Source organism: Physella acuta, unplaced genomic scaffold, assembly GCF_028476545.2.
Source record: "Physella acuta isolate Inbredline_101_S28 unplaced genomic scaffold, ASM2847654v3 ptg001287l, whole genome shotgun sequence".
Taxonomy (NCBI): Eukaryota; Metazoa; Mollusca; class Gastropoda; family Physidae; genus Physella; species Physella acuta.
In genome coordinates, this window is record NW_026732802.1 from 881 (window position 1) to 144,395 (window position 143,515).

Sequence of the window (143,515 nt, forward strand, 5' to 3'; positions counted from 1 at the left end):
CGCAGGAACCTGTTATATTCTAATATGAGTTCCGCTATTGTTTAACATATTTCAAGCGGAAAAGCATTGGGCTTCTCAAATTGCTGATAGTTCTCAAATTATACATTACCAAATTACACATTGCCGAATTACTCGTAACCTTACTACATATTACTCAAATATCCATAACCAAACTACAAATTACCTAAGAAGTACACTTCACCAAATTACACTTAAGCCTAACTAACATTTAGATATAAGCCAGCAGCTATCAAGTGCTCAAGGATAGGGGTCGGCATGGTCGAGTCGGTAAAGCTCATGGTTGATAAACCGAAAAGTCTCGAGTTCAAATCCCCGGGCTTCCAGGTGAGGCTCGTTAGCTGGGGACAGCCACTCTTCAAAAAGAAAGCAGGCCTCAATGGTGCATAACCAGTTGACACGTAGACTAAAATTAAGAACGAAGCCTGCCCCCCCACCCACTCCCCCCTCCACGGCGATTAGAGACCAATTACTTTATAAAAATGACGTTTGTGCATGTTTATTACGTGGTTCTGCAAATTAGTTTGTTTTTTTACGCTTTAAAGAATCTTGATTATGGTATAAGTTAATTATCAGTCTTAAAAACTGAAATTTTATAAATAAACTTTAAAAGCTTCAATATTTGCTTCAGTCTGCTCTCTTGAAGAATTTTCTTTTTTAAAAACTGGTTTTATGTGCCATTTGGAACTACTTTACGAACTATTGATTATTTTGTGGTAAATTTTAATTAAGTTTTCTTGAATGATTAAAGATCAATGATAATTTTTCAATAGCTTTGCAGTCGAATTTTTTTTTAATACTTTTATTTTCAAATATAAACAAGTACATCAATATAATATGTGTGTGCGCGCGTTAGTCTGTTACATAATTGAAATATTACAAAAATGTTTATTGCAAGAACAAAAAAGGTAAACAATGATTTGTGGATCAGGGCATTTAAATGAAGGCACTTAAAAAACGAAATACAAAAAATTAATTTTTACTATGATAGTGTTAAATGTTGGTACATTTTGTTGGGATTTTGCTAAAATATGTACCACGTGAGAAATCAATTTTAATATTAACGATATGTAAATAAAAGCGTAGAAAGCGAAAAACGGAGAAGGGTCATGATTCATGGTAGACTTAGTAGTGAATTTGTAAATGGGAGAAGGGTGTTTTTTTTTTTTAAAGGAGACTATTTCCCCTTAACTTAGCGAAGTAGGCAAGCGGTGTTCTACTTACTAGATTCTAGATCTTTGTCATGAATAGACATGCAACACTGCAGTGAGGAAAAAAAGTGTAATAATTGTTCAAGGCCATATTTGACACTTTCTTCTTTGAAGAAAAGTAAAAGGAAACAGTTCGTGGCCACTTTTGCCACGTCTTTGTTGTGGTACGTTTATTCATTCGTTCAATCGTGTCATATGCGGTCCTTAGAAAGGCTGATACCTCATTAATTCTATTTTGTATAGATATTGTACTAGAAATCTATATACTGTCGCGCAAAATGTAATTTTTTTATTTTTTAAAAAAGTCTTATCCAGATGAATTTTTTTTTTCTTTTATTGTACTATTTTCTGAAAGTACTTGAGAAGGTAATTATTTTTATCCATGTATTTAGACAAATTTGAGAATGTAAAAAATGTTATTCTGTTCTTAGCTTAGGGCCTACCCTCAATGACTAAATGTAATCAAATACGGTCAGATGTTTCAACCGTGCTTGTCTCCCTTCTATCTCATCTGAGTAATTTCCGTCTAGTTTGCGCATGCTCGGTTTCTTTTGTGTACAGCACGCTACTCTTCTGATTCGACCTTTTCCCATAATTATCAAGTATTGTTGTTTTAGATGATCAAGTGGTGATTACAAAAGGTTGACGACCGTTTCGGTCTAAGCCTAACATGATGCCTAAGGATGTGTTGGGCTCCATATCATCGAGGTTTAACTAATCCGATTCTCTTGTTTCAAGTTTCTTCGTCAAGGTCTTGTTGCCAACAATCAGCGTTTCTTTCAGCCATCTCCCCGAAGGAGGAGGGGGGCGGGGGACGACAATACTCCCCCCCCCCCCCCCGAGGAAACAAAAAATATATTTCATATATTTCATACAGAAATATATTCTTAACCATTGCTAACACACACCCCAACTCCCTACCAAAAAAATGTATGCCCCCTCCAGAGCACCTCGCCATCACTAGAGAAAAATGAGCGGAAGAAACAGGGCTAACAATCCGTTTCTTAATAGAGTTGCTCTTCTTGTGTTGGCCACAAAAACTTCGGTAACAAATGAGTTGGGCTTTGATAATGTATCTTTAAACTATCTCGAGTCCATCGCATGAATGAGTAAGTGTATTTTGCCTCAAGTGTTCGGAAATCGCTATGGTAAAAACTAAATCTCGTGTAAGGAACTGAGCGATCTTTTTAAGCTCATGTAGTGCGGTGATCTGTTTAGCGGATCCCACTTGTTAGGATGTATTTTAATCTTAACGATTATGTTCCGCTAATAACTAATATGGTTGAGGCTGAAAAATCAACAGCCGGGGACCGGACAAAATGGAACGTTATGGTGGAGGTTTAAAGCTCTACAAAAAGTAGAGAGGATTAACCTAATCTTTGTCAAGTAGGGCAAGTATCCAATAGCTGGGTCCGGTTAAATTTATTCTATTACAATCCAAATATTTTTGCTCCGCCTGATAGGCCTACCTTAAATTATTTTTTTGAAAAATATTTTAAAATTTGATTTGTTACATTACAGAAATTTTTAAATTGAATCTATTTTGTTATGCTCAGGGTTCATTCTTATGATCAAACTATACCAGGTTTATCCGCCTGCGCCCCTGCGTTAGGGAGACCCTGAGCACCCCCGGGCTCCATTTGACGCCTACATTAATCGGGGCGGTCGTCGAAAGGTGTTTTACCTTTTTTTCGGAGGATTAACGCACACTCAATGCTTTCATACAGTTTACAATAAAATTCTAAAATGATTATTAAGCAAAAAAAAAATACGATTACGTCACGGTTACGTTTTAATAGGCCTAAGTACTAGGATTTTAAACCCTTTTCGCTTTAGTCCATCTGTTTTTAGGGCACCAATCATGCGTCAACATGACCCGCCATAACACGATCGCTACTCACGTTCAATAAACCAATAACCTAGACTGTCGCCCTATATCATTTTGATTTGACTATTGAAATTCTTCAATGAAGTTTTCTCTCGCATTTAAACGATCGCCCAATATATTTTTTTCCAGAAAGCTCCTCATTGATTAGTGAGTCCGTATCGATGCCGTCCTCATCAATGTGGGAATCGAGTTCAATAGCGCCTACCTCTCTGACGATGTCGATACCGATGTCAACGATTGATCCGCCCAGCAGCCATCTTACCGGAAGCTTTTTTAGCACTTATTCGCTAAACGATGGCGTTTCCAGCTCTCCTATAATTTCACAGTCTCATTCTAAAGACCCTTTTTCTATTTCCGGTTCCTTTTCATTTGGGGCATCTTCACTGAAACAAACGAGTTCGTTGTCATCTCTCAGTCGAGCTGCACCTCAAACGTTGTATGCTTCTCCTTCAGTGTTTACCTCTCTGTCTGTCTTAGATGCGACAACAGTTTCTTCTGTGTTACACACGCCGTGGTCCTCGCACCCGATTCCTTCTGACCCAGTCTTACCATCCCAGCCCTGGTCTTCGGGCTTCTCTAGCCAGCCTGCGACATCTATCGCGTCGTCCATGACTGGTAGCGCCCTCTTCCAGACAATCAGCAGCACACAGCCGGTTAGCAGCGCCACCAGTTCCCTGACGACCAACAGCGCCACTGGGTCCCTGACGACCAACAGCGCCACTGGGTCCCTGACGACCAACAGCGCCACTGGGTCCCTGACGACCAACAGCGCCACTGGTGCCCAAAATACTCTCAGCGCTACCATTAGCGCCACCAATACCCAAACCACCATCAGCGCCACCTCAAGCGCCACTGGTACCCAAACTATCAATAGCGCCACCAATACCCAAACGACTCTCGGCGCCACCATCAGCGCCACCAATACCCAAACGACTCTCGGCGCCACCATCAGCGCCACCAATACCCAAACCACCATCAGCGCCACCAATACCCAAACCACCATCAGCGCCACCAATACCCAAACCACCATCAGCGCCACCAATACCCAAACCACCATCAGCGCCACCAATACCCAAACCACCATCAGCGCCACCAGCTCCCCGACGTCTATCAGCACTAGCAGTGCACATATAACCAGCAGCATCACCACTACCACAACTGGCACCACCACCAAGACGTCGAGTCCCCTGCCCTCCACCGGCCTGGAGTGTGGGTGCAGCTGCCCAGCCAACGTCTTGTCCACGCCCCTGGCTTCGAGTAAGGTGGAGCAGCTAACCTCGTCCATTCAAAAAGTAAGTCTTCTATTAACATCTTCGTCATCCATCGTCGTCTTCCATTATCTTCTTCAACCAGCGTCTTCCACCATAGTCTTTCACCATCGTCTTCCATTATCGTCTTCCACCATCGATTTCTATCCACTTCCTCTATTAACGTCTTCCATCATCGTCATCCACCGTCGTCATCCATCATCGTCATCCATCATCGTCATCCATCATCGTCATCCATCATCGTCTTTCATCATCATCTTCCTTCGTTGTCTTCCACCATAGTCTTCGATTTCCATCACCAATTTTCCATTACCGTATTTAATTATCGTCTTCTATTACGGTCTTCCATTATCGTCTTTTATCATCTATTGAGCTGTTAAGTAAATCTTATTTCATTGTCTATAGAGCTGATATGTCAATAGTCTTTCATAAGAATTTCTTTCAGCTTTTTTCTCTTGGGCGCAGTACTTGAAACTTTTGGGAGGGGGCCGCACTTAAATTTCCAGGGGGAAGGTTAAAGTATGTGTTTTCTATATAAATTGTATATTTTTTTCTTTTTCGACGAGAAGAAGGGGAATGGGGGGGGGGGGGGGGGGGAGAGAGAGAGATTGACATTACAGTATTATATTATCGAACACCGGTAATACTAATCAGTGATTTTTCAGGCATCTCTCCGTGGGGGGGGGGGGGGGGGAGGGGCCCACAGACGAAATACAATAAAATATTATTTATATAGAAATTACGTACCAGTGCCCCACCCCCGGAAGTTTCAAGAGCTCCGTCGAAGAAAAACATCTGAAAACATCCCCGATAACCACGCTCTTAAACTCAACAAAGCACAACAAACCCTACACTCAGTGCAATTTGTAATGTCTACATACAAAAATATTGGGTTGGTCTAATTTACGAGTGTATACTAAACCCGGTACAACACACTAAAAAAAACGTTGTCTAAATTACAGGAACTAAGCGTGGACAAAACAGACGTGTCCGCGACGAAACGGAAGTACATCAGCGTTGACGACGAACGCCCCTCGGCTCAAACAATCGGATACTTCGGCGTGACCATCTTTGCGATAACTTTTGCTGGCATTGTGCTTCTAGACGCAGGGGCTCTGATCCAAAGTATTGTTCGACTTGTCTCTTTCTGCAAAAACAAAAACAATTAGCTTCATCCTAGTATTTTATTGTTGTGTTGACTGTCAGGCAGAGGCGTAGCGACCCTTCTCGGCGCCCGGGGACAAAGTTTCGATTTGCACCCCCCCTCGAACTTTTCATTTGCACCACCCCCCCCCCCCCCCCTCAAACTTTCAATTTGGCGCCCCCCCCCCCCCCCCCTCGCTACGCCTCTGCTGTCAGGGAATTAACTCAATGAATGGAAAAGGTTGTTTTAGGCCGAGTCAAACATAATAAAGAAATCGATTAACGAGATATGTGAAAAAAAATTATCTGCTTTTAAAACACTTGTAAATATTATTAAAAGTGTCTGGTGATTTACTTAGCAACCAATTTGTTATGATGACTACAAAATTCACTTGTGGTTGCGTGTATATTCAAAGGGACATAAACGAGACAATAAAAGCCACAGTCAATATATTATAATAAGGGGACATAACCCATGTTATAGGGTCTACGGTTACCGAATAATTATAAGGGGAAATAAGCACAGTGGAAGGCAAACTGCGTATGTGTGTGTGTGGGGGGGGGGGGGGGGGGCGAAAAAGTGTCTGGATCCATTACAAAGAAATAACGTGGATAATAATAATAATAACTCCAAAAATAAGTGTCATGATGTTTGTTTCAGTTTTGAAGTACCAGAAATATAAAACGTCAAGAAAAACGTCTCTGAATAATAAATGTGATTTCATAAATGAAATGATAAACTGAAAATAGCACAAGATTCACAATTCCTTACCTTTTATAAAGTAACCATTTTTCTGACATTAAGGATCTTAGAAAATAGGCCATCCATATATTGTATCCAGGTACATCTGTGTTATTTAAAATACTCCACTGGATTTTTTTTCTTGTAGTGTTGTAATAGCAGCACATGAAAAACTCATTGCAAGTATCTATGCTCTAAGATTTAAAGTCCAAGCGTGTCATGTGCTGTAACTTTTTTCCTTAACTTTTCTGTTTTGTATGTAATGCTTTCAATCTCAATGTAGCGTATATCATTGTAATACATGGAAAAGCTCTGGATTACAAAGGCGCAAGAAATTACCCCTAGTCAATTTACCCTCTCCCCAAAAAGAAAAAAAATTGGAGGACAATAATTACAAATTGACCTTACATGTAATCCTATCAATTAATGCAACCCTATCCTCTAGGCAGTACGAAGTATCAAGGTGGGAGGTGTGTGAGTGTTTATAGTATTGTTCAAATTGTTGGTTCTTACTGTACAAACTATATTGTCCAAATCTTACTATATATTTGTTACATTGTTATAGCCCCACACGTACAAATGAAACAGAATATTGTATTGATGAAAATTGCATTTTAATGGCAAAAAATGCTGACATTTGAATAGAACATTGTAAGTATGAGTAGATTACGTATGATGAAAATAATAACAAAAAATTTACATTGATTTTTACACTTAAATAAACACATTTTAAAATAATCCACAAAAAAAAGTTTTTGGTCTTTTTTTTATACAAATATTGAAAAAAAAATGTACATCCGATATATGAAACAGTGCTATGCTTACATGAACAAGTGAGACTTGCAAATATTTGCTGACACAATAAAAAGCTATATTCCTGGTGGTAAAGTTTCAAGCCATTGGACTGTTTATAAATTCATCTGTCTCCCCTCAAGAAAAAAAAAGGAAATGAACACATACTGTGAGGCTAATTTTTAAAAATGTTCCCAACGTGAAGCTCATTTAATTCAAGATGGTAATGTAGTAAATCTTATCTTTAAATTTATAAACACTTCAGTACATATAAAAAGTGATACTTGATATATGTTAGTGTAAAATAAAAATTGTGCATCCCTTCAGATCCTTTTATAAAAATGCAAAAAAATAATTTCCAGGAATTTCTTTTTTTTTAATCTGTATGGCAGTTAAGATCATAAACCAGGTGTTTATGAAATATTGTAACATGTTTCACAAGTGTAAATCAAATTTAATTACCATTGTTCATCAGAATTGAATGCAAGAGTGCTATAAAAGAAAAAAACATGTAAAATGATGACTATCATATCTGGGAAAGCTTGATAAATCTATCAAAGAATGACATCAAACACATGACTGTTAGCCTGTGTCTACCTCTGTGGTCATTAGACTAAATCCAGAATGATATTACACATTTGGAATGGGGAAGTATTAAATAAAACATACATGTCTATAACTGGGAGTGAACATTAAAAAAAAAAAAAGACACACCTCAACACATTTACACACTTGCAGCTTCTGCGCCAGCAATAAATAACCCACTCAAACAAAGGGTACAATGTAGTTGACACTAGCCAGTTGAAGATAGATAAATACAACCTTTGTTGACAACAGGTGTGCAATCAACTCAAGAAGAGATGACACAGAGAAAAAAATAAAATTGGTACGGCTACTGGTCTACTCAGTAGGTCTAACACAACCAACGACATTGTACACCTGCATACACACTCAGTTATGTTTATGTTACCACAACACTTTTGCAACAATTTTAAAAAATTAAACATACACATACATACCAGCATACAAAGAAGTCTGAAAGCAACTGACATTTTAAGACAAAGTTAAACAAAGCTACCAGCTAATGTAAGTAGACAGTCAACTAATGAAATGTAAAACCAGGCAGGTACATGAAAAAACCCAGAACATAGAGTGAACCATGTGGGATTAATTAAACACTCATTGACTAGCCTAAGTTACTTTTAACTCATTATTCCAAGTAGGTGATTATAAACAGGATTATCCTTATCTGTTCTTTACTTCAGCAGTTCCCAATCTGTGATATTAAACCTCTTGGGTATGTAAATTTAGTTCCTACGTTTTTTTTTGTTTACCTTAAGAAAACATTTTGACTTCATTTTAGACTTCAAATTTAAAACAAAAAATACACACTTAAAATTAAACAAGCCTACTTGAAATAATGAAACACTTTTTAAAAATTATTTGTCTAGTTGATTGCATTAAAACTTGTCGTTCAAACTATGCCTCATGCTGTGCCCCTCACTGGAATATACAGGTGCAAAAGTAAGTACAATGCCAGAAATATTGTCACTTGGAAAAAGTTGTTTTTTAATATAGGGGGAAAATGGTATATTTAATACATAAAAAAAAATTATGTCCACTAATAAGTTATGAAATTAAAAGCGTACACCACTTCAAGTAGTAAAAGAAAATATTCAACAATTCATGTATAACACCATGAAAATAAATTTCAATATGATATTGAAAATTTTTTCCACAAACAACTGTAACAATAGTTTTTTTTATTACTTGAAAGGATGTCAAAAATCACAGATAACTTTTATTTTTTAAATTACAGCAATTCAAATCAATGTACATGTCAATCAGAAAAGTTTTTTAAAAAAAACAAATTCATGCCTCAGACAGCATGCTCAACATAAACCTGCATCATAAACTACATTTAATATATAAAAACGACTCCATACTAAAATATAAAGTGATGTATCATGTTAACGAAAATATTTTATCATATACATTATGCACAAAGAAATACTAATACAATAGTAAACTAACGACCAAAGTTATATTTAATAGACAATAACAAACTATTTTTCAGTATGTCTGTCCACCTCATCTTATTGGTTTAAAGTTATCTCTAATAGTAATATACTGTAATTAGCTATGGTTGTAAACCAAATCACCCCTGCCACCCCAGTATAAAACCTTATCCCTGGTGATACAATAAACTTGAAAAGGGATTGAGCATTTGAAAAACTAGAACATTATACTGTATTGTATATCTTATGGCAATATCACTATACAATAAGCAAATAGGGTTTATACAATATATATTGTATTTCCATACATGGTGAAAGCACTATTTGTCATGTTGAATTAGATAATTATGTGTTTTTTTTAATGAGTTTCATTTAAGTAATTAAATCTACCTATTGTAGACTAACTTAGTGCAGTAGATTAAAAGTGCAAATTAATCAGTGTTTTAAAAACAATATAGTAATATCTGAGATTAATGAGAATATTGTTAATCGTTATCTATTCATGCTATATGTTAATTAGTTACCATTTTAATTAGAATAATTAGTGTTTCTACAAATGAATGAATATAGTTTACTTAATTCCTGTTCCCATGCAAGCTATTATAATCTTTATATTATGAAAATACAAAACAGAAACTATCTTCACCCCTGTTTAAAAACAACTGAAACACCTTTAAAGTAATGAATCTACATATATACAGCCACAATTAAAATACTAGAGAATGTATAGGACATTTATTTAACCATTAATGTCCCATTCATTCTACCAAAACTCCACCCATGACGGCCCAATGTAAGGAGCATAACTCTGTATGATCAAGTGAATAGTTTCACAAAATATTTGTTTTTGTTTAAATGAAATTGAAAATTAAGATAAAAATTACTGCTTAATGTTGGGAATAAACCTGGCTTTCCAACAGTATTAAATAGAATATATTATATTCGGTACAAGTACAGTATAAAAATAAAAAATGTCGGAGATAATTCAAAACAGGTCATTTTCGGTAGTCAACTTTATTTATTTCTGTCTAAACAACTATGCATCGAATTTAACAGTTAAATATCAATTTGGTTATGTTTAAGATATATAATTCATAAAATACATGCCTAGATACATTTAGAGGCATTATTTTATTTTATTTTTAATATTAAATCTACTAAAAATCGGACAGATGAGTCTAAAATTTCGAGATAGAAAGAAACTATTATTTTTTATCTTTCAAAAGCGCCATTGAATATAGAAGACCGGAAAAGGATGCTGAAACTATCAGACTTCCTGTTTAGTTAAAAATTAGGATTTGTAGGCCAAATTTTAATGAAACAAATTTAATTTTTCTATGCGTATTGTAAGCGGGCGGCAGCGGGCGTTACGGGACATTAACGGTGTCGGGCGGCAGCGGGCGTTACGGGACATTAATGGTTAACATTAAAAATGATAAACTTTCTGTAGATGTTAAGAAATCAACAAGACTGAAGTTGTTTTAAAATTGATAACATAGCTCCGACTTTACCATTGTTTTTCTCATAAATGCTTATTTCTGTATGTTATTTAATATAATTACTTAAATTATATAGACCTACAGCAACAAATCAGCACAATTTATTTTGCTGCAACTGTCCATTTTAGTACATTGTAAACTTTTTTTTTAATTGAAGGTATGGTGCTTTAACAATAACTCATATTTTCAAAATGACAAAACTATTGTAAATTATTTCATTGACTTGCTTTTTATGATAAGAATCTTGGTTTTTTTGGTTTCTTGACGACGTATTTTGGTTCTGTTTTAGCAGATACTAGGTCAGAGGAAACACTGCCAGTGTTGCAATACTCCCACTGTCATTATCTACACCAGAGTGCAGAGTTAAAGTAAGTAACAGACTACTGGGAACAACATGAAAGAGATTGGTGCCTTGATCAGCAACTATAATTTTTGTGTATGTCACTCCTTCGTCAATGTGACCTGATTACTGATCTTGCAGATTTAAGAGTTAATTTGCAATGAAAAGTTTACATTTGATGAGATAAATAAACTGACAAAAAAATTAACTTGTTTGTGTCTGGGCTGTGTTGTACTAAAGTATGACACAACAATTACTACAGCCTGACTCGCCACTTTTGTCTTTCTTTAGCTGGCCTGAAATAAAACATTACATTCATTTATTTGAGCTGAAAATGTTAATAAACATCTTAATGCATCTTTAATAATTTTAGTCACAACACATCATGACTGCATCAAACGTTTGTATTTAGTTATTCTATTTTTTAAACTAAAAAATTTTTTGTAAAAATTTGTTAAATCTTATTACGCTACTTGCATACATGTCAAAAACTGTAAGACTGTTGTTACAAGTGAAATAGTTTTACCTTGATTATTTGGTTCTGGGAGATTCTCTCTCGCTACAAGATGCATCACAGTTGTTTTACCTGTAGGGAGCTGAAGAGCTAAGAAAGGGATAAATAGAAATAACATATATTAATCTTTTAACTTATTAAAACTATATATTTTTTTATTTTTACTATTAAAAACTTTAAAAACTATCTTCCTAATTAAAAACATTATTCTCCACCTGTTAAAGTTACATTTCCATGCAGAAATCTTCCTTGATAAATGAGCCGCAATATATTTGTTGCTGGCATGGGTTCTTCTGACCAATCTGAAGGTTAGAAAACTTGATTAATATACAAATCAAACCAATAAAAAAAGGTTATATAAATTATCTCATGCCGGGCTTAGAGTGAAAATGACAGAATAATTAAAAGGTAATTATTAGAAATTTCATAAAACGACATTAAAATTTTATGTAAAATACTGAGCAAACAAACTCATTAGGAAATACCTTCCGGCCAATGATTATACACATGCTCTGCAATATCTGCAGCGGAATCCGATGGTGAAAATAGAAACTCATGGGTTTTTCCACTGACAAGAATGAGCTTCAGGTTTATCTAAGCAGAAATACACACGATTAAAGCTCAAATTAACAGAGGTCTGGTATAACAATTCAAAAGACTGTGAAAATAATTAGTATTTCCAACTATCCTCTGATTGCTGTTTACAAAGTATTTAATCCTTCAGGTAAATCAAAAAAAAAAAACCTCAATCATATCTGGAAAATTAAGCATCAAAATGTTTTTTAATCAGCAGAATAGTAAAATAATGGAGGAACAAAATTTATTTTAAATACACTTTTTTCAAAGGTACAAATAAGGCTAATACTTAGTAATACTAAATTTACATTATATGTATTAAAATTACAATCTCAAAATCACATTATTATGGTTATCTGCAAGGACATTACATAGATATAACCATCACAAGTCAAATTGTTTGAGGGGATAGAAAGGGGATAGAAGGGAGAACATCAAAGAAATCCTATCATTTGATATTATTGAAATGTTTTTAAAGGGGACAACTTTTTTTGTCAGAAAAACTATTTAAAAAAGGAAAAACTAAAAACATTAAAAACTTGGTTTTTAAAGCAGGCTCTGAACAGAATGAGATCACATTATGTAAAACAAATCATTCTCCTCTAACACAGAACTGTCACTTTATCTCTAAAACCACAGTGGCTGACTATATTCTCTTGAAAAAAATCAATAAAACCAGTTTAACGGTGGTGATGGTGAAAGAAAAGGGAAAAACACTTCTTTAGTATTCATTTATCTAGGGAGTAACAGACATGGCACAACAAAAAAATTAATGAAATTTTTATTCACTGTAGTTTAGTTTAAATTTAGGGCTTCTAGGAGTAATTAAAATGAATTAACAATTGATTGATTGCTTTTTTTTCTACTTTGATTTAGATCACAGTAATTGTAAGAGAAGAAGGAAGTCAAATTAGGTAAACAAATTATTTTTCAAAATAAAACCATAACTAGCCTAATATCCCATTATAACTTACTATTTATTCTTTAAAGTCTAATGTATAAAAGTGATTTTGATTAAGTACACTACTCTTAGGATTTAGCTATGTAAATCTTAGTGTTGAAAGGATGCACATGTAATGTGTGTATAAATCAAGTTTTGTCACTTATTTCAATGTAAGAAGTAAATGAAAGTAATAAAAGATGCAAGATATATATATATTTCAACTAATGTGAATGCAATCTGATTTACTTTTTTTTTCCGTTTTAAGTCTAGCATAAATTATTATTTTGGAGTAAACTGTATATATAACGATAGCCAGTGTAAAATATAAACCTGTATTTATTAATATAAGCTGTATAAACATTGGATACACACCTTGTCACTGGGAATGTGCCTTGTTCCCATCTTTTTTTACTATAAAACTGTGGATAGAATTTTAATTATATTTATATTTTACAAAGCACAAAATAATGAATTCGTTAAGAAAGCGCTATCTGTTATACTTTAATGTAAGCTAATACATTTTACTAAACTACAATCTGTAAATGTGACTCCCATCAGAATCAACTGTGTTGTGTAACTTTAAAGGTAAATATTAGCACTGGGTTATTATTATGTATTAGGCAATGTACTGCAGGTTATTCACATGATCATAAAACATGAAAATAGATACACCTGAAGATACATATTAAAAGTAACATTTGGGAATCTGAATAATCTGGATATAAAACTGGACTAAAAATACAATATACATTAAAAATAACAACTTGAATTTGTAAAAGTTGATTTACATTTTTTCCTAAGTAACTTAAAAAAATTTTAAAAATTACACGTAGTTTAATTATCTTCTGAAAAGGCCCTGAATATTTAGAACTTTTGATTCTATTTTTCTAGGTTATGGGCTTAATGTACTTTTTTATGTAGGTATCAATCAGCTTGGCAAAAAATACACATATAAGGGCATAAAAATCCTGTGTAGTGTAGCACACTAGTAATAAATTCTTATCATAGGATAATAAATTCCCAAACTAGACCAACTTATAAAGCTAAAATTACACTGAGAAGACACAGTACATGTCTTGCAACTTCCTTATAGCTTAGTTCACAAAAAATAGCACAAAAAAAACCCCAAGTCACAGCTTTTATTTTAGCATTAAAACTGTTTTAAATTCAACCAAAGTAATTGATTTAATTTTATGAAGACTTATAAAACAAATGGACAGAGCAAAGACACTTTACATTTACAAAGATCTTGAAGCAGCTGTGAAGTGAAAAAGAGAGTGTGATAGTAAATAGTAAAGAACTGAACAAAAAAAATAATGGGATATATTTTACCTAAATAAAACATTTAAATTTTGGTTTTTGCCTAATTACTTCTCTTTAAAATCAGGGATGTGACCAGACCATGAAAAAAACTTTTGGACAAAAACTCAATGTTTTATCAAAATTAAAGCAGTCTAATACCTTTAGTGAACTAATTAATGTTTAATGTAACTAATGTAATCTAAATAAAAGAAGTTTATGTTACTCTAAAATAACAACGAAGATTGCAATTTAATGTTTACCTTATTAAAAACTTAAAATTTAACAAGTGTAACTGAGGTTTTATTTTAATAATTTGAGATTGGCTGTGACGTCATTTTTTTTTTCTCCAGACAAGCAGTACCAAACATTTACTTGGGGTCATAGTGAGGTCACAAGAGCCACAATTGCTACATGGAGGGGCAAAGGAGGGGCGGGTTAGTCTAGTCCTTATAATCACTTTATGCAATTATCTTACTAAGTTACTTAATTGCTTATTTGACGAACTTGGTTTATTTGAGTTTTTTTACATCCTGTTTCATCTATGGAATCCAAAACATTTTCTGAACTTAATTATTATAATTCTGATATTCTGGTGTTGAGCCAGAAACAGATACCTCAGAAACAAATGGCACTTCTTTCAGGATAATGTTTTAGACCAGGAATAGCATCAAAAAGGAACCTAATGTTTGCTGCTTCAAAATTCATAACAAGAGATAGCTTAATCACAAAACATATGTAGCGGAATGACCTACCTCTTATCATATAGATTCAATAATGTCATATGAGCCCAACATTTACTCAACAGTATGTCTCATATTCATATGCTACAGTTAGGATATTTAGGATATTTCGAGGCCTACATGCAATAACGACATAGTATAAATATTAATATCACTTGGCTGAGTCTAAGCCTAATAACAGAAACTACCAAATGGATTAAATATTTTTTCTTACATAGGCCCTATTTTATATTAAATGCAATTAGCCGAAGTAAAGTACTTTCATAGTGATAAATTGTACATAATAAAAACAATTTTATAGACTACCATCTTGAAAATATTAGGTTGTTTACTTTTAGGGGTGATATTTAGACAGACACATTTTTCTATCCGTAGTGTAAGAAATTAATTAGGCCTATATTGAGTTACTATTCAGCAGACTATAAGTAATCACTAACAGGGTGTAGATTCTAAAATAATATAGGCCTATCTATAAGATAGTGGATAGCTTTAAAGTTCAAAGGTTCCTGCCATAATAACATCTTAATATTAAAAGCATACCTAGAATGAGTGAAGGAAGTTAAAATATGGCCTATTTCCAACTGCTCTTGATCTTGTAGTTACTTGATTGGTTTTATACTTTACTGATGTTCAGATTACACCTGAACCAGGCAGCACTTGCAAAAACAGTATTTTGAACTTGCAGTTGTAGGGAGTTTGAGTTTTTGAAACTTTAACAAAGTTGCTTTTTCCTTTAGCCTTTTAACTCACACAAATGACAAAACAGGTAGATCTAGAATCTAGACCTGTGACTGATTTATTTTCAGCTGGACTCAAAGTAAGATATACAATGCAATTAGCAATTATTGTTATGTTGTTAGTGCACTTGATTAATAATAGACCAACTTCTTGTGCTGCAGAAAAATGTGACAGGTCCAAAACCAAGGGTCTTTCTTAAAAACCTAACCCTAACCACTGAACCACCTTTCGTAACTCAGTCTCACACGATTAGCAAATGTATAATATAGTAGTCTAGCCTCTTGTCTATTTATTTGGTACAGTAATTCAATTAGGATTTAACTATCAGAGACCTAGAAGCTCAGCCGTAGACCCCGGGTAGACCGTCACTTTCTGCTGTTTTAAGAAAAGATCTGTTTAGTTCACTTAGTCTACCCTTCCTTACGGTACTTCAAGCTGCTAATACTTTTCAACTAAAGGGTAGAGTCTGGAGAAATAATAAACTGTCTCAAAACGGTTATGCAAATATCAAGAGAATCGTCATTTGTTCATAAATAAAAAGGAGGCCAACAATACCAGGCCAAAACTTAGTTCGTTTCGGATCCTTCCAATGTTATCTCTAATGGCGGATCGAGTAAAGAATTCTGGGAAAGTTGAAGTGACGTCATAATACTTCCGTCAACAAAACGCAACCTATTACTTTTAACAGAAGCTAAAGCAGTCAGAAAATCAATGCCAGTGGAGTGGTTCTAGAATCCAGCTTCTAGATCTAGACTAGTCTATATCTTAATAAATAGTAGCTTCTTAAACAAAATCGGTAAAATCACGATATAGCGTCGGTTATTATTCCGGAACTGTACAGCAGTAAAAAAACAGTAAAACCATGGCGTAGTCTGTCGAGCCGTTCCGGAAACCACCGGAAATACTGTAAACCATCATTTATTTGCCGCCATATTATTTTTAGTACATAATGTTTAAAAATGTGCAAGGATTGATTTTAGTTGCATTTTAAATACTGTTTTCCTAATTATTTTGTATTTCTAACTATTTTAAGTGTAAGTGCTAATTATTGCTGCTACTAAACATTATTCTAGTTATTCTTACTACTTTTAACTTTAGTTAATCTAGCCTAATCGTCTTATTTACTAACAGAACTAGATCTAGAGCTGGTTGTCGCAAATCTTCTGCAGATTTTATCTGTTTCTTAAAAAAAAACCATTAATTACTACACTCGACTTTATTAATAATATTTAGATTTACTAAGTGTTGCTAATTTTTTGTCAGTTAAACATTAAATTAAGTTAAAACATTAATTTAATGCACTTGACTTTATTTTTCTTTCACCGGTCAAATAAAGTATGGTTTACAGTAACGAATGTTACCGAAACTCAACGAACATTACCCAATAATTTCCGACGCTATATCGTGATTTTACCACAAAATCATCTGTAATGCTAGAGTTTCATTAAAGTAAGCAATTTATCGAAAATTAATAAGATCCAGTAGATCAGATGTACGAGATAGACAGGCCAAGGCTAGTAGTTAGTAGATCTAGAATCTAGATCTAGAAATCTAGATTAGATCTCTATCTGTATCTAGATTCTAGATCTAGTTAAATTATTAAGGATAAGGGGAGAATGTTTACACCGGTGTCTGATAATGGAATCTTCTTTTAAAAAAAGGGGTGTAGTGTTAAGTGTTAGGTTACATGATAACTGGCTAATCATTTCTAATCACTAATGTATTCTAAATTAAAATCTAAATGAATCTAATGAATGTCAATGCTAACCCTGTCCCTAACCCTTTTTTAATTTTAATAAGGCTACGGCTATTCGTACTTAAGTTAGTAGTATTGGGTTGGGGTTAGGGACAGGGTTAGCATTGACATTAGCCAGCAATGTGTGTATTTAGTTAACTACTAGTACTAGTAACCTAACACCCCTTTTTTAAAGAAGATTCCATTATCGGACACCAGTATAAAAATTCCCCCTAAAAGTATAATGAATATTAATAATATTGAATATACTAGATCTATTATCTATACTATACTATATACTTAGTTAGTATTACTATATAATAGGGCCTACTAACCTAGTCCTAAGGCCAATAACTTTGTATGAGCTTACTCTACTCACTAGTCTTAGCTACTTTTGCAAGTTAGCAAGATTCTAAAAAAATTTAGCCTTGTGTTGGACTAAAACAAAATTTGTTGAATGGAAAAGTACTCTAAACCTTATCCTACTGCTATAATATAGTTTTTAAAATACCCCCCCCCCCCCTCAAAAAAAAGTTAAGTGTAACTGTTGTCAGTCAACAAAAAAAAAGAAAAAACACCTAGATGGGGGGGAAGGCCTAAAGCAAGGGTACCATTACCCAAGCTATGAAATTAAATATGATCCTAAATCAGTCCTAATCCCAACCCACCCAGGAATACTGGCAGGAAAGAACTTTTGGAGGGATGTCAGTTACATTGACCGTAACAGAGTCACAATCCATGAAGGATAACCCAGTAAACAGTTCTAGGTATATTTATTTTTATTTTTGAGTATGCCTAATAAACTACTTTATCTTTTCTCTTTATTTAAAATTGAGTTAAACAACTACATTATCTAGTGATTTTTTTTTAAAAATCATGTTATATTTATATATTTAAGCAAAAAACATTTTGAAAGTAGGCTGATTTGTTTATGTTAATTAAAAGTATTTTTATTTATCAAGCTCAAATGGCAAGAATGAAGGAAGGGAGGCAGATTTAATTATATTTGATCACACAACCAAAGGTTTAGGTGAGTGTGTAGGCCCACCTGGTGAATTAAGTATTTCTTCTTCGGTTCTTGAATTGCTACATGCTTCTAGATCTATGTTTTCCTAACTCATGAACATGTCAAATAAGTTTTGTTAAGTTTCCACCAGAAAGAATGCTATTGTATACCCCAGTATTTATGATAATGTGTGAAATTATCCAGGTTTAAAAATTTGTGGTGGTTGCAGTACTGATGGACAGGAGGATTATGGAATTTTTGTAAAAAGGGTGCTGCCTGGTGGTCTTGCAGAATCTACAGGTAACTTGTTGTTTTTTAAATATTATTTAAAAAACACCCGGTGAATTTCCCCCCTAAAATATTGGGTTTTTTTTAAAATGTATATATATATATATATATATATATATATATATATATATATATATATATATATATATATATATATATATAGGTTCATTCTGAGTGTTAATAGTCTATATGGGGGTATTTGAAATGGAAAATTCAATTATTTATGCAGAACTACAAGTGATTATTTTAGAGGGATAAAATGTAAATTTTAATGTTATTCGTGCATCTAGTACAGTAAAAGTCATGGACATTAGGCCAGTAGAATGAGTACTTAATCATTCTCATTGAAATTGTAAATTTTGTTGATTTAGGTTTGCTAAACAGGTTAAAAAATATGAAATCAAGATCTATGATATTTTAATAAATAACTGACCAGTGGTGGCAGAAAGTTTAGTTAGTAAAATGTTTATTTATTGGCACACTATAAATAAGCTTCATATGAGCTGTACTTTTTTAAAAATATACCATTCATGTTTTTCTGTTACAATAGAGTTTGCCATCAGTCACTTTGTGTAGTGTAAATACAAAATAAATTATGTAAATTCAACAAAAAAGAAAGAAAAAACACCATTTCAATAACAATATCATACTACTATGCTAGTAAACAAAACTGTCTAATGTAGTTTTTATTACTCTGTTTTCAAACATAGTTTTTCTGAAACTAGAGGGTACAGACTGACAATATTTTATTTTGCATTTAGGGGAAATACATGATGGAGACCAAATTTTGGAAGTAAATGGACAACTGATGCAAAATGTATCATATGAAAGGTTTGCATTGGTGATCCAACTTTTTCATGTTAAACAAAAGTTTACCAATATTCTTTGTGCATATTAATATTTTTAAAATGATTTATTATTAACTTATTTATACATACCTTATTTATGTACTGTTTTTTTTATGTAGAGCTGTGTCTATGCTGCGCCAAGCATCAGCCTCTAACCATGTAGAAATGGTAATCACAAGAGATGCAGAGTCAAGGTGTGTTTACACGCTTGCCCTTACAATGGCTACTGTACATCATATTCACTATTGATCCAGTCACAGCTGGCCAGCCTCAACAATAAAAGCCAGTGTGTCATTGAATTTTAAAAAAACATTTTATAGCACTTGAATAATGTAAGATGACTTGAAAAGTTGCTTTAGAAGTTTTTGAAAATGGTATGTACTCTGTTACAGGCAGAAGTTTTCAGAATACTTGAACAGATTTGGGCCTATTACTAGCCCATACACAGTGGGGGATCAAACTTATGGCATGCCTATACTAGGTGAGAAGTTTATAATAATTGTCTAGGCAGCATGTAGGTTTTTGTTCCTAGCTGTTTCATAGGTGCTAGATATAAATGGTTATTTAGTAGATCTATACAAAATTTAAAAACGGTTCTCATTTACTACTACATTTGCTTTGTTAGTTTTTTAGATGATGTAAATAGTTATTAACACCAAGATAATTTTAAGAAAGGCTTAGGTGTTGGTGAAATTTTATTTTCTGTGACACCAGACTGAGACAGCATTGGCATGTGTGAACTCCTTACATTTGAAGAAACTATTAATAAAGAGATATATTTAAAAAATATCCTTTACAGTTGTCAACATTATTTTTTATTTCTCTTTCCACTTCAGTGTGTCTGTAATGTTAAGATATAATGTTTTAAATTTGTTTGGAAATTTCCAGACTCTGATTCAGAGTTTAGAGTAAAGACTGGAGGACAATTGAAGGTATTGGTTGTTTACTTCTCACATGTTCATTTTAGGTCTTATGTTAATTTTTAAATGCGTTTTATTTGTAATTGATAATCAGTTCAGAATTGAAAGTACCATCACACTTATGATGAGTTCACCTGTTTTTTTTTTAGCTGGGCTTAGAAACGTGTTTTCATGTTTTCATCTCTTTAGCAAGCATAGTTTATTCTCATGGGCTTGATTCAGGTATTCATCAGAGCTGAGTGCTTATCCTACATATTTGAGTCTTTGAACCAAATACATGGCTTACAAGTTAGCAGTTAGCATGACCCAAGCCACCCCATAATGTAGTTGTATAAAGGTGTATATTTAGCCAGTGGGGCTACAATGTTTAGTGTATATATTATTTTATGAATGTCATTCACATCCTGGTTTCCATGCTAATGCCAAGATATAATTTTCTTAGTGATTTTAAACTATTTCAAAGTAATCATCTTGTGGGTAAAAATATATTAAAACATTTCTTCCCTTTTTTACAGAGCAACCCCTTATACTTAGATACCTCTGAAGATCAGAGTGATTTTATATATTCAGGTAATAAAATTTTAAAATCTTATTCTTATTAACTTAACAATGACACCTTATGTTCCTATCTTTAAAAAAAATCTGCTATCATTTTAGATTACTTTAACACTTAAATAAAGAATAAATAATTTGCTTTTGGCCTTTCTTTACCAATGAAAAGATATACTCTAAGATATTGTATGTGTAATGATTATAAGCTGTCTATCATTTTATAGAGACTAAAATAAACTTTTAAAAATATATATCAGGTGCAAATGGTGACCCCAATGGTCATCTCAGTCCAACATCTAGCTGCGCCAGCGAATTAGCCAATCACATGGGGGACTCTTCAAACCCCCCTTTCTCTCTCCTCACACAAAGCAATGGCGTCTCTGCTTTAAAAGTTAAAGCCACACCATCAGATCATCTAGACTCTCTACTTTCCAAGAAATTGTCCCAAGACCCAGGTCTAAAGATGCATATTACTCAGTTGGAAGCAGTAAGTTGTGATTACTTGTTTATGTAAATGTATGCTTTGTTAAATAATATAGTGTGTAGTATATTTAATAATAAAATTTGTTTCTTATCTTACTGACATCCTAGATTTTTAGCTGCTTCCTGTTTTACAATAATGCTTTGTAACCTTAGAACTGTTATATTACCTTATTTCAGGCATTAACAAATCTGGGCTTACAAGTAACTCCATCCTCTCAGTCACTGCTACATCAACAGCTGAATATTGATCATTCAGGGATGGTGCGCTTTGAAGGTATGTAGATTTTTATGTCTGAAAATAATATTTACAAGCTGCATCTACAGGTTATTTATATTTATCCGTTGATAGAATATTTATAGATATTGTTACAACATACTCACCCATGAAGCTTATTTTAACTTTACATTCTTGTGAAAATAACTATCAGCATTATGTTTGGGTGTCTCTTGACATGATGTCCACTGAAAAAAAAACCCACTTATTTTATGGACATTTCAATAATGTATACCTATTTAATTAGTTTTACCTTGCAAATTCTACACCGATTCTGATTGGATTATAAACAATCAATGTATAGAATCTGTCCTACACTTTCCATGAATAAGGTAGTTGAAGATAGAGTAGGAATTGCAGAATCCATTGCATATAAAATCATCATTGGGCTGTCCCGTAACAATGTTTAGAAAGTAGAAAATTAAATGCTGCTACCAAAAAAATCATGAAATAAATTCCTGAGATTGAAGAAAAACTCAGAAAAATAATAGCTTAAAAGAGACAACAGTGTATGTCAACAAGAAGAGAAACAAATGTTACATAAAAATAGAGCCTAGCTGTGTAGCTGTAAAAAAATAACATTCTTTACATAAAATAAAAATGTTCTGTGCTATCAATTGTTGGTCTCCAGAAACAAAAATTATATTTAAACTTCCATGCAATACCCTATTGGTATAGGTAATTGATTTTTTTTGCAGGTATAATCATATCATGTATCAGTTGTAAAAATAAAATTTTGCTGCATGCTATCTCATTTCTTGAAATGCTTAACTACTAATGTTAAAATTTGTTTTCATCTAGACTTTGTTGAGGTTGCAAGATCTGTTTATGAAAATGATCTGGAACTTATGAAAGGGCAAACAACTTTACACACACTGAATGCTAAAGTAAGTGTTGATTTCTTTTGGAAGTAGCATTCATAGTTAATAAGTTAAGGACTCATTGTATCCAAATCTACTTTGTGACTGTTTATAGTTATTTAAAAAATATGTCAAAAGATAAAACATTAATTGTGTGTGGCTTGATTGCTTTGTATATCTTATATATATATAAATATATAAATATATATATATATATATATATATATATATATATATATATATATATATATATATATATATATATATGAATATATAAACATATTACTTTTCACTCATGATTTAATGGAAACCTAATTGTTATAAAACTTGGCTTACATTATAGAGTATACATACACCTGAGGATTATGCAAGTGTCATTAGTGAAAGAGATCAGTTAAAAGCAGAAGTTGCTGCGCTAAAAGAAGAGCTTAAAAATAGAAACTTGGTCAGTCAAAATGCAGAGGAACAGTTGTTGTTAATTAGGAAGGTATGTGTTATGAGCTTAATTGTGTAGTAATTAAACATGTTTGTTGAGGGAAATTTTTAAATAGTTTGTTGTTATGATTTATGTATGTACTTGTTCTGTTTTTTTGTTGTAGCAAGCACAAGCCTCTATAGAAGAAGGGAGATCACTCAAAAGTAAACTGCACTTGGCAGAGCAGGCCCAGACCAAGGCACAACAAACAGAAAGAGATTATGAGGAAGTGGTAACAATGTTGGAAAATGAAGTAGCACAACTCAGACTGCAAATGTCTAAATCAGTAAGTCCAAAAGTATTGCTGTAGTACTGAACTTTTGAAATTCAGTTGTGCTTAGACATTTTAAAAAAAACTTAGCTCAAACTCAAAAACAGCTGAATCGATATATTATTTTGTATAGGATACATTTACAGAAATAAATATTTTATGAACCTTCAAAGTAACATTACAAACATTTCAACATAAGCTGAAATGTATCTTTATGTTGGAGGGCATGTAGCATTTGGCTACTAACCCATAAGTTTTGAGTTCGGTTCATGGTCTGGACTCTGAGTCCACCCATCTCTGATGAGTAAGTTGGGAAAAGTAAAGGCGACTGTAGCTTTACTTCTTTTTTATCTTCAGGATGGTGTCAACATGCAGAAAAGATTGGCAGTTCTTGTGTGCCAGCTGAAGAAAGCTGAATCCGGGAAAAAAACTTATGAAGTGGCCACTGAGAAACTGATGGGATTTGTAGAGCATTCACTTGACATCTTTGGATCTATAGATAACACATCAAGGTATAGTTTTTAGCTTCTTATTTCTATTTTGCTCTTTACTTTAGTAGTGAAATCTCATGTTTAAGTGGCTGCTCATTTGATAGGCCTTTTGGGGAAAGTAAAAGTAGCTTAACATTAAACTTGACAGACAAACCCATAATACAATAAGTACAGTTAATAGAAACAAAAAAAACTGACCTTTGACCCCAAAATTTAAAAAAAAATTATGTTTCTAAAATCTGTGCTTCATTGGATTTTAATCCAGTTTAGGAAGATATGTTAATTAAAAGAACCTACCTTTTGATAAATTAATTTTTCTGTATCTTTTAGAACACAGGGTGCAGATGGTGGCAATGGAGGCAAAGTCAGCAAAAAGGAACAGTTACAGAAGTTATCCACTGAGGGGAGAGAGGTCATTAAAGTTGTCAGGTCACTCATGGAAACAATCCGTAAGTTTTTAAGGCATTCATACTGACAAAATTCAAAACGATACTAACATTTATTTAATTGAATGTTAATTTAATTTTGAAACCTTTTTATATTCATGTATATTTTTAAAATTTTAAAACACAATACTTTATATCAAATATTTTGAAACAAAAAACACACTTAATTGGTTAATCAATTAAAATTATTTAATCAGCTCTACCATTTGGTTGGGAAGAAGCCTACACAGCAGAGGGAGTCAAATATTACATAAAGTAAGTAACATTTTATTTAGTCAACTTGTATTTTTTTTTGTTTAATCTTAAAAAAAATTCAAAGTGCATTAGATTCAGCTGTTTGATTGGCAGTGAGTTTTATTCAATAAATCTTTCAAAAAATAAATAAAAATCAAATTTTGAAAATTAAGTGTTTTAATTGTAGATCATCTAGAAATGAGTTAGTACTTAATGTAATTTGATTTAAACTTTTAATCATTTGATCTTTTTATTGTATTAAAACTTTATCAAGAATATTTTTCAGCTGTATAACTGCAGTTAAATGTTTTCATATCAATCAGTATAACAGATTAATGTATAATTCCAGCCACCTAAATCAAACAACCACCTGGACGCACCCTGTGTCCTGCATGGAACACCAGACATCCGCCAAAGTCCAAGCTCTCCCAAATAGCCAGGGTCCAGCTTATCAGAAAGTCCAGAAGCATCATCCAGCACCACCAGATCCAGTCAAAGGTGCCCCTAACCACCAGTCTGTACAGAACCATGTCCTGCCATCTCAAGGCACCAAAACTAACACTGGTAAAGGTAGCTCACTTCCCCCAACTGGCAAACATGAGCATGTTCGGCCAGCACAAGTTGCCACCTGAATCTGCAATCTTATAAATAGTCATTTGATTAGATTAACGTTGGGGGGTGGTGGTTTGTAAGTAATAAACAAAGCATTTATTACATGAAAAGGGTTGTTTTTTTTAAGGGAGGGGGTAGTACCTACTTTTACTGAGTGGGTAGAATTTATTTTTAGAGGGTTTACAACGCTCTCATAACTGGCACTTTGTTACTTCTTCAGTAACTTATGGTAGCCAAAATGGTTGATAACATTCTAAACTTATGTTCAGTTAAAAGAGATTAATGTCACTCAAAGTTTTTTTTTGTAACAGATTGTTGAACAAATGCAATATTTATACCTGGCCTGTTTTGTGCCTTAGGTAAATTTTTTGCATGCAACACTGCAGTTTATTACTTGTTCTGTTTATCATTTGTAAATATATATTTTTCTACTATAGTCATGAAATCTATATACTCTCTATTTACGCAATTTTTTGTAAAGATCTTTGAAGTAATAGTCCTGTGAATTAACAATATCACCAACAATTATGTTACTTTCATCAATTAATACAAGCCAATATGACCAAGAAAATTTATATAAGTTGAGTCCAAAAGCATAAGATGAAAATTTACAATTCAATTCTACAGAAAATGTTTATATATTTAAAAAAATATTTTTAAAACATAAAGAAAAATCTCTTGATCCCTGCATATATTGTGATACCACAAAATGATCTTTAATCAGGTTGTGCCTTTTATGTTTTATAAATAGACATTTCTGTAATTTACAAATTTATCTGAACAACTAGCCCCTATAACATCTGCAATATTTATATCATGTATTTTTGTAATCATTGTAACTTAATTTTTCTGTATCTCTGTTGTGCATTTTTACTTCTTTATTTATAAGGCAATATACCAAAAGATTTTTTTACATCTCACCCTAAGTTAAAAAAATTTCAAATATAGTTTAGACTCATTATATTATTTACACTATGACTGCAAGGTATGTCAAACCTACTTTCCTTTTTGTACATCAAATTCATCAATCATTAAAATTTTGTGATCAATCCACTTCAATAAACCTTGCATCGTTTATATTTTTGGTCCCATTTTTATGTTTAAAGTTGTGATTAGAGTGGCATCTTTAGTTGGCCATTATACATTTTCTGTAATTTAACATAAATTCCCTTTTGTTTTTACTTTACTATCTGAAAGAAAAGTTTCTCTATTTTTAGCATTGACTAAATATGTTTACTATAAAAATTCGGCATCAACACTTATACACAAGTCGGGTTAACTATACAACAATATTATGTTTCTTTGCATTTTGAACATTTTTTTAAATTAATTTTTCTGTTTAAAATCAAAATAATTGCTGTAGTTAGTGTGCATGTCTAGCGATATATTTTATGTGTATAAAAAAGTAATGGACCTGTTGCTTAAACTTTGAAGTAACTTGTATTGCCATTACTAGTTGTGTTTTCAAAACAACGTATGTGTTGTTGCACTGCATATTTTGGCCTCTTTTTTTTTTTTTGCTCAAATCAATACATTTTTATTTTAAAACACGATTTAACCAACAGCATATATATTCAGTATTTATGTACAATTCATTATACTTTCTGGATGACTCAGCAATCATAATCCATTATTAGACATTTCTTAGTTGTTTTTTTTTGTAAAATATTTTTCATTAAGTGTATTTGAGTTTGTTTTTGGTAAAACATTACTTATCAAAAAGTATGAACTAATCATCTGTGATTATCTCTAGTCACTTACAAGATATTAATTTCGTTAGTTCATGTAGCTCAGCCCATTTTTCTAATTTTCTGGGACAATTTCATTTATTAAATTATGGTAATACCAATTTGGTTGTTAAGGTAATCTAAAACTAAGCTTCCACAATTCATGTAAGTTGTGCGTCACTTGGATTTCAAATTATGTACATAGCATTTTTACAGCTGCATTTATAAATTAAATTATAAAAACCATAATCTTCCACCTTTACAAAGGTTAATTTTAAACACATTTTTTTATTAACTTGTAAAATTTAAAAAAATTTTGTAAATAAAACATGACTTTATTATTCTATAAAGCATGAAAATATTATTACTTAAAATAAGGTACTATGTATTTTTTATTTTTAATATCTCCACTAATTTTTTTTAAAAAAACATTGTGATTATTATTTGCTCTTTAATGTGTTGACATTTTTTTTACATTAGTCAATGAATTTCTCTACTAGTTAAATTGAAATGCTCTTTCTTTCAATATTGATGATATTGTAGTAAAAAGAATATTAGTTTAGAGTTAGTTACCTTGGGATTTTTAGTATCTCTCACCCTTCTTCAGGGTTTAGCAGTTCAAGTAGCTTTAAAAAAATATATATAATCTTATTTCTGTGTGTATCTTCGGTGTTGCTCTTGATAATATTAGATCTGAGCACAAATTTATTTTTTATTTATTTTTTGTAAATCATGAGTATTAGTTTTATTAGTATTTTTTGTGATTTAGACTGGAATAGTGATGTAAGATGAACACACGTTTTTTTGTATTGTGAACATGTTTTTATACTATTACACAGTAATGTTCTTCTAAAAATTACACTTTAACATCAACTTGTTATGTAAGTGCTAGATATCTTCTTAGTCCCATCTGTTCCATGTTGATCTACCATCATGATATTTCTGTGCTGCAAGAGCACTTTGTTTTTTCTAATTCAGATGCTCATGTGTACAACTTACTAATACAATGACCCTGGTGGTATGAACCCCTGAATAACATTTTGTTGTGACAGCTCCCTCCATTATTATAGCCATTGTTTTTTTTTTCCCTTTGAATTTTAAACACTTTGTTGAGCGTAATAAATATGCATTAAGTTGCTAACTTTGGATTAGAGATGACACAGTTTTTCTAATTTGTAGTCGGAAATTATTTTGGAGCATTAGGCACTTTGTCATTTCTTAGTATTAGCCAGTGGTGACGCTAGGGTATTTGCTTCTTGGTGAGAGACTACTGTTTATTCCTCCCCCCTCCCCCACATAAAAAAAATAGTCTGTCGCCTAATCTAAAAAACCATTTTGAAATGAGTAGTAAGGTTCTAAGAACGGGATGTTAATGTTACTCCACACACAAAATTTTATGCACAATGTGTTTTTAATGAGTTTTGTATAAAATCATTTTTTTAATAAAATAAGCCACAAGCAGTTTTTTTAATGCATTGGATAGAAAATTGTAGTATTTTTTATGCACTAAATGTGCAATTTGACTTTCTGCTTTGTGTGCCAGACTAATTTTTTAAAACTAAGTTGATGCCATTTTTTTTTCTTATTGTGGTGCATGGCTAACACCAGCCTGACTGCCTTTGCTGTGCAACTGGTAGTAACACTCATCACAATAACTCCATACCTAAATGTAGATCTTGCTGTCTTAGTCTTGCCTTCAGCAAAACTAGCATTATATTAATTTTAGCTGATCTGCCTTATCATGACAGAAAAATATATCGTCTTATATACTAATTATAATGTGCAATCCGTGATTTAAGATTTAAACTGTAATCAGTGCAATAAGTAGTTAATTTTTAACATTAAAAAAAAACTAATAATTTGTCAGCTATTTTTTTTATTATCTTTCAGTAATGTGTCAGTTCAAATTCAAAATAGGCAATTGCACGCTTTAGTTAATTTATCAGATAATCCAGTGATTTCTATTTTTAATTTTGTCACCTAGCCCTACCAATGGCCTATACTCTTTTCCATTCTTAGTCCATTCTAATGCTGACTTTTATGCATTTTTATACCTACAATATATTGAGATATTACAAAAATTGTTTGACATCTATGCTACATATTTTAATTAGAAGCAGTTGAGTAGTAAAAATTTATTAAAACAGATCTTTTTAATTTGAAACTTAAAGCTACATCTAAATAATCTGTCAAATGAAAAAATATATTACTGAATTAAGTTGGTTAAAACTGAATTAAACATTACTTTTCTTTTGGTTTACTATGTTACAAAAATGTTTTTAATTACAAAATTCTTACAATTTTCCCTAGCTGCCAATTTGTAATGACATGATAAATAACAGACTTTTTTTCCAACTGTAACAAATGACTAAATATTGTATGAATATATTACAAGCAATATATTACAGAATGTATAATAATGTTACTGAATACAATTAATTGGACAAAAAAAACAATAGTTTATTTTTTTTATTTTTTAATGTTTTTAATGACTTTCTGTTTGTGTAAATTCATCAGGTCAAACACCCAGGGAAGTGAGATTTAAACTTTAGCCAGGTGCTTGGGAATATGGCTGAGAAATTGTGTTGCTTAAACATTATGAATGTACTTTAATTCTTCCTTTCTTTATGGGAGCGTGTGGTCGAATTGTAGAGCATTCAACTGCTAACCGGAGTCTTGAGTTTGAATCCGGGTTCAAGTCCCCCCTGAGCCCACTCAGCTCTGGTGGTACCTGGCCATAGTGTTAACCGCACTATCTCTTCATAAACGAATGTCTTAGAAACTGATGAAATTTACTTCACTTCTCCCATAGGCCGTCAGGTTTGAAAGGGAACTACTTTTTTGAAAATCTTTAATAATGGACGAGGGCAGAACTTAATGAATTTTGTGACCTCAATTTGGGCGGTGTTGCAAAATTTTTGTGATGTCAGTGTGGACGGTGGGTCTGAGTTTTTGTGACGATAATTTGGGCGGTGCGTCTGGATTTTTGTTACTAAGTGTATTGGTGGTGGTATTATTTCTTTGCAGCAACGTTTAGGCGCGAATCATCTATAATTGACAACCCATGAGGCACTGTGTTACTGAAGGAAACTATCCTTTACCCCCAATACTTCATATACACGCGTTTTTATTTAGAAATAGGGGTCATCCATAAATGACGTCATGCTTTTTTGACGATTTGTACCTCCCCCCCCCCCTTTCCCCTCCGTCACACATCGTCACTAAAAGCTATACCCCCCCCCCTCTTAAAATACGATATTTTTCCAAAATCGTGTATGACTTTTGTCAACATAGAGTATTTTAAACAATTCCTATTACAATTTATTAAAACAGTTTTCTAAAATGCGAAATAACTGCTAAAGCTAGTTTTCTAACATTGCTTTTATAATACAAAAACGTGACGTCACAACACCTGAACCTCCCTCCCCCTTATCACACACCGTCACAAAATTACGGGACCCCTCCCCCTACGAGTGTGATGTCATTTATGGACGGCCTAGGCTTGTTCTTCTTTTTTTTTTCCTCTAACCAAATGTTGGTCGTATTTTTAAATAATTCTGAGTTATGGAAATGAATTATATTTCAATTGAATGTTAGTAGGCCAGAGGCGTAGCTAAGGGATGGCGGGTGGGGGGGGGGGATCGCCCGAATAAAGTTTGAATGAGGTGGGGGCGCAACATTGATAGTTTGCCCCAGGCGTCGGTATGGGTTGCTATACCTCTGTATGTTGGATGCTTCCCCGCAGAGGCGTAGCGACCCTTCCCGGCGCCCGGGGACAAACTTTCAATTTAGCGCCCCCTCGGGAACAAATTTTCAATATGCACACACCCCTCAAACTTTCGATTTGCACCCCCCCCCCCCCCCCCGCTTTCAAACTTTCGATTTGCACCCCCCACCCCCTTAAACTATTTATAATGCAAAATTCAGCTAAAATGACATTTTAATTTGTTTTTACAACTCATTTTGGTGCCCCCTAAGGTCGGCGCCCGGGGACATATGTACCCCTGCGCCCCCCCCCCCCCCCATCGCTACGCCTCTGCTTCCCCGTGAATGGATTTTTCAAAGTTATGACACTGGTTTAGGTAAAAAATAAATTGCTGTAATAATTGTGAACTTTCAACATTGTAACATGCACATGACTTTGTTGGGCTATACTACATCAAACAAAATAAAAATTTGCTGCCATTTGAAACTATCGATGCAAAAATATTCGTTTCTGCTGTAGTTTAAATGAACCAGGTGACGATAGAACCAGTGTTTCTTCCAGACTTTTTTCTCCGGGGGGGGGGGGGGGGGGGGGGGACGACTAAATTTTCCGTGGGGGGGGGGGGTGGGGCGGACACTGATAAAAGTATTTTCTATATAAATTCCATTTCGTTCGGGGGACGGTAGACTTTCTTCGGGTCGGCGGATTCCCCCCCCCCCCCCCCGAAGAGATGAATGGAGGAACTCTAAAGATACCTGTAGAGAGAAAAAGAACAGTTAAAAACCACACTCCCAGTGATACAAAGATTAATACGCAAATAAATACGCCTAAGATCTATATCATACTATAATATATGCATTTTATATATTTAAAAAACAACTAATGTTAGCTATGTATCTAATTTGTGAACAACGAAAATGTTTAACTTGGTAATGCAGCTCTAAATTAGATTTTTTTTAAAATATAATTTCTACCTCTTTTGGCGTCTACATGGGGCAGCTCTGGGCGCCCCACCCCCCTCCATCTAGCCTACACCATTGAACCAGGGAGTAAACGGACCTGCAAACACTTGGGATTTCGAAGTGTTTACAGTGTAGTTTGAGCAAATTCTGCGGTCGTCTTGTTGACGCCTGTAGTAGCCCGAGCTACAGACTGAATTCACTTAGAGTAAGATTCAGACTAAAAACATTTTAAAAAAGCATTTTAATCACAGGATACGAGACACACAAAGGGGGGGGGGGGGGACAGTCAGCGTTCTGCAGCTGCAGCAGTTAAAGTTGAACCCACTAAAGATGTGGAAAACGAGCCAGGCACTCTTCTAACGAAAGCCTACTTTAAAAACAACTTGAATTTATTTATCAAACTCCGCCCCCCCCCCCCCCTCGCCTGCTGCCAGAACAACTGTCTAAGTATTATTATTATTATAGAGTAGCCGGTAGTTCAATAAAGTTTACAATAAAGTTGAAGAAATATTGAAAGTAAAGAAAACTTGTAGCTTAATGTAGCTTAGATAAGCAATCATTTCACTTACTATGAATTATTTACAAATTTTACAAAGTGTTCGCGTTTCAATGTGACATCTTAACTAATTTTTAAAATTTATTTTTACTTGTAAACAGCCCCATAGGGGTTATTAATAAATAACGTCACGCTTTTTTTGACGATTTTTACCTCCCCTTTCCCCTCCGTCACACATCGTCACAAAAAGCCAGACCCCCACCCCTAAATTGACGTCACACCTCAGCCTACAACCCCCCTCAAAATTGCAGTTGGATTTTTCTTAAAACATCGATATTTTTCCAAAATCTTGTCTAACTCTGTCAATATAGAGTATTTTAATTTTAATCAATTCCTATTGCAATTTATTAAAAACAGTTTTCTAAAACGCGAAATAACGTCTTAAATTAGTTTTTAACATTGCTTTTTTATAATGCAAAAGTGTGACGTCGCACCATCTAAACCTCCCCCCTCCCCCTCATCACACACCGTCACAAAATTGCGGACCCCCTCCCCCTTCGAGAGTGACGTCATTTATGGACGACCCCCTACTGGTGTTTCTACACATGCATGCCTTTTTTTTTTTTTAACTTTAAGGAAACACATGCGAATATAGGCGTAAAATATAAATTAAAGCTTATCGCCCATGTGACACTACGCCATCAAGGGATGATTTCGTAACAAAACATTACGCGATTCCTTTTTTTTTCTCGAAAATTACTCCAGGTTTATATTTCTATAGAGGTTTTTTTTATTTCTACTGTTGTTTTCGACATAAGTAAATATAATAATTTCTAAAACGACGCGGTGCAACTTTAACAAAAATTAAAAGCCGAAAGCTACCCAGCGCACACAAACGCCTCCTATGCATTCTGTTTCATTGATAAGTTCTTACAGGATTCATTCATGAATAGAGCGTGCACGTGCCCTCTAAATTAACCCTTCCTTGCTCATCTAAAGTTATTGCCAATGCCAACCTTTACATCCCCAAATTCCTTTCACACCTGTAGCCTAGGCGGAGTGGTTTAGGGGTACGGATATACATTTAGAATTTGAATAAATTTATAATTGTTTCACATTGAGCTATTTTGGGATTATTTTGTTTTTTTCCAAATATAACACGGCGCAAGATGTCTATTTAAAAAAAAAAAAACTTATCACAAGACGTATAGGAGAGGATATAAGTTAGGAAAAAATATTTTTGTTGGGCAAGGCGGAAATCTAGATAGTTTTATTGGCGAAGGGACAAGATAAGCGGAGAAGCGCGAGCTAAGACGGCTGGTGCGATTGGCTGGCCGATGCCAGAACGTGCACCCCTTTACTTGTTGTGCTCGTTGCTCGTGCGCCTTCTTCTTCCCCACTCTACCTAAGCCATCCGTGGAATTTCTGCCAAAAATAGATCCTGGCGTTGACCCATCTTGAAGAATGTTAGGTTTCAAGGTGTGACTAGCTGCCAAACAGAATTACACTGGAAAAAGAGGCTAATAATGACTTTGACCATGTCGCCGAGTTACGTCCCTCGCGGCCCCCTTTGATGTCAGCCTCCAAGTCGTCACTGGGAAAGGTGAGAGCCTGAGAAGCCGTGTGACAGGTGATAAGTATTGTGTTTAGTTTTGTGATCCCAAACCAGAACCGCTGTTGCTTGCTGTTGCAGACAGCCAACGATCGCAGCGGCGCCATTCGCTGAATCCAGTGCGAGGGCAGCTAATTTCAACATGGCGGAGTGGGAATATTATACTTAGAGGTGAGTTCGGTTAGCAAATAGAGCAAAGAAAATAGGAATATTGTTTTTACTAAGTTTACATGTTGTTATTTTCAGTCGTTTATTAGATATATTCTTTGTTTTGCATTTTTATTCGAAGAGCATTTGTTAACTAACTTTTAATGTCCTAACAGGCATAAAGAAAAGTTTTGTAAACTTTATAATCAATGAATTTTATTCGACTGTTGTTATCATGGATGGCTAGCCTAACTTTAGAATTTCTTGCACACTTCCTTTTTTGTTGCTGCTTATTATTGATGTGCAGTTAGATTTTTTTTTTTAAATACAGAGCAATACAAGATAGAGTTGCATGCTCACTCTTCAATTTGATTTTTTAACGATGATATTGTTAGTTGTTTTTGTCATTTATTTTAAGATTTAGAAAACGAATATGAATTTATTTTGGCGAAACTTTCTCAAACAGAAATTAAGTCCAGCCTAGCAAAAACTTAGATCCCAACACAATACAAGCCAAATATATTTGAAACCAAATTAATTAAAACATTAAAATAATATAGATTAACACATCTGATTTAGCATCAGTATTTTTAACAATGTAAGACAACATTAAAACAGTAAAAAGATAATTTATTAGTTAGGCCTAACTAAACTTTATTAGGAATGCCTAGGCAAGGCATTTTATTTCATATAGATTGTGATATTATAGGCCCTATACATTGTGATTGTTGTTGTTGATGAAAATATTGGCTCATAAATAGGGAATAGTTTAAAGATCTAATCTCTAATGGTATAGTTATAATCTACTTTAATTTTTAGTGTTAATAATAATTAATATCTCACATTATTCAATATTTATCTTTTTTTAAATGTACATAGAATTAATACTTAATACATACGAATTATAAATTAGGCCTAATCATTTTTAATATACAGTTGACAGTCTTCCAACTAATCAATTAATGATAAAAAATAATCATGCATATCAGTTATACTGTATCATATCTATATATTGTTAGGACACTGTAAGTTTATGTAAATCATTCTGCAGTCGTCTGATATTATATACCTAGTAACACTTTTTTTATAGGAAAATATATAAAAAGTAAAGTACCCTTTTGAAATCGACATATATATAACCTGAATTTTACCACCCCTTTCCACATGTCAATTTCCTGCAAAAGCCACTGAGCTACAGAAGGTCTAGTAAGGGATGTTTTATTTTATTAATTTTTTATGTAAGGAAGTGGAGAGTTGAAATGAACAAATTACTGAAATTTTTTGGCATTGGCAAAATTGTCAGTGTTTACGTTATTTAACATGTCTGTAATTTTAATAAATATTTTAATAAATATTGCATTATGTTAATTGTTGAGCAGGTATTATCAGTTATCATATTTTAAGAATATTCTGTATTTCTCTGTATGGGGTTGTCCATAAATGACATCACACTCATAGGGAGGAAGTGTGTCCGTAACTTTGTTATGGTGTGTGGGGAGGTTCAGTTGGTGTGATGTCACACTTTTGCATTATAAATTATCGCAATTGTCCGTATGGAAATTGCGCTAAAAAGTAATTAGAAAACGAATTTTAGCCGTTATTTTGCATTTTAGAAAACTGTTTTAATAAATTGTAATAGGAATTGATTAAAATACTCCATGTTGACAGGGTTCAGACAAGGTTTTTTGAAAAATATCGTATTTTAAGAAAAATTCAACTGCACTTTTGAGGGGGGTTGTAGGCTGACGTGTGATGTAATTTTAATGGGGGGGGGGGGGGGTCTGGCTTTTTGTGACAATGTGTGACAGAAGGGAGGGGGAGGTCAAAATTGTCAAAAAAAAGCATGATGTTATATATGGATGGTCCCTATGGAGCAAAGGCCAACAACAGAAATCCACCATTCACAGTTTAATACTAACCAGTGATTCTTATCAGCCATTATTTTATTAATAATACGTTAATTGGGAAACCTGCTATATTTGTAGAAATGAGGGTTGAAGTACATGAAGACTATTGTTTTTAGCTGTACTTACCATCAACTATGGGGGTGAAGTGCAAAAAAAACCCTTTTTTCTCACAAAAGATGCCCTGTAATATTTTTTTAGAGGAAATAATTGGGGCTTTTCTAACAAATCATAATTGATTTAAACAAATTCTATAAATTAGTTTATTGAATTATCGCACTTTATTATTATTTATTTAAAATCTGAAACACTATGTAATCTATAAGGTAAAAGTTGTTCCGTATATATGTATGGTGGTCTTGGTTGGACAAAGGCTATGGAGCAAATCCAAAAAGAAAATCACTGTCTAGTTGACACGTAATACTCAGAGGCATAGCAAGCCCTCCCGGCGCCTGGGGACAAACTTTGAATTTGCCCCCCCCCCCCCCCCCCCCCCATATATATATTTTTCATATTTATAATTCAAAACTGCAGCTAAAATCAGCTTTTACTTTTTTTTTCAACCCATTTTGGTGCCTCCCTTAGTGTCGGCGCCAGACGACATATGTAACACCCCCCCCCCCCCATAGCTACGCCTCTGGTAATACTTGTGTTAGAGGGATACCCTTCCAGCATTACAATTAAGAATGAAGAAGAAAAAAAATCTGCCCGTGGGTTTGAACTCATGACTTCAACCATAAACTTTATCTGCCCAACCACACTGGCCCCTACTTTAGTTTGAGTCTATTACAATGTTGAAAACAAAGAATTTAAAAAAAAAATTAACTGCTTGTTTATTATACAAACATGACCATGAAATTAGGTTTGTTATAAGACAATTTGTGTATTCAATCAATAAAAAATGTTGCTTTATGGATTAAAAAGAATCTTATTTATAAACAGTCTATGAGAGGGTTCTACAACTATGAGTCATAGAGTGCAAGTCATCAGTTATTCCTTTTTTACTGTTATTATTGATGCTTATTGTTTAGCTTTACCCTGACTAATACAGTATAATTCTACTTTATTTAATGATATCCTTCATTTTTCTGATAAATCTGATTCACAAAATGTTTTTTCTGAATCATTGATCAGTGCCTTCCTTTAACTAGTCCTGCTTTAAGCAAAAATATGTCATTCATTATAATGAGTCACCCCTCATAAATGCACATGTTTTTGTTAATATTCTTTACACATAACCATCTGTATTAATCATTTGGGCTAACATAGTTATGAATATCATCAACAGGTACAAATGGAATGAAAAACAAAAAAAAATGGATGAAAGAATTGGACTTCTTTTAGAAATAGGATAGACACACTTCTTCTATTTAAGAAAGTTTTTTTAAAATTTAGCTTTGTGTGTGAGATATAGTTTTATGTACATGAAAAAAATCAAGAGGTGAAAGTTTCAGAATTTTTTTCCCAACATCCATGAAAACAAGAAGCTGAAATCATGGAAGGAGATGAAGACAAATTATTACAGAAATCAGTTTCTTCACCAAAAGTAAGCAGGCCAAAATTGCCTCATTTTGCTGGATCAGGTAGTCGATCAATTAGTCCTCGTTCAAAAACCGACCCTGGTCGTGGGGAAATCAAAGCTATCATGGAAGATATCATGAATTTGAAAAAGACGGACTGGAAAACATTCAGTCGATCCCGAACAGCTCCACTACCTAAAGGCAAGTCTTTATCAACCAACACATCCCCAAATGCTTCCCCTCGGATTGGATCTCCAGTGTCAGAAGAGTCTAGGAGTTTATCACGCGACAGGAGTAGAAGCTTAAAGCTACTCACTGACCGCTTAAAAAATAAAAATTCCAAACAGACTGTTTCAGAAGAATCAAAGCCGTCTGAAACAGTAGTTGTTTCACGAACAATCGAGCTGCAATCCCCGGTAAAGCCAAATGAACAGAGTACTGCTCTTCCTAATGTTCCTGGATCAAGTTTTGAGCCGGGTGGGAGCCCCAGAAGAAGTCCAGAGAGACGTTCAGTGGAAAGAACGTACGAACAAATTCCTGAATCTCCTGAGGATGTAGAGCAAGAAGAGTTAGAAGGGACAAAGTCCCCTCTAGCCGCTTCCTCTGATGAAAGCTTTCGATCAGCGCCAGAAAGTGTTCCAGAAGACTCGCATGTTGTGCATGAGAAGAGCCCTGAGGGTGACTACCAGAGGACATGGGAGAAGTCCCCAGACAGTGATGGCGGAGAGAGCACGAGGTCTCAGGAAGACTTCAGCAAGGTCAAAGAGCTTCAGGATAAACTTCCAGAAGACGAGGGAGCCTGCGACAGCGGTGACCATTCGGCCCCAGTCATCAGTACTTACATTTATCATCCTATTCCACGCAACTCAAAATTCTTACAGCTCGCTGCTACCAAGCCTCCAAAACGTTACCCATCAGAAAGAAGATCTGGCATTGCAATGCTCTCACCTCGACCTAAAATGGGCTCTGTTGGTAAAGCCGGGGGTGAGGAGTCTAAATCCCCTGAGCCTCACTTCCCAGAAGACCAGCCTCACCAAAGAATTCAGCGTCGAAGTGGCTCTGGCAAGTCAAGCGCACAACTAAAATCGCCTCGGGTTGTAACGCATCCGCCTCGCTGTAAAACACCACAGAAGGACAGTCAGTGTATGGACACTAATGGATTCACAGCAGGGAAATCCAGTGCAGAAATGGAAGAGGAGCAAAAACAGAGCAGCCATATTTCTGCAACGGAGTCTGCTGGCGAGATGTCTGATGATAATTTTCAGGATGTAGCAGAAACCATTGCAGCAGACAGCACTGATGTTTCTGATCGCAAAAATGGTAAGTCTACCAAACAGAAATCCAAAAGTGATCCCAGCGGAGATCGAGCTCGTGATAACCTTGACTTTCCTTTAAATATAGAAACTCCACAGTTTCGAAGTGCTCCTTTGCTCTCTAAAGAAGACTTGGAAGCATTAGGAATAGATAAAACATTGATCTTAGGAGACGCTGACAGCAAACAGAAATCTCAATCAGAAATTATTCTTTCAACGCCTTCCAACATGGGAGAGGAGGTTCTGGATTACCACAGTTCAGCCGGGGAGGACGATGAAGGTGGCAGTGGTGATTTCAAAACATCAGACACCACCACAGACTGTGAAGTGGCTCATAGCACATCCAAATTTTCTATTTCACCGGCGGTGTCTGCGCCAGTGACCCCACACGGTCCTTCGCCCTCGCCCAGCTACACACTAGAATGCCCTTCCAACCTCCTGAGTGTGCCTCTAACTTCAGGCCCAGGAAGGAAGCCTAACATTTTCCGCAGTGCTAGTTCCGCTAGTGTTTTACAGAGCAGAAAGCCTGTAGGAACTCCATTAAGAGACAAAGATGTTGTTCGAAAGTACAGTATTACTTCAGATGAGGCAATGCTTAATTCTAAATCATCGGCAAACTTGGTTCCAGACTTTCTGCCCATTGGAGATACTGGCAATGCTGCGTCGATGCCTGCTGTATGGAATAAGGATAGACTTTCTAGCACAGCAGATTCGCCAGAAAGAGAACCAGGATTTATTAAGGTAAGGATTTGTTACTTTTAATGTAATATGTGTTGTTTTAATAATTTAAATATTCTGTCTTAGTTTGCCAAATAAGCACGTCTTTGACTGTCTTGTGATTGTCTTAGCTTGGCAAGTTGTAGTCTTGTCTAATGTCCTGTCATAGTTTGTCAAATAGTCCACTATGTTAAGCTGTCATAGCTTATCAATGTGTCTTAGCTAATCAAATTGGCTTAGCTTGTTAAAGTTGACTTAAGACACGATCTTATTTAAGATCATTTAATTCTACCCCACCCATATGGAATGCGACGTCACTAAAAATAACATCAACATTGTTTTTACTTCTGACAATAAAATAATATAAAAACTGCTAAAAAAACAACTAAATGTATGCTTTGTTACATTTTATAGCTCCCCTGTCCCTCTTACACCTAAATCTTCATCCCCTCCCCTCTCCCTGTCATTGCAAACGTGACGTCATTTATGGGGTTAAGAAAATCTGACGTCAAACTTTCGTTTAAAAAAAATAGCGTTGTATTTTTTTAAGTGTTAAATTAAAATATACCTAATTTAGACCTGGATTTTTACTTTTATTAAAAATGTAAATTGGCTTAATGATCAGCGATAAAAAGTAACATAGCCATCATATCGTTAGCAATAGAATGTATTTTTAATTAGGCCCTATTGGCTATTCCTTGTTGTTAAATGGAAACGACACTATTTTGGTAATGAATTCCTATTTCAATAAAAAAATTATTGCTTGGGGGGGAGGGGGGTGTGCGTGAAGTGTGACGTCATTTAAGGGGAAGAATGTCTTTGTGGCTGTGGGGAGAGAAAAAAGGGGAGAGGGCGGATAAAAAAAAAAGAACGTTATTTCTGCATGTCTCTTTAGCTTTTCCAATTGTTTAGCCTTTTTAGTCATTTGCATAGGAATGGTGGTACGTGCTTATATGAGGAATTAAATTCACCAAATGTGTTGTCCTTTTGCTTGAAAGTCTATATGTAGTCTATAGGTAATTAACGTTCACTAAGTAGTATAAACTCGCAAATAAATGTAGATCTATATCGCCCGTGAGCCGTACAAAATGTATCTAGATGTAGACCTCGTATCCAGATGGGAGGGAATAATCGTGTGTCCAGTGGCGTAACAACCGTGTAACCAAGCTGGACAAAGTCCATGGGCCCCCGAGATCCCAAATCTCCCGAGCTGTTTAAGCAAATAAATCTAGCCCTTGAAACCACTCTCTCTTTGAAGGGTGTGGGGAAATTGCGAGACGCGAAAAGCGAAATGGCGAGGCGGGAAAATGCGAGAAGGGCGCGAAAACGGTCGGTCACGTGACTTTTTTGTCTCGCATTTTACCACAAGCAGATACTTACGCTGGGTGGTGTTGAAATGCGAAGATTTCTGCGAAAAATTTACCGCACCCGATTTTCAGTGGTATTTGGTCCAGACTTCAAAGACGTTTCGTTTACATTGTTAAAACTTCCGATTTTTCCGTCGCTAGACATACTGATGATTTGTCAACTCCCCCCATCTTTTGTGTCGACTTAGAATACCACCTTGTTCGAAACCGACGGAAATACCGCCGACGATAGATCAACTTCTGTCTTTTGTGTGGAACGCCGAGGCCGCCTGATTTACCGTCTTTGAAGATCGCCGTGCCCGGATCCGCTGCCGCCGCAAACATATTTTCTATTGTTGCATAGAAATTTTGTATTATAGCCGCCGCCTACGATTTTTTTCTAGCTTTTTTTACCATATAAATCTAAGCACAAGGAAATGCCTACATCATTTGGATACAACAAAATAAAGTGACGTCACCGATATTATCAGTTGCTCGTGCTATATCATAAGCTATGGGCCTACTTCAAATATTTTTAAAACCAAGTTGAACTTATCTGAATTTTTTGGTTTTGGTGGTGGTGTTATTTGGGGTCTTCCATAAATGACGTCACACTCGTAAGGGGGGGGGTCTGTAATTTTATGACGATGTGTGATGAGGGGGAGGAGGGGGGGGGGGGTAGATGTGAAGTCACACTATAAAAAAGCAATGTTAGAAAAATAATTTTAGACGTTTTTTCTCGTTTTAGAAAACTGTTTTAATACATTGTAATAGGAATTGATTAAAATACTCAATTTTGACCGAAATTAGACAAGATTTTGGGAAAATATCGATGTTTTAAAAAAACTCAACTGCTGGTGACAACAATGAGCAAGACATTGCCAAAATTACAGAAATGATAAAAAATACAAATTATAAAAAACGGAAAACAGATGTTGAGCGTGCGGGTGCCAGTGTTGTTTGTGGGATGAACAAGGAGGTCAACTGTGATGAGAATGTGAAATGTTGTGAATGTGGATTGGAAGAAGTAGCAAAAGAAAAATGTATAAATGGGAGTCTAATGAACTGGGTTGGGTGTACTATGTGTGAAAGATGGTGTCACGAGGTGTGTTTGAGGACTGTTTCAGAAGATTTTGTTTGTAAATTTTGTTTGTAATTAAAATTACTTAATAAAAAAATAAATTGCACTTTTTAGAATTGTTTATACTTTTACACTTTTTGCAAGTACAAAAATCCATAAATAGATGTTGCAAAATATCTCTCCTGCTGACAAGATTATACCAATTCACAATGACACAGCTCACGTTTGTATAAACATGAGCGGGCTAGATTTTTAAATTAATGCCGACTGAGACGGGATTTTCCTCTCGCTAACAAGAGCGGGCGATGACAGTAGCACAGCAACGATGTTAGGATTTTTAAATAGATAGATCTAGATATAGATCTATCTATCTTCTTAGTATCTAGATAAAAAATAACAACATACAACACTCGTGTTAAAGGGTATGGCTAAATGCTTGTTTATTTTTAAAATATTTTTAAAAATAATTGAAATAAATAAAGATGGAATAAAAAGGAAAAAACATTTTTCGCAAAAAGTGTCTCGCTATTTACCCTTAATTCCGCAGGTATGTCTCGCATTACCTTCTCGCATTTTCCCGCCTCGCCATTTCGCTTTTCGCGTCTCGCAATTTCCCCACACCCCTCTTTGAAAATTATTTCTTTAAATTATTAGTATTGGAAAGAGGAGTGTGATCCAGCCAATTTCTTGTAAAACAAAATTATTCGAGACTTAACAAGCTTCTGTTTAAAGTTTTTAAAAAATACTAGTAGTTCTAGTTAAAAAATGGAAAGATTTCAAGTAAATTGTGTCTTTTTGATTTAATCGAGCAAGATAAGATTAAGTATTTTTAAGTTTTCCAGTTACTTTTAGTTGGAAGGCACCGCCCCACCCCCGAAGAAACTCTACCGCCCCCCCCCCCTCGACCGAAATGGAATTTATATAGAAAATATATACTTTTGACAGTGTCCGCCCCCTCCCCCCCCCCCCCCGAAAATTTCAAGTGCACCCCCGGAGAAAAAAGAAAATAGTCTGGAAGAAACACTGTTTCCACCTACTTTTAATAGATATATCTGCCGTTAAAACTACAGTAAAAACCAGCGTATGATACGGCAGTGTTTCTTTCAGATCGTTGGGGGGGGGGGGGGGTAATTGTAGAAGAGATGTCTGAAACTGATGATTCGGGGGGGGGGGGTCATTGCCCCCCCCCCTTTTAATGTCCACTGGCCTACTTCGGCTCTGTTAGGCAATTGCGTGTGTCAGTATAAAAAGATTGTCGTATCTTCCATGTTAAGAAATTACAGAATTTTAACAAAATGAGCTTTCACTCGTTTTGTACAGTTCACCACTTTCACAATTTCGTGACGCTAGCCAAAACGAATAAATAATCCCAATCAAGTACAGTGGGTCAAATGAAGATCCTCGACTATTTAAATATTTACCACTGTTCCATCTAGTTTGACAAGGGTGGAAACGCATTGTAGGTGTAGGGTTAGTTTCTTTTCGTGCGATGCTATTAATTTGATCTCAAGTGGCTTGCTGCCAAGCCAACAGTACCGAACATAAACATTAAGTACGAGTTATTTAAAAAAAAGCGCGTTATTCGTTAGTCTTACAGTACTCGCTTTCAGTTTAGAGATACGTCGTGTGCGTGTTGTATAGAGGAAGTGTCAGGCCATTTTTTTTTTATATTTAAAAAAAAATTACTCGCAAGGGAGAGAAAAAACAACACCCTTGATTACAATGCTCTCCTGTCTTCCTTTTGCTCCCCACCGCCACCACCCCAATTTTTTTATACATGTCATGGTTGCCGCAGACCTTGTATTTTTTTTATCACATAAATTATTTGAAGAAAATAAAATTAGCTTCCGCTGTCTTTTTACGTGTGCGGGGTTGTGTCAGTGAACGGTGTGTGGAGCTGTGAATCCAGGTGTACCTGTCTGTGTCAGTGAACGGTGTGTGGAGCTGTGAATCCAGGTGTACCTGTCTGTGTCAGTGAACGGTGTGTGGAGCTGTGAATCCAGGTGTACCTGCCTGTGTCAGTGAACGGTGTGTGGAGCTGTGAATCCAGGTGTACCTGTCTGTGTCAGTGAACGGTGTGTGGAGCTGTGAATCCAGGTGTACCTGTCTGTGTCAGTGAACGGTGTGTGGAGCTGTGAATCCAGGTGTACCTGTCTGTGTCAGTGAACGGTGTGTGGAGCTGTGAATCCAGGTGTACCTGTCTGTGTCAGTGTGTCAGTGAACGGTGTGTGGAGCTGTGAATCCAGGTGTACCTGTCTGTGTCAGTGTGTCAGTGAACGGTGTGTGGAGCTGTGAATCCAGGTGTACCTGTCTGTGTCAGTGTGTCAGTGAACGGTGTGTGGAGCTGTGAATCCAAGTGTACCTGTCTGTGTCAGTGTGTCAGTGAACGGTGTGTGGAGCTGTGAATCCAGGTGTACCTGTCTGTGTCAGTGAACGGTGTCTGGAGCTGTGAATCCAGGTGTACCTGTCTGTGTCAGTGAACGGTGTGTGGAGCTGTGAATCCAGGTGTACCTGTCTGTGTCAGTGAACGGTGTGTGGAGCTGTGAATCCAGGTGTACCTGTGTCAGTGTGTCAGTGAACGGTGTGTGGAGCTGTGAATCCAGGTGTACATGTCTGTGTCAGTGAACGGTGTGTGGAGCTGTGAATCCAGGTGTACCTGAGTGTCAGTGAACGGTGTGTGGAGCTGTGAATCCAGGTGTACCTGTCTCTGTCAGTGAACGGTGTGTGGAGCTGTGAATCCAGGTGTACCTGCCTGTGTCAGTGTGTCAGTGAACGGTGTGTGGAGCTGTGAATCCAGGTGTACCTGCCTGTGTCAGTGTGTCAGTGAACGGTGTGTGGAGCTGTGAATCCAGGTGTACCTCTCTGATTCATCCGTGGGCCACGGCAATGTTCCGTCACATTTCGTGTAGCACTCTTAGCTCAACGGCATAGTAATTAATGGCCGCTTACGGCGAGCATGTACAGTCATACGGCAGTGCTCATTGACCTGCTCGCCTTTGCTTACATCACATCCTGGTTAAGTTCAAACCTGCACGCCTGTGCTTACATCACATCCTGCCTTAAGTTTAAACTTTTTAAAAAATAAGACAACTCGTGTTTTATAAACTTGGATGAAACAAGCAAGTTTTGTACTTTGGAAGAAGCAGCGACAAAAATATCTGTTATCTTACCTGACTTGATTACACTAGTCTTTACACTAACTCAAAAACTCTCAAAAGTGACTGTGAATTACAGGTGAAAACGTCGGTCAAACTTGTTGGCAGATAGAATTCTATCTAGCTAGATCTATAGCAAAATCGGCCTCTGACCACGGTAAACAAAGAGAAAATGAACGACATGATATTACATAGGCCTTATTATTAAATTATTATTGAATAAACGGTCTTGGGAACAAAAAGTATACTACTGATTTGGATGTGGTTGAATTTTTTTTAAGGGGAGAGATATTGGAACTTTGTGGGGTGTGGGATGTCACTGTTGGGTGGTGGGGTAAAAATACGTTACGCCGATCATGGATAAACCCCTGTATGTTGCTACGTATCCTAAAATGTAATCTTGTCTTGCTTTTTTTAAAAAAATCCGTCTGCTTCTCTGTCTTGCCTTAAGCTAAGAACAATTTTTAGTGTTTCAAGATTTTTTTCCTAATTTTTTTTCCCAATTCCACCCCCACCCTCACCTTGCTTATGTTGTTCTCCGTTTTCACTGCATTACTTTAGACTACATGTACAATTCATAGTCTCTCATAGACACTCAGGTTCTGAAATACAAGCAAAAGAGAAACACATGTCAATTGATATTTTCTTCTCTAACCTTTGTTCGGGGGTTGGGCTAATTTTAAAGACAAAACATCGAAGCATTATGCTAAGTGTTATTTGTATTTTTTTATTTTTTTCTGTACAGCGAGAACTCTTCTTCGTGAGCTCTTATTCCATAACTAATACAATCGCGCGCTACCCCTACGCGTAGCTTTGGGAGGGCTGGTGGGACGGCCACCGACCCGTGGGGGAGGGGGGGGGGCGTTTAATGGGGTATTAAATAAAATAAAAGCTAATTTTGAGATGAATTTGTGAAAGATTTTTACATCAATATAAAAGTTAATTCGGATCATGACTGGTAAAAAGCGCCCTGGCTTTTTAAATACATGGGGGAGGGGGTATATTTCGACAACGTGAATAAATATATTAACGGGGGGGGGCGCAAAATTTATAGTTATATATATAATTTTTTTAACGACAGATCGGTAAATCATAACAAAGGTAGTATAGATGCATTTGTTTTTTATTGAACCGAATTCATGTTGCTTAGCTCAGTTTGATCCAGATTTCCTGCTATAAAATGTTTATATTATTATAATTTACTACTTTATTCCGCGGCATGTATTAAAAATATATACGTTCAACTGAAATTTATGCTAGGTAAATTGGAATAGAAGAAAAGCAGAGTATTGGATAGTATGGCTGCCAGGCACTTCCGTAGCTCGTTACCTGGTACAGCACAACTAAGTTCTGGAGTGGGAGTCTGTACCCGCACTGATTAATGAAGGAATACAAGAAAGGGAGGTAAACGTGATCCAGTTTCTACTCTGCTTCTCTCCCCTCCCTCCGCCCCACTTCCCGCCGCGAGCACACGTTTTGTGTACAAACCTTTCGTGTGCTGCTATCGTTGCGCAACCTCCCCCTCCTCCCCTTCTTTACATGCTGGATTTTTTATTTTCGTGTGCTCGTCTTGTATAGACTTTTTTTTTCTAGTCATCTTGTGTCTTTGTATGTATATATGTATCTTCTATAATCTATAGTGTGTTTGTATGTATGTATCTTCTATACTTCTATAGTGTGTTTGTATGTATGCATGGTCTATACTTTGTGTTTCTATGTTCAATATTGTGTTTATATGTTCTGTACTGTGTGTTTGTATGTTGTATTCTGTGTTTGTATGTTCTGTTTTTTATATATTCTATACCGTATGTTTGTAATTTCTATACTATATGTTTGTGTGTTCTATACTGTGTGTTTTATGTGCTGTACTCTGTAGCAGTGGCGTAGCCAGGATCGTCTCAACGGGGGGGGGGGGGGGGGGGGGGGGGGGTTCCAATTTTTACCCGGGGACAAACTTTCGATTTGTACCCCCCACCTCAAACTTTTGATTTGCACCCCCACCCTCAAACTTTCGATTTGCACCCCCCCCCCCTCAAACTTTCGATTTACACCCCCCTCATACTTTATATATATATATATATATATATATATATATATATATATATATATATATATATATATATATATATATATATATATATATATATATATATATATATATATATATATATATATACCCCCTGCCTACGCCACTGCTCTGTATGCCCTATTGTATATTCTATTTTGTGTGTTTTATCTTCTTTACTGTGTATGTCAAGTCTTCTTTAAAAAAAATTGTAAATTCGATATTTCTTTAAAAACTACCTTCAGTATTTTCCAACTCTTGCCTGTTTTTTGCAAGTGCTAGAATAAACTTTTAGAAGAGGCAAACAAAAATAACTTTGTGATACAAACAGGAAATGTATACTTTAGTTTACATTCTTATTGTATTTGGGTAATTACGGATGAGGGGGTTCTTTGTTTTGTTTTAGCTTATATTTCTCGAATAACCTGCCGTATTGCCCAGAGGCGTGGTTTTTTTTTTTTTTTTTTTTTTTTTTTTTTTTTTTTTTTTTTTACTGTTGGGTTAGTCCACAGACCAGCAACTTGATTTCAGCATAGAGCCTTTCTAAAAAAAATCTCTGTAACAATGTATCAGAATTCTCGATAAAAGCTGTATTTTAGTTTTGATACATCAAATATATCTGCTTTAAAACCGTGGCTTGAGAACGCTACTACATCTATATCGCTATTCTAAACAACTGAAATATTGTTTCGTATAACGAGGCTGACTACTTGCATCGCGTTATCACACTTTTTAAAATGCTCCTTTTATCTCTATGTGAACTAAACTAAACCCTAAGGGGTCATCCATAAATGACGTCACGCTTTTTTGACGATGTTTTTCCTCCCTCGCTCCCCTCCATCACCTCCATCACACATCGTCACAAAAAGCCAGACTCCCCCCCCAAATGACGTCACACCTCAGCCTAGAACCACCCCACACCCCTCAAAATAGCAGTTGAATTTTTCTTAAAACATCGATTTTTTTTCCAAAATCTTGTCTGAACTCTGTCAACATAGTATTTTAATCAATTCGTAATATAATTTATTAAAAATAGGTTTCTGAAACGCAAAATAACTGCTAAAGCTAGTTTTCTAACATTGCTTTTTTATAATACAAAAACGTGACGTCACAACACCTGAACCGCCCTCCCGCTCATCACACACCGTCACAACATTACGGACCCCTCTATGAGTGTGACGTCATTTATGGACGACCACTAACCTTGTCTTCATAAAAATATGCAACATACGAAGATGTTTTTTCAATATGAGCCAACAAATTACTTGATGGCTGGACATTGTTTCTAAATACCGTTGTAACGTAATGTCCATGAAGACGTGTCAATTTTACTTTTTGATATTTACATAAGTAATGCATATTAATTATGTTTTTAAAGTTAATTTTTTTTTAAATTCTACTTTTTTTCCTACTTATTGTTAACAATAATTGAATGTATACTTGATATTAGGTAATTATCCTTGTATTGTACGTATTTTTTAACTATTGCCGTGATGGTTGCTGTAAATAAGAATCGAATCTGTAGCTAACGTTAAACAATTATGTATATATTGTCTATATTTAAAAAAAAATATTTCCGTGATTTTTATAAATAACTAGCGTACCCGACCCCCGCGCGTTGCCGCGGGGATAGAAGAAAGTCTGACGAAATATATTAGAAGGATATCACCAATGCATTACCAATCATATGTTCTTAGACGCGTCACCTTGTTTTCTAAAACTGTGTTATTTAAATGTTAACAATGTCTGCGCTTGGATAATAATTATCGGGACACGGGTTTTCCTACACTACCGCATGAAAACCTTGAGTGTATATTAATCACTCACCGAAATAATTAGTTAGAACACACTTCGGTGACCACCCATATGTCAGGGACGTAGAGAGGCGCTCTCAGGAGCCCCCCCCCCACCCCCCGATTACACTACCGCAGAGGCGCAGCGTAAGGCCCCTGGCTCCTTAAAACTAACATGCGCCATCGTGCTCATAGGATAACCCAGCGTGTAAACAATGATGCAGATTTCGTCATTCGCTAAAGTGACACAAATGAACAGGATTTTTTTCTTTAACACATACAAAAATTATTTGACGTGTTTTCAACATCAGTTTGACTGATTGATACTAATGGTCTATTGTTAGATGCTCGGTCTCATTTTCGGCCTGGATCGTCTAATAATAGATGCTTATTGCATCATTCGCAAAGTGACGAAACTCTACAGTAGGTTCCTCATATTCAAACAGTTATTTTTTCATCTTTTGCTAGGTGACGAAACTGTACAGGATTTCCTCGCGTTACAACGTTATTTTTAGAAGCCTGTTGTAGTTTTACCGCCGAATATAGTAGTAGCCTACCCCTTACTCGCTATGCAGGACGCTCGATTAACGGATGCCAAGTGCCAACTTAGTCGCTCTAAAACTCTGGGCGCCAAACCGTGTATTGACGAAAGTTGTACCCTATATGGCGCCGCCCGTAAGAAACTTTAGTTTTCTTTTTCGCAGAAATATTCTCGGGAGTATTCGCATCTACTCCCTAAAGTTTCATGGCACTCGGATGAACCGCATCCGAGTTTTATTTTTTATATACCGTGTATAGAGAAAAAAATCGCCCCTCCCCCCCCGGTGGTGCGCCGCCCTTGCAATATTAAACAATATTTTTTGCAGAACCCTACCCTTGAGTGATCTAATCATCTCCCCAAAGTTTCATGGTACACGGATGAACGGTGTGAAAACTAAATTTTATAAACCGTATATAGAGAAAAATCGCAGCCGCCCGTGGCGCCGCCCTTGCGAAATTAATAAAGGTTTTTTTTACAGAACCCTTCCCTGAATTGTTCTAATCAACTCCCCCAAAGTCTCATGGCTATCGGATAACGGTGTCTCATTCAAAATCGACTTTTATTTTTATATACCGTATATAAACAAAAATCGCACCCTCCCGTGGCGCCGCCCTTGCGAAATTAATAATGTTTTTTTACAGAACCCTTCCCTAGAGTTTTATAATAACTCCCCAAAGTCTCATGACTATTGGATGAACGATGTCAAACCAAAATCAACTTTTATTTTTGTATACCGTATATAGAGAAAAAACAAATTGCGCCCTGTCGGGGTGCCACCCCGGCGAATTTGAAATTTTCTTTTCGCAGAAACCTCCTCAGGAATATTCTCAACAACTTCCCAAAGTTTCATGCCTATCGGATGAACGGTGTCACTGCAATTCACTTTTATTATTTTTATATACCATATATAGAGGAAAATCGCACCCTCCCGTGGCGCCGCCCTTGCGAAATTAAAAATTATTTTTTTACAGAACCCTTCCTTGGAGTGTTATTATGAACTCCCCAAAGTCTCATGGCTAGCAGATGAACGATGTCAATTCAAAATCAACTTTTTTATTTTTATATACCGTATATAGAGAAAAACAAATCGCGCCCTGCCGGGGCGCCACCCCTGCGAATTTGAAATTTTTTTTTTCGCAGAAACCTCCCCAGGAATATTCTCAACAGCTTCCCAAAGTGTCACGGCGATGTGATGAGAGGTGTAGTAATGCATAAAGGACAAACAAACACACAGACACACAGACATACATTGCTTTTTATATATATAGATAGATAATTGAATCTATAGCTTACGATAAACTAATTATGTTTATATTGTGTGTATCGAAAAATAATATTGCCGTGATTCTTGCTGTAAATAAGAATTGAATCTGTAGCTAACGATAAGCTGCGATGGAGTTTAGACATCATTATTTGATTGTGAAAGAACAATATTTTTGTTAGCCTGGCGCGTTGTTTCACTGTAGCAGAAAGTCAACCCGGCTTTGCTTGTTATTTGGTTGCTGTTTTTGTTTTGTTCTTGTTCTTGAGTTGATGGCGTCGGTCATCAAGCAACCAGCCATTTGAAAAATTTACGGACACTTTGGAGCACGATCGACTGTTCTCTATGCAATACTAACAGTGCTTGAAAGCTAACCACTACGGAATACAAGACTATAGTTCAATATTTAAAATAAATTTAAAAAAAAACATTTCCAGGCCGCACGTTTGGTTGGACTAAAACGTTTTTACGCCAGAGGATACGAAGGGATCAATTGGTCAGTACTTTGTCCAGTCTCCTTTACTTAATCTACAAGTCAGGTATCAACGAGAGCTGGATGGACTGTGGGCGTCATATGGACTCGATCCCGTCCTCACCAATACAACCCACCCTTGCCGTTATTACAACACAGGACATTCACTGATTAGCTTTACCATCGTTGTATAATCGTCAACGCAGAGAACTGTGTTTTAATTGTTTTACTACTGTCGTCATGACGACCAACAGTTTGATGATGAGGGTACGTTTAAAGAAAGAGCTCACCAGAGTTGTGGTAGTGGTGGTGGGGGGGGGGGGTGCGATTAAGAAAAAAATTCATTCACCAACCGGAGTAACGTGCTACGCCAAGAGTGCAACATTTAAAAAAAAAATCATGTTTAGATTTGTATCTGGTGGTTCTGATTTATTAAATTGTCAACTAAAAGTTGTATTACAACCCTTCTTACTAACGGGTGTATATGCTTATTAAAAAAGAAGAAATGTAATGTATTGATCTAAGAACCGATTATAGATTCTGCATTGTGGAGCCGCTAGATGTGAAAACTAATCCGGTCCTTTCGGACTAACCATTCGTCGTATTTATTCATTGTAGGGAGAGGGAGGGGGGGGGGGGCGCATACTCTTTTGTTTTTGTATAATTTGAATGTTTTGTATAACATTGAACCCCCTCCCCAATGTGATTCCAAAAAAAAGTTGGAATTATTTGTGTCTCTGAAGTCTAAATTTGGTGGCAGCCCCTTTTGTAACTCAACACATTTCCCCCATCTCGCCTCCATAGAGCTCAGCGGTTATCTCCCTTGCCTCGGACGTCGACCCCGTTAGCACAAAGCTTATGTAGATAGGGGAGTAAAGGTAAGACGCGGGGATATATTCGGGGGGAAGACGTCTGTCGTGGAGGTAATCGAAAGTTGTTTTGTTGTTTGTTGTTTGCGGCCACAGAGAGGCGAGTGGTTTGATAAGAGCGATGTGTTACCGTGTGAGGCTCGTCCAGGTGGAGGGGGGGGGGGGGAATTCTCGGCCAGGGGGGGGGGGTGTACGCGAAGAAGGTCGTGATATTTACCTTGTGGAGGAACAGTTATAGTGTTCTAAGGAAGTCGTGTGGGTCTGTACAGCGGCAGTAATTTGGTGCACCGAATACAGCGAGATAGTGGGGTTTTTTTTTTCTTCATACAGAAGAAATCAAAACATTCTTTCGTAGCTTTTGGCGTTAGTGTTTTTGGTGAACTGACTAGCTTACACATCAGAAAACTTGTTTTTATTTCGTTGTGGCATTAGTATTTTGTTAATCCTACCTAAGATGACATTAGTTTTATATTAGGTATAAATATAAAACACGAGTCTAGTTCTTCATAACAATAATAATCTATTTTGCTATTTAAAGCGGGGATAATTTTATTTTTATTTTTCTTCAAAATCCAAGAAACCAAAATAACTCTGCAAACCTCTTTAGAAATTGAAATTCGACGATGAGACTTAATAATCTGTATCAGTTTTTTTTTGACTGTCATTCGTGTCTTTAAACGAGCTTACGTCACATTAATATACCCCGTGATTGATGGAGTAGAATGTGTCTAAAAGAAAGATGAGAAATCTCAAGATAAAGTACTTTATGTAGGTTCTCTCTCGCTGTGTTACCCACATTGGTCCTCCGTAAATGACGTCCCGCTATTTAAACCTTCTTTGGACTCTTCCTTCGTTTGTCAAAAAAAAAAATGTTCCATTTTCAAAGGTTCCACCTTTAAAAATAGATTTTTTTAAAAAGTTTAAAAGCAAAAAAATCCATCCACATATTTTGTATAACACTGCCTAAAGTCACAAGAGCGAAATCTAGTATCAAACAAACCTACAAAACGTCTGATGCGGGGAAACATACCCGATATGCATATGTTTAGATTAAACCATTTTTGATGCATCTCATGAAAACAAATGCGTGTATTCGTTTTTCAAAAAAATTTTACTACAAAACACCCCGGTAATATCCCAGCCCATAGTAAAGTTACCAGGAGAAAGGAATTATAGAACTGTGCCAAGCGACATTAAATGAGACTTGATCTCAGGTCCAGTTCGACTTCCCATCATTCGGTTAAATTGATCTTTAAAAAAAACCAAAACTCAAACGGCATCCCTGTACACTACTCCATAGACCCGTGACCTGGTTCGTCTGCCCAGCTGTGGGTCTACCTGGCACAGCTTTACCTGTTGTGTTCTAGACACATTTCAGCTCCATCTAGTTGACATCATCGAACGATGCCACGGTAGGAGCAGTACGATAGTACACCCCCCCCCCATGTAGCACTGTTGTTACCCCCACGTCAGTGGACACACTGCAGTAACTCCCCCACCCCTCTACCTCACCTCTCCACCATCAATATACCACAGGGAAATTTCGGGTCGTTCATTAAAGCCGAATCCCCCCCCCCCCCCCATTTCCCCTTTTAATGACCTCTTACATTTATACCCCTCCCCCTAAACAATAATTTTAACAATTATTATTTAAAATATTGCTCAAAATAAATGCCACATCACGGTACTTGTCGTAGCCAATACCCCCCCCCCCCCCCCCCACACACACACCCACCACCTTTCCCCCAATGTAACTTGTAGTCACAAAGTCAGAACCCCATATCCCTTTGATTAAAGTGGTGACGACCTCCTAGCGGCAACCCCGTGAATAGGAACTGCTAGTGGCTGTTGTAGTGAGAGGGATGTGGTAATTGTATCTGCTGATGAATGGTGTGAATGCAGCTTGTGAATATTAGTGTGGTGGTAAATACAGCATTTCAATGGTCATGTGACAGTAACTCGTCTATAGAGTGGTGTTTGTAGTGTTTGAATAGTGTTGTGGTGGTAATTGTAGCATCTCAATAGTGGTGTGGCGGCAGTTGTAACATGTGTGCATATTTTGTCTTAATTGTAAGCCACTATCCGTTTTATGCCTAAGTTGTAGGTCCCTGTATCTGTTTTATGCCTCAGTTGTAGGTCACCGTTTGATGCCCCAGTTGTAGTCCCTGTATCCGTTTGATGCCTCAGTTGTAGGTCACCGTTTGATGCCTCAGTTGTAGGTCACTGTTTGATGCCTCAGTTGTAGGTCACTGTTTGATGCCTCAGTTGTAGGTCACTGTTTGATGCCTCAGTTGTAGGTCACTGTATCCTTTTTATGCCTCAGTTGTAGTTCACCGTTTATACCTCAGTTGTAGGTCACCGTTTATGCCTCAGTTGTAGGTTACCGTTTTATGCCTCAGTTGTAGGTCACTGTATCCTTTTTATGCCTTAGGTGTAGGTCACCGTTTTATGACTCATTTGTAGGTCACTGTATCCGTTTGATGACTCAATCTGCATGTAATCGTATACGTTAAATGTGACTGTTACTCTTCGTTTGGCTCACCTGCGGGTCATCGTAGAAGTTGTATGACTCAATTCTAGGCATAACTGTACACGCTGTATGACTCAATGCTATGCATCACAACTGTACCAGTTGTATGACTCAATCCTAGGCATAACTGTAAAAGTGATATGAATCAATCCTATGCATAACTGTACAAGTTGCATGACTCAATCCTAGGCATAACTGTACAAGATGTATGACTCAATCCTAGGCATAACTGCAAAAGTTCGATGAGTCAGTTAACCTATTAGTCAAACGTAATTAAGGTAACTCAGTGTCATTGACTTAGTGTCATTGACTTACGTGGCCATCTTTGCACTCGAAAAGTCAAAAGGTCACCCCCTTCTATTGGTCACTGCTGAATCACGTCCTTGTTCTATCCTCGTCCAATAAAACACAGATTTAAATGTAGTTAAAGCTCACCTTAGGGTTAAAGTTCAAGGTCGAGCCACGTCGCGAGCGCCAGTGTTGTGGAACTGCTGGTAGCTCACACGAGCAGAAGATGCATGTCTGTGTGTTACGGTTGTCGGGGGAAAAACCTATTACGTAAAATAGATAAAAATAACACCCAGCCGATAGCATAACAAAGGTGTCGTGCCAAGTTTGTTGTGACGTGAAGGGGAGACAATATAGGTACAATCGCGGCTCCATTCAGTGGCACGTTGTGCTGTTCTGTGCTGTCTATAAGTTTTCTTGCTGTTTATAATTGTTTGCTTTATGATTAATTAATCTGATATATGGTTGTATTTCTTGTGTGGGTAGATAGTGTAGTGACCTTTGCACTGCTATCAGTCTTAAGGATATTTCGTGTTTTTATCATTATAATGACGGGTTTAAGTAACAATGTGGAGTGAGCAAATCTTGTAATTCATACTGCCACTATAGTGCAAACGTGTTGGGAAATCGTATTTTGCTTTCTGTGAATAAATTACAAAAGAGCATTATCTTTGTGTCGTATGATCTATAAAGGAAATAGTGTTAATTAGACCATGTCCATTATAAAGTAAATATATCCACTTATTAATTTGAAATACTTTTTTTTTTTTACTATTTGAAATGTCAGAATGCAAGATAAGTTTATTAGTGATCTCATTTAAAAATTATAAACTGGTAACAGCCATTGTATTAAGGATGGACAATTCAGAAAGTGTTTTAATTTATGTTTCTCAATCAAAGAACATTTTCGAAATCCATCCTACTAAAGTAATCATTTTGAATATGGATGGTAAGATCATTTATCTACCCATTATTGTTATGCTTTAAAGCATATTTATACATGTTTTGTAAAGAACACTTTCCAACCTTATAGTCCATGGTGCAGGTGAAGTAGAGTTCACCTGTTTCTGCACCCTCAACATATCAAGGGATAGTGTGATCAGTACTATGCCCAGCCAACTTTCATATCCTCAACGTGAGTCAGGTACCCATCACCACCCATCAGAGTTGCATGGACTCAGCGAAGTCCTATGGACTCCAGCCCAAGATCTTTAGCAGTCTACCATCCAACCACGCAGTCCCATTTACATGTATTGGGCAGTGTTTTTATTTGTATTCATTTCAACAATACTTATGACAAAGTGGCATGTTGATTATTGTTTTTGTAAATAAACAGGAACGTTTAGCTGTTGAAAAGTATCTCAAACCTTTCTCTCATTAACAATTGGTATTTTTTTTTAAAGTGTAATCAACACAAACCTGTCTCATCTTTTATATTTTGTTTTCCCAACTCTGTTAGTCCAGCACTCTTCCAGTCTTTTTTTTGTCAACAGTGTTGAAGAACTAGCTAAGGGCTGTGTAATACTGAATTTAAAAATCACATTTTGAAACATTGTTTCTGGTTTTACAGGATAAAAGATACCACATTGTTGAAGAACTATACAAGAATGAGAAAGAATATGTTGAAGCTTTGCGGACATTAAAAGACGTAAGTATAAGGACTTTAAAGTATCTTTTTATAGTGTTACTTAATCCTATTGCATTTCTTTTTTCTTATCATGATTAAATTAGCTAAGACAAATGAATCCAATGTTTATTGTTGCAATTTACAAAAAAAAGTTTTGATTATTATGCAGGAGAATCATTTGTTTTACAACAAGGCTGGTTTCGTTTCCTGTTATTGCTCAATCATCATAGTTGAACTTACTGTTGATATTAATTTCTTTCTCCTCTGCCCTAACTACTCTCCACTATAATTGGATGTTTTATTTGTTTGATAGAATCCTGCAGTAACCATTTTAAACCTTTTTGGAATTGTAAGGTTAACTTATAACAGTGTATTTATTTGTATAATAATTTCTAGTAGGTTTTTTTTAATTCAATTACTTTTTATAAATTGGTACACACTTTACTAAATTAAAACTCATATTCAACTATCAATTTTTTTTAAAGATGGAATATCCTACACGGCACATGCAATATTATTTTTAACCAAGCAAAGTAACTTAAGAAAACATGAGCTTAAAAACAAGTGTGCAGACTGTTTCTTTTCATGGATTTGTTTATACTGGCTCATATCCTGTTCAAATACTGTACTAAAAAGTTTAAAAAAAAAAATATATGTGTACACTACTGCAGATGTATAACACAGGGGGTATATGTGCAGAGGTATAACACAGGGGTATATGTGCAGAGGTATAACACAGGGGTATATGTGCAGAGGTATAACACAGGGGTATATGTGCAGAGGTATAACACAGGGGTATATGTGCAGAGGTATAACACAAGGGTATATGTGCAGAGGTATAACACAGGGGGTATATGTGCAGAGGTATAACACAAGGGTATATGTGCAGAGGTATAACACAGGGGGTATATGTGCAGAGGTATAACACAGGGGGTATATGTGCAGAGGTATAACACAGGGGGTATATGTGCAGAGGTATAACACAGGGGTATATGTGCAGAGGTATAACACAAGGGTATATGTGCAGAGGTATAACACAGGGGTATATGTGCAGAGGTATAACACAGGGGTATATGTGCAGATGTATAACACAGGGGTATGTGTGCTGAGGTATAACACATGAGCTTAAAAACAAGTGTGCAGACTGTTTCTTTTTATGGATTTGTTTATACTGGCTCATATCCTGTTCAAATACTGTACTAAAACGTTTTTTTTTTTAAAATATGTGTACACTTCTGCAGAGGTATAACACAGGTGGTATCTGTGCAGAGGTATAACACAGGGGGCATATGTGCAGAGGTATAACACTGGGGTATATGTGCAGAGGTATAACACTGGGGTATATGTGCAGAGGTATAACACAGGGGTATATGTGCAGAGGTATAACACTGGGGTATATGTGCAGAGGTATAACACTGGGGTATATGTGCAGAGGTATAACACAGGGGTATATGTGCAGAGGTATAACACAGGGGGTATATGTGCAGAGGTATAACACAGGGGGTATATGTTCAGAGGTATAACACAGGGGTATATGTGCAGAGGTATAACACAGGGGGTATATGTGCAGAGGTATAACACAGGGGTATATGTGCAGAGGTATAACACAGGGGTATATGTGCAGAGGTATAACACAGGGGTATATGTGCAGAGGTATAACACAGGGGTATATGTGCAGAGGTATAACACAGGGGGTATATGTGCAGATGTATAACACAGGGGGTATATGTTCAGAGGTATAACACAGGGGCATATGTGCAGAGGTATAACACTGGGGTATATGTGCAGAGGTATAACACAGGGGGTATATGTGCAGAGGTATAACACTGGGGTATATGTGCAGAGGTATAACACAGGGGTATATGCGCAGAGGTGCAACACAGGGGGTATATGTGCAGAGGTATAACACAGGGGTATATGTGCAGAGGTATAACACAGGGGGTATATGTGCAGAGGTATAACACAGGGGTATATGTGCAGAGGTATAACACAGGGGTATATGTGCAGAGGTATAACACAGGGGTATATGTGCAGAGGTATAACACAGGGTATCTGTGCAGAGGTATAACACAGGGGTATATGTGCAGAGGTATAACACAGGGGGTATATGTGCAGAGGTATAACACAGGGGTATATGTGCAGAGGTATAACACAGGGGTATATGTGCAGCAGGTTCACACTCCACATTCATGCCTTCCTCCTCAGCAGAGGTTTTTTTTTAAACTTATAACTGCAGAGAGAGATGGAAGGAGGGGGGGGGGAGTTAAAATATCACATTTGTGCCTGGAGCTGTCTCAGGTATAGAGAACACACTGTAAACCCCTTTTGTGTGAAATAAACTCGTGCATATCTTCTCAATAATTGCTGTAACTTGCACTGAATTAAACCATTTTTTTCTAGTTGATCCAAGCAAACATCAGACATTTACTTTGCTTTATGGAACTTTTTTTTTTTTTTAAATCTTTTTAATTGATATGTCTATGTATTAAGTTACATCAGCAGTGAAGAGTGTCTAGCCATGAAGGTACTGCAGAGCTCAGACTGAACCTCTTCCCATGGGTCTCTGTGTTGTTGTTATTTCACCCTCTCATCTGTTTAGGCTGTGTCTTTATACTTTTATTTATTTGTCTTATTTTTTTTTTCTTCTTCAAACACAAACGTGCCAGCACTAGGCAACCCAAGATTTTGAATTCTGTAATTGATTATAACTCGTATTATGTGAAGCCAGCCACAGGTTTAAAAGTTCACTGACTTTTTTTTTAGTACTAAAGTGTGAGGAATAGATCCCTAGCAGATGGTTTAGTTATGTGCGGATACTGCCAGAACAGGAAGTCAATGTTTTGATGAAGTGTTGTAGCATAGGCATGCATAAGCCAAGAGTGGTTTAATGTTCCTGAGTTACTCAATTTATTTTAGTCAGTCTGGCTTTCTTCATGTATGATTAAAAAAAATATTGAAATTAGAGGGTAGAAAGTTTTTGTCAGTTCATGAAAGAAAAAACATATTAGTGAATTGTATCATTAGGTAGAGTGTGCAATTTTAATATTTTAATACCTGTTTCATAATTGTCAAAGTATAATCTCAGACCTGAAGGTCAACTTATATGGATAAAGCTTGTTTTTCTGACACAATATTTACATGTGTTTTATAGATAACACTATGCTCAGTTTCATTTATTTTCCCAATCCTGTTCAGGTACCCATAAGGTCTCAGTGAACTTAGTCAAACTTAGGAATCAAATTGATGTTTTTGAGCCCGCAGTCATATGGTCTACCACTTGACCATTCTTTATTGTTGGAATCATTCTAAAATTAACACCACAGAAAAAAAAATTGGCTTTTTTTTTTGTTGTTACTTGGTCATTGATCCATTTGTAGCTCCAGCTATTTTTTATTAGCAAGCAGCTGAATATTCTTATTCTTGTCCATGATTTGTTAGATAAAATATTAATAATAAACTTTATTTTGTAACGGGTTGCAACATATTTACAGGCATATTTACAGTAAAATATTTAACAAGCAGCAAAAAACAAAAAAAAACAACAGATTTCTCAAGTCAAGTGACAAAAAGTAGCTAAATGAAAATAACTTTCAATATCCAAATTTTTCCGTCCACAGAAATATATGGTTCCACTTAAAACACAGAGCAGTGTGGACGATAATATTGTGGACAATATTTTTTACATGATCCCAGAGATCCTCACTCATCACTCCATTTACTTGGACTTTTTGGACAATGTGTGGAAGCATTGGGACACATCACGCAGCACAGTAGGGAATATCATCATAACAATTGTGAGTTGCTTTTGTTTTCATTTGTAAACTGTATGTAGCATACAACCATTTATGTGGTGAAGACATAGGACTTTTTTGTTGTGGTTGTTGAAGAAAATTGTGCCATCTAAAATATATAAACAGGACAAGTTACCAGCGAAAATTCTAGTAGTAGTTAGACATAGCTAAATTAGGCAATGATTAGCTCTGCCAATTTTTAAAAAAGTGCTGTTTATCAATTGTAGTTACCTTGGTTACAGTGCAAAGGATTTTTGGACTAGATTATTCTAAAAAGACTCATAATTAGATGTATAATTAAAAATATGAACTTAAATATGAACTTATATACAGTTGAAACATTTTGCTTTTTAATATGCAAAAGTATGTCATCACCCTTTTTGCAAAAAGGTTTACTAGCGATCCTTTGTTTTTCTTATCACAATACATACATTGTTTCATATGGGTTTTTGTGGTTAAGATTTAATTTAAAATGCGTTTTTGAGCTTTCATGAATTGGCCCTGCGTCAAATAGTTTGATACAAATTAGTTATTATCAGGTTAATTAGTTTATCTTTGATGTATAATTGTAAGCATACTTTTTTCCCTTGATTAATCACACTAATTAGAGTAACATTGATTGAAGAATAATTTTCCTATTTTTTTAAAATTGAGTTTTCACTTGATTACCTGTTGTATAACTAACTAATTCAGTTAGATTATTATCAAAAAAGAAAGTATGAATATCTATAGTTAACAGCTGAGACTACCTTCCAGTTCTTTCATTTGTAACATTTTCTTTAACATCAAGTTAATTTAACCACTATGTGCATAGCAGTAAGATTTCTTCCAATCTGTCACCAATACCAAAATCACCAATTTAATCAGTAGCAATTACAGGAATATTAAATCTGAAACTGTTTAAATTAAAAAAAAAAACAGGACATTAAATTGCAATTGGCAAGTTATTAGTGTTACACAAGACATTGTTATAGCAATATTAGACTTAGTGTTATCAAACCACCTGAAGAAAGTATAGAAGAGCTCCTACAAAGTCTACCTCAGTATGCTGATTTGATCATTCATTTCTCTCTATACCAACCTATAGATACATACGTACAGAATAGTTACAACAAATCGAACTCAGTATGCTGATTTGATTTCTCATTTCTGTATAACATAATCTTTTGTGTAGTTTGATATGACCTATTATATGCAACATGTATACATTAATTTAAAAACCCTATTTAGTATACAAGGATAAGTTCTCTTTATATTTTTGTAAGCTTCTGAGTAATTTACTTGCTTAGAGAAAAATGGCTATAAAATAGTTAATAAATTGATCTGTGTGGTGTTTTTCTGAAATTTAATAGTCTTTAATTTTAAGCAATGTCCACAACCCAAACACTAGTTCTGTGGCAACATTCACATAAAAGAGTAAAGATATTGATTTGTCTAGTCATCTCATTGGTTTAATATTTTGTTTTTTAAGTACTGGTACTTGAAGTCCATGTAATTGTAAGTAACTATTTTGAGTTTGTCAATCAGGCAGTTACCCTACTGATTTAATATTGTGCTTTTTAAGCACTAGATGTCCATGTAATTGTAAGTAAGCTCCATTATTTTGAGTTTGCCAATCAGGCAGTTACCCTACTGGTTTAATATTGTGCTTTTTAAGCACTAGATGTCCATGTAATTGTAAGGGACTCCACCATTTTCAGTTTGCCAAGCAGACAGTCTTAGAGAGCTACATGTCATTTGTAGAAAACTATAAGGCTTCTGGAAAAGTCATTGAAAATGCACTCACCACAAAATCATCTGTACAGAAATTCATTGAGGTAAGTTTAGTTTCTTCTACTTTTTTAAACAATGTTTAGTTCCAGCAGTCATTTTAACTAGGCAGATTTACATTCATTTAGAAAAATAGCTTTCTTTGAACTGCAATAAAATAAATAACTGAGCTTTTTTGTGTTATATTTAGTTATTTAATGCTTTGATAATCGCTAAGCCTCATGTATCATAAACCTACTGATTTGTCCCATTATTATACAACTTAAATTAATTACATCCTTTTAATTTCCTATCTTTCTTACAGTAAACCCTTTAAGTCGACTTTGCTATATGCAGGATAAGCTTATCAGACCTTATGATTTTTATCTTTCCTATACACCTTAACTAACTTCTATCTTAACAACATTAACATTAAAATATCTGGTTATCTCTACCTTATACACTTATACCAACCTCTACCTTATATAACATGAAAAAACCCACTTACCCTAACCTTGATTTAATCAAACAACTATAAACGCAGTCATCTTTGTACCTTTACACAGCAATGCCAGAAAGACAGTGGCAGCAAATTGACCATGAAAGATTTGATTGTTCGTCCTATTCAAAGAATACCCAGATACGAGTTACTTATTCAGGTGAAAAACTTTTCCTTTTCAGAGTTGTATGATGGATAAAATAAACAAGACAAACATATATTTTATCCCCCTTATTATCCTTATAAAAGTTGGCTTTTACAGCTAAATTAAATAATACCAAGATCCGAACTTGTTAGCAGTCAAGCACTCTACCTCCCGACCACGCCATCCCATCAAGTACCAATTAACCCCTGATATTTTTTTTCTCCAGAGATTGCTGGACAACACGCCCAGAGACCACCCAGACAGTCCCCTCCTTCAGCAAGCTTGCCGTGTGATGCATGATCTGGCCGTTAAGATTGGCACGGTTAACGACTCACAGCACGAAGAAGACATGCAAGAAACATTAAAGAAACTTGAGCTCTTGTTGATTACAGATGTGAGAAAATATTTGAAATATTTGATTAAAATGTTTTTTTTATTGCCCATTTCATATCTTGCAAAGCTGGGTTTTTTTTTTTCACAGTCCTCAAATTTCACTTTACCTGTTCTGCTTTTTTTTTTCTCTCCTGGTGGTATCCTACTATTGTAACTGCATTTTCAGCATTTTAACATACCTTTGCTGTTTCTAGTTTTTACTTGGAAATTATTTCTGCGATTGTTCATAAATTGATTTTTATAAAAAATACAAATCCACTTTAGTAAATTTAATCATGCTGGTGGCTTAGCTGAAAACAGTTTTTATTACACCAAAAACATTTCAGTGATTGGTATTAATTGCTATTTACACTGACCAGTAATAGTGTTTGAGCATTTCCCCCCCCCCCCCTCCTTTCCAGTGAGAATATCTTGATGATAACTGTCTACAACATTAAAAAGTGACTTTGTCACGGTCTCAAAGTTCTCTAAAAATTTCTTCAACTATCCTTTTTGTAATTTACTAAGAAATTTTTTTTTACTGTAAAAAAATCATTATTATTTTATAGTTTCTTTCACAAATTTGAAACCCACCTTGTTTGATTAGAAAATAAATATAAACAATAAGAATTATAAAAGAAACACTGAAAAGAAATAGTACAAATATAATAAACTTAAAAATTGTTGTTTGCATAATGGGTATTGGAGGAAACTACTCCATCTATATGAAACTATAACTATTTAGAGCTTGTTATTATAGAAAGACTATAAAGACATGGTTTACCTTAAAAATTGTAGTTTGTGTAGACAGTTATTGAAAAACGATTCCACCTATATGAAGTTATAACTGATTTAGTCTCGTTATTCTAGAAACACTGTAAAGGAATGTTTTACCTTAAAAATTTTAGCTTTCGCATACACTTATTGAAAACTATTCCTCTTCCATGCAGTTATAACCGATTTAGCCTTGTTATTCTAGAAACACTGTAAAGAAATAGTTGACCTAAAAAAAAGTTTAGATTCGTTATTGAGGGTTATTGAAAACTATTCCTCTTCCATTAGCTATAACTGATTTAGCCTTGTTATTCTAGAAACACTGTAAAGAAACGGTTGACCTAAAAAAAATTAGATTCGTTATTGAAGGTTATTGAAAACTATTCCTCTTCCATGAAGTTATAACTGATTTAGCCTTGTTATTCTAGAAACACTGTAAAGAAACGGTTGACTTAAAAATAATTAGATTCGTTATTGAAGGTTATTGAAAACTATTCCTCTTCCATGAAGTTATAACTGATTTAGCCTTTTTATTCTAGAAATACTGTAAAGAAATGGTTGACCTAAAAAAAGTTTAGATTCGTTATTGAAGGTTATTGAAAACTATTCCTCTTCCATGAAGTTATAACTGATTTAGCCTTTTTATTCTAGAAACACTGTAAAGAAATGGTTGACCTAAAAAAATTAGATTCATTATTGAAGGTTATTGAAAACTATTTCTCTTCCATGAAGTTATAACTGATTTAGCCTTGTTAGTTTAGAAACACTAAAGAAACGGTTGACCTAAAAATAATTAGATTCGTTATTGAAGGTTATTGAAAACTATTTCTCTTCCATGAAATGATAACTTATTTAGCCTTTATTTAACCTTGTAATTTTTTTACATCTTTCCAGCTGGCAGTCCCAGACAGAGCATACATCCGCCATGACATGGTTCAGTTATTTGTAAGTTTTTCTACATCATCTTTAGTGTATTCTCGTACATTGGGGAGCAGCGTATCGCACTGGTTAGGGACACGGACTCGTGATCACAAGGTCACGAATTTGCATTATATCACTTGTTTTTTGCGTAGCTTTTGTTTTTCAATTAGAGCAAACCTTGCATGTTTCCCCATCATGACCCCAGATTTGGCTTCTGTAATTTCCTTCCCTTGAACCAGTAATGGCTTTTACTCCCATTTGCCTTCGATCGAAAATGGTTGATGCATTTTTTAAAGTGTTTTTACTTGTAAAATTTATCTTGTTTAATTGACTCGCAAAAATTAATTATTATATTAATTATTGTAAAATGTATACTTTTCTTTAATTACTAAAGTTACAATAATTAATAACCTCTCTGCTTATTTTCTAATTGTATCACAGTTTGAATTGCACTGTTGATAAGTTCAAACTTTGTTAAAACTTTATAATACGGCTTCACTTGAGAAAATTAACCGTAAAGACTTTAGGGTTAGGAAGTAGTGAGAACTGACTTAAGGTTTACAGATGTTAATAGGAAATGCCCTGCTTTAGTCTAAATATTGAACAGCCATTGGTACATTAGCTGCTCACACAATACGTTTTTAGGTATCACTTGGACTTTTTTAATCATTAAAACAATCTTTCATACCCCTATAATAGTTTAAGAAACTATTCACATTTTTACTGTTTATTAATCTAATCGTATAACTTAAGATTATTTTATTTTAGTTATTTAATTTGTTCCCTTGCATGAATCGTATGTCACAAATGACGCACTCAAATTTCTGGATATTATAAAAAAAGATTTTTAAATAAACATACCCAAGGTTTTGATCTGATTGAAGTTTATATATAACTATATATAGTTTATGTATAATTGTATATCAAGTATATGTGTATACTCAGGGCCGAATAAGTTCTTATTTTCAAAAAAGGTCTAATAGTAACATACACTTCTTTTTATGTTGTTTTATAATTATTTCATTGCTAAATATGAATCTGTACATCTTTTTTTTACATAGACTTTAGAATTTTGTTAAAATTAACTAACTGGATGTTTTGCCTACATGTTAATCCCATGCATGATTCTCTGTCAACAGCTTCTCCTTAATTCTTTCCTAGATTCTCTCTCAAGAGTTCCATCTTAATATCTTTCCATATTAATCTTGTGATAGATTCTCTCTCAGCTAAAAGATTATCTATTTTGCAAAACATTATATTTCTTAGCCTGGGAATTATTGTGATTCACAAGATTTAAAATTATATTAACCTACTAATTAATTAGTACCCAGCATGTTACCCAGTTAGTAGAAGAATTGGTGCATGTGCATTCAAAAGATTGAAGTTTGTAGCCAGCTTTATTTTGGACAGCATTCTTTTTTGTGTGTAAAGTGTTGGTTTCAGAATTATTTCTTGACAGTTTTAATTGTTGGAAGCTATTTAGTTGTGCACACACTTTCATGCTTTATAGTAACTAAGAAAAAACAAGCTAAAATGTCTTAATATAGTAAGCTAAACCCTCTTTCAAAGAGCAGTAGTTCATACAAATACATTAATCACTATCATACATTTCTGCAATAATGTAGTCACTTCTTTGATAGAAGCTTTAATATAAACTCTAAAATCTCTTTTGACTAATAGATGAGTGTTTCTTGGTTGTGTTTATTGTGATGGAACTATTAACACCTTATTTATTTTAATTTAGTTTATAATTTTGAATTTTTTTTAGATACATAACCAGTAATTTTGTGTATATATTTTACAAGTAATTAACCTTAACAGCACTAATTTTGAGTTTTACCTTTTAAAAAAAAATTTTTAAGTACCCAGTGTTGCAGCCCCTGATTGTACTTGGTTAAGATCCTAGTTTTTTATTTCACCATTTATTTTCAGCCTTTTATTAATAGCCTTTTATTTATGTTCCTAAGCTTACCCAATTATGAAACATGTATGTAATCGTATGTATTATCTGTCTGCAGAACAAAAAGGATCAGTGTTGTATATGGCTGTTCTCAGATGTTATTCTTATAAGCAGTATTAAAAGAAAAAGTGGCCCAGTCACTAGGAAAGTTTCAATCATATTGTAAGTATATAATTTTTAATTTAAAATTTTCTTTCTCTATCTTATCATTAAAAGTATCTAACGATGCTGAGTTTTTATAATAAAACAAGTAGAATGTGTGGCCAGATGTTGCATGTGATTTTCAATACCAGCTTTATTTTGAACTTTACAGGAAAACCCCACTGGGCCAAGATTTTGCTGAAAATATCAAACATAAAGTATGGCTTCGTGTCGGCTTGGATGATCTCGAGATTGTAAAAAGTATGTTACTCCTGTTCTGTTTTATTATATTTCAACGTTGTTATTCCAATATTATTTTAAAAAACTTATTCTCAAAACAAACAAAAATAATGCAGAAAAACATGATAATTATAATTTTATTAAAATTAAGTGTTTTTAAAGTCTAATATCTATGAATGAAAAAAATGTTGGTTTCAGAATATTTCAGCTTCTAAAAATAAATTTGATTGGCTTGGAATAGCTTCTAGAAATGAGGTGCAAAAAGCCAATAGATAACCTATCAAAAACTGATAATCCCATTTCAGCTCAGGGTACATTGTCACGCAAACCTACAATAGATAGAGAGCAGGTGGAGGAAGATTTTAATGTTGTGACCCAGTTGGCAGAACTTGCGGGCAAGTTATCCTGTCAGCATCAGGTATCTACTACACTCTTCTTCTCTAGGAAAAGTTTAAAGAAAGTTTGAATTTAGGTTTTATTTATGTGAAAGTTATCCTGTCAGCATCAGGTATCTACTACACTGTTCTTCTCTAGGAAAAGTTTAAAAGAAAGTTTGAATTTAGGTTTCATTCATGTGCAAGTTATTCTGTTAGCATCAGGCTTATAGCTTAGGAAAATTTTGAAAGAAAGTCTTTGTGAATTGAAAACTATTAATTTGTAATTTGCTACGTATTGGTTATAACCGATAATTTTTTTTTTACTGATCTGATGAAGAAATGTAAATAAAGTACTCTTTCAAACCTGGCAGTCCATGTGGCAGGTGAAGTAGAGTTCACCTGTTTTAGTGACCTCAACAAATGAATATATAGTGTGGTCAGCACTATACTCAACTGCCTTTACTTTCCCTAACAAGAGTCAGGTACCCATCAAAGATGGGTGGACTCAGGGACATTCTACTGATAAGAATTCAGGATTTCAACTCAGGAGATGAAGAAATGTGTGAATTATTTAAATGTGTGTACTTTAGTAATGAGTGTAAATGTCAAGCATTGTAATTTTCAATTGGATCAAGTCTCTGAACACAATATTAGTTGCTAAAATTATCATTTATTATTTAAAAATCGTAATGAATTAATTCATGAACTAATGTAAATGTGTTAACTTTTCTTTTTAAACCAGGGCCTCGATGATGTGATAAAAGATTTAAGCACTAACCTGTCCAGGCAGCTTTCCGAGGCAAATGCCAGGAATGCCTCATCAGACTCCAATAAGATGGAGCTGCTAGTCACCTCACAGTAAGTCCTCATATCTATCTATAGCATCAGGTCACAATTGTTAACATGGATCGAAAAGGTGCTTTTGCTTATTTCAACTTTCCAACGAATCACGTTTTTTAATATATTTAAATTTTAAAGCTGGTAAAAACTTGTTACAAAATTATGCAAATGCAGAGAACTTTAAAAAAGTTTTTTACTTTTTGGCTGCTTTCCATTTTGCATTGTGAGTAGGACATTATCCCCACTCAAATATCCGCAGTAGGACATTGATTCCCTGTCATTTAAGGATAGGTTAAATAAATATAGGGTGCAGGTTAGGGTTATTATGAGTTTGTATTAGCACATTTTTCTGTTTGCACAGTTTACTTTAGAACAAATTCCAGTTGTAAAACTTAAGTAAATATTATTATCTACTTTTGAACTAATACAATTTGTAAAACTAAGCAAAGATTATTATCTACTTTTGAACAAATTCTAGCTGTAAAACTTAGGCAAATATTATTTTCTAGTTCTGAACTAATACCATTTGTAAAACTTAAGCAAATATTATTATCTACTTTTGAACTAATTCAATTTGTAAAACTTAAGCAAATATTATCTAGTTTTGAACTTATACCATTTGTAAAACTTAAGCAAATATTATTATCTACTTTTGAACTGATATGATTTGTAAAACTTAAGCAAATATTATTATCTAGTTTTGAACTAATACCAGCTGTAAAACTAAAGCAAATATTATTATCTACTTTTGAACTGATATGATTTGTAAAATGTTATCTCACTAGGGAGGGTGTGTTGCACCTTGTCATTGGCTTCTCATCAGCAGAAAAAAGGGCAACATGGGAAATTGCTTTTACAGACGCTAAGCAAAAACTTTGTAAGTAATGTTTAAGTTTACGGTTTGATCTCCTTTTATGCTTGGAAATTTTAAAAAAGTCAGGTTCCCTTTTTGAACCTGACAGTCCATGGGGCAAGTGAAGTAGAGTTCATCTGTTTCCCCTGACCTCAGAATATGATGGGATAGTGTGGTCAGCACTATGCCCAGCCACTTTTACTTTCTATAACGTGAGTTTGGTACCCATCAGAGCTGAATGGACTCAGGGACTTTCTACTGACTTGAACCTAAATTGGAACTTGAGACTTTGGGGTTAGCAGTCTAGCACTCTACTGCTTGGCCACGCCTTGTCATATGTATGGAAATATGGCTTTATAATTATCATAATCGTTGACTAACATTCTCTTTAGATAGGTTTGTCATTTATTCTGACTCAAAAGATATAAAAATACAAAAAGGGCCTATTAAATAAACCTATTTTTATGAAGCCCTATTGCCAGATAAGCATTCAATAAACACTTTCTGTTTCACTAAAGCCCTACTGTCAGACAAGAGAGCTCCAGAGTTTCTTCAGCCTCTCCAGATAACCAAGACTAGAGCTGGAATGCAGGTAAATTGTTCAGTTTTAACTTCTGCCATTACTTGAAGTATTGCTAGTCAACACAACCTTTTGTGGAAATAAAACTTTTCTTGTTTAAGCCTTTAAATTTAAAACTAGACATTTTGTCACAAAAACTGCTTCTGATGATACCAATACACATTTTAATTATGTCATATTTCATGGAAATATGTTTTATTATACTGCAATGAACATGGAGTATTCTTTGTTAATGTTTATAAAGGCTAGATTTTAAAAAACTAAAATGTCTTTGCACACTTCTTTGTATACAGACTACCAGTCACAGTTTTTAAATATAACATTAATTTCATTCCATTTGCAAAAAATTCTTTTTCACTCTTTCTTTTGCAACTTCCGTTTAATTTTTGACTCCGCTTTATTTATGAACTTACAAAATTTGTACAAAAATGTTTGACCAGTTCTCCTGTGCTGCACCTATTGATGGCGTCAACTCAAGCGGGTTCAGAGATGTGTGGGTGTGCAACAGTGACGGCTATGTGGGGCACATGTGTTTGTTGTCTCTACAACCTGAGCCCATTGTCACACTCAACACCCCAGTGCCTGGGTGCAATGCTAGGATACTTTGTATATGTGCTGTGCCAGCCTTCAGTGGTGCCTTTAGGAGGTAACTATTGTCTCTTATACACTTATCTCACGTCTTTGGTTATCCTCTCCAATTCTTATTTAATTTTAATAATACAGATTGCATCTCATCTACAGCAAAAATAGATATAATTAAAAAAATATTAAGCAAAGTGTATTTAAATTGAACAACTTTTTTAAAAAACACTTTGATTTTTAAAACAAAATTTTTTAATCTACTTTATTAATTAACCTTCTTCTTCTTCTTCTTTCTTAATTGAGAATATGGTGGAGGATTTAGACAACAAGTCCAACTATTAGTTAACCAAATTGGTATATTTAGTATACTTAAATTATAGTTAAGATATCTTTTTTTTAATTAATCTTTTCTTATAGACGCACATCCCAAAAAGGACCACGGGGTCAGCGAGACTCAATTGTGGTTTCAACCATTCCTGAGGGGCCACGCATCAACGTGGAAAAAGCAGTTGAAGACATCGAGCCACCAGAAATTACATTACCCAGTGAGACAGTCATCCCTGAGGCTCCAGTTTTGGTGGAGCACAGTGAGAGCAATGACAATTTCAATGAGGAGGGCTACCAGTCAGACTCTGACTCAAGCGATGATGAGCCTGTGTCTTTCATTACCAGGACAGATGAGCTGTATGTTGGAGGTGAGTACTTGAGTAGATGGTGTTACCCAGTAGTTAGAACAGTTATTTTTTTAATAATATTTTTTAATGAGGAATAAATCTTTTTTAAATAAAGATTTTCAATTATACTTTTTATTAGAAAATTATTATGGTTAAATGAAAAGTTTTATGATGATCTTTAAAAAAAAATTTGTAATTGAACTTAAAAAAAACTGATGAAATATTATAAAAGAATACATTCTACAATTGTAGAGCTTATCTCAGACGATGAAGCTCCCAAACCAAAAGTTTCAGAGCTGACAGAGAGCAGCCCAGATCCCATCACAACTTCTGGGAACTGGGATCAGGACCCAGCCAAATCTACCATGTGGCTCGGCACTGAAGATGGATGGTAATTATTTTCTGGAATTAGATCTACCAATAAATCTTTCTTTTTATAAGTATGAGAATCATATTTTATAGGTTGCCTACAAACCATTGTTCCTTCATTGCCCATAAGGCAATATATAAATGTATAGTTACAAAAGGTAATTTTATTTTTAGCCTATTTCATTTCCAAAGTTATATCTGGCTTTTGTGGCAAATGTAACATTTTAAAGATGCAGTGAATTAAATACTTTTTGTTTTAACCTTTATTTCAGTATTCACATCTTCCAATCCTGTGATAACATAAAGACGACCAAAAATAAACTGAAGATTCAACATGGGTCACCTGTCTATTGTATTATGTAAGTAGACTATAATATGAAAGAAGAGTAGTGATTTTTTTTTTTAAATTAAGGAAACAACATGAAAACTTTTTTCTGCTAATAAAATTATTTCTTAAGATAGAATTATCTTACATTATCTATGATCTTTTTTTATTCCATCACTTTATTTTCTCAGTTATCTCGACAACAAAGTTTTTGTCTCCCTTGTGAATGGAGATCTGATTGTGTACAAAAGAGATCCAGGTGGGTCTACATTTTTACCTTACAAATCTTTAAAACTGTATATATGTTGCTGTGTAAATGGTATTTAATGGTTTTGATTTCTCTCTTGTGGCCATCCCCTGACTGTTATAACTTGGATTGTTGTTTTATTCAGGCCTAATGGTTAGTAAAGCAAAAGAAATAGACTTTCATATGCTTCGCTGACCTCGGTAGGCTACATGAAGAAACGGTGTGGTCAATGCTATACCCATTCATGGTCAGGCAGTAGTGAGCATGACAGCTAGCTTAAAAGTCTTTTGAGTTCAAATCCTGGATTCTAAGGTCATAGGATGTCCCTGAGTGCGTCCAGCTCTGTTAAGTACCTGACTAAAATATAGGAAAATAAATTCAGCTGGGCATAGTACTGACCACACTATCTCTTTATACGCTGTGGTCTAGATGAACTCTACTTCATCTGCCCTGTGTGTTTATAGGCCAGAAAGGGTAACAACTTTTTACTATAGCCATACATTATTTCCCTTCCTGTAACCAAATATCAGTTATCGCTTGTTAAAGACAGTTGCACCAAAGTTGCTGTTTCACTAGCTTTAAAATGTTGTGTTGTATTCCCTTATAAGCAGAGGGCCTGTGGGACACAGAATGCCCATACACAAGAACCATTGGATCAGCTGCTTCACCTATCACCAAGATGTTGGCTGTGGCTGGCAAACTGTGGTGTGGATGTCAGAATCAAATTCATGTCATCAATCCACTTGCATTAAATATTGAGGTTAGAGCTCTCATTTGCATTGGTAGCAATTTAAACTGCTGTTTCTTTTAAATATACTAATTTTGTAGTAGAGGTTTTTTATATGAACTAAAATACATGAAAAACTAGAAAACATGAAAATCTTACTAAAAGTATAATACATAATGTAACTTTTTATTTAAATGTTTTCTTGATCTGATATCCATTTGTTTTACAATTTTCAGACGTCTTTTCAAGTGACATCAGACTCAACCAAAGCCGTCCAATGTCTTGTGTGCTCAGGTCAAGGTGTTTGGGTGGCATCACAGCAGAGTTCAAAGGTCATGTTGTTTCATGCTGTGACCTATGAGTTCCTGCTGGAAGTGTCCATTGCACAGGCTGTGTCTCAGAAGCTGCAGTGTATGTACACAATAGTGCATTATCTTCTCTTAGGGTTAGGTCAGGGCTCAGTAGGGTTGGGTTAAGTATATCTGTTAATATATAAAGATCATATTTTTGTTTTGTTACTCGTCCTATGTTTCACATGATAGTACTGTACCCACCTACTAAACTTCTTGTTTCAATTTATAAATTTTACTCATTACTACTTTATATTGTCTATTATATTTAAATTATACCGTAAACCTAAATTTAGCGTCACCATATTAAATTACTTTAAACAGCGGCAGATGATATAATCCGTCAACACAAGGCAGCATGCCTGCGCATCACTGCACTGATGGTATGTAAAGATTTACTGTGGGTTGGAACAAGTGCGGGTGTCATCCTTACCATTCCAATACCACGCATCACCTCAACAACCACACGTGGGAGTCTGGCTACCCCCACTGTTACAGGTGAGAAAATGCAGTGTAGACAAAATTTTCATATAATAATTAAAAAATCATAACAGAAACAAAAAATAACATTTTCGGACAGCATTTTTAAGTAGTTATACTGTTAAAAAAAAAACCTATTAATCTCTTTACATATTATTAACTGTTACTTTTAACAAACAAGTGTAAACAAAATTTCCATAGAATAATAACAAAAATCATAACAGAAACAAAGGATAACATTTTCTTTCAGCATTTTTAAGTAGTTATACTTTTAAAAAACCTATTAATCTCTTTACATATTATTAAGTGGGAGCGTATTGACTTAGCATTTTTTGAAAAGTAATTTAGTTTATTCATAAACAGTGAAGAGCTCTACCTTGCAACCATTATTTTGATTGACTGCTGAATGAAATAGTTTTAAATTTAACTGTATCAGGTAGGATGTTCAAAATAAAATTAAATCACTTAAATTTAATCTCCGTACATTTATCTCAACACCAGGTCTTGTGTATGGTCACACAGGCCATGTGCGGTTCCTGACTAGTGTAGAAATCAGTAGCACAGCTAGTACTAAAGCAGAGCTAGCCAAGGAAGGGGAAGGGGCTGTGGTTGAAAGGACAGGTGGCTTCTCATTTCAAGACATCCACAGGAGATCTTCCATGGCCGCCACAACAGCCACCATGGCAAGTCGCATGCTGGTCATCAGCGGAGGTGATGGATATGAAGATTTTCGCAACAGTGCAGCAAACGAAGGTGCTGGCCGAGATGATAGTACCAATCACCTTTTACTGTGGCAGGTTTGATTTGAGATCAAGATTATCTTACGAGCTTGCCTTGAGGCATAAAGTGTGATATAAGATGCCATATAATGACTTATTCGTGACATTTTCATTCTTGCATTTAATATTCACCAAATTTTTGTGAGCTATTTATTTATTTTTCTTATTTATTTTTCATGTAGTACTTGACAAGAAATCTCAGCTTTTACAGTTTCTAAAAAAATTTTACCATGAAATTTTTTAAAATAGAAATTTTAGTCTAAAATAAGTTGTTTTTTTTTTAAAAATATGTTGAGTTTGTCTATTGTATGTGGACCTAAAATAAAATGTCAACTTTTTTTTTGTAAAACTTTGTGATATCAAATTTATTTTCATAACATTAAATTTGCTTACTTGTACGAGTAGATTTAGAAACTAGATGTTTACACTTTTTTTTTAGAAGAATTGTGAAAGGCTGTGCAAAATTAATTTATACAAGAACAAATTTTGTGTGTTAAACTGTTATAGCCAGCTCACTGTAGATAATCAGTAGACCAGCATGTCAGTTTTTGCATCAGTAACATGCTAAACTAAGATATTCAATCATTGCATCTTATTGCATCTGTTGAAACAATTGTTTTTGCTGGGTACTAAATGTTTGATCTGGTCAATGAGTGCCATAAACACCATCAATAATCATAAAGCCTCCTCATCTCAATTTTAGTTTAGTTGTATTCTCTTACTCTTTATTACAAACTGGCATATCATCAATTTTTAAAAGAGGAATTACATTTTTTTAAAGTAGTATTAAAGAACAAATTGCATGAAGAAGTCAACAAAGGTATTATGCAAACTTTATTATGTTTCCTTTTTTAATAAAGAATATGATATTATTTATGGAATGTTTTAGTTATGTAATAATTGTTGAAGAGCGATAGTGTTCAAAACCTAATATAGCATTGTCTTTAATTTACAATCAGTATTTCAATTCCACTGTAAATAAAAAAAATATTTGGCAGATTTATATATTTAGTAGAGAAATTCAGTTGTACAGTATTTATCAACATAAGAATAGTGTATGCACTGTTAAAATTGATGTTGGTTGTGAAAGCACATTTTTAAATATATGTGCATTTATGAAGGTACTATGAATTTGACTGACTACAGTTTAGATTTATCAAATGCTTAGACTTTCTTTTACACATGGTACAGTTTGAACATCAACCTGAGTGTGATATTGATAATAAATTTTTATGTGAATTATTTTAGCTTTAATTGATTAGAAAAAGTATTTTACAACGAATGCTAACTTCTAAAAAGGCATTTTTATAATTTTAAAACTGTATAGATCTAAGTAGTTTTACATAATGTTATGTACCTAATTTTAAATATTAGCTTTTAACAAATACCTTGATAGTCTTCAATCAAACTATTGTTTAAGTTTAAGTGTACAGCCATCAAAACTACAAATACAATAGAATTAACTTCTGGATAAAAATTAAGCATTCAGGTTCATGGCTTTTGTGAAATCACTGCCATTTGTTACAGATTGTAGATCTATCAGAGTTTCTGATATTTTGTACTTGAAATGTTATTTTTACACTGAAATCAAATTATTTTAATTAATCTACAGGAATATTGTCATTCTTTTTTTAAAACCCAGAGAATAATATCGTTGAATCTCACAATGTATTTAATTACAAAAACTGTTAGTTTTTATACAAATCTATCTTTTTAACCCTGATATTTCAGCCAAATAGATAGTTACATTGATATGATTGACACACACTTTTTGTGGAAGATCTTAACAGGCTTATTAGGTCTGAAACTGATAGAAGATCATGCCTTCAATGGCTTCCTACTCTGTCATTCTATTAGAATCAGGTTGCATCACTGATTGCCTCTATCAATTACGGCACATTTTAATTAAAGGACAAGTTGTATAAATTTAAAGCGTAAAGTATATTTTTGATTTTAAAAGTTCAAACAACTGCATCAAAATTTTGATTTAATTTTGTGTTAACTTTGAAATCCATAGTTTAAAAAAAGTGAAGGTGCTTATAAGTCTATTATTCAAGCTTATTAGTAAAATGTTTGAGAAATCTAATTTACTAATATTTGTGGAATTGTTTTTTTGAACGAGTAAAACACCTTTTAGTTCACTAATTACTTGTGAGTATATAAATTAATTTGTTTCACTACAGTGCCTTATAGTATAGAACATAATCAAAGAAAGAGATTCACAAACACATACCACTATGCTTCATCTGTTCAGTGCTTTGATTTCGCACTTGTAATGTACATTTTTTATTTACTTTGATAAATGAATAATCTGATTCTGTACATATCCAACTGTATTTAAGAGTACATATTTCTAACAAAAGTGTAGTGCAATCTTACCTTTCTTGGTATATACACATATTTTTTATTCTTTACCAAAAAGTTTTTTTATCACTTAGCTGTAATATGAACCTGAGTTTGGTCCAGTGCAGAAATAAATGTAAATTAGTCATAGAATAATTAGAATGTTATTAGCAAACCATGTGTACAAGTCAATAGTTTGTAAATAAAGTAAAAAGTATTACTGATATGACTGAAGGAGACCTTGGACTCCTTGTGCTCTGTAAGGGTAAAATGACATAACTGCCATTGGATATTACTAGCCGAAATCTGTAAATTTAATTCAAAATATATACTGAGTTGATTATTTTAAGTCTTTGCCCACAGCATTTATTTATACAAAAAGGTTTAAATAAACTCAATGTTTTTAAGAAAGATGTTTCTATTTTTTATTTACCATGCCATTTTTGAAAAAAGCTGTAAGTGTAATAGAAAAAAAGCAAAAATAAACTGCCTCAGCACTATGCTTTTCCTGTCTGATATGGACTTGGCAAAGAAAATGAAGTAAATTATACCAAAGAGCATAAAACATTAATAGTAATAATAGCATAAACAGCAAGCTATTTGGATATAAAGTGACTCAGTATGGCACTGAAACAATCTAGATTATCAAGACCTTATTACCCAAACTTTTTCAAGTGCTGCCTCATTTTATAAAAGCCAAGTGAACCCACAGAGTTAAAACAGTCGATTTTTTAATTACATTTGAATATAGAAATTATTAGAAACAACCAATTATGTTTTCCATCTACCCTTTATCTAGTTAGATAACTGTGGATTTCGGGGGGGGGGTTCATCCATAAATGACATCACGTCTGCCAGCACTTTTCATCCCAAAATAACCAGACCCCACATTCAATAATAATCATTAAAAAAGTTTTAAAAAACCCACGTTTTCTGATTGAACTAAAAAGTAGAAAATAAATACTATACATCACAATAATGCAAGCGATCACTCTACTATAAGCTATCAAAAACGTGGGTCGCCGAAGTAAAAGTTATATTACTATTGATTAGATAATACTATTGACTTTTATTAGGGAGCTTGTAGAGAGTCAACAGTATTAGAAACTGTAAGAAAATCACGGCGCCCCACGTTTTTGATAGCTTATAGTAGAGTGATCGCTTGCATTATTGTGATGTATAGTATTTATTTTCTACTTTTTAGTTCAATCAGAAAACGTGGGTTTTTTAAAACTTTTTTAATGATTATTATTTTCTACTTTTTAGTGTTTGTCTGTTTGTTTGCATGTAAATCTTGCTATCGATTTTATCTTTTCACTTTTTTTTGGGTAAACGAAGACAACTCGTAAAAAGACAACTCGTAAAAAACACGTTGTGTGAATACGTTACTGACTAGAACACATAGATTTGAACCCGCGTCGAGTGGGATAGCAATCGTGTGCCCAACCACTCGACCATATCGTCTCCCCCATACTGGCCACCAGTTGTTACGTTATGGTTGTTTGTACACAAACACAGCGTGACAACTACTCAGTAAGCAAAAAGAGGGGGAGTGCCGAACCTTGTTTTCATCAAATTACAGTTACTGGGTAATGTCCCTTTTCCCCCACGTTTTTTGGTACAATTATATAGCGGTTTAAAATGATCAATAAAATGTTTCCATGTATTAATTTAGTAATAAAAACAATAGCATATTCAATTGTCATCCAAAACAAAGCTTCCCTGAAAATTTCAGCGCGCTAGCTAACTGGGAAGTGCCAGAAATTTCGATCGCAAGATTGGATTGGAAAGACAAACACACAGAGAAAGCAAGTTAAAGAAAACGTGGGAAAAAGACGATTTTTATATCTTAAAAACTCTACTAAACTCTACTTCACCTGCTCAGTGCCCGCCAAGTCTCAGACATGTTTGTATTTTAAAAAAAAACTATTCCGGCCGAGAATGGCTCTGACCACACTATCACTTCATATGCTGAGAACATTGAAACAGGTGAACTCTACTTCACCTGCCCTGTGCCCCACGAGGTCCTGATACTCAACCTTATCATTCACAAATAGGCCTTAAGAAAAAATAATTGAAAACGTTGTAAAAAGAAATAAATCTTTTTACCATTACTAAAGTCATTGTTCTAAACTTTTATATTCAATCAAATTAATGTGGTTAATCTACCAATGAATATATCAATAAATTAACGGCTTTTTTTTTACTTTAAATTAGTTTGTAACTAACACTCAGTGTGTTTAAGAAAGAACAATATTTACCACCCAAAATCCTATTTTACAGCTCTACACATAATGCAGATTCTCCCCAATAACAAATCAGAAAAACAAACAAAAAAATTAGTTATCAAACGTCACTATTCAGTCAGTTAAGCCATTTATCTAAAACTTTAAAATTAATGTGGTTAATCTACCTATGAATAAATCAATCTGATTAACAGATTGTCTGCAAACCAACATTGTTCTCTACCTACACACTTTTACAGCCCCCCCCCCCCCCCCGTATAGAGCAGTTTCCTTACAGTACCAAATCAGACAAACAAACTTTAGTTTTAGTAGTATGTAGTATATAGAAAAAAATTATGTAGTGTAGTAAGTGATGTAATGCAATGGGGGAAATTCCATGTTATTGACTAGCCTCAAAATTCACTATTTTTTACCACAATAATTTAAATTATTCAAAATAATTTTGTTTTTAAACAGAGGCAAGCATTGTCATATTCGAGTATGAATGTTACATACCACACCAACATTTTGCGAACAGGACAAAAGTCAGCATTCTTGTTGAAATGCAAGAATACTTTTACTAGCTGGATAATTCAGCTACCTTTGACTTTAACTTGTTTAGTGTCAATTTATTTTCAAGTAATTCTAGTAGATGCCCGGAAATCTCTTTAAATGTTCAATTGTTTATTTACTCTCATCAATTTCATCTACCACATGGCAGTTTCCACAATCAATTTTCCTTCAATAGGATTTAAATGCCTGGTGGAATGCAAAAAAGCCTCACAAATAGGAGAAAAGCTTACATACTGAAGACAATTCTTAGAGATGCTGTAAAGATGCAGCACATTTAGGTCAGATCTAGAAATATTTTTCACTAGTTTGCTTAATAAGTTACTCTTCTTCTTCTTCGTTTTTAATTATTAGTGTTGAAGGGGATCGAGATTTATCTGCCAGTGCGTTTGAACTCGAGACTTTATTTGAATTTATCAACCATGAGCTTCTTGCCGACTCGACCACGCCTCCAACACAATTAAGCAGTACGTGTCAACTGGTTATGCGCCATTGACTCCAATTTCAGCCTGCTTTTCTTTTTGGATTTGCTTCCATAGCTTTTGTCCAACCAAGAACAATCTACAAGGCAGCAGTTGTTTAATTTTGGAGTTGTCTCTCCTAGAAGAGTGGCTGTCCCCAGCTAACGAGCCTCATCTGCCCGGGGGTTCGAACTCGAGACTTTTCGGTTTAGCAACCATGAGCTTTACAGACTCGACCACGCCGACCCCAGTTAATTACTCAACAGGCTAGTTTTCAGTTGCCTTAAGAAAGTGTTCCTTCTGCCAGATATTGGTTATTTTGGAGTGAATCTTCAAGAAACCATTCATTAAAAATTGAAACAATTTGGCAACCCACAGAGAACCTTTCACAATATACAGATTTGGAACCCATCCATTGGTCCTAAACAAGTTTTCCTTACTTTGGGTTTACTGCTGTCTTTTCTTTTCGCTTAGAATAAGATAGCAAGTAAATTTTACTTAATTGTATGTCACTCAGTTGGGTGGACATTCCATTAGTTAAAATTTAGGCCCATTTGTTGGTGTTGTAAATTCGATGAAAGACTGAACATGTTCACACCTTCAAACAGATGTAGAATGCAAGGCTGCAAACTATAATCTGAAGTTCTAACCCTGGTTCAAGTCAGTAGAACTACATTCTGCCAAATTGTGATGAATTATTTTTCCTCATGTTAGGGAAAGTAAAGGTGGCTGAGCATTGTGCTGAACACACTATCTCTCATATGTCAAGGTCACAGGAGCTTAGCAAAAAACACCAGAAGCAACAAAAAACAGATTTTTTTGGTTTATTTTTTAATAGTCATATTTGTCCAGTTCTTTTTCTCTGTGGAAAGAAAAAAAAACATGTAAATAGAGAAAACTATGACCAGAAATGTGTTGTCCTTTCTAATGGACCATTTGCTTTACTTGAAATTATACAATTTAACAAAAATGAGATTTCAACATTGCTTCAAAAAAAATATATATATTGAGCTTCTAAAATAACCATTTTGATAATAACCAAGGCCAGTTTTATGTTTTTAGAATAGCTTAGAGCAGGGGTCTCCAAACTACAGCCTGCGGGCCAGATGCGGCCCTCTAAGTCCTCTCATCCGGCCCGCTGAGATCTTTCTGTCCAAGGAAAAATCGTTTGTTGGTGATGGCTGAGGAACTTTGCCCAGAAAAATCAAAGACATGCCTGGAAGAAACTGGGCCCTGAACTGAAATTAATGCGGTCCTCGGACTGAAAAGTTTGGAGACCCCTGGCTTAGAGTATTAGAAATTGATTGTATCATGCTCACCCAACCCTCAAAGAAAGTTGAGTGGACACAATGACTTATTAGTTTTAAGTCAGTAGGCATATAGCATATGTCACAACAGGAACATAACTATCTGAGATTGATTGTGACGACACTGTCTCAGTCATGGTGAGTTAACAGAAGATTAGGAATCAGCTACCAAGTTTGTCTAGCTCTCAAAGCCACCATTTTGCAAGGATTACAGAAGTAATTCGAGGTTTGGTAATTAAATAGAAAGCAGAGTAATACTTAAGAAAGTAGCTTTAAAAATGGGTTAAATTAAAAAACAAGAAAAAAAATTATAGTTGGCCAACATGCATTGGAGATTAGCTGTTTAAAAAAAAGTACAGAATATGGATTTCCAGAATACCCCTGAACTGTATACTATTCCTAAAATATTTAACTGAAAATGGCTGAAACATCAAACTAAAACTTTGCGAATACAGAAACGAAAAAAAAAAAACATGTGCATATCTAGTACTGTCGGAAACCAGTTAAACAGCCAATTGAAAAAAAAAATGCATGTATTCCACCTTCCGTTTGAATTGAGTGGCAACTAATACATAATCTTGACCTAGATCTAGTTGTGCACTACTCTATTTTTAAAAAAAATAATAAATAAACCAGCTATTTAAACCAACCACATAAAATAAATAGCTTTGAGAATTGCTTACCATTCACTAAGAAGGTACTGTCCCAATGGCAGCAACAGAAGGAGCATCTGTAGTCTTGCCTCCTTTGGGTTCACTGTAGGGTGATGCAGGTGCAGTCTCTTCTTTAGGCTCTACAATGCTAACATGATCAGGAAGAGGACGACGTGGTCCGATTTTGCCACTTGGGTCCCATGGCAGCATAATTTTAACTTTGATACCCAAGACACCTGATGAGACACGGTAGAAATTAACAAATGCAGCCACTTAATTGGTGTGTATCACCTTTTTAAAAAATGTTTTAACATGGAAAAAGCCCACTATAAGTTTCATTACATTTAAAATGCTTTAAAAAGTGCAGTCATCAATGATGTGCCTGGAAACAAAACCAGTCATCAAACCGAGTAATTAAACTTTACTAACATAAATCATCTTGTTTTAACAACGGAAAAAAATATTCCTTGCTCCCACATGTAATTAATTAGACTTCACTACTTGACATAAATCAACTATCGATAGTTTGGTGGTATCAGTACCACTAAGAAAAATTTGAGGCACATGGGAAAATAATAGTTTAAAAAAAATTATATACCTTGTCTGAGTAGCACATGCCTGACAGCAGTGTCGACATAATCATTCAGTGGCTCACCACTGTGAATCATAAGTCCATCAGTAAACTTCATGGATTTAGCTCTCTGACCTCTCAATTTTCCAGATACAACTACTTCACAGCCCTTGGCTCCAGATTCCATGATAAATCGCAGTACACCATAGCAAGCTCTGAATTATATTTAAAAAACCACCATAGATATATTAAAAAATTGCCGAAAGAAGATTAATAAAAAAAAAACGTCAACCTAAACCTGAATTGTGGAAAAAGTTAATTCAGCATCATTCCAAATGTGAGATTTATAGACCTTTAGGCGGATCATTTCTTTTGCAACTCTAACAATTGTTATGCTATCTTTCCACTGATAACACATCTAACTTCCTATATTATTAGCTTAAATATAATAAATTTCGCATCAGGGAAAACTATACCTCACCACTAACAAATGGTTTAGAATTAGATACTCAAAACAAAATTGTGTCTGGCCACCATCTACATGTAGCCGATACTCACCTCCTTACAGCTAAGCCACCAATCAATTTATATCTGAGGGATTCACACTGGGCTATTGCGCAAAGACCACGGGTAGCAACTTTCTCTGCATACAACTAAAATATATGGAAGAGGTAAAGTTAGAAGTACCTATACTTTGGATGCAACAAATGAATTTTTAAAATCCCATTTGTCATGAATTAGCACAAAAACCCAACCATCCTTTTCTAAATCCTTAAAATAGCAATGTTTAAAGGAAAAAATAACAGATCAATGAATGGAGCCAAAACACACAACAGGGTGAAACATACATAACAAGCAGACATACCTCTACTGTGCCCTCTGGAAATCCAAATCTCTTCTGCACAACAGATGTAAGTTCTCTGATTCTACGCCCTTTTTCACCCAATACATTTTGTGTACGAGTTGCAAGGATGATAATTTCAGTACGGGTTGGTGTCACACGAACCTCTACACCACTGTAACCATCTTCAGCTAGTTCACGAGTCAGAAACTCGTTCAACTCAGCTTTAAAAATTCCATCTGTAACAAACTTAAAAAAAAAATTGCAAGGTTTAGATTTTTAGAACCATTTTTGGTAAAATCACGATATAGCGTCGGTTATTATTCCGGAACTGTACAGCAGTAAAAAACAGTAAAACCATGGCGTAGTCTGTCGAGCCGTTCCGGAAACCACCGGAAATACTGTAAACCATCATTTATTTGCCGCCATATTATTTTTAATACATAATGTTTAAAAATGTGCAAGGATTGATTTTAGTTGCATTTTAAATACTGTTTTGCTAATTATTTTGTATTTCTAATTATTTTAAGTGTATGTGCTAATTATTGCTGCTACTAAACATTATTCTATTTATTCTTACTACTTTTAACTTTAGTTAATCTAATCGTCTTATTTACTAACAGAACAAGAGCTGGTTGTCGCAAATCTTCTGCAGGTTTTTTCTGTTTCTTAAAAAAAAAAATTAATTACTACACTCGAGTTTATTAATAATATTTAGATTTTCTATCTGTTATTAATTTTCTGTCAATTAAACTGTAAATGAAGTTAAAACATTAATTTAATGCACTTGACTTTATTTTTATTTCACCGGTCAAATAAACTATGGTTTACAGTAACGAATGTTACCGAAACTCAACGAACATTACCCAATAATTTCCGACGCTATATCGTGATTTTACCCCATTTTTATCTAAAGAAGCAACTGTTATTTCTAAATGTGTAATGAGACAAATACGTTATCACTGAATTCACCACAGAATCTTAAAAGATACTATTCAGAACATACAACGAAATGATAAATCTAATAAACAGGGAACGTTAAAATAAGGGGAAAAACCGACATACAATAACCTAAATTCGATATGCTACTTTCCGATGCCAGTATCCCAAAATATCAAAGTAATCCAATTAAAAATTGAATTAAATAAGTAAAAGGCTAATCAAACATCTACTGGTAAGTCATTTAAAAATGTTATTGCAATTTTTAAACTTAATAAACATATTGCTTTAGTAATATTTACCTTTCTCTTTTTCGATAGTTGGGTAGCCATGATTGAGGCTTTAGTAAAAGGAAGAGCTAAAGTAGGAAACGGAAATATTTTAATGACAACGTTAAAATTACGATTCAATTTTAACGAATCAATTAAGAGAATTAATGGGATTTTAACCTCCTAGGCCTATAATATACTAGCCATCGGTACCCGTTACACGAGAACTACAGGCCTAAATATTTTTATTGTTTTAAATACTTGTTTAAGATAAATAAGTTTTTTAAATAGTTATAGGTCAAAAACGCAATGAGCTTTACTACACGTTAAAAGTTATTATTGACAAAGCAAAGAAATAACTAAATAGCTAAAAACCCGACACATAGGCAACCAATAACTATTAGAAAAATTTAAACCATATTAAATACATTATTACTCAACACAACACCATATTAAATGCCCACAGTGATTAAGTGATTTAAATGATTCCATTAAAAACCCGACTATTCAATGGCATTTTCTTGGTTTTTTTTAATGCACTTCTTCTTCGTTAAATAGTGCGTGTATAGTTGTGCAGAGTTGTGAGCCGTTGACTCCGAATTTGGAGTTTTCTGCTTATATGGGTTGCTGTCCCGTGCAATCGAGCATCATCTGCCGGGAATTTCGCAGATCCCGTTTTTACTTTCTCGTATATACGTAGTATAGAGAAAGTATTGTAATCGTGCAAAAAAAAATCGAGATTTTTACAAATCTCGACGTTTTACACCTCACTGATACGGAAAAACATAATTTTGCAATCTTGTCCGTATGTCTGTGTGTGTGTGTGTGTCTGTGTGTGTGTCTGTCCGTGTGTAAACACGATAACTTGAGTACCGTTACAGCTAGGTTGATGAAATTTCATATATAAGTATTTTATCAAAATCGTAGATCCGTATCAACTTTTGAGCGATTTCCGATAACCGGAAGTGGTACTTTTCCTACTTTGAATTTTTTAAAAGCCTATAACTTGAGTACTATTTCAGATAGATAAATGAAATTTCACATGTAAGTAAAAGATCTAATTCTCTACCTTCTGTTAAATTTTGAGTAATTTCCGTTGACTGGAAGTAGTAATTTACGCTACTTCCGATTTCTCAAAAAACTAATGTAAATTTTAAAAGTACTAATAATATTGCGCACTATTATGCGCTTTTTTTATTTGCGTTCACTTGGTGTGCAATTAATTTGTCTACGAGATTTTATTCTATTTTTAAAACTTTAAGTATTTAAAATGGATTAAAAATCATGTCTATAGCCCGAGTTTCCATCCCCTGTTATTTTATATAAGAATATTCGAGAAAGTTTAGGGGAGATCACTCCCGGTTTATTTATGTACGTTTTATATCTTTTATATCATCTGTGATCTACTAGACTTAATTAAAGATCTTTGAATTAGTAGAGATTTACCGATTAACTATGAGAGAGAAATCCGACACAAGCACCATTTAGCACTAGAGTTGAACTGTGATTTCAATAATGAAAGTATTAAATTCTATGTAGGCCTGAGTATGTACTCTTCTTTTTTTTCTTTAACTTTAGTTGCATCATTAAAAAGAAATAGATCGATAATAATATATGGTATATAACTTTAATTATAGCTCATGTATGCAAGTATAAAAAGGCGTGTTTACTGACAAATAACATTGAAAATAAAAGTAATCTATAATGTTTTAAATAATAGATTTAGAAATAGATCTAGAATCTAGATCTAGAATCTAGATCCAATCTATGAAAAAATTCGATAAAGGCTAATCATATGTGCTAATGCTAAATTGATAGATTGGGTGTAGGGGTCAGATTGACTCCGGAGCTATCACACCTAGACTAGAGCAGAACAGTCCTTAGGATAGCTTATGGCGGTGGACGTGCTCCAGCGGGAACTTGTTGCTAACCTGAATTCCCCGAGTTCGAACCCCCGGGCAGATGAGGCTCGTTAGTCACTGCCCCTAACCCCCCCCCCCCCCCCCCGCAAAAATATAAACAAATATTACATTTTATATAGAAAATACCCTTGTCTACATGATACGCCTCTCCCACTCCTTTATGAAGTTCCAAGCCCCAACCCCCACACTCAGAGAAAAATGCCTGCTAGAAGCCTTAGTTAGCAATCTCGTGATCTACCTCTAGACTACGCTGTCCCATCGCGTACTGTTTCTGTCTAAATTGTATCCAATTGAGTGTTTTCAATCTACTTTAAATTTTATGTCTATCAAATTTGAAACGACATTCCGCCATTGTTCAACCTAATGTCTTTTAATAACTAGAATATTATAAACGAGCCGACCCGCGGCGTATCATACGCCGCTATTTAGTTGATTTATTTTCTACTTTTCAGTAATTCATAATTTGTGAATTCGACAGTACCAATGCTGCCACTGAAAATATTTGCTTTAAAACACTAACCCCCCTCCTTTCCCCTAACCCCGACCCTACACCCCCCCCCCCCGTGAAAGCAGCCTCCTCTTAGTTACCTCCTGTAAGTTTAAAGTCGGTTCAAACTAAATTATCTGCCCCTAATAGCCGTCACTAAACCTGGCTGTACGGTTTGTAAACATTAACGTGACCACAGCTCAGCAGACCATGTGGGGGTGGGGTAGGGTGGTAGTGATAGTGATAGAGAGAAAGAGAGGGGACTGTAAGGAGGCGCTTGCAGCTTGTTTTCTAATGGCTCGCAGAGGAGAATTATATATATAGATGTTCGAAAAACAAATTTACATCGCACTCTTCTTCTACTTCGTTCTTAATTTTAGTGTTGGGGTGGATCCAATTGAGTATACGTGTCAACTGGTTTTGCGCCATATAGGCCGTTGACTCCGAAGAGAAAACTACAAGGCAGCAGTTGTTTGATTTTGGAGTTGTCTCTCACAGAGGAGTGGCTGTTCCCAGCTAACGAGCCTCATCTACCCGAGGGTTTGAACTCGAGACTTTTTGGTTTAGCAACCATGAGCTTTGCCAACTTGACCACCCTACATGAATACAATTATCATCATTATTATCGTCAACGTTACGGTTATCATTATTACTATATTATTACTATTACGAGCCGACCCGCGGCGTATCATATGCCGCTATTTTGTTGTTTTAATTTCTACTTTTCAGTAATTCATAATTTGTGAATTCGATAGTACCAATGCTGCCACTGAAAATATTTGCTTTAAAACACTATTAGTAGGTCGTTAAGGACGATAACCCCCCTCCCTCACCCTCCTTTCCCCCAACCCCTACCCTACATCCCCCCCCCCCCCCCCGTGAAAGCAGCCTCCTCTTAGTTACCTCCTTAAGTTTAAAATAGTTTCAAGCTAAATTATCTGCCACGAATAGCCGTCACTAAACCCGGCTCTACGATTGTAAACATTTAGCGTGAACCACAGCTCACCAGACCATGTGGGGGTGGGGTTGGTAGGGATATGCCTAGAAAGTAAGAGAAGGGGCTGCTAGGCGCGCTTACAGCTAGGTGTTTTCTATGGTCACCTTGAAGAGAATTATAAATACAGATAGATTATTATTATTATTATTGTTTGTTTGCAGCCGTGTCCATTAGCCATCATAATAGCAATGGAGGTCTCGCCTCTACAGAGCACCATGTTCCCCCCACGCCACAACCAGCGCAAGTTCTCAACTCGCCTTTTAGACGGGGTGCCTTTCGATGTCGGCGACATACAATCCTTCCTTCGAAAATCCCTTGCCGATGAACAACAAAGAGCACGGGAAGATTCGGAGCTGACGACTAAAGATATTTTCCTGCCGCGCCTCTCCATCGCAAACCAATCGACGACGTTTTTCGGTAAAAGGGTCATCTTTAATATCGACGAGAAGGAGATCAAAGAGAAAGAAGAAAACAAAAAACGCCTTTTGAAGCAAACGTCCGCGACGAAATTTTTGACAAAGGAAGCTGTGAAATACTGCCTGGACAACAGCGACCCTCTGGTGCTGCTCTCGTTTAACTCTTTGCTGAGTGACCTGCCGTCAGGCTCGGAGATGGGGAGAGATGGGGTAGAGTCCGGGGAGCTGAGTATCGTTTTTGAAGGAAACCTTAAACACGTGTCCAGGTCTGAGAAGTCCCGACACGAGCTCCCCGCTGAGCGTCGCCTGCAGTACCCAGTCAACTCCCGAATGGCTAATGTCGCCATGTCTTCGTCCTTCATCATAGAGCAGCTGTGGCCTTGGCCTTGGCTGGAGCCGGATGTCAGAGCCCACGCGCTGTACAAGACTTCTAAGGAAACCCCGTGCACCTTCGCGGAACAATCCCGTCTTCCTATGCTGCGTGTTCCCGACCTGAAGTACTCACTGTCTAGGTTTCTTCAAGCGTCGCAACCCTGCGTTAAAACTGCAGAGTACAAGCACTTGAAACAGATTGCCGATTCTTTTGCCGCGAAGGAGGGCAAAGAATGCCAGAAGGCGCTTGTGAATAAAGCGGAGACTTTAAAAAATTGGATCTCAGCGGTTCTTCCAAATTACACCGGGTGCTACAACAGGCAAGGGGCTCCTTACTTTAACACAGCGATCATAGCCCCATTTCTACACGACCTCTGGCCAGAACGCAACGATTCGCAAATAGACAGGGCTGCGTATATCATCTCCTTAGCCACCGAGTTTTGGATGCTGTTGAGAAATGAAGATCTGGAGCCGATATCGGATGGTAACGGCCACACGATGTGCATGCACAAGTTCCGGAAATTGTTCTCCTCGGTGAAAATTCCTGGCCAGCCGTGCGATAAGGCCTACCATTTCTTTAAAACATCATCAGAAGACGAGGAAACGCCCCGGCACATCATCGTCATCTACAACGGGCATATATTTAAACTGGAGGTGGTAGATGTCAATTATAAACCGATGCGCACAAACATTATTAAGAAATACCTCCGCGAGTTAAAAAGATGTGTGGACGAAGGCGTTATCAAAGACAGTTTTGGTTTAGGTGTTTTAACCTCAATGAATAGAGACGAGTGGTGCGCAGCTAGAGCTCATCTTATGAATATAAGCACCGTAAACGAGGCGTGCCTGTACGAGATAGAAGAAGCCATGTTTGTTATAAGTCTCGAAGACCTGCACGCGGTGAACTCTGACCTGCTTCCTCACGAGTCTGTGTTCGGTGACGGCTGCAACCGCTGGTACGATAAAAGTTTAAGCTTCTACGTCTACGGCAACGGCATCGTCACGGTCAACGTCAACAACTCTCTCGTCGACGGCCCGGTTGTCGCTATCCTGCTGCACTACATCCACCTCAGGATCTTGGAGGACACGGAGAAATGGGACGACGACGTGGTCGTGGCCATGAGCAGGTCAGCCCTGGCGAGTGCCATCCCCTCGGCCAGCGCTGTGTTTGACAATCTCGGTATCCAGCTTTCGGTCAGGATGAACGAGATACAAGAGGCGTGGGACTCGAAAACAAAGCATCGATACTCACCAGCTGAGATGGATGACGAACAGACCATCTATCTCTTGGAGTTCTACATTGACGACATCATTGAAAAAAGTATCAACAAGGCGTCGGTGAGTTTCGCGAATCTTTCCGCGTCCGTAGAAACAGCGACCTGTAAGTTTGACGAATACGATCGCGATATTTTTCAAATTAAAAATATCAACACCGATGCTTTCGCGCATCTGTTGATCCACTTAACGTTTTTTAAAATGTACCACAAGTCAGCCTCCGTCGGCTCGAGGGTGAGCCTCAAGCGTTTTTACCACGGGGGCCACGAGATCCTGAGAAGTACCAACCCCGACGTCGTGCAGTTCTGTCAGATAATGATGGACAAAAAAGCCAACTTCATCGACCAACGGCTCAGTTTTTGGAGGGCCGAGAAAAAGCACCGGGACCTACTGCGAGAGTGCTGCTCCGGGATGGGGTTCGGGTCACACCTGGCCGGCTTGAAGGTCATGGCCGCCGACTTGTACCCGACCCAGCCCGAGCTGTTTTCTAAAGACAAGCTGGTGGAGGGCGTCGAGGTGTACGACATCTACTGCGAGTGCGTCGCCGTGGGCTCCACGGGCTGCGCTGTGGTCCTCCCCCAGTCCACCGTGGGCTACGGGGTAGGGTACACGATAGCCAACACCAAGATTATATTCAACGTCAGCTCCTGGAAGGAGGTGAGAAGCACCAGCTCCCAGCTCTTCGTTCAGAGCCTCCACGGCACCCTCAAAGATATGAACGTGTTCGTAAACAGATTGTGATGTCATCTCGTAACGTCAGTAGAAATAATTTAAAAAAAATAACTTACGTTCCGATCAATCGAAGCAGCGATAACTATCAATTTTAAATAAAATAGTACCCTAAGCTATTCTGAACTGGATAAGTATCAATTCAACATTTTTGAAGCCTTTGTAGCAGAGAACATAGTATAATGCTAAATAGTAAAGTTAATATACAAAGAAATACATATGAAATAAAGACGATGAAATCATTCGGCTTTTTATAATGTTTTTTTAAATTAAGAAATTTTTTTAAACATGCAACATCTTAGTTAAGCGGGTGAAAGGCCATTCAAATATCATTTTGTCGTCCAATTTAAAATCTTGATTACTTCCCTTTTCATGTTTTTTCCCATTCTTATTTTTAGACCTTTCAGGTGGAACATAAGCAAGGCCGAATATTCCTTTAAAATCCTCATCGCCTGCAGGCGCCAGTGTTAATGATTTAAACAACATTTATCCCATTTGTATATTGAAATAAAAATAATAATAATAATTTATACAATTTTAGAAGGTAGTAATTAGAGATCTAGTATTTTACATGGAAGTTCGATGATTTTTGTACCACAAAACATCGCTCTAAAATTGCGGTACGGAAACTACTCTGAAGTCTCCACAAAATCTACAGTTTTACATGTATGAATTAACGCCTAAAATATTTTAGGATCAAATTATTTATAAAAACTACAGAAGAACATTATATACTTATTATATTTGTCCTGTTTAGAGTCGTTCATCAATGACGTCCAACCTTTTTCCACTGGTCCGTCATCTCTACGTAGTGGAGTACCGCCTCACCCCCCCCCCCCCACTCCAATCTTTCCTCACTGGTCCGCAGTGTTTCTTCCAGACTTTTTTCTCCGGGGGGGGGGGGGGGGCACTTGAAATTTTCGGGGGGGGGGGGGCGGTAAACTTTCTTCGGGGGGGGGGGCGGACACTGTTAAAAGTATATATTTTCTATATAAATTATATAAATTTCATTTCGTTCGGGGGGGGGGGGGGGGGGGGCGGTATAAAAATTTTCGGGGGGGGGGGGGGCCCCCGAAGAGATGCCTGGAAGAAACTCTGCTGGTCCGGTCCTCTCTACGCGATGTCATGAATTTCCACCCCCCACCCCACTTCCTCCCATCTTTAAAGCCCGACGTCCTTGACTTAGGTCAAAAAACTTAGGATCAGGGTTGCGATATAAAGAAAAACAACAACAGTATCAGCGGACCACGCAGTGTTGAGACAAGCAAGCAATACAACTTTTAATTCAGAAACTAAAAACTAATATATAAACACAAACACACTGACTAAGGAAATTATTTCAACATTCGCGCATGCTTTCTATTTCAACAAAAAGCCATTGTGTTTCGAGTTTATACAAGTAAACCAATATAAAAAAACCTTCTCAGTTCTGTATAAAACATTTAATAATACAAATACTGTACGTGGAAATAAAGAATTATGAAGTTGTTGAAGGCAATCTTTGGCGTACTTGACCTATGTAGGTGAAGATATACCCAGTCCATTGATATGGTAAACAAAAGTTAGGGTCATCAAGGCTAGCAGTTAAAAATGAAATGGTAAGATATACTTTGCATGGTAGCTTTGTAGATCGATTCATATCAATCGAAAATATAGTTATAAAGTACTTTGGTATTTTATTTGTCAGGTGGGCATATCGATTCTTTAAATAAATCGATTATCATCTATGTACAATGCACACCACTAAGCGCTTGCAAACATAAATATTTCTTACTTTTAAGAGCACTTTCTAAAGTTGGGAAGTACTTTCATCAAGATCACTCGAGGTACTTCTCCAGAGTACCAACTACGAGAGTACCAACGGTGCAGTACCGACAAATTAACGCGATCAACAAGCTATTCTCTCTGAACTACAACTTGTCTTTTACCAGCTGAAGTCAGCGTATCCATCTTGGCTATTCTTTCTGAGATTGTTAACAAATTGTTACAAATTATCTGACAGTTGTGTTTCTGCAGTATGCACAATGTGCAAGTCTAAAATGTCCGTTGAGAATTGGGGCGAAGGTTTTTCTGGGAGCTGGACTGTCTGGGGTCCTGAGATTTGGGTCGAGACTGGAACTAGCTCCTGCTTCCGCTGGGTCGCGCCGGGCATGTTCCACTCTTCTGTGCTGTCGTAGGAGAAAGAGCTGGTCGGACCTCGCGGCCTGCCGCTAATCGCCTTCCGTCTTCTTTGTAGCAGCGTCTGGTGTTGGGAGACAAATATGGTATAGCTTTAATGGTGTTAGACTACACGCCACCTAATGTGTACATCATAGCTGTAATGGTGTTAGACTACACGCCACCTAATGTGTACATCATAGCTTTAATGGTGTTAGACTACACGCCACCTAATGTGTACATCATAGCTTTAATGGTGTTAGACTACACGCCACCTAATGTGTACATCACAGCTGTAATGGTGTTCAGAGTTTCTTCCAGTCTACCGCCCCCACCCCCAGAACGAAATAGAATTTATATAGAAAATATATACTTTTAACAGTGTCCGCCCCCCCACCCCCCGGAAATTTTAGTCCGCCCCCCACCCCCGAAAATTTTAAGTGACTCCCCCCCCCCCCCCCCCCAGGAGAAAAAAGTCTGAAAGAAACACTGATGATGTTAGACTACACATCACTAAATGTGTACAGTATAGCCTACCTTTAATGGCGTTAAACTACACATTGTGTACAGTACAGTTGTAATGGTGTTAGATCACGCACTATGCCTTACTTGATGTGCACAGTATGGTTTGAGTGGTGTTAGTATAAATTAAAAAAAAAACCCCACTAAACATTTAAAGTTAACTGTGTGATCTTTCACTATCCCAACTCAGGTAAAACTGTGTTTTCACACAACTCTGTCGGGTAAAAACATAGTTTACAAAAACAAAGAGGCTGAACAGCTCAAAATATTTATCTAGAATTTCGCTGAAGCATAAGTTACCGTTTGAAAATACGTGGAGGCATTTCAGTTTGTTTACTTAAAGTAACGATCAATTTAAAACAGTATTTCATGACGGTTTGTAAAAAAAAATATTTGGAATATTGCATAAGCTAAGTTACCGCGTAGGCCTACAAAGTGGACTATACAACATTCTTACATCATGATAAACTTTAGAGTAGAGTCGTCCAAAATACATTGCACTATTTATTTCCTTAACCAAGTCGAGTTTCAAATATTTAAAAAAAAATTGTAACTCACTCTCAGATATTCCTTCCTTGCCTGAGCGCCTTTCTGTTTTTCCCTGAACAACAGGTAGACTAGTCCAGCTATGAAGGAGACCAACAGGAAACAGCTGACTCCGATCAAAATGTAGTGGATCAACGTAAATGGGATCATTTTGCCGCTTACACTCCGGGAGCCATTTTATTGTATAAGGGTCACCTTGTCACTTTCTTGACACTTGTTGTCTTGCGTGTTGAGTCATCTTGACATTTACATTCTGAAATATGGGGTCATCTTGAAACTCTTTATGACTTTTTATTTTATTAGGTGTTTGGTCATTTTGTTGTATTCCTTCTCGACACTTGTTGTGTGGGGTCCGCTTGACATTTCACATTCTGGCAGATGTGAAATTTCCGACACTTACGTTCTCTAAAGCGTGGTCATCGTTACACAGTGCTTGGGCACATGAAATCGTTGTGTAAGTTGAGGCTGGTTGGTTCTCTTGGCCTATCAGAGAAAGAAATTAGCGAAATGTAGTTGTAAAATAGTTGATGGTAAATGGTTAAAACAGTCAGCAGCAGTGGCGTAGGCAGGGGGGGGGGGGTTAGGGGGTCAGAACCCCCCTCCCCATAGACCCCTCGGTAGATACATAAAGGTTGAGTGGGGAGTGCAAAATCGAAAGTCTGAGGGGGGGGGTGCAAATGAAACGTTTGAGGGGGGGGTGCAAATGAAAAGTTTGAAGAGGGGGGTGCAATGAAAAGTTTGAGGGGGGGGGGTGCAAATCAAAAGTTTGTCCTCGGGGGCCGGGGAGGGACGCTACGCTCTGATATATACATTTATAATGCGGGAAAAAAATTGAACCCCCCCCATGAGATGATCCTGGCTACGCCACTGGTCAGCAGGTCGCGACTCATCTCTAATGGTACCGGACTAGGCTTCTAGGCAGGGGGGTGTTGGTGGGGATATATCTCTCGTAAAGCTACATCATTTGGCTCTCAATTTCAAAATACAAAACTGACCCCCTCCCCCATTACTAAATCAAGCCAACGTCAAGGTCAACCACACAACCCTTTCAAGGCTTCATAGGCCAAGTCAAAGAAACGGATCAACTATATTATCATCAGTGTTTCTTCCAGACTTTTTTCTCGGGGGGGGGGGCAGTAGACTTTCTTAGGGGGGGGGCAGTAGACTTTCTTAGGGGGGGGGGGGCAGTAGACTTTCTTAGGGGGGGGGGAGGCGGACACTGTTAAAAGTAAATATTTTCTATATAAATTATATAAATTTCATTTCGTTGGGGGGGGGGGGGGGGCGGTAAAAAAAATTTCGGGGGGGGGGGGGGGGGCTAAGCCCCCCCGAAGAGATGCCTGGAAGAAACTCTGATTATCATATTGTGCAGTAGGTACATTAATGCGCATTAATATTCAATATTACTCAAATAGTGTCTTTAGTGTGCTGTATTTTTTTTATAATCTTAGCGTTAATATTTAATATTATTTTCTGTTTAACTCCCACAACTTAAATTTTCTTTGCGATCAAACAATTTTCAACTCTGAACACACGTGATGAAAAACGACGTTCGTAAATTATTTGATTGATTTGGAATTGATCACTAACATTCAGAAGATTTTCTGGCAATCTTTTACCTATTTTGATCTGGCAAGTACGATTCGCAACACTGGTAACAGGATGTACAACACATGTCGATACAAGCAGAAAATTAGCCATGACACGTCTAGCATAAGTCCCTAAACTTGCGCCACAGACTGTCAACCCTCCGTCTTAAAATATTTTTCAAACAATAATGTAGCCTACATGCTTTTCACTAAGTTTATCCCTAATGAGACACAAAATATATCCAATATCGCTTTACTTTACTCCCAATCCCCATAACTGGCATAAAATAATTCACTAAAGCCCCCACCCACTTTTTCCATATAATGGACGTGCCACCAATCCCCTTCATTAGAGTATCGGTACTACACACGTTACAAATGCTAGATCGATTTTAAATTTAAAAAATAAGTGAACTACTCATTCACCTTGTTCATTAATTACCCGTTGGCTTTATTACTGGGGAAATTATTTTTGGACTTAACATGGTAAAAAATCTGGCCACAGTACTGGTTAAACTATTGATTTCAGCCGTCCGCGCAATTCTTTCTGTATCATTCTTTTTCTGGAGCATTCGCTAGAATAGGGATGACGTTGACAGACGAAAGCAATCAGGAGCAGTGAAGCGTGAACACGTTTTTTTGCATTGGTATTCAAACAGCATTAAGCAACAAGCAATTAGTTTACATCGAGTTATAAATACCGCATGTTTTTTTTTAGACCTAATTTGAGTTGTTTTTTATAGGTCCTTAAGGTTTTCTACAGTACAGTTTCACAAAACGGTTGGTCTCAATTAGTCTGAATTAGTGGAGTAGGCAGAAGAGTTTTAGATTTTTGAGGGTTATAACCCCCCCCCCATCTCAACCCGCCCCACCTCTTCACAAGGATTACCAAGCAAACATTAGTTAAGCATTAGACAACAGTAGGCGCTCCTGTCGCTTTAAATGTTCATAATTAGAAAATCTTACAAATGAACTAACACAGCAACCCATCTAGACAGAAAACTCCACAATCAAACAACTGCTGTCTAGCTTATGTTGTTGCGTAAACAAAGGCTATGGAAAGGCTGAAATGGCAGTCAACAGACCATAATATTATGTTGACTTGTTATTTTTGTATTGTGTTGGAAGAAATCCCCTCCAATACTACGCTTCAGAACGAAGATAGTAGGATAAGTGCCTATTACTCATTAATGCTGGTTATCTATTGGTGCCTATTATTAATTAATGCCCAATACTAGCCTTGTTTTAATCCTTCTACGTCAAATTTTAAGGACAGCTCATAGGCTTTAAAAAACTAGATATTTTGTTTGAGACTTTGGACAAATATTATTTCACGAGAAAAATGGCCCGTTGAGGAAGGGTACAACGGGCGCTAGGCTGATAGTGCTGTCTCTTTTCTCTAAACTAAAACCAACCCACCCCCCCACACGCCACCCCCACCCCCCCCACCCCACCCCCCCCCACACACCACCCCCCCCCACCCCACCCCCCCCCCTCCACCCCCCAAAAAAACATGTCTACCGTCCCATTCAACGAAATATAATTATATACTTTTTCCAGTGTCCGCCCCCTCCCCGACAATTCTACCCCCGCCCCCGAAAATTTCAAGTACCCCCACCCCTCTCCGGGGAGGAAAAAGTCTGAAAGAAACACTGGTGTCGCGCTTAGCCACTACCCGAAGAATTGCATTAAAGAAATTGCAAGAAAACCACTTTTTAGATGAGACACATTAATTAGGCGGTAATTTTATTATAGAGTATCGATGAAGAAATTTCTTTTGAGTTGGGGAGGGGGGGGGCTCAGACGTTCTTACGCGGGGGGTGGGGCTTCGCCCCTACCCGAAGAATTGTATGCAAGAAACTCTTCACGCAAACCATTTAGATTAGGCAAAATTTCCTTTTTATTCAATGTTTACTCTAGAATCAATGACGTCATATTACTGTGTGCACTCTCCGGCGTGAGATTATTTTCTACTCTATGCTAAATGTGACCGCGCCATACTTCGTTTTTCGAATTACTTTGCATGTTTTTATTTTGCTTGTGTTTTCTCTACAGCGTTCTTGTCAGATAGATAGATAGATAGACAGACAGACAGCGAAACTATTAGTATTAATTTTTTTTCTTCTTTGGTGCGGAAAGGGGGTGGGGGACAATAAACGCATGGTTTAGTAAGCTAACGAAAAAACAATGGCTAATGGCTTTGTAATACGCCAAAGAGGTAGTGATATAAACGGGAGAAAGATATGCAAAAGAAACCTACTAAATTGTGTTGTTTAGACTTCACAGGCTTCTAAAAACATACTTGGATAATTTAAAAAAGCCCTGCAAAAACATAAAAACAATCTTTTTAAACAAAAACATATTTTTAGAGTTCGCTATGAGGGGAATTTAAAAAATCCTGTAGACCATATTTTCAGAACTAGTAATAAGGGAATAATTCGTGTAGACTATATTTTCGAACTAGAATCTAGTAATAACGGCAGTGTTTCTTGTAAACCATACTTTAGAACTAGAAATGAGGGAATAATTCCTGTAGGCCATATTTTAGAACTAGTAATTAATTAGGGGAATGGTTGTTGTAAATCATTATGTTATAACTAGTAATGAGGGGAATGGTTCTGTAGACCTTATTTTAGAACTAGAAATGCGGGAATAATTCCTGTAGACCACATTTTCAGAGTTAGTAATAATGGGAATAATTCTTGTAGACCATATTTTAGAACTAGTAACGAGAATCAGTAATAAGAATCAGTAATAAGGGGTATAATTCTTGTAGAGCATATTTTAGAACTAGTAGTGAGAATCAGTAATAAGGGGGATAATTCTTGTAGAGCATATTTTAGAACTAGTAATGCGCGGAATGGTTCTGGTAAAGTAATCTACAGCCCTTGTCAACACTACGACGTATCAGATTTCCTGATAAGGACAAGGCATGACGAGCTAATCTTAAACAATCGTGCTATCACTGCTGGTGTATAAATACATTAAAACATTATCGATTCAGTGGCGTAGCCAGGATCATCTCAAGGGGGGGAGGGGGTTGCAATTTTTTCCCGGGGACAAGCTTTCGATTTGCACCCCCCTCCCCCTCAGACTTTCGATTTGCACCCCCCCCCCCCCTCAGACTTTCGATTTGCACCCCCCTCAGACTTTTGATTTGCACCCCCCCCTCAGACTTTCGATTTGTACCCCCCTCAAACTTTCGATGTGCACCCCCCCCCCTCATACTTTATATATATACCGAGGGGTCTATGGGGGGGGTTATGACCCCCCCTAACCCCCCATTCCTACGCCACTGTATCGATTGTATTAGTTCTGATCGTGCTAATATGTGTGGCTGACACAACAACCTGCACTTACTTGGGAGTTTGTTTTTTTTTCAAAGTTATTTTAAAATTTTATTTTTTATTTTATTTTTGGATTTTTTTTGGTTTAAATAAATATTTTTTTTTCGCCTCAGACATGTAATTTACAGCGTCAGTTTGCCTTGCATGTTCGCTTTTGTATTACAGTTTTCATCAACGGCTTGTGAGGATTGATACAGATTTACAATAGTAATACTTCTTTCTTACTTGAGTTGTAGCCCTACTTTCATTCATTTAAGATGGTTTACTTATACATAGATCTAATACAAAACGTCTAATTACAATTTTAATTTAAAAAAAAACACATGAAAATGCAAATGTGTAGTTAAATGATGATTCAGGGGATTTTTATCCCATCGGCGTCAGGCGTGGTGGGCTGAGGGGGGGGGGGGGGGGCTTTTAAGTAGAGCTGAAATAGATATTATTTACTTTTTTTATAGATATTATTTACTTTTTTTATAGATATTATTTACTTTTTTTTATAGATATTATTTACACTCACCAAAAAAAATTCATAAAAAAACGTTTTAATAACAAGCTTTTATGTAATAATGCACTAAAAAGTAGAAAATAAATTATAGACTACTATTTAAATAACTATAAAGAAAAGCGTGGGTCACTTTAGTATATATTGGATACCTTTACTAATGTTAAGGAAGACGCCCACGCTTTTCTTTATAGTTATTTAAATAGTAGTCTATAATTTATTTTCTACTTTTTAGTGCATTATTACATAAAAGCTTGTTATTAAAACGTTTTTTATGAATTTTTTTTCAGTACTTTACATGTTTTATTTACAATAGAGTTACATGACTAAAAACCATTGCGCGCCTAGCTACTGAACGTGATGGCGCAGCCATTGAACGTGATGACGCGTGTGGTGTAGTTGGATAGACATGCCTACTAATTCGGTCCAAATTTTAATTAATTCATAAAAAATTAACTAGGCATCCAATTAAGTCAAATTCAATTTCAGACTGCATTGTCTTCATGTCTTGGCCCACGTGCCAAATGTGAATCGTATCGGTCAAGTAGAAGTGTTCGAATTTTCACTCCGGCGTTTCGATCTAGACAGACTGACGACTGACGACAGAGGAAGCGAGTTAAATAAAAGCTTGTAAAACAAATTCATTAAAAACGTTTTAATAACAAGCTTTTATGTACTAATGCACTAAAAAGTAGAAAATAAATTATACACTACTATTTAAATTACTATAAAGAAAAGCGTTGCTCACTTTAGTACTTTAGTACCTATTGGATACCTTTACTAATATTTGAGAAGAGACCCACGCTTTTCTTTATAGTAATTTAAATAGTAGTGTATAATTTATTTTCTACTTTTTAGTGCATTAGTACATAAAAGCTTGTAATTAAAACGTTTTTTAATGAATTTTTTTTCAGTACTTTACATGTTTTATTTACAATAGTGTTACATGACTAAAAACCATTGCGCGTCTATTGAACGTGATGGCGCAGCTATTGAACCTGATTGCGCAGCTATTGAACGTGATGACGCGTGTGGTGTGGTTGGATAGACATGCCTACTAATTCGGTCCAAATTTTAATTAATTCATAAAAAATTAATTAGGCACCCAATTAAGTCAAATTTAGTTTCAGATTTCATTGTCTTCATGTCTTGACCCTCGTGCCAACTGTGAATCGTATCGGTCAAGTAGAACTGTCCGAATTTTCACTCCTGCGCGTTTCGATCTAGACCAGGGGTCGGCAACCTGCGGCTCGCGAGCCGCATGCGGCTCTTTTGGTGTCCAGTTGCGGCTCTTCAGCTCCATGCACAAATGTTAATACTTTTATTTTACTTTCAAAAATCATAAAAATATTAGTCGACAACGCTCGGTAATAAACGCTATAACAATAGGTATAAACAAAAAACATTCACTATTCTATTTAGTTACTCCCTATATCAGTGTACTTCCTATTAAATTGTCCATTCCGAATTGAAACATTCAACTTCATCGTGGATATCTCAAAGAAACTAAACCAGCTAAGTGTAAAACTGAAAACCCAGCCTATGTCTTCTTTGAAGAAGTGGTTTATTTCGAAAAAAAAAATACTTTTTTTGTTGAATACATAGTGAGCGGTAAATTACTTAATTACGAAAAGTCTGAAAAGAATATCGTTATGAAACCAATGCTACTATTCAATCACTTCAGCATTAATATAAACAAAATGAAGGATGTTTTCACTGAGAAATTTGAGCAATTCAAAACAAATGCAAATACTCTGACTTACATAGTAGATCCTCTCAACACAAATTCAAATGAAATTATTTCATACTTTCAAAGCTATTTATTTTATATTATATATATAGTATTATATTTGCTTAGGATTATATATATATATATATATATATATATATATATATATATATATATATATATATATATATATATATATATATATATATATATATATATATATATATATATAATTCCTAAACAAATATACCATTGACATAAAAAAGTTAGTGGCTCTTTAAAAACCGGGTAATGTTGTAAATATGTAACTTTTGGCTCTTTCGTCTCAAAAGGTTGCCGACCCCTGATCTAGACTGTCGACAGAGGAAGTGAGTTAAATAAAAGCTTGTAATAAAAAGCCCCTGAAAAGGTAGTGAAAGTTTATATGTATTTTAGTTAATAAAGCTAAAACAATTTACTTACCTATTTGTGTTTCTTTTCTTTACCTATATCTCAGAAATAAATAAAAAATTCCACTGGTGTTTCTATTTCTAAATACAGCAAGTTTTTGCGACTTCTTTGTAAACAAAAAGTATATCGGCAGTATCACAGTATATCTCGTCGTTAAATTACCCTCGCGTATTTTAATTTTCTGGTGGGAATAAAAAGTTATCTCCCTTTCGGCGACGGGTGCTGAAGGGAGTTAAGCCTCAAGCGTTGTGTACTTTCATTGCTCAAAAAATCTGTTCCTTTTAATGTTTCTCCTGCGGCATGGCGGGCAAATATTTAACATGCGCATTCGTGGCTTGAGACCAATGGCCAGGTATCGATCGGCCAATCGCTCTAATAAACGCAATAAATCCTTCTTTAAATAGCTCGGATTTTTTTTCCTTGTACAAAGATAGGTCAACAATAATAAACGTTTTGGTGACCTCGTCAGCTAGACATAGTCACGTGGTGTCGTATACTCCTATAGAAAAATAAAATCAATAATCCACTGTAGAAGAGATGGTAAGTGTTTTTAAAGTGCCTTCGGAATCATCGAATGGACTTAAAAAAAAAATATTTGGTCGAGTAATCCATTTACGAAGGTTTTTTTTTTTCATTGTTAGTTGTTTTGTTTTAATCGATTCACCCAAATTATTTGTATTCCTTACTCCATTACTCTAGAGGTACATGTATGAAATCGGCTTTCTCAATATGTTCCTGTCATTCACCGGAAATTGATTAAATTAGGCCAAATTTCACTCGTCATTAGCAGGCATATTATTCTTCCACTTAGCTCCCCCCCCCCCCCCCGCCTGTCCTTAAAAAACAAGTAATGAGCTTGCCGAATTCACCACGTTATGCGATCGGCGGTGGTCGAGTCGGTAAAGCTCATTGCTGCTAAACCAGATGAGGCTCGACAGCTGGGGACAGCAACTCTTCTGAGACAACTCCAAAATCATACAAATACTGCCTTGTAGTTTGTTCTTGGTTGGGCAAAGGCTTTGGAAGTAAATCTAAAAAAAAAAAAATCAGGTTGAAATCGAAGTCAACGGCCAATCTGGCTCATAACCAGTTGACACGAAATACTCAAACTATTTGTGTTGGAAACTATTAAGAACGAACAAGAAGAAGATCAACATTGACCCCGCTCAAGAAATAAATGATTGTTTTAAGAAAAAATAAACCGGGAGTAATCTCCCCTAAACTTTCTCGAATAAAACAACAGGGGGTGGGAACTCGGGATATAGACATGATTTTTAGTCCATTTGAAATACTTAAACTTTTAAAATAGAATAAAATCTCGTGGACAAAGAATTGCACACCAAGTGAATGCCATATAAAATGTGCATAATAGTGCGCAAAATTATTAGTACTTAATAAATTTACATTCATTTTTTGAGAAATCGGAAATAGCGTAAATTACTACTTCCGGTCAACGGAAATGACTCAAAATTTGTCAGAAGGTAGAGAATTAGATCTTTTACTTACATGTGAAATATAATTTATCTATCTGAAATAGTACTCTTTTGAAAAATTCAAAGTAGAAAAAGTACCATTTCCGGTTATCGGAAATCGCTCAAAAGTAGATACGGATCTACGATTTTGATAAAATACTTATATACAAAATTTCATCAACCTAGCTGTAACGGTACTCAAGTTATCGTGTTTACACACACAGACACACATACACACACACACAGAGAGACATACGGACAAGATTGCAAAACTATGTTTTTCCGACTCAGGGAGGTGTAAAACGTCGAGATTTGCAAAAATCTCGATTTTTTTTTGCACTATTACAATACTTTCTCTATACTTCGTATATACGAGAAAGTAAAAATAATGAAGGAAGGGAGTAAATCTGAAGTGTTACGCCACTTTGGGGGGGGGGGGGGGTATCGGACGTTTTTGAGACGAAGTATAACAATGGAAAGGTGGAGAGGGGGAGCAAAAATCCAGACTTTTTTCTTTAAGGGGTGTGGGGCACTTGAAATTTTCTGGGACGGACGGACTAAAGTTTACGGGGCGGGGGAGGGCGGTAAACGGTTTTCGGGGGCGGGGGCCGAATAAATTCCTGCCACTCTGAATGTGGCACCATTTATGAAAGACCCCGTCGTGTAAATACCTCTATTTTTACATCCAGACTTGGCTAGTAACAAAAACCGCACCTAGCGGGGACGGATCACAGATTTCACAACATGAAAACGTTATCACGGTGACCGTTAATGTCAGGAAATTGAACGACGAAACAACAGGAAGCCACCACAACTTCCCGCCGATAATAAACGACGACGGTCAAGGCCATAAAACAGCAATTTGCGGGTGAGCAGAGCGGAAGTTCTGGTGAGATACGTTCACTCGCACAGTATTCTGTGATACAACAACTGGTCGGGGGTTGTTTTTGTTCTTTTCTTATGGTAATTTCCCCCACCGCCCCCCCCCCCCACTCACTAAGCCGTTGAAATTATGTAAAAAAATATAACACTGATTTAACTATTGCATTATGAACAAGGCATTAGGGGAATCACGGGTTTACGTGCTGGTAAAACGAGATAAGGAATTGGTTTTTAAAACTCGTTATGTAGGCCTATTCTAATAAATAATGGATGCTACTTTTGTTATGCTAATGTATTGTTGTGGACAATGCCCTTATACAGACATCTGCGTTGTTTACCTCAGTGAACGTTTACAGTGAGACAAAGGATCGTTGAAGCACTTTTATCAAGAGTTACCTTAGTCCTGTAGAGCCATTGAGGAGAAACTGAAATTGCACTTGCCCAACCAGCTTTCCTTTAGACATTTTAATGATCCGGGGGTGGGGGTGGGGGGGTGTCCGTTGAAACCCGGGGTGGAGGGAGGTGCCGCAGTTACACTTCTCTACCAGAATTTCTTGCGGACATTTTTCTCCGGGGGGGGGGGGGGGCACTGGTTTAAGTAAATATTTTCGGGGGTGGGCGCGCTCCCTCCTCGAAAAGATGCCTGAAAGAAACACTTCTGGGAAAGCAACCCATCTAGGTGAGAAAACTAAAATCAAACAACTGCTGCCTTGTAGTTTAGAAAGGCTATGGAAGCAAATCTAGAAAGAAAAGCAGGCTGAAGTCAAGAGTCAACGGACAATATGGGGCATGAACATGTTGACACGTAATGCTTTATTGTGTTCGAGGAAATCTCTTCCAACTTTACAAATTACAATTAAGAACAAAGAAGTAGAAATGGTGCCAAATTTCAATAACCAAATCACTAACTTGTTTTTTAAATTACTTAATTAAATGAACTGCTTTTAAAAATATTGCGTGGAATTTTTATTGGAGGGAAAAAAGGTCTTGATTTTTGTCACCTAATTTTTGGAATTTCGACAAGTAGTAGAGTGATCAAGGAGCCTATGTACATTTTTACCACGCCATTGTGAAAAATCTCAAGATACAGAAAAAGTACTATATTTATTTTAATAGTTATTTTTTAACAGAACAGTCAAATATATACATAAAGAGATTCAGCTTCATTAAAAATGTTTACCATGATAAAATGAAAGCAGTTGTTCAAGAGTTTGGTAGATCCATTTTTATAAAATGACAAATGCAGGCACTTTTCATCACTATGTGGGAGTAGTTGACTTAAAACATCGTATTTTTAAGATTTTTATTATGAAAATCAATAGTAAATACATTAAAAATAATTAATGCAACATTTTTAGTTTTTGAAAATTGAAACAAAAATTAGTGTACAAAAATAAATATGACTTTTTCAATAGGTATAAAATGAAATAGAAAACATGAAAGTTTTCTCAGTAAAAACAACACAAAAAACTGTTGTATGTTGATAGGTATCACAAAAATGAAAACTATTTACATTAACAAGGTAAAACTTTTAGTGGTCATTGTATTTTCAACTATTGAAGTTGAAGTTGAATTAAGTTTTTAACAATGTTATTCACAGACAGAATTGGACAAAGAATAAATCCCTCACATTCCTTAACAACTTGTAAGCTGTTCTTAACAATAACTGGAATATAGTAAAACATCTCAACAAAAAAATTAGGTTGCATAAATTAATATGTATATCCTGAGAGATTTGGAGAAATCTAAATACCAATAAATAGCAATAGTAAAAAAAAAGTAGTTGTTACTGTGCTTGGATTAACAAAAATAGCAGTAAAAACAAAACCACCCACCCTGCCAAATACATGCCTGCAATTATTTGCATATGAGAAAGTTCACTGATATCAAGTAAAGAAAGTTGTTAACAAAACTGAATGAGATTTATATACATAAATCAATGCTTCAAGTGAATGGAAATATTTTTGAGCACATAGAAAAATATGTCAGTTCAGATACAGGATAAAGTGTAAATACTTGGAGTTTTATGTTAACATATTCCCAAATATGAGAGGCTTAAAATTTCAAATCATTTAAGAAGTGTGTTTCAGAATAAACTTTTAATCAGCTTTAATTTTTATTAATGAGTTGATAATTAAAGGTCATTTCTCTCTGATAATTTCAGTCACCTTTACAGTGGGAAAAATACATTAACATATTCACAATTTATATGTAAAAGGTCATTAAAATGCACACAAGATGTCAAATAATCTCATAAAATAGATACTTTAAAAAGGAGCCTTTACAAAGGAATGAATAACATTTTCTCTAAGGTTTAAAACAAATGAGTGTGATTTCATTTTATTCTAAAATAAATTTTTTTAGAAAACCTTATAACAAAATTTTCCTCTGAAAAAAGAGAATAACTTTCATGTATATAGTTGCTAGGCCTTTGACGACCTGTTCTGGAGTCTCTAGGATACACGCCAACTCCCAACCAGCTTTACCGTTCTCCTAAAAAAAAGATAAGAAATGAATCAATACTTTATAATTTCTACCACCAAATAACAATGAACCCAGAAATCAAGGGGTACGTCCTAGAGACAAATAGCTAACCTGAATGACTGGTTCCCAGTTGGTTGTTGTTTTCATACCAGAGAATCCAGATGTTGAAATCTTTATAAAGTGTTCCACAACTTTTCCCTGATAGATTGGGGTCGAGTCATTGGCACGCGAGGCAGGTTTTTCAAAAAACCACTGACTGTTTGATTGTACATACCCAGTAAACCCTGAACTCTGTAATTAAAATTATTTGGGGAATTAACAGACAAGCAAAATTTATTAAATAAGCAAAATGAAACTTAACAATGAATAACTATTTTAAATTTGTGCCAGCTTTTAAGAACTTTGTTTTGGTCCTACACTAAATAATTTATTTACATGATTTTTTAAAAACCTACAACTCTAATTATTGTAATGAATATATATGCCGCAAATGGGGATGAATTAATATGTAAATGTCTAGTTGTAAACAAAAATTAATTCTATGTAACCTGTGTGGATTGTGTGCCATCCATGAATATTTCAACAAGTCTAAACCCCATTCCAAGATTCTGGGACATAACCCCTGCCCAATCACACTGCACTTTTGGGGTTGGTCTGAAGCCTGCAGTGATGGTCACATTTATTGGGACAGAAACTATATTGTACATGTAGGTTTCTTGAGGACCATCCAGCGGCATTTCAAAAAATAGATCAACTCCCATGACTGAAAAACAAATTTTTGTTTTACTGAAAGCAACTACATTTGTGGCATTTTTTAATGTTTAGAATAACATGACTGAAAATTTTTTTTGTTTTGTTTTACTGAAAGCAACTACCTTTGTGGCGTTTTTTTAATGTTTAGAATAACACATACATTTGATTTCTCAATTTTATAATCTAGCTAAATAATAAATGATAGCATGACAAAGGAAAATATTTGGAAATCTGACATGAATAACGTGAAAAAAATTTACCTTTATTACAAGAAACAAACACAACATACTTACTTAATGTTAATTACCTGAAATTTTAAAAATTACAAATGGAAGTTATATAAAACAATTACCTGGCATCCTTGCAGGCATTGAGAATGAGTAATGAACTTCTTCTTGGCCAGTTAATTCTAAACATATTAATCTACCTCCACTCTGAGTGCAGTTGGCAATAGTTTGAAACAGATGACTTATATCAGTGTGAGTCTGAGAGCGATTGGTGAGAGCACCAGTCCAAACAAGTTGTGGTTGAATTGTGGATTTTTCTATATGAAGTCTAAATCTACCTTCGCTAGGTGCTTGTGGATATCGACAAAATATTCCTTGAAATGGCATTAGTACACCATATGAAAAAAATCCGCCAGTTCTTTGGGCCTAATTAAAAAAAAATATAATAAAAAAATACTTATTTTACAAACTAGAATATATTTGTAATAATTAGATAAATATCATGACTAAATATAAAAGTTAAAAAAAAGAAGATTACAAAAGTAATTTAAAAGAACTATCACTTTAAAAAATTGAACAGATGGGAAACAAATATTAACATATATTTATTACCTGGCCTGGGATATGATAAAATGTCAGCAGTCTAAAACCTTGCTCATACTGAGCAGCCAATAATGGGTAATAAGCTTCAACATTGCTTGTTACCATATTCAAAGCACCTATGGTCACTTTTGCTGCCATCTGGACTTCCACATTGATAAACTGATATTGTGCTTCTGGGCCATTATACAGCTCCTCAGGTTTTTTTTCCGGGGGTGATGCTGATATGACTTGCCCAGGTTGTGAACGACTGCTACTGCTTCCCATTGCAATACTTCTTTGGTTTCTATACCACTAAAATAAAATAGAAATTAAATTAAAACATGATAATTTACAGTCTAATTTAGGTGTTTTCTCATTAGCAGGGTCTACACACAGTGGGTATTAAACTAGCTATGCTGCCAAGATAAAAGAAAAGTATTTAGTAAGTACAGCATATTCCAAAATACAAATTGGTAATAATTAATATTAGTTTTAAATAAACTTAAAATAAAAGGGAAACAAAAAAAAGGGAATCATGATCAGATGAAAGGTGTAGTAATGTAATAAAGACAGACATACATTGCTTTTTATATAAATAGATAAATGAATAATATAGATTCTAGTAAATCTAGCCTATCATTATTACTGATCATAATACTTCAATACAAAACCCACTTAACAGGGAGTGACAAGCATTAAGTAAGTAAGGACCGAATTATTAAAGATTTATAATATAGGCATAATACTATACATTTTTCAACTAACACTAACAGTACTAGTTTTAGTAATAATCCTAGTTATATTAGTTTTTAGTTAGTTAGTAATAGTAGTAATAGCACTAGTCTAGTACTAGGCCAAAGGCCAGTATAGTATAGGACATATGATGTACGCTTGTATAGGGGCACCGCTAACTTAATTATAATTACCTAAACTAACACAGATTTCAGGCTTACTTATTAATATTATGTAGGCCTATTACTTAATATTTAACTCAAGTTTACTGACTTAAGTTGACTAGTCTTCACATCAAGTTTGAAGATATTCTAGAAGATTCAAGATCCATTGATTCTAATTTCAAATTTCTAAGAAAACATAAATACTAAAACTAAATTATAGATCTAGGCCTAAATACATTATTTATTATTTATTAGGAAAGGAAGTTAGCATAAATTGCCATAAATGACATAACTATAGACTATAGACTAGAGTCTAGAGGGCATAGGGCCTATTTACTATTTATTATTATATTAAATATTATAGTATAATTAGTAGTATAGCCATTTGACTATTTGAAGTTAGTTGAAGTCTACTACTGTACAGTACAGACTAGTCTAGTGATTAATTTATTTGAGAATCTAGATTCTAGACTAGTGAACTATCTATAATCTATAGGCTAGAAGATAGTAGGCCTATATATTATTTTATTAATAGTAGCCTATATTATATCTATTATCTAGATCTACGTAGTACGTAACTGCTTTATCTAATTGTTATAGTTATACTAATAATACTTAGTATTAGTAACCAGAGTAGTTTAAAAAGTTTTTGTCTGCCTGCTGAGTCTGGTCTGATCTGAGTCAGCGTCATGTGTCTTCTTAAAAATTAAAAATACATTTCGTGATTTCGACATACACTACTTGAAGTAACTACTTACTACTTAGTTACACGATTACACATCATCAGATCTAAACATAGAATCATAAGAATGGTGTAGAGGTCTAGAATCTAAAAGAATTTCAATTATTTGAGCAATCCATATTAAACCCATTAGTAATAATATTAATTAAAATCGTAGTTAACTAAGGTAAAAAATTGTTGTTTACGTTTTTGGTCTTCTAGTGATTCTAGTGTGTATACCGGAAACACAACTGGTAATCGGGGAAACAACAACTTGCCTTGAACTATTGACCTAGATCTAACTAAATTGTCTTCAGAACACAACTAAACATTATGTTCTGTGATGCATTATTCCTTCAAAGGACAGGAGTGTTTGGGCTTTTGGCTTCTTAGTGAGTTGTGCAATAAAATAAGTCGAAAGTTGCACACTATTGAATTATAATATAGGAAAAGAATGGGGATGTGTAATCGCGGAAATTAATTATTTGACGTCATTGTCCATCAGTAAACTGCTCAGAAACTGGCTATCCTATGCGGTATATTATTTATCAGCATTAAAAAAGCCCCGTGAAAAAATGACCCCGATAAATCGACTCCGAACTAGATAACCCAGTCAAAATAGCCCGGACAAAAGAGCTCCGACAAAAGGACTCCAGAAAAAAGCCCCGCGACAATGTGGCTTCCAAACAAAGTGTCCTCTACACATTGGCCACAGACAAAAAGGCTTCCGATAATCGAGCTCCCGACATGTACTGACTCCAGACATATTGGCTCACGACAAAAAAGCACCCGATAATAAGGTTCAAAACAAAAAGGCTCCAGTCATTTTGATTACGGACAAGACACAAGTGTCCCGTCAATTCATCTCCCTTCAATATTTAATCAGTCTCCCGGCGAAACGACCCCGTTAAAAATGATAAATTACTAATAATTCTTGGTAAATTGGTCAGTTATTGCAAATAAGTACATTCACTTTTAATATACGTCAGGGCAATTAAAAATTGATAAAAGCAAATAGAAGAAAAGCGAAAATAAACCCCAAGCGATTTTAAAATAAATTACTTGTTACTCACTAATGTCAATCTAGTTGTGGTATTTAGTATGATCCCTACGTTGCGGCTCTGCTAGATCTGGTAAATAATAACACAAAACAACAACAATAACAATACAACATCTAGATCTAGATTTAGATCTAGAATCTATTTTTTCAAAAGTATTTTCTTGTTTTTGCTAAATATATTGGGATTATCTAGAATCTAGATTCTATTTAGATCTAGTTCTAGATCTAGTCTAGAGTCTAGATTTCTAGATCAATAACTTTTTGGGGTAATCTATCGTTTTGGGTACGTAAAATCGCCCGCGGCTATTAATGTACGAAAACGTTACCTCATTGTCAAGGCTTTAATAAATTAATAGGAGTATATTGTCATATGTTTGTGTCAAATATTATAGATAAATGAATAATAAACCTAAATCAATGGCTAAATATATCGATATAGGCCAGAAATTAACTTTGAACAGCAGTGTCTGAGAGCAAGATTTGCTATATAAACAGCAGCCATTTGTAAAATAGAGTGGCTTCCCCCTGATCTCGCGCTAAAAGCTTATAAAAATAAAACTTAAACAAGATGGCTGCTATAGTAAATGAGCATGGTTGCATCTGTTGGAAACATCGCTAGTCTTCATTTATTACTGAAAAGTTTTAATTCAATTCTTTAAAAACAGGTACATAAATGAAACAAGAAAACATTTTTGTATTTTAAAAAATATAAATCCTCCTCAAAATGTGAAATAATTATTAAAATTTAAGGAGTCACCTGGTTTTCACATTACAAGTCGCGGGCGATTTTACGTACCCAAAACGATAGATTACCCTTTTTGGTAATCTATCGTTTTGGGTACGTAAAATCGCCCGCGACTTGTAATGTGAAAACCAGGTGACTCCTTAAATTTTGGTAAAATCACGATATAGCGTCGGTTATTATTCCAGAACTGTATAGCAGTAAAAAACAGTAAAACCATGGCGTAGTCAGTTGAGCCGTTCCGGAAACCACCGGAAATACTGTAAACCATCATTTATTTGCCGCCATATTATTTTTAATACATAATGTTTAAAAATGTGCAAGGATTGTTTTTAGTTGCATTTTAAATACTGTTTTGCTAATTATTTTATATTTCTAATTATTTTAAGTGTATGTGCTAATTATTGCTGCTACTAAAAATTATTCTAGTTCTTCTTACTACTTTTAACTTAGGCCTAAGTAAATCTAATCGTCTTATTTTACTAACAGAACTAGAGCTGGTTGTCGCAAATCTTCTGCAGGTTTTTTCTGTTTCTTAAAATAAAAACATTAATTACTACACTCGAATTTATTAATAATATTTAGATTTACTAATTGTTGCTAATTTTTTGTCAGTTAAACGTTAAATTAAGTTAAAACATTAATTTAATGCACTTGACTTTATTTATCTTTCAACGGTCAAATAAACTATGGTTTACAGTAACGAATGTTACCGAAACTCAACGAACATTACCCAATAATTTCCGACGCTATATCGTGATTTTACCTAAATTTTAATAATTATTTCACATTTTGAGGAGGATTTATGTTTTTTAAAATACAAAAATGTTTCCTTGTTTCATATAGGCCTATGTAGTATGTACCTGTTTTCAAAGAATTGAATTAAACCTTTTCGATAATAAATGAAGACTAGCGATGTTTCCAACAGATGCAACCATGCTCATTTACTATAGTGAGCCATCTTTTAAGTTCTTTCTTTGTTAACTTATAGCGCGAGATGCAGGGGAAGGCAACTCTATTTTACAAATGGCTGCTGTTTATATAGGAAATCCTGCTCGCAAACACTGCTGTTTAAAGTTAATTTCTTGCCTATATTGATATATTTAGCTATTGATTTAGGTTTATTATTCATTTATCTATAATATTTGACACAAATATATCAAAATATACTTCTATTAAAGCCTTGACAATGAGGTAACTTTTTCGTACATTACTAGCCGCGGGCGATTTTACGTACCCAAAACGATAGATTACCAACTTTTTAAACTTTTTAAAATGTTTAGTTTAGTTTACTAGTTTAGTCTTTTTTTTAAATAGATCTAAGTCCTAAGTTAGATCTAGATCTAGTAATTTTTAACATTTGTTGAAAAAAAGGCTTAATATTTAATATTCTAATAATATTTTGTTTGCCAGCACATTGGTGTGATAGAGTCAACAGCTAATAATAATATTAATATTATTCATAACACTGGAGCTCTGAGTTCTAAACCAGGGCTTAGCATGACCGGCTAAGTGCTTTCTGCTAAGCCCTTTCTGACATTTCATATTGCAAACGTCACTTGTAATTTTTATTAATAGTTAAAAGAATTCTTTTTTTTAAAATAAAATTTTCAAACATTGTCACTGGTGTGATTGCTTGCTTATGTTTTCTAGCCCACCGGTGAAAAATCTCACCACAGTTGGCGGGGTCACTGTGAGTTCAGCAAGCATATGTTGTACAATGAACACACAAGTTCTATTTGAGATCGCCAGTGTCGTCACTTCTCTCCCCATTCAAGCAGATTAAAAACCGACCTACTTCTGGTCATTTTTTAGAGTTCACATAGGTTTTTAGACTTAGATCTACTTCCACACATGCTAGATAGCTGTAAAAACAATTTACTAAATAACATATTGATCTAGCTAAATCTAGGACTATCATCAGACCTACTACTGACACTGCACTGTCTTTTTTACAAGTACTATATTTAGATTCACTAAGATTCTTTTTTTTTTTTAACTTGCATCTACCTTTAGTGTTGAAATAAAACTATTTTAACATTGAAATGTTATGATTAAAAAAATGAGGCTGTTTTGATATCTATTTTTTAGATAGTGTTAGACCTATTGTCTAATGTGATGATTAAAATTTTTAGACTGATAATTAAATTATTTAATTACCAGGCCTATTCGTAATAAATAATACTAAAATTAGTCAAGAGCTTTCTGATGGATTATAATTGTATTATGCAAGATATCTTCACTATACCCCTAATGGCTAATCTAATGCTACTACTATAGATCTATAAATGTTGACAGTACACAAACATCATTTGACATATGATAAATTAAGGATAAAATTGTCGGCCTATATATTATTCCTATTTTTATGTTCAAGATTTCATCTATAAAATTATGGACTTATCTAACCAACCTGATATGGAAAGAGCTATGGAATATGCAGAGGTAATAAATAATATTTGTATTTTAGTATTAGTAATACAAGAAATAATGGTGAGTTTTGATAACTGTGCTAAAAAATCCTACTTTACTTTTGACTATTTACTGAACTAACTAAAATATTTTAAATTTATTGTTTAATAGTATTATTGTCCATAACATCTATCTATTTTTAACTAATATAAGTATTGAAAAATGAAAAGACATACAAACCTTTATAATAAGCTTTGGTTACTATTTGCTGTTGCTTTTACTATTATAAATAAAGATTAGGCCTATAATTTTAATTTTTTAATTTTTAGTGTAATTTTAAAGGATTTGTAAAAGTTTTAAAAAGCATTTGTGTTGTTCTGGAAATAAGTTTGCTGAAATTCTATCAGTGGCCTGTAATTAGTAACTTTATTAACTCTAAGTGAATTTTATCTGCAAACTTATTGACATCTGAATTTTAAGATTTGTTAGAAAATCTGCTGACACATATAATTAATAATTACATTTGTTTTATAGCTACATATTTGTGCAAAATAGGAAGAAAGCTTGTAAAATTGAAAATATTTGGCACATTAAAAAAATGTATTGATTTTTAAAATTCGTAATTGACTTTTAAATATATTCTGTTTATTTTATTCCCTTGTTAGTATATTTTGGCATGCTCTGACCAGAGTCCTGCAACTTTTGTTCAACCTAGTACTGGATCAACCAACAAAAGGTCATTACACATTATTTTAGAAGTATTTTGTATGTATTTTGGTGCTTTGACATTTAATACATAGGTTTTACTGGTATCACTAGTAGGTAGGTAATGGTAACTGATAAGAACTGTTTTTTTTAACCACATAAAATTGCTTCCATTCCTTGTTTTTTAAATCAATTTCTATTGATTTTACTTTCTTATTCTTTAATAAACTAATTCTTAAATAAACTAAAAACTAATGAAAAAATGCTTTTATTTTTGTTAACATACTTGGTAAATAGTTATCTTAATGTATTATGTGCATTTAACTTAAAATGATACATGTTAACATTTGAAGTATGTATTTGCAGTAAATCCATCACTCAAAAACTGATTGATCTATACATTGAAGAAACAATGAAGGAACCAGAAAACACAAATTTACTGTATGCCTCTCATTTGCTGGCAAAACTGACAAAAAGAGAGCGCCTGAACTGTATGGTTCTCAGTCTATACCCAGGCAATGAAGGTTACTCAATTATGCTAAAATCTAAAAGTGGAGTGGAGTCAGAAACTATGAAATTACCATATGAAGTAAGTTGTCTAAAATTCTTTTAACTTTATGTTGAATTGAATTAAATGAATTTTAACCCTTTACTGTTCTACGTGGCCAAAAACTGATGAGATTTTTCTTATATTACACCATCCTACTCACATAAATGATAAAAACTTTAGGTTTATACTATGGTTTGTTCACTATCAAGTTTGATGTTGTTTTTAACTTAAAAAATAAAGTGGTAATTGAAGTGAAATTAAAAGAAATATTGAAATATGCAATGAACTGCATGTATTTTTCTCAATAAAGAACATTTTCTTTTTAATTTTTTAAGTTAATTAATTATTTTAAGCTCCAATGGTAAAATTTTTTATTTCCCTTTGCTTATCAGTACAACATAAAAAATATGTGTCCAGACAGTAAAGGTTTAAAAAAAAACGTTAATTCAACTTTAACCAATCTTAAGAAAAGTTATGTATATAGTTATTTGTAAACACAATCATAGATTCATTTTTTTTTCTTAAGTTTTCACAAATTTATCTGACAAATGCAAATCCTTTTCAAATTCCTATTTGTACAGGAGTCTGAAATTCTTGAATATATAGATGCTGCACAGGTAAGAATGTATGTTTAAAACAATTATATATTAATCATTTTAAAAAAGAATTTTAAGAAGTTTTAGTAGACTAATCGCTATTTTCACACTGCATAGTTATTTTAGAAATGGTTTAAACTCCAGGTATTTTTTTTCTCTTTGTAATAATTTTTTATCATTTTCAGTTACCTCCTTTCCTTCTTGATCTGTTGGAAAAAGCTCAGGTAAAAAGTCACATCTTTATCCACCTGAAATCTAACAGATATTATTGTCATTTTATTTACACAACTGGACACTCTTTTTTTTTATCTCACAGATGAATGTATTCTACAGCGGTTGTGTCATTGTAGAAGTACGAGATTATCGGAGGTCGGCAACTGGCTCACATGATACACAGTATGTTCTACTGAGACCCTCACCCCAGGTAGGTTATGCTTCATTTAAAATGTAAACCATAATTCACATTCTTCATAATAGCTAAATTGTTATTATGTTTTTAAAAAAATTGTGCTTTCAAAGAATTTTAGTTGCTGCTCCGTTTGGTCTAGTTTTTCCAATAGCGTAAAAGGAACTGTCTGTGAATATATTTAAAATTTTAAAAATTGTTCAAAATTCAACAAGTGATTTTTTAAAAATGTGTATATATATTGAAATATTACGTATTGTAGGTTTTATTTAGATATTTTGAAGTACAGAGAACATCCTGTACTTAAATTTAAATTGAATGTATTTATTAAACATGGACTCAAAACACATTTAAAACCCCCTTCTAGTCACTGCTAAGGGATGTCACTGCTATGAGCTGTGATGGTCGTCCATGGACTCAAGATGAGATCTTCCACTTAGAGAGTGAACTTATCCTTGCCACAGAGGAACCCTTGTGTCTAGATCCATCTCCTGCTGTTATGCTGATAGAAAATGCTTTACAATATGAAGAAAAATATTTAAATGACCCTGCATTAAAAAGGTTATTTTATTTAATATATTTTAGGAGTCCATAATTTTGTAAAAAGCAATGTGGAGTTTTGTCTATTATAAAATTATCCTACAAGGATATGTTTCAGAACAATAATTAGTAAAATACTGTTGATTGTTATTTATAGAAGAGCTAAGGTTAGTACAGCAGTAAAAACAAAGACTTTACAGGGTTAGCAAATGGACTTGTTATTTAAAAATGTACATATGGTAAACTATGTTCTTGTTCATTGAAAAGTTTAACATTTAACTCTATAACAGTTGAATAAGTGTGTTTGTAAAAATCAAACTGCTTTTTTTACAGATCAGTAAAACGCTACACCCAAGCTGCAGTCAACAAAAAGCGCAAGTTAGCACAAGCACCTGCACCGAGTGGAATGAGGCTCCATGATTTCTTATCTAAAAAGAAGGAGAAAAACAAAGTTATTACTCAGCCGGGCTTGAATAAAGCTAGACTGGCAAGTGTTTTGTACCACATTGATTTGTAGTAAATAAATACAGGTTTATAAAATAGTCTGTTTAAAAAAAAAAGACCTTTCTCAGCGTTTGAAATATTTGTACATTTATTTTGTGCTACATATAATTTAAATAAACAATTTTATCACTTAAATCATATTTTTAAAAACTACAAAACATTCCCAATTTTCTAACCATTTTTCTTTAGATAGAAATTTTCACTGCATTTATTTTTTTCAGGTGATAGATGGATTCAAGCTTAAGTCTTCCCCTCAGCTTACAATCCCAGAGTCTATTGATGTTAGTAACAGAGACTTGGCTCCATATTTTTTAATATCATAGTTTGCTATACATTTAAACTACATTTCAACATGTTGATTTTCTTCCTATTTCAGGTTAAAAAGTTTGCAAAACTGCCAGAAACACCCTCAGCTGATGGAATGGTAATAATACATTAATTTAATGTGGGGAATTATTTCATTTGGCAATAATACATTAATTTAATGTTACTTAAACTATCATGTGGTGAATTATTTCATTTGGCAATAATACATTAATTTAATGTTACTTGATTGTGGGGAATTATTTCATTTGGCAATAATACATTAATTTAATGTTACTTGATTGTGGGGAATTATTTCATTTGGCAATAATACATTAATTTAATGTTACTTAAACTATCATGTGGCGAATTATTTCATTTGGCAATAATACATTAATTTAATGTTACTTAAACTATCATGTGGCGAATTATTTCATTTGGCAATAATACATTAATTTAATGTTACTTAAACTATCATGTGGCGAATTATTTCATTTGGCAATAATACATTAATTTAATGTTACTTAAACTATCAGAAAGTAAGTCACCTGGCAGTGTAGATGAAATAGAGTTCACGGGATTCTGTGACCTGGACATATCAAGGGATGGTGTGATTAGGTCTAGGCCCAGCTGCCTTTACTCTATTTAAATGAGTCAAGTACCAATTGGGTGGACACCAGAACATCCAATGGGATTTGAGCCCAGGATCCAAACTCGAGACTAAAACTTTCACCAGCCTACTGAAAAGTTACATGCAAAGCGGCTGATGCTCATTGACAACATAAGTTGAATTTACTTTTTTTGTTTCCTCGATGCTACAAAGAAAATTTCTTTAAAAAATCTGTTTAACTTGTTTACATGACAGATTTTTGTAGAAGAGCATACAATGGAGAGAGATCCAACACTTGAACGCCATATGATGGCCAAGATCACAATCTATCAACCCCAGTTGGGTGACAACTACTTTGGGGAATTTTATTTGGATCACGATTACACTCAAGGCCGAACAGGGGATGAAGGGCGTAGATGCAGGTTAGACATATATCTTGATTATTATAACAAGTTTTACAACAATCAAACTTCATAAGTAGTTGGTCTATTGTTCAAGGTTTTAGCTTGGGAAATAATACAAAGTTTACTGCAATATATTTTCTGGAAACTCAAACAGCTGTTCACTAAAGAATATGTTTGACATTCATTTACTTTTTTGTCTCTTGAGGTTGAATAAAACTAATATGTATTTCTTACCATTTATTCAGTCCTAGAAATTTTTTTTTTTTCAGTCGTTAGGCTAGTGGTCAAAAGCCTAAAGTAATAACATTTAGTTTAATCAAAAAATAAAACTCCATAATTGTATATTAATTTCTTTCTTTTTTTTCTCTAGATTTGTCCTAGGTTCAAGACAATGTGTTGACCGGTGAGTTTGTTAAAGTCAAAACATAGTTGATAAAAAGAAATTTCTGATTGTTTTCTTACATAGTAAAATATTTGTATAAAAAATGAATACATCACCCTTTCAGTGACATGCTATATTTTGCTAGGTACCTTCAACAATTCAAAGATTTGTTTACAGAAGAGGGGAAATTACAAGTGAAAATTGCTATTTTAAAAGCAAATGAGCCTGCACCTACTATACATTACACACAGGTAAATAGTTTTCAATGTACTTAACCTTTTTGAGACCATTAATCTGGATTTTGGTTTTTTGAACTTCATTATGCTAAAACCCTTAAAATTTATCATGTTTAAATTGCTTACCAAATGGAAACATCTTTTAGGTCATGCCTCAAACCATCACCAACTTGACGCCCACTGCTATCACAATCAACAACGCCCAGACCATAATCAAACAGGTGACGACCCAACAGCTGGTCAAGCCAGGGGAGATCACCACAACAAACATGGGCACTGTGGCCAATCTGGCCAACAAAAGAAACATACCCATACAGTTGTCTTTGTCATTGAGCCCTGCTGTCAGTTTGTCATCCACGCAAGGTTTGATATTTGTTCCAAACAGAATTGTAAACTTTATTTAGTAATAACGATGAACAACCACTTCTAGTCAACTCAGTTGTCATAGTGATTACATCTTACTGATAGTAGAAACAGATTTTCACCAACAGATGTAATTAAAAAATTATCATGAAAATTTATTATGAAAATAGTTTTTTAAGTATTATGTTTGGTCTTGTAAAAGAAAGTTTGCTGATCTGAAAGTAATGTTAACTATGTTGGTAAGATGTATTTTGTGAGGAAGGAAAGAAACTGGCAAAGTGTTTGCTAGAAATGCTTGTTTCTACATTATTTTGCTGAAACATAATCTTTTCCCTTTTTTTGCCCAAGACACATGGAGCAGATAGAGTTTATTTGTTACATGACCTCTTCATATGAGGGGAAAGTGTGGTCAGCACTATGTTGAGCCAACTTTGTTTTCCTAATGTGAGTTAGGCACTCTTCAGAGCTGGGTGGGCTCAGGGACATTCGACAGACTCAAGCCTTGGATCTGAACTTGAGACTTTCTTCTTACCAGGCTCATTTTAAATGTCTTTTTTTTCCAAGATTTTACATGTATAAAAGAAGTTAAAAAAATATTGTTGGTCACTCAGCTCTCCTATTCTTTGTTCCTAACTTACTGTTTGTCTTCACGTGCCAACTTAACTTTCAGTTTTATTTCTAGACTTTTAACAAATTAATTTCAGGTATCTTTGCACAAGCCAATGCTACTGGCATCCCGTCTTCATTATCAGCACAATTTTTAGCTTCAACTGTCCAATCAGGCTCCATCACTGCCCAGAGGATGAAAACACCTGTAACCATTACAGGTCAACTGAGGTCAGTTAAGGGTTCTAATTATTTTTACTTCAGTTTCCTTAATGCTTGTCTTTTCTTCTATCTCTTTCTGTGAAAGAGTTATTTCATTACTTTTTTTTAGTGGCTAATGAGCTGTATATCCTTTCCCATTCTTGATGCCCAAACTTGGACTTAAAGAACATTAACTGTATAGCTGTATAGTCTCTTTTAGAATATCAAGCATCTCAGAAATTGTGTTGTCTGATGTTGTGTTTTTAAATAATGAAATAATTTGTTTGCAGACCAAGCTCATCACCATTAGCAAGCCCTGTAGCGCCACCTAAAGTTTCTACTCGTAAGTATATGTTGCGTTTACAAAACAATTTTACCCTAATTTTTATAAATTCAATAAACTGCACAATGTAAGTGACGTAAACCTATATTGTTGAGGTAAAATATTTATAGTATACAAAAAAAACACTTCTTTCTTCATTTGAAATTATTTTCCTGTGTTAAACAATTATTAAATTTTAAAAGTAATTTTAAGGCTTTAGCATTGATGCTTAGCTTTTTATTAGTCTAATGAAAACTTTAAAAGTCTGTAGGAATGTGTTGCTTAAAAATTTTACAAAGTTGGTAACGTGTATTTTTACACGTGTATTATTTTACAATGTGATGCAATATACTTAGGTAGCATTATTGATAGGGTTAAAATATTTTATCATTAGTTCTTTCTTTACTTCATGGTCATCTTAACAGCCCAGCAACTTCATATACCAACAGCTTCAATGATTGCATTGCCCAAAGCTCCCACCCCCACCCCTGCACAAACCCCTCCACCCAATGCTCGAACCCCTACCCCAACTGGCGCAAGGAGATCATCAGGAGCAGAGCAAGCGTCCAGCGCTAGTCAGCAGCAACAGCAAGTGCAGCAGCAGAACATTGCTAACTTCTTGCAAGGTGAGGGCAAGACACTGTATCTATTACACGGTAACATTTTAAAAATTTCTCTTTGTGAAATCAACTGAAACTTATATGACATGAGGACAAGACACATGGTAAAAATTGTATAGTTTTAAATTAGTGACAGTTTACTTATTAACGCTAACATTGTGTCTTTTATTGCATATAAAGTTAAAATGATGATGGATCCGTTTTTTAAATTAAAATTTTTCAGGTCTAGCTTCCGGAGCTTCCCAGGCTAATTCAGGTACTGGATCAATTTTTTTTGTTTATTATTGTTGAGTACTTCTGTGCTCTATACAAAACTTTACTTTAATCATATTTAGTTTGTTTATGGTATATTTGGAAAATAATAATAATAATTTTTTTTTGTAGGAGAGAACCAACAGCAATCAGGGGGTATTGCCAACATAAGTATTGGGAATCTTCCACCTAATATAAATATCCAAGGTCTGACAGGAATACCTGGGGTGAACATCACAAACTTGTCAGGCCTTCAACAAGTAAGTTTCAGCTTAATCAGTAACCTCAGCTCATGATTAAGTGTTTTTGTCATAAAATGTAATTGTTGGTTTATATAATTCCTATTAGATATATTTATTTTTTAAAACATATTATTTTGAAAATAAAAGTTAAAATAAATGAAGTGTAAGTTTAAGAAGAAAAAAAATTTGAAAAAAATATTGCTGGCAATTTTCAGTGTTGATTGTTACTTTCTAAAAGCAAAGCTTTACTACACATATAAATATCAATCTGTATTTCCAGGTATCACTAGCACAGATAGCTGTACCAATTACAATGATCAATAACAATCCATCTTTACTTCAGACTCAGTCTGGCATATTGGTAAATTTATTTTGTTGAGTTCTATTACAACAGCTAATGTAATAATATAATATTTTTTTTTTAAGTAAAAAATCTTTCAGTTAAAAAATCCAACGTGTATGTATGAAATAGTTTGAAACTATTAAAATGATTTTAAAATCTATTGGCAGTGCACCTCCTCTTCAACGTCTGGTTCGAGTACGACAACATACGTAACCATGGTGACAGCCCTTCAAGCATCCACATCAAACACTTCCACCAGTACCAGCACATCCATGTCCTCACAGATCTCATCTGCCTCTAGTATGTTCTTACATATGTCTCACAGGTTCAGCTATGGGGTCATCCATTTATGACGTCCACACGGAGGGGGGGGGGGTTCTGAAAAAAATTGACTTTTGCGGACTCGTATGGACTTTTAAAAGGGAATTAAGTGGATTTTTGTGAACGGGGGGTCCAAAATCCCAAAAATTTGTGGACGTCATAGATGGATGACCCCCATGTAGATTATATTTTAGTTGTCATCTTTCAAACTAAGAACAAAACTGAATGTAGATTTTCTGAATCTTGTATTTTATTTCGGTTAATTAAATAATATGCAATGAATCATAGCAAACTTGAAGCTAATGAACTTAAAATATAATAAATAGAATGCTCAAAAACTCAAAGAGTTATTTTACTTAGTTAATGCAACGCTGTTCTTTAATTGTAAATGATACTTTTGATGAAGCTAATTACTCAAATGTGTCTCATTAACATGTGGTTTCTGTAGGTCATTCCTCCAATACAGCCACAGTGCTGCCTCAAGGGTCAAACATGTTGTCGTTCCCTGTGGGCCTGAGTGGGATCACACAGCTGATGCCTGTCTCGGCTAAAGGTCAAGGCAACCAAGGGATCAGGGGGTCAACCATGCCACTTTTACAGGTAATTGACAGTTCATTAAAGCCATTTTAGTTCTACTGTTACAGGTTGATTTCCTTATAGTAAGTAGATGTTACAGTCATTAAACAACCTGTTTTTTAGGGGCTGAAATTATTGTTGCATGTAGGATTAAATATTCTTGAAAATTTTCAGAGTGTGGCTAAGTAATGAAACTATTTAAACAATTCTAGTACTATTTTTTTGCACTGCCACTGTAACAAAAAAGGAAAAAATATTTTGTCGTTTACCTTTCATTTTAATCAAATGTATTTAAAGTGGACTAGTAGGCATAAAAATATTATCATTGTCCAAATGAAATTTTCCATAAATCTTGAAATTTGGCCACTTCTCAAGTTAACTTTAGACATTTATGTAACCATCTTTATGAAAATTGTAATCTCAATTATTTTACTTTTTTTGTTCACTGATTAACCCTCATGTAAAACTTTGAAAATGAGCCGTTAGGTTATAATTTGTCCTTACAATTAATTTACACCCAGCTACAAGGTCAGCAGGGACAAATACAGCTTTTAAGTTTACAGCAGCAGCGAGGTCAAGTAAAATCTGGCAATATTACAGCTACATCCACCCAACAAGGAGTTGCCAGGTTGACTCAGGGAACAAGCTCAACTGTTCCACTTTCTTCAGGTAAGCAAAATAACTGTTGAACAGATAGTTTTTGTTGCCATTTCTTATTTTTGAAACAGAACCATTTTGAAGAGTGTAATTTTTAAAAAAAAGTTACATAAAAATATTTATGCATATGTAATAACTTTACTGACCACATACCAATTTTATTTTGAAATCAACATTATTTTTTTTTAATTTGCTGCTGATAAAGTGTTAACAACCCAACAAATATCAGCCCTTGCTGGCAAGTCAGGAGGTGGAACAGCTATAACACCACAGCAGTTAATTCAGCTAACTGGTGGGGCACAGGCAACACTTAGCCAAGGAACATCCCAGATGCCGACCCATGTGGCTTTCCAAAAAGGACCCACAGGTGGACCACAGACCCTGCAGTTTCACTCCCTACAACTCAAACCCACAACAGCTACATTAGCGCAAGCCCAGAGCAATTTAAAAAGTAAAAACAAGAAAAGAACAACACCAACACCACCAAAATAGATTACTTCCTGTTTCTGAGACTAATTTTGTTTTAAAATTTATTTAAAAAAAATAATCTTTTAACTGTTTTGATTTAAAACATTTTAATTTTAAGACAACATTGAAATGCATAACCAAATTATTTAAATCTTCCAGTTGCCAGAATCATAATTTGTTTTTCTTGAAACTATGAATATTCTCATACGAAAAATTTCACTAGTAAAGTAAATAAAGTAATAATAATAAATACATAGTGCTGTTGACCAGTAATCAAGCCTCCAACCTTCATATTAACAAATGTGGCCCATATGTTTGTGTTTATGCTTATTTCAGGCAAACATTTTGAACTAGGAAGATTTCACTTTGTTAAGAGGTGATTATAGATATCCCACTGTATATACCCTTAACAGATGGTGTTCATTTCTTTGGAGATAGTCTGTAGCTGTGAAAAGCTAGAAGTATTAATTGTACATATTTGGAATATTGTAAAATTGTTACCTGAAAGCTATTGTAATGTTTGTACATTCTACAATTTGTGTGTGTAAAATTGTATAGAATTAACATTTTTATTGTTACAATGTTTTTATTGCTATGAAGTGTTTGTAGATTAAATAGCTATGTTCTTGCCTATCAATAAAAATTCCTAAATTTTCAAATGTTGAAAAGGTTTTTGTTCAGGTTTAGCCAGTGAAAAAAAATGCAATCCATTTAAAAATATTTGGTGAGGAATGTTCACTAAGATGTAATTTTTACAAAGTAATAAGATTTTATTTAGCTAGGATGCATATGCTAAATCTGCATTTTATTGTATGGATGGTTGTTTATTATAATGTAAATATACTAATTGTAAATATTAACTTATATAATAAATATATTATACAATTAATGAGTTACTTTTTTCTTTGTGAAGTTTTATTTGTCTAAATATGTCTACATGGTAAAAATGTAGTCTTTAATTAATAGTATTCCAAAGTTAAATCTGAATGTGCTATTTAATATTATCTTAACTAAGATGACTTGTCTGAAATAAAGTTCAGCTGTTAAACTTCATGTTAGCTTGAAAATGACAAAATGTATAACCAAACAGATTAGATCTCAATAATGTCAGTGAAATTATTAATTTAATTTAGAAATCTCAAATCTGAACTGCAGCATGATACATAGCCAAACTTTCTCTATCATTGTGATTAAATAACAGTTTACCATAATCTTTAACAACTTGTGCCTCTTCTAAGGAAAGGAATTTATCTATTTTTATTAAATTATATCAAATTATAAAACTAATTTCGAAATAAATTATTTGTTATTAAATTTATTAAATGGAATTTCTTTTCTAATGAAGTCATTTATTATTTAGTTAGATTTACTTCAGTTATGTATATTATGAAGATCAGGATATGTCATAAAATTTGTTTAATAAAAAGATATTATTCATGTATTAAAAATAATTTTAAAGTATATTATAACAGGCCCATATAAAATATATGTAGATCTAATAGGCCTACCATTTGGGAGCAGAGTTTCTTCCAGGCATCTCTTCGGGGGGGGGGGGGGGGGGGCTTAGCCCCCCCCCCCCCCCCCCGAAAATTTTTTACCGCCCCCTGAACGAAATGAAATTTATATAATTTACATAGAAAATATATACTTTTAACAGTGTCCGCCCCCCCCCCCCCCCCGAAGAAAGTCTACCCCCCCCCCCCCGAAAATTTCAAGTGCCCCCCCCCCCCCCCCCGGAGAAAAAAGTCTGGAAGAAACACTGTTTGGGAGGGCAAAAGTTAACATTCAATGAATTACATGATAATATTGTTATTTTTCTTCTTTTAAGAAACTAATTACACTTTTTTATCTACTTGCTTTAGAGCAATACAACTTTTTAAAGTAATCATGAATGGGAGATAAGCAGACACGGAAGTCAACAAGGGGTGTTGGACTACGAAAAAACAATATTTATTTTCATTCGGACTCGAATCTAATCTCTAGGCCTAGTCTAGATCTAGAATCTAGATTAACTCGCTTTATTGGCTAGGTGTATACACTTTCACCTATTTCACAAGTAAAATTATTAATTTAGATTTTAGATCTATTTATGCCGGCTAATTTTAGAGTTAGATCTAACTCTAGAGTCACTCTAGAGTCTAGACTCTAGACTCTAGTCTAGACTAGAGTTTACTAGAAGAGTAGAGTGGAGTTACTGTGACTGTGAGTGATACTCAGTTACTTGAGTAAGAGTTACTGTGACAGTAGCGTAGGCAGACACTCACTGTGTTGTGTGTAGTAGTGGTGACTGGTAGAGTCTGAGACTCTCTGAGAGTCAGCTGCTGCTAGACTCTAGACTACTTTTTAAGTTTTTTGGCCTAGGCCTAGCAGTAGCTGCTAAGTGAAAGTGCTAAACTACAGCTAAACTGAATTGCTAGATTCTAGTAATTCTGTGTTCTGCTGCTAACTCTCTGCTACTCTGCTACTGACTGCTTGTGGCTTGTTGTTAGAGCAGCAAGATTCAGAGGCGTAGCGTGGGGTTAGGGGTGGGTGCGAACCACACCGGGTGACACCATTTAGTTAGGGGGGGGTGACACCATGGCAAAAAATAGCAAAATGTATTAGTAGTTACTAGTTTGGTAGTTAAGTAGTTTACACTTCTTAGTTGCTATAGTTAGTACTAGTTAGTAGGTCTATAATCTATAGAATTAGTTATAATTAGTTATTAGTAGTAGACTAGTAGTACTTAATCTACTCTAAGTCGCCTCACACTAAACTACTAAACAAACTTTTCTAAACTGTCTAACAGTATCTTACTAACTTATATTTTTATAATCTAGCAGCACTAGCTTCTTTGACTTAGGAAAAGTAATCACCAGCCAGCAGCCATGTCAAGACAGCAGTTGCAGCAAATGCTGTTTTCTCCAAATGATGAACGTTTAATAACTATGATCTCCGTTGCAAAAATGCCTCGGAAAACAAATCTTAAAAAAAGAAGCAGCTTACTTTGTGCAGTCTGTAAGTTTATCTTAATTCTAAAATTAATTTTAAATGATCTAAATCGTAAATGTGGCACAGCACTGGCAAGTTATAGAAATATAAAAAAAATTGTTCTTGGCATATAGTAGGCTAGAAGGTTAGGGATATCTGTAATATTATTAAATATTATAGTATAATAGTACTAGTATTATACTATAGCACTAGCAGTAAGTTAGTGATTATAATATATAGTGTATACCCTAGTCACAACACTGACATACAATTCTACACATGTGTAGCACTCCTCAGCAGCACACACATTCACAAGAATTAGGCCTAATACAATTAATAATAATTAGGCCTATTGTTCATTAATCTCTCTAAGAATATAACTTACACACTTTTACATTTAGGACCATTTAAACACATTTTATCATTTCAGTAAATACAATGGAAAGTCCTGCAAAAGTTTACATTTATCATGTAAAAAAAGCTGACAGAGCAGATGGTTTCAAGAAAAAAATGTCATGGCTGCTAAGAGATTTAAAACAGTTTGACGGAAAGTCAGCTGATAAGGTTATATGAAATCTATTAAAAAATTGTAGTTGAATTATGAATATTTTTGTCATTGCCTAGCTATTATAATTAAATGATTTATTTATGATTTATTATTTTTTCAACATTATGTTCCAAATAATGCCTTAAAACTCAAGTAGTTACTTATTATAACTAAAGCTTTTGAAAATATTTTTTTATATAAACAGAATTATATTAGTGAAATTTAAAGAAAATTAATTCAAATGGTTTTTCTTACAAAACAAATCTTATTCAGCAAACTACAGATTTTGACCTTCACTTTTTTGACAAGACAATCAAATGGTCGGCATCATCAGTGGAAGAAAAAGAAACTTTTATTTCATCATTATGGAGGGTTTGTCTTTTATCATAATTATTTATCTATATTAGAGTTAACAAACATACTGATTTAAGGGGCTGAAGTTATATATATGTTAATTAATTCTACTTGAGCAAAAGGGGAAAAATTCTTTTCAATGGTTAATAAATTTACTTTTACATTTTTCAGTTGAGCAATAGATTTCTGTTACAGCGACCTGAGTTTGTAAATATTCCAGATAGGTTACTTGAAGGTAGAGTTTATTGCTAATTAGCTTTTTCATATAATGAGTAGATTACTTTAAAGTTAAAAATAATTAGCTTTTTTCATATCATCAGATATATAACTTTAAAGTACAATTGATTGGTAGTTAATTTTCTCATATTGTTAGATAATTTACTTTGAAAGTGTAATTTATTTATAATTAATTTTAAAATCATTAATGATAATATTTTGTTTCAATTTTTTTTATTTCTCAAGTTATTTTTAAACCCATTTATTTTTTTGACTGCTACGCTAACAGATATCAAAGACCCCCATACACTGAGAGAGAAGTCGCAGTCTGTTGATGACATATCCATAGAAGGTGAAGATTACCAAGCACTTTCAACCAAAGAAGAAGCAGATCTTGAACTGCTCATGTCAGAATGTCAAGTTGCTATTAGCAACGCTGAAGTTTTCACAGAGCAGCTCTCCAAACAGTTATCTGTTCTTGACGGGGTAGGTTTGAGTGAGATGGCAACTAGTGTGAATCATTATTTCTTATGTTGTTTATGGCTGCAAACCAAAACATCTTACGTTAAGATTTCAGGGTTTGAGTCTGTAGGTCATCCCGGAGTCCACTCAGCTCTGAAAAGTATCTGACCTAGGTTAGGGAGACAAATGTGGCTAGGCATAATATCTCCAGAGGTCATTGAAATAGATAAACTCTACTTCACCTGCCCCATGTGTTTTGGGCATTAAAGGGAAAGGATGATGATGATAATTTTATATTACATCAATCGAGGTTTGAGTGCTCTACTGCTTACATCTTCCACTTTTGGCAAGAGTAAAAAAAAGAAACTGCTGTGTCATATTTATAAAAAGAACTATAGGTTATATTTTAAATAATTGTAGTACCAGATAAAAAAATAATTTTTCCCTGAACTTGTAAACAAAATTTGTAATTTTCTCTTAAACCACAAATTTAAAAATATTAAATTGTATTTTCCAGGCCAACATTCATTCCATCATGGGATCTGAGGACCAAGTTTTAAACTTAATGAGACTGCTAGACGATGGCATCAAAGAGGCAGAACAAATAGAAGAGAAACTAGATTCATATGATAAGATGCTGGCTGTAAGTATTCTACAATTTACTGCTCTTTCATGAGATTTTTATGACTGTTTACATTTAGTTGTGTATTTCATCTATCATTGATGTGTCAAGTAATGCTGAATTTAAAAAATATATTTTTAGTGTCATTTTAAAGCTCTATTTGTACAAGAATAATTTTTGTGTGTTAAAATGTTCTTGTTATAGAATGTGAAGGAGCAGATGGAGGTGATGAGAGACAAAGACTTATTGATGACTGTAAGAAACAACAACCATCAACGATTGCTGGATGACCTGCAAAATTTGGTTGTAAGTTCATCAGTTTTAAAAAAATAATTTTTTAACTCAGATTTTATTCGTTGACTTTTGTTTGAAAAAAAAAGTATTTTAAATTTGCCTTACCAATTTGGAATAAAATTTATCCAATTTAAAAAAAAGGTTAGTCAAACATGTTCCATTTTGTGTGCCCTTCTGTTAGAACCAGCTTGACCTTGACCTCAAACATGTGCAAGCACTGATGGACGTTGACCTGACAACACCGAATGGAATCACAGAGTGCACGGCTGCTGCCCAGGCTTTGCATCGCTGCATGAACGCCGACATCCACCCATGTAAGTTTTTTTTGGCCAGTTCTACACTGAGGAGTATTCTGTTGGTTTAAACTGATTTCCTTGTAATCTCTTATACCTGTCAAGGTCTAGTTATCTCCCTTAGCCAATTCGCCAATCATAAATAAAGTTAATCAGTCAGAGACAACAATACCATAAAAGAGATATATAGTGAGCAGTAGTAAATTTCTTTTTTATCATTTGTTTATTTTATTTTATTGATATTGACGCAAGTGATACAATTAAATCACAAATAAAAGAAAAGTGCCTCAACATTCTGCTGCTGTCTATTACTGAATAACAAATATACTTTCAGCATTGCTACGCATGGGAGCTGTAGAAGAGCAACAGAAAAGGTTTAAAAAGATGTCAGTCAATTTCTCGAAGAAACTGGTTCAGCATTTGAATAACCTATTTATACAGCAGGTACAAATGTTTTACATCTTATTTTCAATATCCAAGATATTAAAATATTTCTCTGAATTAAAATATATGAGATTATTCACTTAAATTAATTGTCAAAATTTTATGTAATTGTTTTTAGTGTTCTTTTGGTTGGGCTTGTTAATATTTGCATGTAAATATTTTGATTATGTTAAATGTTCCTATGGTGTATCAACTAGTCTGAAAATATATCTTGCTGGATTTAAAAATTTTATAGAAAAGTCAACATCTATTTGTAAGTATTTTTGATGAGATTCATTTCATGAAATTTATCTTTCTTTCTTCTTGCACACATTAGAACTTGTTAAATTTACGATGTCAGATGCTTTTCAATTACTTAAATTTGTTTTGTTGTGTTTCAGTCAATAGAAAAATGAGTTTGAATATATATGGAATTAATTTTAAAAATTTATAATTATATTAATACAAAGAAGAAATTTAAATATTTAAATAGCACAGTTATTAAGATTTTTATTTCAAGTTTTCATTTATATTTTTAGAAAGTGTAAAAAAAAAATTATCCTTTTGTGTTCATCTTGCTAGTCAAATTTGTTTTCATAAAGTATCACACAATCAATAACCTCTCTTTTCTTGTATAGTTTTTCAATTTATTTTAAGTTAAAATATTATTTTTGTTATGTGAGAAACAAAAAAAATCAATCTCGAATTATTCCAGAAGTGGAAAATTAACTACATTGTAAAACAGTTATTTGTTAGGAATTATTTAAATATTTTTTAAAAGTCAATATAATTTTTTTTAAATGAAATGTGGTACTTGTTGATTTTATAATAGAATGTTATGAATATTCAGTGCTGAATTAAGATTATTTTTTTCTGGAAAATTACATTAAATTAAATTAATTTTTCTGTTTTATTTTAAAGTAGGCTATGCGTAATATGTGTCCTGGGCACTGAAAGAAAAAGACAATACTATGTAATCATATTACAGAACACACACCATGCTTCTTGCAAATTCTAATTTTTGTCACACACGCCCTTCTGTTAATCTACATAATGTCTTGCAAATTTTCCTTGATTCACTTGACTGTATCTGCATCACTTCTATCAAACATGATGCCGTGATTTCTGAGAATTCTCTAAAGCTGTATACTTTGGCTATATTTTAAAATTCACTTGTTTTAGAATTACAGTGTATTTAAAAATTGTCAATGATTAATCATTTAATCTGGAATAGCTTTTCCGTGCAACTGTGTGAGATCTATTATACAATTTCTCTAAAAAATTTATAGCAAATGTGATTTTAAAAAAATAATTTAGTTACCTATTTAATATTTGACTTTTATTAATTTTGTGGTGGTCATAACTCACATTATTTATGAAGCCATATAAAATGTTTAAGCTTAATTGCAACCTCAGCAATATTATTAAGACTAAAACATTTTAAAATTAAAGTACCAGATAAGTAAGTTTGATAAAAATCATGAGTACATATTATAACTTACTTTTTTATTTCATGCATGTTGTTTTTTAATAAACAAGTTCACTAGCTTACAATTTGCATTGCCTATCAATAAACTTTGAAATGAACACATTTTCCCACTTTAAAAATAATTAGTTTATATTTTTTTTAAATTGCATTATTATCTAGGACCTAAGATTTTGAATTAAATGACAGTGTAGTGTTCATTAATATTTTGCTCTTATGACAAAACTAGCTGTCACTGGTATAAAAAGTAAAATCTCTTTGAAATATGTCATGCAAATTGTATGCAAGCTTGGTTAGAGTACTCCCACAAGAGGTATCATCCAACCATTGATTGCAGGATGTAATTCTGTTGCAGGGCAATGAGGTGGGTGAAACCCTGAGCAAGTTCACTGTAGAAATCAGGATGCCAAACCACAGCACCATCCACAGAGAGCTGGTCATCTATGCTGACCTCATGCTGTGGCTGAAGAATTCAGATGAGTCAGTGTTCCAGAAGCTGTCAGCTGTGAGTAGTCTTGGTAGATCTCTCATGAACTGTTTGGTAGTTCTCTCCATAAACTTTAAACTGTTAAATAATCTGACAGATTTCTCATGAACTTTTAACTGTTTGGTAGTTCTCTCCATAAACTTTAAACTGTTTGGTAGTTCTCTCCATAAACTTTAAACTGTTTGGTAGTTCTCTCCATAAACTTTAAACTGTTAAATAATCTGACAGATTTCTCATGAACTTTTAACTGTTTGGTAGTTCTCTCCATAAACTTTAAACTGTTTGGTAGTTCTCTCCATAAACTTTAAACTGTTTGGTAGTTCTCTCCATAAACTTTAAACTGTTAAATAATCTGACAGATTTCTCATGAACTTTTAACTGTTTGGTAGTTCTCTCCATAAACTTTAAACTGTTTGGTAGTTCTCTCCATAAACTTTAAACTGTTAAATAATCTGACAGATTTCTCATGAACTTTTAACTGTTTGGTAGTTCTCTCCATAAACTTTAAACTGTTTGGTAGTTCTCTCCATAAACTTTATACTGTTCAATGATCTGGTAGGTCTCTCCATAAACTTTAAACTGTTTGGTAGTTCTTTCCATAAACTTTAAACTGTTTGGTAGTTCTCTCCATAAACTTTAAACTGTTTGGTAGTTCTCTCCATAAACTTTAAACTGTTTGGTAGTTCTCTCCATAAACTTTAAACTGTTAAATAATCTGACAGATTTCTCATGAACTTTTAACTGTTTGGTAGTTCTCTCCATAAACTTTAAACTGTTTGGTAGTTCTCTCCATAAACTTTAAACTGTTAAATAATCTGACAGATTTCTCATGAACTTTTAACTGTTTGGTAGTTCTCTCCATAAACTTTAAACTGTTTGGTAGTTCTCTCCATAAACTTTATACTGTTCAATGATCTGGTAGGTCTCTCCATAAACTTTAAACTGTTTGGTAGTTCTTTCCATAAACTTTAAACTGTTTGGTAGTTTTCTCCATAAACTTTAAACTGTTTAATGATCTCGTAGGTTCTCCATGAACTTTAACTGTTTAATTATACATTTCTAACAAGAAAAAAAAATTCAAATACTAGCATTTTTCTAAAATCAAAATTTAAAAATAATCTAAATTTCTTTCATGATTTTGTTATGATTTTATTTAAAAAAATATAATAATAAGTATCTTCACAAGAAAGACTATCAAAAATCTAAATTTCATTATAGGTTACATTTTGAATAAAAATATTTAAAAAAAAATGATTATTCAATACAATTAAATAATGAAAACACATTTTATGAACAATTAATTATTGTTGTATGAACAGTTAATTATTTCAATGTCTCTTCACCCATCCAGGTGTATATGAACAGTTTATGTAAGTTGTACTCAAGGGAGATATCAGAATTTTTAGAGAGTGCCAAGCAAAGGCTAGGTGGCAACAAGGATGGCAAAGGGAAACATGGTGTGTGTTTAAATTTGTATTTGATCCATTCTCAAGTAGTGTTTAAAATTTTGTGTTACCAACTTTGATAGTCTTTCTCTATTTATAAGGGCTTAATATTATAGTTCTCTTCCTTTGAAAAAGTAGTATTTTAAAAAAATAAGGGTTTAAACTGAGGCTTTGATGTTTTGATAAGTTATCTGAGAATCTCAAAAAAATATTTCATTTAGAGATTATAATGTTTAAACCATTTAGAGCAAAAGTGAGTTTTCTATAATACATTTTTCCTACTTATGTTTTTAAGCTACTCTGTCACGCCTCAGTGGATCCACCACTAGCTTGGCCAAAATAGACCACAGAGGTCGCTCTGGTTCAGTCCAAAGTATTGAATCATCAGCTCAGAAATCTAATTCAGAAGTAGATCTAACAGCTAAAGGGCTTTTTGATCAGGTAGGATCTTTGGCCAAATTACAGTACCGTTTAACAGAACTTCTAAAAGAGCAAATTAATAATTTAATGACTAATAATCCTAAACTGTGCATTTATCTCCATTTGAAAAGTTACTTCACTTTTAAATAAATTTAAATAAACAAAATTATTTACTTTTTACACAAGCTGTATATTACTTTAAAATTGCAAGAAAAAAAAATACAATTGTTAAAGTCTATGGTTAGCTTGTAAATTAGATTATATTTTTATGTCTTTAAAATCCTGATGGCTCAGGTCCTTGAACGAGTGCTACACGAACTGGAAAGAGTCTGCATTGCGGAACAAGATTTTTGTTTCAAGTTTTTCCATTTGATTGATAAGAATGTGTCTATGGAGGAGCCTCATGGAAAAGTGATTCTTTTTTAAAATTTTGTTTCTATCCTCTTTATGTACACATGTTTTGTGAAATTTATATTTATAATTTAATCTCATTATATTTAAAAAATGCTGTAGGAAAATTATGTACCTTTTATTTTAGTGAAACAATTATTGTGATACATTTTTAGATAATTTAGTCTGTTATGGCATGCCTTTTTTGTTTGTTCTGCAGGACAAAGATAGTTCTGTGGGTGCAGGTGATGTTGATGCTGATGTTTGGGTTGTTAGACAAACCAATTCCTCCTCAGAGTAAGTCCTGAGAGTTTTGTTTGAGTTCGGTTAATCTTATAAACAATTTAATAACTGGTGCTGGTTAATTTTAAATGACCAAGTTTTATGTTCATCCATTTTTCACTAATCAAAACTAACTTAAAATTTGTGTGTAATTTTATTCCTTATGTTAGGTAAAATTGGAATTAGAGAAAATATCAATATGTGTATGAAATGAATATATTACATGATTTATTAAACCCTATATAGTACCATAAATTGTCCTTAAACTTCATAAATGTAATCAAGTTAAATTGAAAATATTATTTCCACCTGCATGATTTATTTATAGTTTGTCTCTTTTACACCTACAATATTTCATTCAAGCTTTTAAAAATCTTCCACTTGTATTTTAAAAATAAAAATCTTTGGATACATTTATTAAAAAAAAATTAATACACTTATTCAGGTGAACTGTATAAAACTAACTGACAATGCAAATTAATTACCTTTTAAGACTTAATATTTTCTTTTATATATAAAATGAGATTGTGTTTAAAAGTTTACTGCAAATTTTTCAAAGCTTTTCTGCTAATTGCCTTAACCCATTCACCTTAACGACACTTTGATGACAGTATTACCTAACAAGCCATTTGTTTTAGGGGTGATTATGTAACAGAAAATCTGGGTGGAGGTCTTTTACAAAAGAGAGCCACAGTTACTTCAGAAATGTAAGTAAATGGTGGCGATGAACATCTGGCCAGAGTTTTGAAAGAATCCAATCCATAATCATTGTCAGAATTTGAACTTCCATATATTCATACAACCTAACATTAAGTACTTGATTGTTGTCAATTAATTTGAAATAGCTTTTCTAACTAGAAATAATGAAGAAGTTTCCTTACTAACAATTTTTTTAAACCATTTAAGATAAAATACATTTTGAAAATTTTGTTCAAGTCTTTTGGATTATCAATATTTTTGCTTAAGTTGATACTTTATTTAATAACCAGAAAGAAGGGATAAAAATTTCACTTTATGTAGAAACTCATTCTTTTACATTAAAATATTAAGGCTTCTTTTTAAAAGTTTAGGATCAAAATATTTCCCTTAAATAAAATTCTTTAAAAAATTTAAAACAATTAGCTTTATTGTGACAGAGCAAAGTATTTTCACATGCACCTGTTTTTCTGCATGGCACATACCTACACACATTTAATTTTGTTGGTATATGTATACCACTGTAAGAAGAATGGGGTACACAACGCTTAAAAGTATATTGTTTGATTGATTAATTATTGTAGCATGATATAAAATGCTATTTCCTGTATATGCTCATCAATGATTGATTTGTAAAAATGTATTTACCTTTTTAGGAGACAGATAAATGACCAAGTCAGGCAAGTTACTTTTAGCAAATAATTCTGGCTTAAGATTTTATTTTAAAATTCTGCATTCATTTGTTTTTGCAATGTCAATATTAGCAGCATAAGCAGTAAAAAATTATTTCAAATTGATTTTTGCTGTATGAATGTTTTTTAATTGTCAAATCCTATGCAAGGAAATTCCCCCTTACATAATATTAACTTATGTTGGCTCTCCTGTTGATGAAGTTTATTTTTGTTGACAGAGTAATGATGGGAGAACTGTTCCCACAGCTGGAGAGTGAGCTGGACAATTTTCTAACCCACGCTGACAGGCAGGACGGAATGTAAGTCTTTCAGATGACACTTTTAAAATTTAATACTGAACATTGAGGACGGTGAAGTGGTGTGGTCAGGCAAGAGATCATATGATTGTTAACTCAAAAAGTTCTGAGTTTAGACCCTTTAGATGAGGCTTGTCAGCTAAGGGGCAGCAACCTATTTAGGAGAGAAAACTCCAAAATCAAATAACTTCTGCCTTGTAGTTTGTTCTTGGATGGACAAAGGCTATGGAAGCAAATCCTTAAAGAAAAGTAGGCTGAAATCTGTGTCAATTGGCCATAAGTCACATACCATGTTGACACGCAATATTAAATTGTGTTGAGGCAATCCCCATCAATGTATTATTTTCTAATTTCTAAAGTAAACTCAACACTTCAGGTACTCCATGTACATGTTGGTGAGAATGAGCCAGCACGTGATTAACAGCCAAGATATGGGCTCATATTTAGGCAAGACATACGGAAACTGCTTGATTAAAGTGAAAAGGAATTTTGACAAATTCATTGTAAGTTGTTGTAAAACATCATCTTAATTAAATCAGCTGTTTTCTTTTAACATAATTTAGTACATTGAATTTTGTGTTTTTAAATTCTTAATAATGTAGACTTTGTGTTTTATTTTATTGATAAAAATGTTAATGTTAATCTCTAGGAATCAATGATGGCAAATATCAAAGAAACCAAAGTTTCCAAGAAAAGCAGATGTGGCATCATTAGCTTTGTTCACAACTTTGAGGTTAAGACAAAATGTTTTTCATACTTATTGCTTTATCCAATTTAATTAATAAACATCAACTGCATTAGTCAGTTGTAGCAATGATTGAATTAGATGGTAGATTTTAGCTGGATTTATCAATTGTATTGTTTGATTCAATTAGATGATAGGTTTCAAAATAGGTACAAATCATGATTCTTTTAATAAGGATTTTACGGCTTCATATCTCACTTTTCAATGACAATTTACCTAGCATCAATATTAAAATAAGAGTGCAGTTGTGCGTCACTTTATTATATATCTTATCCTGTTAGGAAAAAAGTGTGTACTTGAATATGATTGGATAAAAATGTATGTCCAGTTACAAATTTGATTTAACCATTAAAAGCTATTAATGTGATGAAGTGGTTACTTTGACCCTGTGTATTTCACACTTCTATAGGGACATGAATGCTTCTGTAGGTATAATTATAGCTAAACAGATACAATTATTGAGCTAATTAGATAGTATTTTTATTAAATATTTTTCCCCCATGATATCAGGAATTCACCAACCTTGCTGAGAACATTTTTAAAGGTTCAGACCGCCATGCTGATCTTGATAAAGCCTACACAAAAGTTGTTCGTATCATCTTTGAGCAAATTGTTCGGGTGGCCCAGGAACACCAGAAGACACCAAAAGAAGTGGTGTTGATGGGTGGGTGAAACATCCTTGCCTGTTGCTAAAATGGTGTATCAGTTTTTCTTCTGTTTGGGGTTTGTTGTACTTTAGTAAGAGATGAGCGAAACAGTGTTGATATTTTTATATAACTATTTAGAGTTTTGTAAAGAGGATCAGGGATGTTGATAAATGCAGATTGCTATTAACTAATGTTTAAGTTTGTTTTATAGGATCTAACATTTGTGTTTTTATACTTGTATATTAAATTAGATATTAATTATTAATTTTTTTGTTTCAGAAAATTTTCATAGAATGTTTTGTAAGTACATGGTTTATGATCTTTACATTTTTATTTTTACTGATTTGAAATATTTAGTTAAGCAGATCAAATTTTTAGGATAGGGCTGAAATGTTTTTTCTTTTTTTTTTTTGTGAGGTACATTTCACTGAGAATGCTTTGCATCAAATCATTTTTTTCCCAGCCATCTTGTCACATCTTAAAAATCCTTGTTTGGAAAATGATCGCAAGGAAGCTAAACAAAGATACACAGAGAACCTCCAGGCCTACACAGTAAATCTGCTAGGCAGACCCCTAGAGAAACTTCATGTAATTGTGCTCATTAATTCTATAGTCTTAAGGGGAAATAATTTATTATAAGGGTTTTTATTAAAGGGAAGCTAGTCTTTTTTAAGACAATTCCATACTTTAAAAGTGATTATTATAAAATGTACACATTTTATTAAATGTTTATGGCCTTCATGTTTACAAAAAATACAAAATAATTGATATTTTTCATAGTATGATCGTCATCATAAAGTAGAAAATAGTCATGCAGCCCTAGTATAATTTTGATAACCAATGATATTTGTGTTATTCTCAACTCTAGATATATTTAGATGTAGCTGATATAACACTAATGGTTCGGTCTTTTGTTATGACTCATGCTTGTCTCCATTATTGAAATAAACTTTTCAATTGTGTAAAATTGATTTCCTTTCAGATATTTTTTGAAGGTGTGGAGTCAAAAATCTCCACAGGTGTGAAACCTGAAGAGGTTGGCTACCAGCTGGCATTTAATAAGCAGGAGCTTAGAAAGGTTATCAAAGAGTATCCAGGCAAGGAGGTAAATCAAACTTTTTTGTCTCCCTGTATATGTGTGACAATGTTTTATTTGTGGTCAACATGTGTAACAAACAGGAGTCTTATAAAAAAAGTAAAAAAAAAAAGTAAAAAAAATACTGTTAAATCTTTTGGGAATTTTACAAATATTTAATACAATTTTATATTGTAAATGGATCTTAGTATTGAAGATTTGGTTTGTTCACTTTCTGCCATAGGAAATTAACTAAAATTATTTATCTCTATTATCTCTATACTATTAAAATAAAATTGTGAATGTTGTCTCTGGGTTAAACTCCTGTACCTGTTTTCTCTAATTAAACCAGGTGAAGAAAACATTAGAACATTTAAATAAGAAAGTTGAAAAACAGCTTTGTGAGGAGGAAAATTTGATTCAGGTTTGTAGAAAGATACACACATTTTGAAGTTTGATATCTAACTATAGACTCACAGTTTTATGGACATAAGGGTTCCAGTAGTAAATTTAACAAGTCCATGTATTATAAAAATTGTTCATTTTACACAATTACTAAACATTTATTCAGATGACAAGCATTAATCAGTAATGATAATTTAACAATGACTACTTTTTAATTTGCATAAATAATTTTTAATTTAAAAAAAAAGTGTAACAAATGGTGCAAAAAAAGTAAAAGTTTCAGAAAAAGGTTTTGACATTTTAAAAATTGGACTGTTAGGGCTGTTAGGGGTTTTTATCTTTAATATCCTTAAGATAATTGGATAGATATTACAAGCACTCAAGGAATTTCCTTTCTTTAAACTAAAATTCCATTTTTAGATTAACAGCATTAAAAAATTTCTACTGTTGAAGTTTTTTTCTTTTGTGTTCTTAATGTAACATTGGGGGGGGGGGGGGATCAAGCGAATAAACAATGGAGCCCTTTATCATTGTTTTTTTCACCAACACATTTATAATTGTGTGTTAACATATTACGCCTCATGTTGCCTGTTGACTTACGTGGATGGGTTTTTGTCCCCAGCAGAACTCAAGATTCCAGTTAGCATTCAGTGTCGTAGCTAGTAGAGGGCGGGTTGGGCGGCCGCCCCGGGCGCCGACCCTAAGTGGGCGCCAAAAGTGGTAGAAAAATTAATTGAAAAGCTCATTTTATGCTGAACTATTAAAGTATATATGGTCAAAGTTACGAAAATAAATGACTTCAAGGCATTTCACATTAATTTAACTGTTTACTAAATCAATTTTGTGGCACCGAAATAGAAATTCTAATGGGATCAGGATAGTAACTGGTAAGAAGCTCCACAAACCTTTCCAATTTATTTACTTTGTAGGGGGGTGGGGGGGGGGGCTTTTTCAAAGACAGGAATAACTATAAATATAATGGGAGGGAGGGGCGCAAGAATGTATATTCTGCCCTGGGCGCCGGAATCAGTTGCTACACCTCTGTTAGCATTCACAGAGTACCCATTTTTTTTTGTTTAATAAATTGAAATGGGTAAACGCCAGATAAATTGCTGTCCATTACAAATTCTGCATTAAATATTTTTTAAAAAGTTTTGTGAATGGATTTCCAGGTGGTCTGGCATGAGATGCAGGACCTCTTCATCACCCAGTACAAATACTACGACAACCTCATGAAGCAGTGCTACCCTGACTCCAACATCACACTGGACTTCACCATTGACAACGTCCTGCAGTTCTTCTCAGACATTGCACAGTCACACTGATCAGCTGTAAGCTCAGACATTTCAGTCAGAATTATCAACTGTAAGCTCAGACATTTCAGTCAGAATTATCAACTGTAAGCTAGGAAATTTCAATAAAAAATTGTCAGCTTTAAGTACTAAAGTTCTTATCAGCCATTGCTGTCACATTGATCGGCTGTAAGCTCAGACATTTCAGTAAAAATCATCAGCTGTTAGCCCAGACATTGCACGGTCAAAATGATCAGCTGTAAGTCCTAAAGTTCTTCTCAGCCATTGCGGTCACATTTATCAGCAATGTACCAGAAGGCTGTGGGCATCTTTAAATTTGGACCATAATATTTTGGATGTTTGTTATATTCACAATGCAGTCATGTCTTATGTCTCTGATTTTATCTTTAAGCTTGAGTCAATAGGACCCTATAAATAATACCAAATTTCAGTCGGTTTTTTTTTTAATTGAAGCTTCTTTAAAACTTTCTTTTCTCAGCAATAAAGAACCACTACTTAGAATAACGAAACATTACCTCCCCTTAACGCATCTTAAAAAGATGTGATATGACATTGTTGAAATTCACCTGTTAAATGAATATAGCACAGCTGACTTTGTAGGTTTACGGGTAACCCCTTTAGCTGGGGAGATAAAAAGGTGAACCTATTCATGTAAAACATTTGAATACTGCTTTGCTTTGAGCGAAATTTTTATTTTATTTCTATAGGATTTAGAATTATTTTAATTTTTTAAAAAGTATTTTTTTTCTTCCATTTCCTGCTTATTCACATGTAACACTGACAGTTGCTGTCCCGTCCAAATTTACTGACATAGCCTGCTGTCATCTTGTGTCAAATGACAGATCATCTAGCCACTGTTAGGATAACCTCCCTTACAATGTAGGATAACCTCCCTTACAATGACTATTGCCCTGACCCTTGAGTAACCCCTCTTCTAGTCACTGCAGTCCACGCCCTATCACATTGTGAATACTCAGAAACATGAAATGGTCATAAACAGCACTGATCACACAAGTGTCAGCTGTTGGCTGGGTACCTTAGACATCAAGAGAGGGATTTGCTGATTGTTTTAAGTTGTTTTGATACATCAGTTGTTCATGTGCTATTGGTGCACTAGTTGTTTGTATGCTTTTGGTACACCAGTAGTTCAAGTGCTATTGGCACATCAGTTATTTTGATGCTATTGGTGCACACATTTGAGTGCTACTGGTACACCAGTAGTTTAAGTGCTATTGGTGCACATTTTATTTGTGTGCTATTGGTACACCAGTGGTTTGAATGCTATTGGTGCACATGTTGTTTGAATGCTATTGCTGCACCTGTAGTTTAAGTGCTATTGATGCACATGTTTGAGTGCTATTGAAACACCTATTATAGTCACAGTTGCACATGTAATATATCTCTCCCATGAATATACAGATTTGTAATTAAAAAACTGGAGGCATTGCTGTATATAAAAACTGTATTCCAATTTGTATTGTGATATTAACCCTCGGCTGTCCATTTGTACATTATCAACCCTTGACTTTCCTCATCCATCTTGTTAAGTTATACCAATTGTGTTAAATGTGTTAGTAAGATGATGGTTGAAAATGTTACTTTTGTGTTCATGTTATATTTGAGTGTAGGCTCTAGTTGTTGTTAGTGATAGCTGCTTGTGATGTTATTTATAACACTAGTTTTTGTTATTTGCCTATGTATTATACACTGTTTTTTTTTTAATTTAAAAATTTGCCTATGTATTATTATAATTGAGTTAAAAGATAAATAAAAACTGAAAAAGTTCTAAATATTGCTCTTAGGGATCATTCAGAAATGAAAATATTTTTTGTTGTAAATTATAATTTTAAAAATTTGATTAACATGATGATTTTGCTAAATATATTAAAATGAAAAGGTAATTGCTTTAATAAAAAATATTACCATAGGGAGTTGGCTGAAATGTCAGGTCATAGAGAGAAGCTAACGTGGTGAAGACAGAGGGAGTTGTAAAAGTGTCCTTTATGGAATCTTATAGTAAAAAAAAAGTGTTCAGTTGTTATATGGTATTAGGACATGTTCCTCCTCAGAAGAAAGTTTTAACCTCAGATGAACCAAGCATAACCTGAGAACAGGATTTTCAAAGACCCCTGGATAGATTTATTTTGCTGGAAAAATAAAATGACTTCTTCTAATCCCTCTGCCATCATCTGCATATTAGACGACGGATATTACAAATTGACAAGAAAACAACAACTCATAGTCTTCAGACTCAGAACAGGCCCCGACAGACTAAAACAGCACATGCATAAAAAACTAAAAATTGAGTTTGGCGAAACTTGCCCACGTGGCATGGCCCCGAAGAATACAGAGCACGTCCTTCAGGACTGTTCCTTATATCGCCAGGCGCGATCCAAACACTGGCCCCTACACACCCCACTCAAGGAAAAAACTATATGGGGCACCCGCGGATCTGGAGACCACAGTCCAGAGGCGTAGCGACCCTTCCCGGCGCCCGGGGACAAACTTTTCGATTTGCACCCCCCCCTCAAACTTTCGATTTGCACACCCCCCTCAAACTTTCAATTTATTTCTCCAACCCATATTTTGGCGCCCCCTAAGGTCGGCGCCCGGGGACATATGTCCCCCTTTCCCGCCCCCCCCCCCTCGCTACTCTACTGCCACAGTCCAGTCCCACTTCGTATCCTGACTTATTCCCCAGCCCCTCAGTTTTCTGACTCTCATTTATTCCCCAGCCCCTGTATCCTGACTCATTTATTCCCCAGCCCCTGTATACTGACTCTCATTTATTCCCCAGCCCCTCATCGTGTCCACTCATCTAGTCTACACCCCCTGCCCCCACCCTACCAGCCACTTAACCCCTTTCTCTATAACTAACCACGCTTATAAACTCCACACGAACTTTGAACCTAACATGCACCAAAAAATATTTCAGACAACTACATTTTACAGGGAAGTATATAACATCAAGCTCTCTCTTTTAGCTACATTGCTGCAAGATTCATAAATTACAACACCAAAATTTTTTCAAGTGTTGAAATAAAAAAAAAATTCCACCAGATATTTGTGGTTAGTTGATTTTTTAAATAACATTTTCTTGTCTAGATTCACGAAAGGACGCAGCAGCGTGGCTGGGTAGCAGAGCCTCGACTGGTTACTCA

At 34.6% G+C, this 143,515-nt stretch overlaps 9 protein-coding genes and 1 long non-coding RNA gene across 30 annotated transcripts; 6 read left to right on the top strand and 4 right to left on the bottom strand.

Annotated features, from left to right (window-relative positions):
- Positions 1-3,265: 3,265 nt before the first annotated feature.
- LOC131958057 (uncharacterized) lies at positions 3,266-5,619 on the top strand. The gene is made up of 2 exons (XM_059322951.1): positions 3,266-4,409; positions 5,348-5,619. Exons 1-2 carry the CDS (start codon positions 3,279-3,281, stop codon positions 5,552-5,554), a joined length of 1,338 nt encoding a protein of 445 aa, XP_059178934.1. The 5' UTR covers positions 3,266-3,278; the 3' UTR covers positions 5,555-5,619.
- A 5,225-nt stretch (positions 5,620-10,844) lies between these two features.
- On the bottom strand, positions 10,845-19,775 carry LOC131958058 (ubiquitin-like protein 3). Of its 3 annotated transcripts, XM_059322953.1 has the most exons (7): positions 16,288-16,348; positions 15,535-15,800; positions 13,325-13,371; positions 11,919-12,027; positions 11,649-11,735; positions 11,446-11,523; positions 10,845-11,215 (listed from the first exon to the last, which is right to left on the bottom strand). In XM_059322953.1, the coding sequence occupies exons 3-7, from the start codon at positions 13,352-13,354 to the stop codon at positions 11,154-11,156; spliced, it is 366 nt and encodes a 121-aa protein (XP_059178936.1). In that variant the 5' UTR covers positions 13,355-13,371; positions 15,535-15,800; positions 16,288-16,348; the 3' UTR covers positions 10,845-11,153. The 3 variants fall into 3 exon arrangements, with proteins under 3 accessions (XP_059178936.1, XP_059178937.1, XP_059178935.1); XM_059322954.1 differs by lacking the exons at positions 15,535-15,800; positions 16,288-16,348 and adding an exon at positions 19,700-19,775; XM_059322952.1 differs by having other exon boundaries at positions 15,535-16,365.
- LOC131958056 (syntaxin-binding protein 4) lies at positions 16,449-29,393 on the top strand. 3 transcript variants are annotated; one of them, XM_059322949.1, is made up of 19 exons: positions 16,449-16,693; positions 17,069-17,181; positions 18,140-18,234; positions 18,430-18,497; positions 18,678-18,773; positions 19,523-19,592; positions 19,729-19,803; positions 20,002-20,090; positions 20,498-20,541; positions 21,045-21,099; positions 21,339-21,568; positions 21,742-21,838; positions 22,640-22,725; positions 23,042-23,185; positions 23,298-23,459; positions 23,802-23,956; positions 24,266-24,384; positions 24,579-24,636; positions 24,965-29,393. In XM_059322949.1, exons 3-19 carry the CDS (start codon positions 18,170-18,172, stop codon positions 25,245-25,247), a joined length of 1,896 nt encoding a protein of 631 aa, XP_059178932.1. In that variant the 5' UTR covers positions 16,449-16,693; positions 17,069-17,181; positions 18,140-18,169; the 3' UTR covers positions 25,248-29,393. The 3 variants fall into 3 exon arrangements, with proteins under 3 accessions (XP_059178932.1, XP_059178931.1, XP_059178933.1); XM_059322948.1 differs by having other exon boundaries at positions 16,449-17,181; XM_059322950.1 differs by lacking the exons at positions 16,449-16,693; positions 17,069-17,181 and having other exon boundaries at positions 18,071-18,234.
- Positions 29,394-33,525: 4,132 nt separating this feature from the next.
- On the top strand, positions 33,526-76,875 carry LOC131958061 (rho guanine nucleotide exchange factor 17). Of its 5 annotated transcripts, XM_059322956.1 has the most exons (24): positions 33,526-33,721; positions 33,812-33,901; positions 37,070-39,355; positions 56,303-56,380; positions 59,977-60,153; positions 61,851-61,967; positions 62,466-62,558; positions 62,770-62,937; positions 64,584-64,634; positions 66,629-66,732; positions 66,884-66,972; positions 67,257-67,369; positions 68,071-68,186; positions 68,954-69,045; positions 69,540-69,613; positions 70,042-70,247; positions 70,601-70,878; positions 71,110-71,248; positions 71,499-71,585; positions 71,743-71,810; positions 72,407-72,558; positions 72,762-72,936; positions 73,200-73,373; positions 73,857-76,875. In XM_059322956.1, exons 3-24 carry the CDS (start codon positions 37,277-37,279, stop codon positions 74,156-74,158), a joined length of 4,932 nt encoding a protein of 1,643 aa, XP_059178939.1. In that variant the 5' UTR covers positions 33,526-33,721; positions 33,812-33,901; positions 37,070-37,276; the 3' UTR covers positions 74,159-76,875. The 5 variants fall into 5 exon arrangements, with proteins under 5 accessions (XP_059178939.1, XP_059178938.1, XP_059178943.1 ...); XM_059322955.1 differs by having other exon boundaries at positions 33,526-33,901; XM_059322960.1 differs by having other exon boundaries at positions 33,526-33,901; positions 72,410-72,558.
- Positions 76,876-81,723: 4,848 nt separating this feature from the next.
- On the bottom strand, positions 81,724-84,427 carry LOC131958063 (small ribosomal subunit protein uS3). The gene is made up of 5 exons (XM_059322961.1): positions 84,347-84,427; positions 83,130-83,354; positions 82,823-82,917; positions 82,292-82,479; positions 81,724-81,929 (listed from the first exon to the last, which is right to left on the bottom strand). The coding sequence occupies exons 1-5, from the start codon at positions 84,374-84,376 to the stop codon at positions 81,730-81,732; spliced, it is 738 nt and encodes a 245-aa protein (XP_059178944.1). The 5' UTR covers positions 84,377-84,427; the 3' UTR covers positions 81,724-81,729.
- Positions 84,428-87,886: 3,459 nt separating this feature from the next.
- LOC131958068 (peroxisomal carnitine O-octanoyltransferase) lies at positions 87,887-90,740 on the top strand. Its single transcript, XM_059322978.1, has one exon. It carries the CDS (start codon positions 87,908-87,910, stop codon positions 90,521-90,523), a length of 2,616 nt encoding a protein of 871 aa, XP_059178961.1. The 5' UTR covers positions 87,887-87,907; the 3' UTR covers positions 90,524-90,740.
- Positions 90,741-92,198: 1,458 nt separating this feature from the next.
- Positions 92,199-101,887, bottom strand: LOC131958060 (uncharacterized). The gene is made up of 3 exons (XR_009389166.1): positions 101,369-101,887; positions 93,749-94,219; positions 92,199-92,753 (listed from the first exon to the last, which is right to left on the bottom strand). It is a non-coding gene; the product is annotated as an uncharacterized LOC131958060 (long non-coding RNA).
- A 2,866-nt stretch (positions 101,888-104,753) lies between these two features.
- Positions 104,754-109,658, bottom strand: LOC131958064 (uncharacterized). Of its 5 annotated transcripts, none has more exons than XM_059322963.1 (6): positions 109,580-109,658; positions 107,787-108,068; positions 107,300-107,600; positions 106,743-106,957; positions 106,306-106,485; positions 104,754-106,203 (listed from the first exon to the last, which is right to left on the bottom strand). In XM_059322963.1, the coding sequence occupies exons 2-6, from the start codon at positions 108,039-108,041 to the stop codon at positions 106,081-106,083; spliced, it is 1,074 nt and encodes a 357-aa protein (XP_059178946.1). In that variant the 5' UTR covers positions 108,042-108,068; positions 109,580-109,658; the 3' UTR covers positions 104,754-106,080. The 5 variants fall into 5 exon arrangements, with proteins under 5 accessions (XP_059178946.1, XP_059178945.1, XP_059178947.1 ...); XM_059322962.1 differs by lacking the exon at positions 109,580-109,658 and adding an exon at positions 109,430-109,534; XM_059322964.1 differs by lacking the exon at positions 109,580-109,658 and adding an exon at positions 109,414-109,499.
- A 29-nt stretch (positions 109,659-109,687) lies between these two features.
- Positions 109,688-124,615, top strand: LOC131958067 (transcription factor SPT20 homolog). 3 transcript variants are annotated; one of them, XM_059322975.1, is made up of 25 exons: positions 109,688-109,765; positions 113,553-113,620; positions 114,253-114,323; positions 114,659-114,881; positions 115,424-115,459; positions 115,624-115,662; positions 115,755-115,862; positions 116,212-116,405; positions 116,718-116,871; positions 117,110-117,169; positions 117,265-117,312; positions 118,057-118,223; positions 118,576-118,608; positions 118,733-118,838; positions 118,970-119,186; positions 119,891-120,023; positions 120,284-120,336; positions 120,741-120,941; positions 121,159-121,191; positions 121,320-121,447; positions 121,710-121,790; positions 121,940-122,072; positions 122,542-122,693; positions 123,191-123,338; positions 123,532-124,615. In XM_059322975.1, exons 1-25 carry the CDS (start codon positions 109,717-109,719, stop codon positions 123,816-123,818), a joined length of 2,922 nt encoding a protein of 973 aa, XP_059178958.1. In that variant the 5' UTR covers positions 109,688-109,716; the 3' UTR covers positions 123,819-124,615. The 3 variants fall into 3 exon arrangements, with proteins under 3 accessions (XP_059178958.1, XP_059178959.1, XP_059178960.1); XM_059322976.1 differs by lacking the exon at positions 109,688-109,765 and adding an exon at positions 110,465-110,506; XM_059322977.1 differs by lacking the exon at positions 109,688-109,765 and adding an exon at positions 110,519-110,586.
- A 1,078-nt stretch (positions 124,616-125,693) lies between these two features.
- LOC131958066 (exocyst complex component 1) lies at positions 125,694-142,114 on the top strand. Of its 7 annotated transcripts, none has more exons than XM_059322967.1 (27): positions 125,694-125,850; positions 126,614-126,791; positions 127,195-127,328; positions 127,585-127,683; positions 127,837-127,900; positions 128,171-128,367; positions 128,861-128,986; positions 129,170-129,271; positions 129,441-129,573; positions 129,887-129,996; positions 130,232-130,249; positions 131,817-131,966; positions 133,300-133,405; positions 133,689-133,834; positions 134,108-134,224; positions 134,424-134,500; positions 135,124-135,192; positions 135,838-135,861; positions 136,092-136,172; positions 136,546-136,672; positions 136,819-136,902; positions 137,425-137,578; positions 137,841-137,861; positions 138,025-138,149; positions 138,544-138,666; positions 138,989-139,060; positions 140,214-142,114. In XM_059322967.1, the coding sequence occupies exons 2-27, from the start codon at positions 126,662-126,664 to the stop codon at positions 140,364-140,366; spliced, it is 2,742 nt and encodes a 913-aa protein (XP_059178950.1). In that variant the 5' UTR covers positions 125,694-125,850; positions 126,614-126,661; the 3' UTR covers positions 140,367-142,114. The 7 variants fall into 7 exon arrangements, with proteins under 7 accessions (XP_059178950.1, XP_059178952.1, XP_059178955.1 ...); XM_059322969.1 differs by having other exon boundaries at positions 126,617-126,791; XM_059322972.1 differs by having other exon boundaries at positions 125,694-125,823.
- Positions 142,115-143,515: the final 1,401 nt, after the last annotated feature.

What these genes read in the sequence shown, in the direction of transcription:
- LOC131958064 (XM_059322963.1), bottom strand. Translation starts at nt 108,041, where the DNA reads ATGGGAAGCAGTAGCAGTCGTTCACAACCTGGGCAAGTCATATCAGCA. An exon ending in AATGCCTGCAAGGATGCCAG is followed by an intron (nt 106,958 to 107,299) that starts GTAATTGTTTTA and finishes TTTGTTTTTCAG; the next exon opens with TCATGGGAGTTGATCTATTT. An exon ending in ATGGCACACAATCCACACAG is followed by an intron (nt 106,486 to 106,742) that starts GTTACATAGAAT and finishes TTTTAATTACAG; the next exon opens with AGTTCAGGGTTTACTGGGTA.
- LOC131958068 (XM_059322978.1), top strand. Translation starts at nt 87,908, where the DNA reads ATGGAGGTCTCGCCTCTACAGAGCACCATGTTCCCCCCACGCCACAAC.
- LOC131958066 (XM_059322967.1), top strand. Translation starts at nt 126,662, where the DNA reads ATGTCAAGACAGCAGTTGCAGCAAATGCTGTTTTCTCCAAATGATGAA. An exon ending in AGTTATCTGTTCTTGACGGG is followed by an intron (nt 128,368 to 128,860) that starts GTAGGTTTGAGT and finishes TGTATTTTCCAG; the next exon opens with GCCAACATTCATTCCATCAT. An exon ending in AAATTTTCATAGAATGTTTT is followed by an intron (nt 137,862 to 138,024) that starts GTAAGTACATGG and finishes TTTTTTTCCCAG; the next exon opens with CCATCTTGTCACATCTTAAA.
- LOC131958063 (XM_059322961.1), bottom strand. Translation starts at nt 84,376, where the DNA reads ATGGCTACCCAACTATCGAAAAAGAGAAAG. An exon ending in AACTATCGAAAAAGAGAAAG is followed by an intron (nt 83,355 to 84,346) that starts GTAAATATTACT and finishes TTTTTTTTTAAG; the next exon opens with TTTGTTACAGATGGAATTTT. An exon ending in GCATGTGCTACTCAGACAAG is followed by an intron (nt 81,930 to 82,291) that starts GTATATAATTTT and finishes GTGTCTCATCAG; the next exon opens with GTGTCTTGGGTATCAAAGTT.
- LOC131958056 (XM_059322948.1), top strand. Translation starts at nt 18,170, where the DNA reads ATGTCAGTTACATTGACCGTAACAGAGTCACAATCCATGAAGGATAAC. An exon ending in ACAAGAGATGCAGAGTCAAG is followed by an intron (nt 19,804 to 20,001) that starts GTGTGTTTACAC and finishes ACTCTGTTACAG; the next exon opens with GCAGAAGTTTTCAGAATACT. An exon ending in ATATTACTCAGTTGGAAGCA is followed by an intron (nt 21,569 to 21,741) that starts GTAAGTTGTGAT and finishes ACCTTATTTCAG; the next exon opens with GCATTAACAAATCTGGGCTT.
- LOC131958061 (XM_059322955.1), top strand. Translation starts at nt 37,277, where the DNA reads ATGGAAGGAGATGAAGACAAATTATTACAGAAATCAGTTTCTTCACCA. An exon ending in AGATGAGCTGTATGTTGGAG is followed by an intron (nt 70,879 to 71,109) that starts GTGAGTACTTGA and finishes CTACAATTGTAG; the next exon opens with AGCTTATCTCAGACGATGAA. An exon ending in TGTGTACAAAAGAGATCCAG is followed by an intron (nt 71,811 to 72,406) that starts GTGGGTCTACAT and finishes TTCCCTTATAAG; the next exon opens with CAGAGGGCCTGTGGGACACA.
- LOC131958057 (XM_059322951.1), top strand. Translation starts at nt 3,279, where the DNA reads ATGCCGTCCTCATCAATGTGGGAATCGAGTTCAATAGCGCCTACCTCT. An exon ending in TAACCTCGTCCATTCAAAAA is followed by an intron (nt 4,410 to 5,347) that starts GTAAGTCTTCTA and finishes TCTAAATTACAG; the next exon opens with GAACTAAGCGTGGACAAAAC.
- LOC131958067 (XM_059322975.1), top strand. Translation starts at nt 109,717, where the DNA reads ATGCATTATTCCTTCAAAGGACAGGAGTGTTTGGGCTTTTGGCTTCTT. An exon ending in TACTGAGACCCTCACCCCAG is followed by an intron (nt 115,863 to 116,211) that starts GTAGGTTATGCT and finishes ACCCCCTTCTAG; the next exon opens with TCACTGCTAAGGGATGTCAC. An exon ending in ACAGATCTCATCTGCCTCTA is followed by an intron (nt 122,073 to 122,541) that starts GTATGTTCTTAC and finishes TGGTTTCTGTAG; the next exon opens with GTCATTCCTCCAATACAGCC.
- LOC131958058 (XM_059322954.1), bottom strand. Translation starts at nt 13,354, where the DNA reads ATGGGAACAAGGCACATTCCCAGTGACAAG. An exon ending in GTATAATCATTGGCCGGAAG is followed by an intron (nt 11,736 to 11,918) that starts GTATTTCCTAAT and finishes TCTAACCTTCAG; the next exon opens with ATTGGTCAGAAGAACCCATG. An exon ending in CCCAGAACCAAATAATCAAG is followed by an intron (nt 11,216 to 11,445) that starts GTAAAACTATTT and finishes GTTTTATTTCAG; the next exon opens with GCCAGCTAAAGAAAGACAAA.